At 45.8% G+C, this 121,896-nt stretch overlaps 1 protein-coding gene across 2 annotated transcripts; it reads right to left on the bottom strand.

Annotated features, from left to right (window-relative positions):
- Window positions 1–1,468: 1,468 nt before the first annotated feature.
- Window positions 1,469–103,948, bottom strand: mdfic (MyoD family inhibitor domain containing). Of its 2 annotated transcripts, XM_035609903.2 has the most exons (6): window positions 103,456–103,948; window positions 102,996–103,194; window positions 100,928–101,038; window positions 88,488–88,859; window positions 5,571–5,636; window positions 1,469–1,608 (listed from the first exon to the last, which is right to left on the bottom strand). In XM_035609903.2, the coding sequence occupies exons 2-6, from the start codon at window positions 103,081–103,083 to the stop codon at window positions 1,484–1,486; spliced, it is 762 nt and encodes a 253-aa protein (XP_035465796.1). In that variant the 5' UTR covers window positions 103,084–103,194; window positions 103,456–103,948; the 3' UTR covers window positions 1,469–1,483. The 2 variants fall into 2 exon arrangements, with proteins under 2 accessions (XP_035465796.1, XP_035465787.1); XM_035609894.2 differs by lacking the exons at window positions 1,469–1,608; window positions 5,571–5,636 and adding an exon at window positions 79,545–83,513 and having other exon boundaries at window positions 103,456–103,932.
- Between the last annotated feature and the right edge of the window lie 17,948 nt (window positions 103,949–121,896).

The raw sequence follows: 121,896 nt of genomic DNA, 5'->3' as shown, positions 1-121,896 counted from the left end.
TGTGTGTGTGTGTCTGTGTGGACCTGCAGCCCAGCTAGAAGAGATTCACTTGAAAGTGTGTGTGCGTGAGATCGTGTATCCATGTCGTCAAGAGGTGGCCCCACTCCCCCAGTTTTCACTCGCCTTTTGTCTACTCTGTACAGTACTCCTCTGCTCAAACACACACACACACGCTCGCGCACACACACACACACTCTCAGCTCCAACCCACCCTGAGAGACGGAGACAGACCCTGCCGCCTGACACAAAAGCTATTGATTTTACTATCTGCTGCAATGAATGATCTTCCTCGGCCAATTTCTGAATTTAGAAATGAGTTCAATACTAATAATGATAGTGGAAGGATTTTTTTTTTAACTGTTCGAGTTGAGAAGGGGGGAAATTGAGAGGAGGGGGAAAAAGAAGGAGAGAGCAGCAGGAGAAGTGAAAGGAAGTGAAGATTTGTGTGTGTTTGGCTTTGGAAAAAAGAGAAGATATGATTTCTCGCCATGGGTGGGATTAAATAAGGATGACACCAATGGTTTTAACAGTCTAAATTACTACATTCTGCCCTCAAATACAATTACTCTTATTGGGCTTTCTTCAATGGGCTGAGAGTGGGATAAGTCAGTGGTGGGATTTTTCTTCTAAAAAAAATAAAATACTTTTAACAACTCCAACAACTGTAATATGAACAGTTTTCATCCACCTATTTTCACGCGCCGCTCTTCTGCCTTTTATGACGCAATTTTCGATATACAGCATTCTCGCGAGCTTGCTCCTTAATCCATTCATATATTTCATGCGCCATAAAGAAACAACTAGTTCAGTTTCTATTTTGCCTCGCACAAATCTTCCATAAAATAAAAAAACAGGCACATGAATATTTAACACGGCCTCTGTTTAGATGGGGAAAACTATTCGCGTCAAATTAAACAACAGACATGCCGAGGTGCCCAACAGGAAAAACTCACCAGACTGGAACATTTCTCCTAATATTTTATTTCTGGGTGCACATTATTTTTCCTGGTTACTCTGGAAAACTGCAATAAAGCATCGGGAACAGCCACGTTAAACCTCGCACGTGCTGGTGAAAGTGTGTGTGTGTGCGCTACAGATGTAAACCGACGTGTGAATGTATGTATGAGCCCAAATGACGGCTTGCAGTTATGTGTTTGCATGTATGAATGTTTGCATATGCAAGCATGAGGTTTTGCCTCTGATCTCTCCTCTCCCCTGCTCTTTTATTTGGGCAGCCGGGCAGCGGCTTGGTGGGGTGACGCGTGTTAATCAGAAGCCCCGTGCCCCGTGGAGGTGTTAATTCAACCCCCCTGCTACAGAGAGGTGTAGATTAATAGATAAGGGAGGTCTGAGCGAGGGTCAGCGCGATACGGCCCCGGCTGTGTTCGCCCGCTTGTCAGACACCTGCCTGGATTAAGCCGCCGGCTTCTCTCTCCGTTGTGCGCAGGTGAGAGGTCAACCATTTACCCAGTTCATTGGGCCCTCATTCAGTTTTCAAGGTGGGGTGGATCTGCATAAAAGGCTCTGGCATCTGTATGCTTCGCGGGGCTCGCCTGCACGGGGGGTCCAGCGCGGCGAGGTACAGAGGCAGACCGGGCGATGCAGGATCTGCCGCAGAGGATTACAGTAAATATACTTTGAGACTCAGGGGGAGATGAGGAGTGGATACCACGGTGGAAATGCAGTGGGGTCTTTTTTTAATTCATCTATTTCATAAATCAGATTTTTCGGCTGTACGGCAGCATAAACCTTAATACAGAAGAGTGTTTTCCAGGATTTTTCTTTTCCAGGAGTAAGGATGAGAACATCCTCAGCAAACAGAAAAAAAAAATGAGAAAAAAGGAGGGACGGGGGAGAAATGGGATAAGACGGGTTGGGGGGTGGGAGGAGGAGAAAAATGCACGAAACATGAAACTCTGCAAATTTGACTTATAACAAGCAAAATTACACCCCGCTGTCATTTAAATTATGGCTGCCCTCTATAAAGGTGTCTTTTAGGTGCATTAATTGAATTCGGCACTATTTCCCAATAATAATCTGTAAAGTTCAGCCGTCCATCCTTCATGAGATCCCCGCCGTGTACCAGACGAGTATCTATTTCAGTGGCTTAATTTATTTTCATGATTCGCCGATAATGACGGCCATGCAGGCTGTACATCAGAATTAACCTTCATTTCACTGAGGTATATTACGATGACAGTCCCCGACACATTTCACCTACACAAAGGGCATTCTCTCTCTCTCTCTCTCTCTCCTTCTCCCCCTTACTCTCCCCTCTCTCCCCCCTGCCTCCTCTGTCGCTGCCCCTGCTGTATAATCATCCTCGGCAGACCAAGATTGTTTGATAGCCGATTAATTTTCATAGGAAATCAAGTGGCCAGCGCTTTCTCTCTTTCTCTCTCTTTATTTCTCCTCTTACCCCCCCCCCCTCCATCCTCCTAACACATACACACGCTTCTTCTCAACAATGGCCCACAGTTCTTGTGCTCTGTGACTCTTTCTGTCAATTAGATGTTTTATTTAATCTCATCTCACGTTTTTTTACTCTAATAAATTGCAACCCGCCCCTCACCAACCACCAACCCCCCCCCACGCACCCCGCTTTCTGATATCTCCAGCGTGGTTAATTTATTTTGGACGATGCCGTTGTAACAAAAGTGCTGTAAATTAATCAGGAGACATCAAGCGAAAGGGGGTCCTTTCGCTCCGCGCGCCGTCTCTAATTTCTATGCAAACCATTAGGTGTCAGATATAGATTCCACCATTTGCTATGGTCTCAGTCAAAAGATTTCATTAGGGACCCTGACGTCACGTTTCGGAGGCAGCGCCGGATCATTTCTGTCCTATTTTCTCCCTCATGAGCTCTTTGTTCTTCGCCCCACTGTAGGATCCTGCCACTAAAAAGGCCCCTATGCAAATGACAATAATAGATTTCTTTTATTTTTTGCTAAGCACCGCCGCAACGCTATGATAGCCTATTTAGAGGGAAACCAAAGAAACATTCAATTTGTGGCATTAACCGGGGCACATGCAAAGGTTGCCAAAAAAGTGATTAAGAAATTACAGAATTGGTCCTTGGCTGCTTGAAGTTCTCTTTCTCTTTCTCTTTTTTTCTCTCCCTCTCTCATTGACATGACATCTGTAATGAGGAGGGCTGGTAATTAGAATATTCTGGAGAGGTAAGCCCTGCTGGAGCTGGCAGTCACAAGATTGATCTCTCTCTCCCTCTGTCTTCCCTCGACCATTTCTTCCCTCTGTCATAAGGGCCTGAACGCAGAACAGACAGAAAAACAGCTGTCTGATGACCAGACTCTCTGTGGATGGCTCTCACTCTTCTTTGTGTGTGTGTGTGTGTGTGTGTGTCTCACACAGACGAGCGATTCAAAGCCCCTCTGTCTGCAAATAAATATAATCAATCTCCCATTTACATACAAATAGGCTTCTCCCCTTCATCTTAATAATCTGCCCAGCATCCTCATGGAGGCAATATGATATTCACCCCACGTGGCAATTTCATATTTATCATTAGATGGCTTTATTGATTGTTGGATTTTTCTTCTCCCCTCCGGATGAAATTTTTTTTCCACTTCATTTTATTAGAGGATATTGAAGGCATGTAGGGCTGACATGGCACATACGCTTCATTATTTCCTGCCGAGGGACGATTATGGTTATTGACACTGTCACGTCTTCCCACTCGTCATCAGTTACCACTGCTTACCGCGCCGAGATACAGGAAGCCGCAGTACGGGGGTAGGGGGGCCACGGGCGCTCAGAACATCATCATGGGCGTTTAATGGGTGTAAACTGCAGGGGCGCTGCACGTGTGCGGCCGCATGTCGCTAATGTGGCTCATTCCACTTTGTGTCATGTCGATGATAGGCGGTGACCGGCGGGGCCCTGACTGAGTGTCAATCTCACTTTGGACAAACAACCCTTCTGACAGGGCGATCACTAGCGCCAGGGGCAACCAACACATCCATCATACATACATACAGTACATCCATAGAGGGCAGGGGCGGAGGAACAGAGACAGTCGTGGAGCCGGAGAAACTTTGTTAGCTCTAATTACTTATTCCAATTTTTAAAAATGATAATGCTGACAAGGATTATCATTTCATCATTGCACTGTAGGTGTCTTTTCGAAACAAGGTGGCACTTTGACATTTGCCTCCCACTGTTCTTCAGAGATTCTCACCATTCCTCACTCGGCTTTAACAAACACTTGACTGTCAGAGGATCCTTCAGGCACCTGCACGTAAACAAGAGAGGTGAAAATCAATGTGTCGCCGTAACGCCATCTGCGGCGCGGTGAAAATCGTCGCCGCATCGCACACTGTATAATAAAACGACTGCTGTCAACGCGCTGCGTAATGAGCGCATTAGCCGCCGCGACTATTCTCGGGGACTGCTATCAATAACAACAGCTGTTGATCGTCAGAAACACAACTTGTCACGTAATTAACTCGTCCCTCGTTGGCGTGATTACCTGCACAAATAGGCCTCCTACACGCGGCTGAATCGTGTGATCTCTTGCTTTCCCAAGCATTAGAAGAAAAGAAAAGAAAAACGGCGGTGGAGCAGCTCAAGTTATAATTTCGCCCATGATCCTCCGCTCCGCGATTTTAATAAGGCGTTAATGACCATTATTGATTCACGTGCGGACGTTCCGGGGGATCGGTTCGGCGCTGCGCTGACCTCAGACAACTCAAATGCCATTCTATCAGCGATGTTCCAGCCATCTGTGGCCTCATCAAATGACCTTCTTTTTTGGGTTCAAAAACCTTTTTGAATAATTAAGCACCACGATTTGAACTGCCCCCTGAGCATTACTGTACATCCACCAAACACTGGTCAGCTGAGATATTGTTTTCAGGCGGAACTATGATTGAGTCCTGCTTTGGAGCATAAGTAAACGATGAAAACATTTTTTTGGGCACACGCAAAACAACCCTGGGGTCCGTTGCCCCTTTCTAAGAACGGGCTCAGCCTCAAAACTGACTGTATAATCACGAGTTTCCTCGGAGATGAAAAGCGGTTTGATCAGCATCTAAGACCTTGCGGCGCGCGTGGCTGTCTGAAGCACAGCGGCGGCGCTGAGCGACTGAGCGAAGGTACGGTAAAAGATCATCAACGGGCGCTGACAAAGTGGTGCAATTAAGATGAATCGGGATCTGACAAAATGTTTGTCTGAGGTGTAAACACACAACTCAACCGTACCGAAGATGTAACGGTGGCAGAAACGCGGCAGAAATAGATCACAGCATTTAACAGCTTGTCATAATCAAACGAGATCATTAAAAATGTAGAAATTCCATGGGAGATTAGACTCCTGGTTCTCGGAGGGAAATTAGATGTTTGCCTAAATGAGGAAAAAGAAAAAAACTCTTCCTTAGAGGTCACCTCTGGATAACACACACACAGTATCATGGCCACATTCTGTAGCTCTTTGACAAACTAAAAACTACTAGTGTAGTATGATTGATAAATCCTGAATCCGGCACCAACACAAACTTGGAGTTTGTGTCTACAGGTATGTGTGTGTGTGTGTATAACTTTGCGTATTCTACCTGGGAGCACGGTATTCTTTTCGCCACCGGCCATGGTGGACATGGTCACTTGCTGCAGTACTGCACCTGGCAGGCGAAAGAGAAGGAAAAAAGCAAATGAACGCAAGCAGGTCGTTCAGGAATCACGATGGGTCAGTGCAACATGCGTATGAGAACGTACGTATGTTGCACTAACCAAGTCCTTATTTCAGCAAATTTATATATACACAATATATATATATATATATATATATATATATATATATATATATATATTTAAAAAAAAAACTTTATATCTAATTAAAATGATAACTGCATTCTCATTTTTCAAACTATCATATCCTGAGGGCCAATTGGGATGAGTGCTCCCCCCCCCCCTCCCCTCCCCTCCCATGTGGCTGCAGCCTCCCTCTCTCTCTCTCTCTCTATCAGTCTGTCTCTCTCCCTCCATCTCTCCCTCTCCGTCTTTCCCCTCACTCCATTGTGGCTCAGTGAACTGCTCCTACAGCAATATCCCATCATTACCATCTCCCCAGCTGAGCTTCAGCCAGCCATTATCATGCGGCATTATTAATCTTCTTGTCTTATCAACTTGCAAATCACAAACCATTGAGCCTTATGGCGCAGTTTGGGGTGCGCCGTTACTCATTTTGTAGGTCTACCTCGCCTCCGAGTCTTTCTAATCACCTGACGATTGTCACTCTCTTACTGGTGCCCTGCCCTTCTCCTGGTCCCTGGAAAGGATCCAAGTGTTTCAGCTCCATCTTCTTCCTCACACACACACACACACACACTCTCTCTCTCCCTCTCTCTCTCACCTAGACGTACTACTTTCCCTTCTTTCTTTCAAACGCCCACGCAGACACAGTTGTCTCTTGAATACGCTCCCTTGCTTCTTTAAATAAATACATGTGCACACGCTGTGTATCTGATACAGACTGATGTTGATTGGACCTGTAATGTACAAAAAGTTGGTCATTGAATGCCTGAAGAGATTTGGATTCTTTTTTGTTAAGGCTGCTTGTGTTGACATTGAGAAGTTTGTACTTACAACAACTTGACTACGCGTGACGTTCAAGTGCAGCGTACATGATAATCCATCAGTAACAAGGATAATTTAACTTTAACTTGCAGCGGAGTTTCTTTAAAAAAAATTCTACTTTTACTAAAGTTCCCCGCACGACTCCACGTCCTTCCCAACCACCCTCTTTTGTTTTAATCTCTAGTCTTCACACATCATCCAATTAATTTTCGCCTTTCGTCTTCACCACACCTGTCTCCTCTTATTTAAATCTCTATAACCAAAAAAAAAAGGAACAATAATGAAAAACATAAAATAAAATAAAACAAAGAGCCCTTAAATGAAATGCACTTTGGTCCCTGCTGCTGAAAGGAGACGACAGAAAGTGGAATAAATTTTATTAATGGGCGAGCATTAACATGAGTCTGCCCAGAGCTGACCCCTTTCCCTGACACATACGTCCACAATGTTTCTGTCATCTCTCCCTCGCGCGCCTCCCCTGCTGATATTAGTATTCGGGGGAGGAACGGAGCCGAGTAGAGAGGCGAGGAGAGGGAAAGTTTCTTTAAAGACACACCGTTGACCCCTGATTCTTGCTCTCACTTGAGTGTGCTTTTCTTCGGGGCTAAAATATTCACCCCGGAAAATGTGGTGTGGCTACGGCTATGCTACTTGAGGGAGGGGACAAAAAAGAGGGGGAAAAAATGTGTAGAAATATTGCGAGAGATGTGTGCTCCTGTGTGTATCTGCATTTGCATTCCCTTTGAAAACTTTGCATGATAAATCACTTTTTCTCCCCCCATAGCTCATTAAGCACCGTACAACAGGTACTGGGCATGAAATATTTAGCAGAAGACAAAGTGTTTCATGTGCTCCTATGGACCCAGCTATTACCCAGGCCCTTCGCATAACATCCGCCAAAAACAGCCCACCCTCTGATCTTCATTAATATCGTTTGGTTAAATATTTCAAATATGCTTTTGCATGTTTGATTAACATCTTTCGGAATTATTCAGTAAAACAGAGATTAGCTCTCAATGTTCCAGTGCTAAGGATGGAATTGAGATTACCCACCCGTCACTCTCCGAATGCGATGGCGTTCCAGAAGGAGGGGTAATATTTTATTCGATCAGTAATATATGGCAATGCACACTGGACAGTTCATGAAACTTCATGTCTCAACTTCCCCCACGCATTCAAATATGTGCTTATAAGCCCTGGGTATTAATATTCACGTTGAGTGTATTTTAAAGAACATTTCAGAGCCCTGCGTGCTCAACATTGTAATTTCCAAGCTTATCTAATCAATTCTGCAAGCTCCATCGGCCTCATATCAGGCCTCGTGAAAGAAATCAGCTCAGTGGCACCTTCAGAACACTTATAAATAATGAAAAACAGCGTTTTAAAAGAAAGAAGCGCTTAAGGAAAAAAAAAATGTTGATTAGAAAAGTGCCTTTTATCCCTGCCTTCAACTCTTTCACATTCCGAAGATGCGGAGAACTCCAGGCAAACCGCGACGAATAAAGTACCCCTATCTGACCAGAAAAAGAAGGAAAAAAGTATTAATTTTTGAGATAAAAAGTGCTGACAGCACAGAATGAGCCAGGTGGTATTTGGGTATGAGCGCTGGCGATGAGATGAGAGCCCAGAAGATCACTTTCATCTTGTGTATAGAGTTGTCCTTGAAAACGTCTCTTGAACCCCGTGCCGCGTGGAGAGCGCCGCGTTGCTTGTCTTGGGATTTCCAGACATTAATCTTTCTCTGCGGCCTGAATCTGTCTGTGAAGCTCCCAACATGTCCGAAGCGAGAGGTCCGACCCGGGCGGTGCGGGTCCGCCGATTCACCAGGCGAGCGCCGGGCCATCATCTACAAGCGCATGGATGAATGTGTAGCCCAATTGTCTGAGGAGCGACAGAAAGTTAAAAAACGTAGGAGGAAGTGAGATGGAGGGAAAAGGAATGGAAAAAGAAAGAAAAAAAAAAAACTTTTACATGGTTAACAGCATGTGTCCTATTTTGTCATGCTGGTGCTATGCAGGGGTAGACGCAAGGTGGGCAGGGTGAGTGAAAATACAGAGTTTTTATGCCCATCTATAAATTAGGAGCGGTGGGTTGATGAGCAGTGAAGGAGAGTCGTGTCTCGGCTCGGAGAGAGGAAACGACTGTGCTACTATTGCAACCAGATGATACCTTACACATGCACACACACATATAACCAAAATGATACACTGAGGTCTTGATGACAGTTATCCTGTTAGGCTGTTAAAGGAAAAAGACTGCTGGGCAACACGCACGCACACACACACACACACACGCGCGCGCACACACACACGCGCGCACACAGAGCTGGCAGGCACTGAGGCCCTTGCGCATCTCCTCCGGTGAGGATTTGCATTCTGCTCCTGGCAGGTCGACCGACAAATTGCCCAGGCAGCCGCGGGAGACGGAGGCTCTGGCTGAGGGGAGAGACGCTGCACAGGAAAGCGCCTCGTCCGTCTGATTCTCTCGGTGGAGCCGCTCCTGCATCACACCTCACTTCAGGAGGCGGGGCCGATAGGCGCGGACGGGCAAGGACTCTCTTTTGGAGATCGGAGAAGGCCTGGCGGCCATGGCCGGACTCTTCCTCCCTGGGGCCAGGAAGGGGCTCGGAGGCCAGTGTCCCCCCCAAGCTCGCCTAAGGCCAGCAGCCCTGGGGCTATCGTTCACAAATCAGCCCCCGTTTTCCCAATCAAAGATGCCGACTGGGGGAAACTGGCCCAAAGTGCTGCTTAGTGCCGTGAATAATTCACCGCCCGAAATGTCGTCACAAGAACGGACGGATTCACAGAAATTAAAGAGAGCGAAAAAAAAAAAAAGATACCAGGAGAACACCGCAATCCTTGTCCTGACCAAACTAATTTCAAAAACACTTCAATTTCAATCTTTAATCAAATGATAAAATGAACGGCAAAAAAAAAATTGGACTGGGAGATGAGCAAATAGGAAGATTTGCAAGCACAGTGTAACGCATGGGGATCAAAGTGAATTTTTTTCCCTAATTCCTATATTTTTACATGATTAATGATTCAGGGCAGTTCTCCGGCTTTATTAACACACTCAAGTTAAATAGTGGTGATGTAAAAAGACTAATGTTGAAACTACCGGCAATAGCCTGAACTTAAATTCTTGCAGTGCTGCATTTAGTGGCTACTTCCCATCAAAGGATGAACTTGTGAGAAGACGTGCTCCATAAAACACGACTTACAAAATTGGGATTCGAGAGTGATTAAAAAACAGATAGTCAGCATTTGGACAAATTCAATACATACTCGAGTCACGTGTGTGGAGACTAATTAGGGTATCCAATCGTTGCATATCCACCCTGGCTGGGTGCGCTGCCGCGCGCCGAGTGTTGAGGACCAAATTGCCCTTCCACATGTTCTCCTGTGAACCCAGAACACCGAGTGTCAACAATTATCACGGCCAGCCGAACATGCCTGGACGCAAGACCCAAGAATGAGTCCACTCGGGGCGCTGAGGACATGATGAAATGGATCCTCCAGAGTAAGTAGTAGGTAGCTGAGTCAAACTAGAAAAACAGGGGAATGGGGATGTAAGGTAGGGGAGACAATGGAGAGGCACCTTCCAGATTGTCAGTGTCACCCACATAGGTGCTAGTCCTGGAGCCGGGACTCACTGCTTTAATGGACGTGTGTGTTTGTGCTCAGTAGGTGCAGTATGAACATCCCCTGCTTCCCTGTTTGTTGCCACGCTGCCCTCTCTCCTTCTCCTTAATGAGGCTGTGCGCGTGGCTGCCTCAGCACCTGCCGTGGGTGGCCACGGGGTTAATCCCGCCCGGCTTCCTCCCTCACTTCGTCTTGCGTCTCTCCCTCTGCTACGCCTCTGGGCTGCTGACGGCAGCAGGCGCTGTGTGAGAGGGCGATGGGGAGGGAGGGGAGGTGACAGGAGGCGCAGATACCCCGGGGTTCCCCCCTCCAGCACAGCAGAATGAGTTGTACCAGACACCGCTGGATACCTGACAAGCGGCCGCCTTCATAAATTACCAAATGAAGATTGATCGTGCGCACCCCTCACCTCTTTTTGTGTCGCCGTGCAGGCTGACGCACACACACAAACACACACACACACACACACGTACATACACACGGCCATGCATAAACCCAAACAGCAAGAGAGTGACAAGTGAAGATATATAAAAAAAAAAACCCACAAACAGGCATCTGTACACACTGAACACAACAGAGTCATCGGGGGAGGCCCCGTGCTCGTTGTCAGGCCTCAGGTAGCAAGCGATCCGGCTGCTCCATGCTCCAACAGTTGGATAAAACAGTCAGTTGGGTCGGCCGGTCAGACCGGTGATGCGGACTCCATCACAGCTTCTGTCAACGGGGCCGAAGGAAGCCGCGCACACTATGGCAAATGTTAAAATGTATAGTTTCTGCATGGCTAACCCGAACAGCACTGTATGCCGTGCTGAATGTGCACCACTTCACCCCTTCTTACCCAAGTGGATAAAGGGCTGGATTTCAGTGCAAGGACCAGGGCCATTCACCTGAGATTGATGCCTCTCCGTCTGGCGCGTAAAGATCATCTACATCAGCCCGCGCGGCCGCCAGTGTCCTGTACGCTCTTAAAACCGCCCGCGTCAGCAGCACACACACACACACACACACACACACACACACACACACACACACACACACACACACACACACACACACACACACACACACACACACACACACACACACACACACACACACACACGGCACTCATAGAAGTTAATCGACTTGTGAAATCACAATCAGGGCATTGTCTCGGACTCACACACTGTCTCTCTCTCTTTCGCTCTTCTATTTCTTTCATCCATTTTTTTCCCAGGAACACTAACCTTGCCTTGTAAGTTGCTTACTCAACAGACCTTGTTACGGTGCGGGCGCTTTACCACTCCTGCCTCCGCCGAAAGGTCAGCACTGTCGCAGCCAATCTCATTTCAATGGGGGCCCGCTCTGTTATGATCGGGGCCATTATCATAAGCTGATTCACAAATTGGCGCAGTAAGGGAATGATGGGATGGGGGCCACGAGGTGCCGGGGCGAGAGAAACGCGAGATACGAGGTGGTGGAGGTAAAATGGGCAGATGGGTTGTGCCGCTTGTACAGACAACAAACCAGTCCTGGTCAGAGGGGTGAGCGCCCGTCTCCGACACCGCCCGTCTCCCACCTCCTATCTGCACTCGTCATGGACTGCGCCGGTAAATTGGCAGCGCTCCAACGAGAGACAGAGAGCGATAGGAGGAGAGGGAGAGTGTAACCTCCTAACTTCCTCATTAAAGCAGCCTTTTACATGTGTAGATACACTAGAATGACTCGAGGGCCTGTCAGCATGCTGAGAAAAAGAGCTGAGGAGAGGAGGAAGAGAGGAAAGGAAAGTCAAATAAATCTGACTGATGCTCTCCGCCGTCGGTTGGCCGAAATGCCAGATGCGATGTAAATCACGGTGCGCCGGCCGTCCGTCCTGGCCCGGGCTGACATTACCCCACCAGCTGTCTCGGCTTTACGATTTGGCCAATCATCTCATCGAGAGGCACAGGCGCGGAGATTGATGTTTATTCAGAACCGCTCGACATATTTCAGTTACACAACCGGCGAAGGAGACATTTTCGCATTAGTCAAGCCCATGTAAGTGAACCCGGGATAATTTAATATGCCACATAGGGGACACGAGAAGACAGAAAAGGTTTTCCAGCATATCCATTTATCTCGAACCAATCTCAAAACAGTGGCCAGGAGAAGTTTTCGAGAGGGTCAGGTTTGTGGTTCTTAATGGTTTGACATGCCTTAATATTCCTCTTAAATATTAATAATGTGCACATTTGATTTCCACACAGTTGCTACAGTATACCATAAAGAACACACACTCAGACCGGCTGTGTGTGTGGGGTCCAGCTCTGGAGGTGTGCATTGATGGCGGTTGTGGAAATCTAAAAAATGTGCCAGTTTGTGTTGCTGGGAGAAAGTCAATATTCCCCGAAACCTGTGACCAGGTGGAAGTGCACACTTTGCTTTCCCAGAGCCTGCCACCCTCAGCTATTCTTAGAGTAATGGAGGGAAATGACGGAATGTTGCGTATAATGTCATGGCCATAATAAGCCGGTATTATTACAACTATTAAACTGAAGTCGTAAGTCAGGTTCAAACGGACAAAACGGGAGGGGAAAAGTCGGCCAAAACAGAGAAGGGAAATGACAGATTCCTTTGGCTTTCTTCCCAAGCGGCATACATTAGCGGCTCTGTGAGCACTGTGCTGTGTCCTGGCGTCGACCCTGGGGAGTGCACCGACTTCACCCAGCTGTCAAGACCCTCTCCACAGGTGAGTAGTTAAAAAGAAATGTTCCAAACGCTGGGGTCTGTCTAATGAATTACTGGCTGCTGTCATTTCCCCAAAACATCCTCCATCTTTACATAACCAAGCCTCTGAGTGAAGAGAGGTCAGGTATATATATATATATATATATATATATATATATATATATATGAATGAACCTCACAAAGCCAGTTAGTCTTCCTGCTCTCGCTAGAAATAACGGCAAGTTTAAATAATTCTGGAGAGCGGCTGGCCAATAAATTTCCGAGCAGAGGTTAATTTAGTGAGGGGAAAACCTCGTCGCAATTACCTTGTTCGATGCCTCCCCTCCCGAATGCCCTCAGGGCCCCGTCTGAAATGTCACCCAGGAGGAGGGATGGCGGTTTGGCGGGATAGGAGACCCAGCTCAGGATGCAGCCATGAAAAACAAGGTAATCAGCACCGGCTAAATGCTAACAACAATGGAGTCCTATTAGCGCCTGTCACCGGCGTGTGTGAAATTACTCTCCTTCAACAATCACATTCTCCCTGGTAATTTCCATCAGATTTCCCAATATAAATTAACTTTAAAGAGCACAGACGGAGTGAAGAACGGGGGGGGGGGGGGGGGGGGGGATGCAAATAAAGACAGAGACAAAACTCTAAAACTGAATAAAATGTGGCTCAGCTAATAGGATTTTTAATAACGGCAGCAAAAAGAAAGGGGGAAAAAAAAAGAAGCTCACCCTGAAATCATAACCACATTAGTAATGCATACAGCACAACCACTTTCTTCTGTGTCAAATGGCATACATTTATTTTGGTACCATGACAGAAGATGTCAAGCAGTTAGCGACTTACCCCGGGTCCCATTTCATGTGATTTTGTGGATCAGTGACAGAATGGCTCCCCGCTCCCTTCATCATCCGCCATGCTTTGCCTGCCAATACACAGGACTCCATCTTTATCACACTCCCGTAAGCTCGGAGCCCGGCTTGCTCAATCTACTGCTGAGATCTGGGATGGCTGTAATTACCGCACTATCTTCATCTACTCAAATCAGCCCGATCCGAATCTTTATTTCCCCGAGGCCCCGGCCGGGGCTCCTAGCTGGCTCTTACCTCCCAGGAAGACACAGCCAACGTCTGTGCTTTTTAATCAGGCCTCGACTCAAGCTGTTCCAGCGGAGAGGAAAAAGCAGGTCAAGCTGTGCCAGTAGCTTTTAGAAGGTGAAAGGTTCCAACAAAGTTTTTTGCCCAAATATAAACACTGACTGACTGTTAATTCAAACGTGGCACAGTGTGTTAGTCAGCTGAGCAGCTGGAAGTCACATATCTCTCTATATATTTTTTATAATTGTCTCGTGACACACAGTTGTTTGACGTCCATCCTGGATTTTGTTGTTTGGAGTTTTCAAGTCATTAGTGAGCCACGGTGCCCGGTGATATCGTACTAATGGCACAACAAGGAATTAGCAGAACTGAGATCCGACTAAATTAAGCACCTCCGCATTATGGGGGGGAGATCCTTTCATCGGCCTCAGCCGTGGCTCGGAGGCTAATAAACATGTTCCCCATGTCACATGTTTCGGTGTTGGTGAATTAAAAATATATATAATCGCGAAAACCAAGAGGGGAAGGAGCTCATTTGCACTTCAGAGCCCGACTTAGCGATCTCGGCAGGCCCTTGCTTATTTGCTCATCGCTTCCCCGCCCTCCTGCATTAAACGCTAACAAACCCAATCTGCAGGAGTCCAAAGGCTCCACATTTGAATTTATAAACAGTTTAAGAAAGAGACGTAAGCAAAAGGCGTTTACGCAAACACCATCAATATTTCACAATCCGTAACGTTTGCCCCTCTCTCATGTACGGTTAAATCCTCATCTGGAAATAAACGGCGCTTTAGCCTGATGCGGATGGTTAATTGATTGCGACTACTGGGATGAAATGCCCCCCCCCCCCCGCCTCCTCCTCCTTTAGGAGAGAAAACATCGCCGCAGAGGCTTTTCATAGTGTATGTACAAATAAAATCTGCCTATTTGATCAGTCTTCAGCGTACTGCGGGTACGTTCAATTAATGTGTCAGTCCTTAAGTCTTTTCACTGCCAAAGAAATTTGTCGTAGAATCTGTGAAAAGATGTGGTGTGTTGACGAAACTGTAGCTTGTCTGGTGCTTCGGCAGAAAAAAAACCCAACTTGTTTTCATTTTGTGCTGCGCAGAGTTAGAAAAGACATTTCAAAAGGATGAGCAGGCTGATTTTGGCTACAGGTATAGACGAAACAAAACTGTCTTTGTCTCTTATCTCTTTCTTCCTGCCAGAAAAAAAACAAAACACCTACTTCGTAAAAGTAAGAGCCCAGCATTTATTTGACGCAGACAGAGGACCAAAAACGTACCTCGGCGAATGCATGCCAAATAAATTAGACAAGCAGCTTGAGCAAACCCAGAGGTCTAATTATGTACACACAAACTCAAAGGACATAATGCATGAGAGGGATGAGGGAAATGCTAGGTTAATGCCACGCAAAGCAGGAACTCACCCGCTGATTTGGGCCCAGAGTGCGAGCGGGCGCAGGAGTCGGCGGCATCCTGAAGGAGCTTTTGAAGTGAGCATTGTAGTAGAGGCCCCTGCTACAAATCGGCTCCTCGCTGCTCAGACTGAGCACTGCCCAAACACCCACACGCTGGAAACACACACACACACACACACACACAGGCTCGAGTACATGCATACTTGTAGCCAGACACACACACACACACACACACACACTCGGAGTAATATTAAGGAGTGAGAAGTGAAAATAACGAGAGGAGAGCAGAGGAGATGAGAGAGAATAATGGAAAGAGTGGGTCCTCTCTCCTAGGTGGCATGCTATGGAGGACACCCATTTGTTTTGGGGGTTTTTTCAACTCAACTATGAGAAAATGGTAAATAGACGGCTGGCGTGCGCCACGAGGACAGTCTCCCCTGTGCGCGGGGGCACGTTCGGACGCGTGTGCCTCCCCTCGCTAATGCGTCACTTACTTTTGTGCATCCGCGGGCGTGATCGCGACGCTAATCAAAGGCACGACGCGCGCTTCCGCAGAGGGACGACGCCTTACATCTCTGAACGCGGCGCAGGTGGCGCCCGCCGAGGAGGGAATAAAGACCCACGAAACGCTTCTCCTCCTCCTGCTCCGCGTCTCGTCCTCTCTCAGGTGGATCGCTCATTAAAAGATCGCTGTACAGCAGGTGTTCGGTCACAGAGCGTTGGAGGAGAGGGTGCTTGAAGTGGCAGAAACCACAAAGTGGATCGGAACGCTGTCGCGTGCGTAGGTGCTCGAGAATCGGGGAATGCAAACACACGCGCGCGCGCGCGCCCGCTAAAATGCATTCGGCGTGGATATACTGTTGGATGGGGAAATGGGAACATCTGCTCGGAGCAGGTCCCTGTAGATCTGACTACCATAGTTCTCTCTGGCCCGGTGTGGCCTGCTTGGGTGGGCCTACTGCTGATGAGTCTCACACACCAATACACACACACACACACACACACACACACCCACACTCACACGCACGCACACACGCACACTCACACACAAAGTGTACAGAAAAGGAGCAAGAAATAATCATATAAAGATTTAAAGAAATAAAACAGTGTGACCGAAAGAAAGGCCCACGCAGAGACACCGACTCTCCTCCACGCCACGGACGGCACCTGACGCCACAGCCGCTGTGCCCTCCACCACATTATGCAATAAGCCCCCGTGGAAAGGCAAGTGACAATAGTTGTAATTTCCCCTCTCCTGCCCGGGCTACATGTAAATGCCGCCGTCCTGCTCAGCGGGGGGCCGGGGCGCAGCCTGTGCTACCCTGCGCTGCGCCAAGGAGATAATAGCAAATGTGTTTGCAGGGGATGCTATTTTTACGCAGGGATGCCAGATCCCATTCCTTCAGCACATTTCCCCTTTTCTTTCCTTTAACACTCTGATTATTTCGTCGCCTGTCCTCCCCTCCTATCCCATCCCGCCCGCCCGATTCAATTAATATTCAACAGAAGTAAGTATGAAAGTACTAAAATCAATTTATCATGCTTCAGAATCAAGTCTGCCGTTCTTTTGTGACGGTGAAATGGTGGTTTACATAGACGCGGGTGAGGGTCGCCGAGACCCTGCCTTGCATCACAGCGCGCTTTTGTCTTGCTTCAGTCCCGTGGAAGGATGTTGGCTTGTCTTTGCTATGTCAGGGCTCTGACACCCCGCGTGTGTGTGTGTGTATGTGTTTGTGCAGGCATCCCACATGTGTGTGTGCATGCCTGTATGTGGGGACCACTTGTTATTCCCAGGGCTGGAGCTTACTGAGGCCTGTGTCTCTGTGTGTTTACAGCTCCGGGGGCTTGTTGCCTCCTGACTACAAGAAAGACTGATGAATAAATAACATCCAACTCTCTCTAGCTCTCTCGCACTCACTCTGAGGCCTTGAAGTTTGTGTGTGTGTGTGTGTGTGTGTCTCTGTGTGTGTGTGTTTATGTCTTACCATGCATGTGTGTGTGTATGTGTGTGTGCGTGTACGTACGTGTATGTACCTGTATATGTGTTTTTGCGTGCACGATGTGTATGTGTACAAGCACTCCTGTTTGTGACTGCGTGTGTCACAATGTGTGTGTGTGTGTGTGTGTGTGTGTGTGTGTGTGTATGTGTATGTTTGTGTCTTCAGCATCTCTCAGCGGACCAGGCTCTCCTTCATCTGGCTGATTCCTGGCCCCTCTTGGCAGGAAACCGTCAGAGAGCATTCCCTCACTGATGGAGCCGGGGACAAACACACGGATGGAGGGAAAAAACATCCTCTTTATCCTAGACATCAGTAGGAATATGCAGAGGGTGATGTGTGTGTGTGTGTGTGTGTGTGTGTGTGTGTGTGTGTGTGCACGCACGTGCATATGCCTGTTTCGGCATTAGTTGCGAGCGAAACACTCCACGAGATCAGGAGGAAAGAGAGACATCTACAGAGAAGGAGCAACACATTCACAGTGAGTGTGTGTGTGTGTGTGTATTCTCCTGAGCAACAATAACACAAGGCTCTTTCCCAGAGGAGGCCTTCATTAACCCTTAGCCTGCTAATTAAACAGCCCAAGATTTGCAGCTCACTAACTTAATAACATTTACTTATCCTGACTGGACACACGTGCACACACACAGTCCGCATGTTATTGCCCCGGTGGAGGAAATCACACGAAGGCAATGAAAGCTAATGCCCTCGCCAACAAATAAAGGCCTCTTTCCTCGGGAACTAAGTGATTTCGGCAATGGCTATAAAAGAGTCTCTTGTTAGTACTGCAGCAGCAACATACTCATTTGTCTCTCGCGGCGGCTTATGAGACGTGAGCAGGAGGGGTGGTGGGGGGGGAGTGGTTTTATTTACATGGCATTATGTTACATCAAGTGGTTGTGCTCAATTAGGGAAGCCGTCACAATGGTTTTAAGTCTCTAATACAGTCTGCTGAAAGAGACCATGACTTGCTAATGGGGTGTAATTCCTTTTGTATCTGTATCCGTGTGCAGTGGTTGAGAGGGGTAGTAGAAGGAAAGGGGGGGGGGGGGGGGGGGCAAATCCGTATCATCAGTAAAAACAATGCATCAATTAAGCAATTAGCGAGGAACAAACTGGGCAGCTTTCCAAACCCTCCCAATAAGGCACTGTGCCAAGGGGGCTTGTAACGTTCATTATACCCACATCACAGAGATGGAGAGAGGGAGCAAGGGAGAGAGAGAGAGAGAGAGAGAGAGAGAGAGAGACCCTCGCCTTTCATTTGCAATGTGGAGACATTTGTCTGCCAGCATGGCGACGTTTTGTTCCGCCAGATGTGCTTTTTAGCGAGGCCACATGGTCGGTCAAGGCTGGGGAGAAGGTGTGTGCGAGTGCCAACGTGCGGGTGTGTATGTATGTTGAGTGGATGAGAGGGGGGGTTCACCATGCGGCCTCTTTGCTGCCATCTGATTAATTAAGACTTGAAAGGGGCCCAGTGGCAGCAGGGTTTTAATTGAGGTAATTGGGGTTAATAAGGTGCCATTACATGCGCTGATCACAAGTATTGTTTCATGCAGGCGGGCAAATTGAGCGGGGTTAAACACTGATGGTGGAAGGGATGGGAGGAAAAGGGGACGGAGGTGGTGAGGGAAGGGAGGGGTGGGGGGGGGGACCTTGGCAGTCGTACATGCCACTTGTTTCTGCATGTTAACACCATGTGGCCCCTGTCGGAAACTGAAGAGCTAACATGCTGTACGGGAAACGACCAGTGACGGTTTTAACTAATCAGAAAAACCTTTTGCATTTAAACTTGGCATTACAGTTTATGTGCTTCAGAGTTGGAGTCAGTGGTGTATATATATATATATATATATATAATATGCAGAATAATAGATATAAATTAGCATGTTTAACTAGAACCTCTCGCCTTCATCAGCATCGCTCCGACGGCAAACACACATTCACTGAGCGGATATCCAGATATTTTTCATAACTTGTTGTGATTTAAGAAAAGTTTGTGTGTGAACTTGAATAACTGCAAAACTCAGGCAAACATTTTAAATGATTTCAGTGCAGTTTTTTTACTGGTGTGTTATAACCACCCATTCAAGAAATGATATTCTCAATTACTAAATCTACTCATTATGAGTAATATTGAGTAGTTTTGAGATTCAGTATACAGCCATTGATATATTTTTCGCTTTATGGACAATTTCAGCCAGTTCAACAGGCCACAGTGGCATCAACACGTCTTTCCAGTTGGAGCACTGCAGTTTTACCAAGCAGAGGCTTTCTGACAACATCAGCACCTCACCATGGACAAGCAGGTCATTCAAATAACAGCACTGTGCAGGCAAACTGACGTGGGTGGCCACGTTATGCAGACTTCTCTCAGTGACTACGATCCCTTGAACACTATCACAAATTTCGCCCGACTTTCTCCCCGCACAGTCGCCACGGAGAGCACCTGTAAACTAAAATGGGTGGAATTACGTGGGCTGACACGCCCTCTCCTGATTTAAGGTCGCAGTACGGGTCACGCTAATTGAGCATTCTGATGATGAATGCAAACGACATTTTAGGGTGTGGGGGGGGAAACCATGGGGTTTCGTCTTGCGACAGGTGTGTGTACTACTGCCTTCGATTTAAAGTGTTAACAGAACTTTTTGAGACAGGAAAGCAAAAACTCTGATTCACCGTCCGTCTCTTGGATGTTGTTCCTGCAAGGCGAGCACTTGAAAGCAAACCGTGTCAGCGTCTGCTAATCATTTGTAACACATTTCAACAGTTTTTTCTCCTGTTAAAGCTGTGTACATCCTGAATCTCTGTCAGAAAAAACAATGAACTGCATTATCCCCCTCCCACCCAACACCACGGCAACTCACCGCGGGTGTGCCTGAGCGCTTTGAGCAAACGTGGCAAAGCTCGGTGGAGTGTGTCTTCTTCAAATGCTGACAGCGAGCCGAGAGAGAGAGAGCGAGGGAGAGGGAGGGAGGGAGGGAGACAGAGACAGAGACAGTGACAGTGACAGTGTCTGGGAGAAGGAGCGCGAGACTGAGCGAGAGGGACAAAAAAAGAAAAGAAAGAAAGACGGATCATCCCTCGTGGTGTTGTGCTGTCCTGTGGTCTGCCTCTCTGTCAGGTCGCCCAGTAGAGACGGAGGAACGCCAGGCCAATTAATCACAGTCAGATGTGGCTGGATGCCTGGAGTCACACATGATCCCTGTCCTGCCCCTCCCTAAACACACACACACACACACACACACACACATACAGAATCCTAATCTCATTTATTCTCCTCTCTCGTGCAATTTCTTTACTTGTCTGTGTTCTGCATGCATACCCACACACACACACAGCAGAGACATCCTCCCACCAACTTTGACTGACACACACACACACACACACACACACACACACACACACACACACACACACACACACCCCCGTCCTCATCAAGTAAAAAGTGAAGTCGTCCCGGCAGGTGAGACTCGAGTCTGGTCTTTTCCACAGGATGTAAAATGGTGAGCGCCTCCTTCCCCGTGACCTCAAAATGCACAGATCATCTCCCTCACTTCTCCTGAAATTTGTCAAAGCGGCACTTTTTGCCTAAAACGGGAGGTTGAGAAACAGACGATTTAGAGGCACCTCGTCGTCCCTTGATGTCTCATCAGGCGCAGTGCTTACCTCCACACATTTTCTTTTCTGCGATAATTCACGTCTGGCGAACTACATAACTTACAGTGTCGATTTTCTTCACTGAACTCGTCACCTTTTTCTCACAAAACTAAAATGCACTGCTCCCGTCGGCACCGACGCTGGAAAACACAGCCACGTTGTCTTGTGGAGCAAACAAGACGCACCCTGACGGTGACGGGGACGAGGACACGATGGCTCCCCATGCTGCAGGCGACTGAACACTGGGTGTACTGGGAAGTACCAGATATAACCCAGGCCACGGGGGCACTGTGCAGAAGAGGCACATGCTGTACATGTTGGCGTAAATTAAGAATCCTTTGTGAGAGTGGACACCAAATCAGAAACAATGCGGTTCATCCACCTGTTGCCGTCGGGCAGCAGCAGTCAGTTCTCTCAGAACTGGTGCACACCATACACATCGTGCCGAGCAATCGTCTGAACACTGGTGTGACAGCCCACAGGAAGTTATTTTCTTGTTTGACTCTGTTGCAGGCTTTGATCAGCTGAAGTCGGGGCAATTTGGCAGTCGTGGACATGAAGTAAAACATCAAGGAAACGGACGACAGATGCAGCTGACTGCCATCTGGATTTCAGCTGAAACAAATTGTCATTGCGTGGATGAAAAATGGGTTCAACCTGACACGATTGCAGGCCCTCCGATACCTGCCTGCGCCGCCAACCGTTTGCGCCGCTTCCTCCATTCGTTCTCCTTTTCCTCCCTCATCCTCCCGTCTTCCCCTCCCGTCTTCCCCTCCCGTCTTCTTTCTCTTTCGAAAAACACCCGCTTCTCCTCCTTCCTTTTTCCTGCTCATCCTCCTCCTTCTCTCGCCCCGGTGTGGGAGCCAGACGAAGCTCTAATGGAGTCTACGGGGAGCCAGCATTTACCACATCTGAAGCCAACAGGCAGGTCTCTTCCTGCTTTCTGTCCCACAGAGGGCTTCCCTCTCGTCCCCTCTGTGTGCCCCCCCCCGCCTCTTTTACCGCCATCTCCGACGGCTTCATCCGCAAAAGGCCCTCGGCGCTCCACCGTCTGCCCCGGTGAGCCGCGCTGGCAGGCGCAAGTTTCCTTTCTGCCGCCCTTTGATGTGTGCCAACATTCAACAAGCTCCCTTGTTTTGTCGTGGCACTTCCAAGGCAGCCGACTTAGACCGAGGCAACGGCTCACGCGAGGCTGCTGCGGACTGCATTCGTACGGGGTTAACCGGGGAAAAGGCCCCCCGGTTGTGGCGGCATCACATGACTCTCCACTATGGATCCACCGGTGTGCATGTCTTTTCCACAACGTCTGTATCAACACTCCCGTAGCCGTCCGCGGGGCGGGTGAGAGGAAGCACACAGCTTCTCTGCCCCCTCCCCGCACGCTCAACCGGCGAGCGGCGCAGAACAATAGCAGATGAATCTGACGGCGACCTACTCTAGATAGAGTGGGGCCGCGCAAAACAGACAATGACCTTTAAAAGACAATATGCTAATAAATAGCCGTGGCAAGGGCCTCGGCACTCCACACAAAGGGACCTTGGGAAACCGGCGGAGTTTTAATCAGGTGCGGCTCTTTTAAAAAGAGCCCGTGGCCACATAATTGATCCCAAAAGGTAGGTCCCCACGCAGAACCTTGGGATGCCGCTCTGTTACTATAAAGAACTAATCGCGCTCTTTGTTTTGCTCTCCGCGAGGACGGGGAGATTTAAATCTACTGTATATTCTTGCGCTACAAAGGCCACAAATGGTAAGCATTTTAATGATGGAAAATGTTTTGATGTCTTACACCTACTGAATATGGAAGAAGGACGGGGGGGTGTGCGCGCGCGTGTGTTTTGCCCCTCCGGTGACGATGCATAGGCAAACAGCCTGGACAAGATAAAAAAAAAAAAAAGACAAAGCGCTGGGGAAAAAAAAAGTCACTGAATCAGTGTTATTACTTATTTGGTAGGGAAGAATAGAAGAATAGTGTGTATGTGTGTGTGTGTGTGTTGGTACAGAAAGTGCCCTCCTTGGCTAAATCTGCTGCTATTGCTGCTGCAGCCGTTTCGCCTGGAGTCGTGAGAATAAGCCACGGCATTAGAATTCCATCAGCATTTCTATCACTTCCATAGCAGAATATGCACAGAGGCACGCATTTGCGCGGACGCACGCACGCACAATGTCTCAGCTGACTCTAATGCTAGGATACAATGTTGTTCCGCAGTTTAAAGAGGGAAGCAAATGACTGCCCGTTCCTACATTACACATCAAAAAACGAAAAAGCCTTGGGGAAGGCGGACGAATTATCCCTAAAACAATTAATCTCCCCTTTTCCTTATGAGTCCTGCCATTGATTGAACGATAAAGACGAGATAAATGGGCACGGGGCCTTCCCGCGGTTGCGGCGGGTGCCAGAGTGCTGTTCCTTGACTACAGCAAGTCAAGGCTTTTGTCTGCCACCGCGATGTAAACACAAATGCGAACCCCTTGGCAGGGGGAAACACGTCTTGGCTAAACTGTGGTTTTCCCTGATTACAGGCTCGCAGATGCCGCAGATTCTGTCGGAGGGAAACATCACACGCGGGGGGATCTCTCCGACTTCCAGTTGTCAGGTGAAACCGCAGCGGCCCCGCTCCTGCCGCTGCTCGCTCTGGCTCCGTTGGCTCTGGTGTAAAGTGAGCTCAAACACGGAGCCGGCGTCTGTTGTTTTCGATAAAGTGCCGCCACGGGTTCCACGCTCAGCTTAATGGTTCTTGAGATCGAGCTCCAAACAAAGGTGGTTTTCAATTTTGCCCGTTTGATACGGTCCGCTTTACTGGAAAAGGACAAGACTTCCTTGTCCAACTGTTGTACAACGAGTTGTGGTTTTAAATGTCCGCCCTCTGTGTAGCTATGGGGGTGATCTCTGGAAAAAGAATCAGGTAATTGCATTAAGCTTTCCAGTGCTGTGTGGAGATCATCTTTCCCAGCTGGGTAAACGCATCACGCGCAGCACAAACATCAACTTAAATGTGAAATATTACACCGATCAAAGCATGATACCCCAATTTATTCCTTGCAAGTGCAGCATAAACACTGAGGAAACTTACTTCTCAGTGGTGCTCTCTGAAAAGCAAGAGGGAAGCCAGTGCTGGAAGACACGCTCTAAACATAACTTTTCAATTTGGGGAGCAAAAAAACAGTTCAATCGAGCCATATTACCGTCTCCAGGAAAAGCAGAGACTCGGGCCTGCTCGCAGCCTAATTCATCCAACTTGAGTAAGTGATGTAAAGCTTGATCACTATCACATACCAAATATTTTACACCGTGTCGACAACTTAATGTTTCCTTAATTGTCACAGGATTAATGGACAATACAGTCTCTCGTACAATTGTCAAATTACCGACGCCGCCTTTAATTGTCAGATTGAAAATCTGAGGACAGAGCCCTATTTATTTTTTTTTTTACCATGCCGCCTTCATGCTAACATAGCGCCTTGCCTCCAGACCATCCCATAAAATCCCATCGGTGCACTTAATTGTTCAATATGAAGCCAAAGCATCTGAGGTAATTCAAATGTCTTTCTCCGATGAATATGTGCAATTGTCCCCTTTCCCTATTCTAATTTAATGCCATCTGGGGAAGGTGATTGGCTCCGTGTTGCCACCGCTGCCAACCGGGGTCAGCCTAACCATCAAGCGCTGTAATTGAGTAGTTAGTGGCAATTTTCTCCCCCTAATTTCCATCTGCAAAATCCGGGCCTGGCATGGCAAATAGCACATTACACAGACGCGATTGTGGCAAAGTGTAATAACATCGTTTCCACAGTTTGAAAACTTCCCCCGAACAAATGAGAATCGCTGGCGTACAAGTCATTTCGAAAACTCCTTCCTTCCCCCTGCACTGATCGGACGCGCGCACACACACACACACACACACACACACACACACACACACAAACACACACACAGAGACACAAACATGTAAGGAGACACACTGGGTTGAAACGCCGCGCAGAATGCGGCGACGTCCCATTAACATATAGATAATTAGCTGCTGCGACCGCAGCCCTCCCTTCAACACCCTAATCCCCCGACAAAGCCTTTGACTCGCACTATCACAAACACCATGTTGACGCCGCCGCGGCTCTTAGGAGGCCATCTTGTTTGGCTTATTCACCATGACACGCTTCTATCGGAGCAAGATGAAGGAGGTGATGATTTACGAGGGCGCAATCCATAACCAATGCCTGCTCCTTGTGTATTTTCTGGGAGAAAAAGCCGGGGTGGAGTTGTAAACTAATGGACCGGCAGGTTTGAACACTGCGACTTGATAACTTTGGCGGGGGGGTGGATTTATGGCGATCGTAAAGCCACGCCAGGGACAAAGAAGAGTGGAAATATGACTCGGACTACTAATGGCTAGGTTATCACAGGGAATGTTACTCAATGCCGGGCACACGGACGCATGCAAACACACGCACACACACAAAAGAGGTTTTTATAATCCCATTTCATCATGTGGATGTAAATGCTTTATGCAAACTGATAACGGAATGATCTTCCTTTAGAAATGTGAATGGGATGATTTTGAAAGAAAATGTTATTTGGAGTAATACGTTAAGCACTGTCGGCTCGTGACACGATTCCCCCGGTAACATAAATTTGATTTTACAACTCTAGAACCCCTGCTTTCCCCGCTCATCTTGTCTCTTCCCTCTCTTCTTCAACATTTTGTAATTACTGTGACACACTACATCAAAAGCAAAGTAATAAGAGTTGTAATTTAATCTATTCACACAAGCCATTTTCATAAACTCCTGCTTCTCTCCCTGTTCAATGTACATTTCATTCATTATTGACGATGCGGTAATGACACAGGCATTGTTTCCCCCCCCCCCCCCCCACACACACACACACACTTTTTTCTTTTCTTTAAACATAGACCTTGTGATTCAGGGTTTCCATTACAGGCAACACACCGGGCCTTTGGATTATCAAGGGCAAACAAGAGATAATTAACACGAGGAGCGACGCGGGACAGTCCCCCCCTCCCCTCCCCCAACCCTGAGCGCCACCACCAACATCACTAACCCCAACCTCTCCCAGCTTTAACACTACATCCACTCACAAACTCTTCTCAAGGTTCACCACATCCTGACTCTCCCGTTCAGTCAAACAGCATCATTATTGAGGACTCTCCTTTTAGTGCATCTCTCCCATCTCCTCCCTTCGCTCCACCTCCTTCTATTCAGCCCGAGTGGAGATCAAGACGGTGCGGTAGTGGACGGCCCCCGTGCGCTTTAAAGGTGAAACTAATTCACTGCTCTGATGAGATGCTTAGTAGTTTATAATGACTGTAGTCAGCCGTCAGTTTCTAGATCACAAACAAAAGGGGTCAAGGTCAACGAACTGATGAAAAGACGAGATGGAATGTCAAGGGGACGGTTGTTGTGTTGGAGACGTTCCACAATCTCAGTCTGATCTCACACTGGCTCCTTTCAGACGTGCACTGAAATGTTCCGCAGGGTCTGTATGCGGGAACGCTAATGTTTATTTCTCCAGACATTCTTTCCGGGACTGTTTGCTGTCGACCCCCTTAATCAAAACGTTTTCCGCAGACGCCGCCGAACGAACCGGGATTATTTTTTCCTGTTGGTGTGAACGCGTTTGGTCACGTGCGAGTGGCGTGACTGAAAGGAAACACAGCTACTGTGTGCGAGTGGGAGGATTTGCATGTGACTTCCTCCGTACAGCACCGCACGAATACAATGTTTTATTGATTTACAGTGTGAAACAGCCTTTACTATCTGTGATCAGAGAGTCATGGTCGCTGTCCAGTCCATCCTTCCACCCACATGCCTTCGACCTGTCTTCCCCGTCTCCTCACCTCACTCACTCCCTCCTGCCACACGAGCAAAGACCAGAGCGGTGTGTGACTACTCGGAGTGAAAGACGAGGAGTTTTATTAAGGAGTAGGGACAGCATCCATTTTTTAAAACCTCCTCAATAAAATATCATACGGTCGCTCCACATTCCTCAGAATTATAATGACATGAATATTTAAATTTAAATGCATTCCGAGCACGCCGGTTTTCTCTTCTTCGCGACGGCATCAGATCTCATTTTCTACTTAAGCTCCTCCATCATGTTTATGCATATCCACATGCATGATACATCTCTCTCTCTCTCTCTCTCTCTCTTTTTAAAGCTTCTTAATGCAGGCCTGATAATTTTGCTTGACTTTAATGGGGAATGACTCCTCATTGGCAAGCTTTTCTCTTTAAGACAAAAATAAAAAAAATATGATCAAATGCCCCTTTCATGTGGAACAGAGGCTGTTTTTGAAACTTCTTTCCCCCCTCTCTCCCTCTGTTGCTTCGTCTGTGAGTAAATAGATCAAAAAAGGAGGCGCGAATTTGTATTCTCGTTTTGAGCCGTTCTGTAATTGGACACATTTAATTGATATCCCTCAAGCCCATAATTATAATGTAAAAAGAATGAGAGGGAAACCCAGTCCTCTATAATGGAAATGCTTTTTTGACTTGGAAAAAAAAAATGAATACTTGATGAAAAATATGTCAAAAATGGAGGAGAAATAAAGTTTATGACGCAATTTTCACTCATGAATGGCGAGTATTGATGGATAATTTGGGTGTGTATCATTATGTTCTGTAATGGAGTCCTTGTGAGGCTGGAATGGGCCCTTGTGAGTTTCGCTCTCGGGGAGCTCGTACTCTCTGATCTCTCCTCCTCCCTGACAAGGAGCTATCACTTCTTTCCCTGATGGAGAGGGAATGGTGCGCAGATAAGACTTTCTCATCTGCCGCGTGTCTTTTTTGACACGCGGCAGATGACTCGGTTGGACTCAGAGAGATGGTTAATTGAAGGAGACATTAAAAACTCACTACTGTCAATCCGTATCTCTGGCTTCTACAAATAGAAATGATTTCCGAGATGTTGTGATGGGTGCCGGTGATGCACGGGTGAAAATGAATGCCGGTATTTACGATGTGAGTCGCGCAGAATTAATTATGGATCCATTGAGACAAAGTGATCAAACTATGGATGTAAGAAGAACTGAGATTGTATTCACCACGACGATATCAAATGAAGCGATGAAACGGACTGAACTGATTCAAGCTGATCTCATTCACTCTAATGGTCAGTGGAAAGAGGGGAAGTATAACAACAACAAAAAAAAAGTAAGGCATATAAATATTAAAAAGAATTCATCCTTCTGCCTGGCAACCTGTTGAGCGTGCCACTTCCAAGTCGCAAGAGATCATCTCGCCGTCCGCCTGTCAATGTGGTTCGGCCGTGGCACTTGAGTGAGCGACTCGAGGAGCGAAGGTGAGGTTAAAATTAAGGACACGTCACCGATGGCACGTCAGCCATCGGAGCTGTCACACATGGACAATGTGTCCAGACGTAATTTACTCTTTCCATCACCACTCACCTCATTGAACACCGATGCAACACAATGACAAATGACCACAGTGTTCTATTGAGAGGAGGAGATTCAACGCCACAATCCCACCACTATGCTCTTTATCTGTCCGTGTGTCATGAACAAGGGGGAGATTTTCTTATTTTTTTATCAGAGGAGACAGGGAGAGGAAAGAAATGACACTTTTTTTTTCTTTTTTTTCGCCCATTCTTCTGCAGGTGCCGTGATGCCAGGACTTCTATAGGGAGCCGAGCATGATGACAAGAGGCTAAAGAGGACCGAGCAGGACCAAAGAGACGAGACCAATTTCAATGCTCTTGATCCTGTGACCCCAGAGCCCAGAGAGAGTCTCTCGGGGAGTCCCAACCGAGTGCGCCGAGGCCAGGGCCACTTTGAAGTCGGGGCGGGGGGGCTGGGAGGTTGGCGCCGTAGATCTGCTGAGGACTGGAAAATACTGCTTTGAGTGTGTGTATGTATGTGTGTGCCCCCCCCCCCCGGTGTGTGTTTGTGTCTGTGGTGAGGAGTGGGAGGGTTTCGAGGTAAATGACAGTAACGTGGTAACATCCTCGAATGAAATGGGGGGCCGAGGCAAACGGGGGCACTTGGCATTTCCTGCGCCGACGAGGCCAGGCTTGTTTGTAGCCGCCTAATGAGCTCTCGGACTCCATTAATGAGAGGGACTGAATCCATTAACATCATCATTTCAAAAGGAAGCCCCGGCTCTAAACAGCTCTCCACATTAGCCAGACTTACCCCGGTTGCGCCATTTGATCAGCAAAGACAGCAGGGGTTTCGACAAACGCGCGCACACGCGAACCGTTGCTTGTTAACTCTGCACAGCCTTTATGTGAGCACATGCATGGAGATGCTCGTAAATTGTCCAAACGGCAGGTGGACTGAGCGCACAAACACTTTCTCACACACGCAAACATGCGTGACGACCATTCGTCCGTATGCTGCTTTACTACAGGCGATAAGTGACAGCTTTGAGGAGGAAAAAGAGATGAACTTTGGAGCGATGATACACAACTAACAGCGGCATGACATGCTCAATACGGGACTGCGGTGGGGGTTCACCCTCGCGGAGCATGAAGGGGGGGGGGGGGGGGGGGGGGGGGGGGGGGATAAGGTGGTGATTCATAAATAAAAACACAGGAGTGTGATATAATGGCGTGCCAGCAGAGAGGGACAGATTCCATTTCCGTCGCCTTCACCACCTTTCCCAGCGACATCAAAGGGCCAATTAGGGTCCCAGTGAAGCTGGCCGTCAGGGCCGCAGCCGGGGTCCTGTCAGCGTTCGCCTGCCCTCAGCGCCGCTGTCTCTGTCTCAACTTCACACTGCTGACACCGGTGACAAGGACCCCTTACTGAACCTGCCGGCTGGCCCGCCTGTCTACCTCAATTCTGGTTACCTGATATATGCATTTCCCTCTCTCTCGCTCTCTTGGTAGCTTTGTTTCTTTCGCTCTCGTGCTCCTCTCACGTCCCTCTTTGCCCCACTTGGTTTTTAGGTCCCCCCCCCCCCCACCACCTGCACTCTCTCTTAAAAGTTTCCTCTCCATGTCTTCTCTATCTGCCCTTGTCTATCCCTCCCTGTTAAAAGCTTTTAATTTGGCAGTTGCACAGCGCCGCCCCTCCGTGGTACTGTACAAGAGGCGGGCAAATAGCTTTCTCAGAACTGAGCATCTACAGTACGTAAGAAGAAGAAGAAACCCCCCCCCCCCCCCCCCCCCCCCCCCCCCGCCCCTCTCTCTCTTTCTCTCTCCCCCTTAGTTTGATAACTTCTTTGTTGCACCATTCACCCTCCCATGTCCTCCTCATGTATCTTTGGAATTACTGAAATGTTAACGTGCCTCCGCTGCCTTTGATATTTAAGACAAAAGGGTACAGATGTGCAGGCTGCACGCACACAGACACAGGGCCAACTGGAAATGGGAAAGGAGCTTTAATCTCATTCTTTGTCATGCTCCAAAGAGTTCCTCCTCCCTGTGTATTTTTCTGAATCTCTTTGGTTCATCCTTCGCCTACCTCTCTGCCCTTTTCCGCTCAAAATTCCTGCATTCATAATGGCACAGCGCAGCGCAGTGCAGCGCAGAGGGGTGGGCAACAATTAATGGGCGGCTGTTTTCGATCCACTGCTCACATTGTGGCTCTCTACAACTGATTGCATCTCTGCAACGAACCCATAACGGGAGGTGCTACGTCCCTGTGACAGAAGAACGGGCACAACGGAATAAATTGTGAGGACACATTTATCAATTTTAGCAGTGAAGCCGATTAAACAACAGACCCACATGTATGAGAGGTATGGCTTTATACACCTTTGCATGTTTCCTCTACGGTAAAGATTTGCGTTTTTGAAAACAATCTGTAAACAAGCCAGTTGTGGCGTACAGCACCATGCTCACCCGCAAGCCTAATACTGATGCTCCACCGCATCCGGTGTATCAGTCGTTGTATCATCCGTCAGCTGCCTGGCATAGTTCCGCCCTGAGGACAACAACGATACCATGGCACAAAGGCAGCTATGCTAGACCCTCTCCGTATATTCCTATCTATTCAGTGATTCACCCCCTCCTCATCACCCCCCCTCCCTTTGGTATCTTTCTAGTGCAGTGGCCTCCGTTTACCACCATAACCCAAATTAGCTGGGCAGGCGTTATCCTCTCCATCGCTCGGCGCCGCCAGGAGAGGGGGGGGGGGGGGGGGGGTGGCAGAATTTCCTTTCTGCCTCTGTGACAGCGCTATCTGACAGCGTTTTACATCTCCCCTGCTCTCTCCTCACTACACTCCACTGTCAGACAAAGAAATTAATACCCCCAGTGACTGTGTTTTAATTAAGCAATTTCATGCAAATTACACATTTTAGATTGTCAAATAATATACTGCGCAAAATTGTAGGCAGGCTGATCTGATATGCATGGAGTGTTATTCTTCCAGGCACTGTGCATACATGGAAAATGAACAAAAATGCTAATTTCTAATCTATTATGCAAACAGTGGAGATACTTACATAGATTTGCACGCCTTTCTCCGATAAATACAGCTCTTGAATGCTATGTATAGAATGACTGGGCTTCTTAAGCAGTCGATTCCATTGTTATTTATCTTATTTTGTCTTTATTTCAATCATATCTCTTTTTACTTTCCAAGCATTGCACTGTATACTAATGTTATTTATTCCTATAAGCTGGAGTCTGTGCAGCAGGATAACAACAAACAGATATGGGGCAAAGTTTATCATTAAACACTGTTTCAAGATCTCATCGACAATGAATAATTAGGAGAGGACTGTCTAACAATCAAAGAACAACTTGACACTGAAAAAAAAATCCTATTTGAATATTCTCTTTCCTAATACAGTCTAATGAAACATAGAGCCCTGACTAATATTAGTAATCCACACTTCTCTCCATCTTTTCCCATTAGCACATTGAACTTATTTGAATTCATTATTATCCACAAGCCTTTTAGTACATTAGAATCAGTAATGATGACAAAATGAATATAACATTATGCTTTATTATAGTCGACTTGATTTAATCCGGGGTTGCTGCCATATGAGAGTCTTCAGAAATGCCCCTCTCGAAAACCGCGGGTGTCAAAAGTCAGCATGCGCAGGTAGCGAGGCAAAAAGCAATCCTTATCAACTGAAAGCTCGAGGAGGAGTCTTGCTGTTTCTTTGTGATTCAGATCCATTTAATCAAAGGTTTGTTTCTATATGCTGCCACTTAATAGTGTATATTACTGCATACAATGAGGCCGCGATGAATTGCAGTCCATCCGGTGCACCCTTCCATTTTCCCTCTGAAGAGGAAAAATAGCAGGATAAGAGCTGGAGACGGCGACGCTAATGGTAGGGTATGGGAGGATTGTTCGACACATACAATAACCAAGACTCTCTTTTTTTGCTGTGGTACAAATCTGGATGAACAATAGGGAGAGGTTTTCTCCATTCACTGTAAAACATTGTGGGGCAATTACAGGAGCTGTGAATAGTCCTGCTCGACGTGACGCTGCTCGCGGGTCCCTCGACTGTGTTCTCCTGCAGCGAGGCCCCCTTTTCATACTTAACCCCCTCAGCACACTGAAGTCAACCCAGGTCCGGGCCACCGGAAAGACGGCGGTCACAAAACAGCTTCTCGACGCTCCTGCGGGCTCCATCTAAAGACACACAGTATGGCGGCTCGAGGCTCGTTGAATACCGCGTGGTGGCGGGGGTGAGAGAGGGTGGGGGGGGAAGCAGAGGACCGGGACGGATGGAGGGAGGAGAAAGAAGTAGAAACTGCTGGTCGAGGGTCTGAGATCAAAGTCCATAAACAGCAAGAGCATTCAACCCTTTTTTACATTATGTTCTGTTGCGTAATTTCATATGCATTACAAAATACACTTTGTTAGCATTGCAGAAATGTCATGATGATAATCTATTCAGTCTCTTTTTGACCACCTTTTTTTCCCGTCTACTCTCTCTCCCTCCCAACACATCTCTTTCTCACCAGCCACACTGAGGCGCTACCCTCCCACTCCCTTTCAAACTAAACAGTAACTTGATAGAAATTCAAAGCCCCGTCTTCCCCTCTGTGCCTCCTGGGTGAACCTACGGAATCACTGGAGGCCGGCGAGGCGGCGGGGCGGCCGCGTCCCGCAGTCGGGTCCCGTGGATGTAAACAGAGACCCCGGTCGCGGGCAGCCAGCGAGACGGGGGAGGGGGGAGGCGGGAACCGTCAGCCCGCACACCCCCGCCCTCCTCGCCGGGTATTAGACAGTGATTATAAGATTCGCTGTGCCATCTGATTACCACATGGCAACAGGCTTTATTGATCCCAGGTGGGCAGAGGGTAAATGTTTATAGCGTATCGCTCCGGGTGAAAGGCAGGGGAACGCGGATTCAAACACGGCAGTCAAACAGTGAATCACGAGGCCAGGGAAGGAGAGAGATTAGGGTTGAAATTCAAGACAATGTGGCAGTGACAGCAACTTGGCCAAAAGCAACGTTGAATGACGTAATGGGATAAACAAAAGGGTAATGGAGTGTTGGTAAGCACTACAAGGCTCCACTACGACATTATATCCCTGCAGTGCAATTACTGCAATGATATTTCAGAGATAAGGTGCTGTGCGAGTTGTCCCACTCAAATGCCACAAAAAAAGGCTGTTTTTTTAAATGGCGTTAGAAAGTGAGTAATGAGGTATGCTCATCGAGTACAACGTTACTCAGAAGGTCAATAGTCACGCAGATTGCCGGACAAAATATCACAGCGGCTCTCTGTTGTCATCATGCAAATGCAAAAAGAAAGGAGTGGGCAGGAAACTGGAAATCGGTCTACTGCTTCCTCTTCCCCTCCATCGCTCTTCGCTCCGCATTGAAAACTATGCGGCGAGAGGAGGACAACAACAGGCCCCGGCGTTGTGCCTGCTCATTAAGTCTGCCCAGAGGTAAGCCAATTGATCTGCAATTCATTCTCACAAGCGTTAAATCGATGCGGAGAGACATGAAAAGCCCCGGGTTTTTTTACGACTTCAGTCAAAGATTCCTGAAACGCTTTGTAACGGCAGATAATGGTAATATGCCTTGTTTGTGACTCGCTACTGAGCAATCGATATGGTAAAAAGGGTAGAAGGGGAGAAAAAAAAGGCGTGCATCCTGAGAGGAAGTGGATTTGATTAAAAACAATAGTGTGGGTTTTTTGGGGTTATTTGAGTCCACGTTGTCTATACTAGAGATGAATTTGCTCAGTAAAATCTAAAATCAACCCGCTTCACGATGAGTGATGGCGCCAACAAACCTTATCCACTCAAGTATAAACCACTGAACTAACCCGCTAATTATAGCAGTTCCTTCTGAGGCTTCCAGCACGTATATGCAAATGCACAAACAACAGCACTCCATTGCTCTAAGTACAGTATGTGACACCTGAGCGATCCATTACAGCGCGTTCCTTATTGATTGACAAAGCAGGCAACATAAAGTAATTATAATTGATTCCAGATGAGGCTCAGCCCGCCGTACACAGATCCTCCTCCTTTCTTTCCCTCTCTCCATCTCACTTACTGCATGGAATCTGAATAGGGAGCTCGGGTAATTAGGTCACGCTGTTAAATTTTTAATGATCTCTGAAATCATATTCATGCTCACAGTGTGTCAGGTACACGTACAGCCAGCCCGGAGTGATACATCACCATTCTATGACATGAACAGAAGGCCTTAGCCATTTAATTGTGTGACCTTTTCGACCGAGCATCGGGAGAGGGAGGTATTTGGTGGGAAAATGGGTGATTGGGTATTGGTGAGCTGTACAATGCACAAGCTCGTCATAATAAAACAGACATCGTGTGTGTGTGTGTGTGTGTGTGTGTGTGTGTGTGTGTGTGTGTGTGTGTGTTGTGCGTGCGAGATAGAGTGCTGATGTGTTTGCAAAGGAGGAGTCTGTGCTCAGGTAGTTTGATCGCGTCGTACGTACTGCATTTTTATGAAGGCCGATGGCTCAGTCACGGTCACGGTTCAGGCCAAAGGTCAGACACGGAGACAAAGGATGGGAACATGGCTGGCAGCTATCCCATAATTTGCAATGACAGATGATCATCTCCTTTCTCGTGGAACATGTGTTAGGGAAGCAGCGGGGGGGGGGGGGGTGGGTAGATGCACTGTACATCTTAAGTAACTAAGTATATTTACTCAAATACAATTTTGAAGTTATTTACTTGATGATTTCTGGTGGATGTCACTCTTCGACTCTAGTACAATTAAGAGGTAAATAGTTCACTTTTTTGCTTTAAAATGTACATAAAAAAAGGACGCCCTGTTGCTTGGGGGTTAAAACACTGACCGTGACCGCAAAGTCTCTCCCTCCCGCCATCCGAATAAGAAATAAAAACCCTTCTAAAACACATAAAAATACAAAAGACTTAAACCTGTCTGCCTCGTGAGACCTTAGAAACTACCAGTGTCTGCTCGGGACTCGATGTCAAATATTTATGAGCTCCGCCAAAGAGACAGGTCCCCGCAAAACTTGTGGTTATATTTGAATAATTGTTTGAGGTTTCGATACGTGAGCCGGTATTTTCATCCAGTACATTCATCCCCTCTTAGATTTATCTTGTGACCCCTTTCGGATGGGGGGCCTGACCCCAGGGCTGGCACATGCTAAACCAACAGTAAGTACTTCTTCCATTCTTAATAGACAACAGCACAAGAATAGAATGTTTCTCTCTACTGCAATACTATTGTATCCGCAAGAAATGTGACGTTGTAAATGAACTGAGACGCACAGTTTGACCTGGTGCTCGGTTTTGTTTCAAGGGGCCGTTTTGACCCTGAAGCGCAACTGAGAAAGTCCGCAGTTCCTCTCTGTGGAGGATTTGTTGACCTCTTTCCATCGCACTCGGAGGTGCAGTCCACGCGGCAGGTCAAATCACTGCACATAGACTATTATGGAACAACATTTGGGAGGGGGCCATGGTGAAAAAACAGGCGGGGGGTGAGGGGGGGGGGGGATTGGGGGGCGCACACGAGTTGCGAGGGAGTACCTTGTTCACCTCACATATGTAAAATCCTTCATTAGTGAGTGATTGTCTCATCCTGTGCCAGCATCTGACAGTAGCGTAGGCTTGATCCCCTATAATTACCCTTCCCATGGAAATGATTGCATCTTGAGTTTCCAAACTGACAACTCTATTTGGACACAAGTAATCCGCTTTCTTGGCTGCGGCTGATACCTGAGCATAATCTGCCCAGTCAAGCGGCGAGGAATGGCAGCACGCTCTCTCGCAGCCACGGCATTAAGCACAAACGAAGCTTCTGCCGCGTTGCACTCCCATAATTTAGCCCATCCTGGGCTTGCGGGTTTTGAAGCATGTATATATATATATATATATATATATATATATATACACACACATGCTTCATTTATTTATTTTTTTCTTTCATTTTCCTCATCATTGTAAGGGGCATGGCTGGAAGGAGATGGAGATGCAAATGGGGAGAGGTTGTAGAGTGTGATGTGATCCGCAGATTAGTTTGCTCCAGTATGGCGCAATCCAGAGATCAGATTAAGCCATAGAGTTTTCATCTGGGAAAAAAGTGGAGGGTATTGACTGACTAGTAGACTAGAGGGAAAAAGTGCACCGCATAAGACTGTAAAATAGGGGTGTAACAATTTACTAAATCCACAGTTTCGTTGGTGCCTCTGCTTTTTTTGTTTTTTGTTTTGTTTTTTCTTGGGGAGGCGAAACACAAAAAGTGTGTTCCCGTGGGAATCTGCAGTGTAAGGTTTGAGCATCCAACATGAGTTAATTAAAGTAGCACAACTTTTACCATACTATAGGTAGAGTCATCCAATCATGTACGATAATCATATAAAATATATTTCAGAGTGATCTCAGAATTCTTACACTTCTAATCCTAAATGTGATCTTTAAATTATACCAAACCCCTTCATCATTTCCCATGAAAACGATTTTTTCCCCCGCAAGAAAACAGGCAAAGCTTCCATCAGCCCCTGATTTCAAACTCCTCTACTTTACAGACACAACGTGAAATCTGCCATGTTCACAGGATTGTGCATCAAGCAGAGTGTTGCACGTGTGAGTACGATTTTTGTTGACTTGAGATATCCTTCGGTAGTTCATTATGAATCAGACAGTGAGGCTCTCTATTCATAGCAATAATTTGACACAAATCGCAGCATATTCTCACACATGCGGAGGTGTGAGAGCAAAACCGAATTGGGAAAATAAATTGTGGATGTGATTCATCTGTGGAAAAAAAGACGAGAGAAGGAAGGGGGGGGGAGAAAGAAAAATCAACAGAGTAGCAAAGAGCAAATTAATAGAAATGGCACCTTAAAACAGACTTAACAACTTGGTGCTTTCCATTCATTAGTGTGCCCTGCCGTTAATACATCATTGTGTGAGGCATGAAGGACAGGCAGTGATGGGATTACACCCCCTTCTAATAGCACGTTTCTGAAATTAAAATTCACAGGGAGACGATGCATCTGGGAAAAGTGAGCGGAGGCAATTGCATGACGGAGTTGGGGGGGAAGGAGTGGAGGAGGTTGGGGCGGGGGGGGGGGGGGGGGGGGGGGGGGGATAAATAACAGAGGGTGAAATGCCTCCCATAAATAGAGCTAAAGTCTAAAAGGCCATTAGCGTGATGCAGCCGACATGACAAGGCAATGATGCTGGGTAAATACTCTGCTGTTTATTCATTTAAATATCGCTAGGCTGGCTGAAATAATCAAGATGCACAAGTGCTGTCATCGCCGCAGATTAAGGGGCCAAACAACGTGCAGCGATATAGAAAAACAATTTTGTTTAGCTCATTTACGGAAGGGGAAATATCATTTGACACAGACTATTGTAGCCGCAGCAGAAGCAGAACTGATTTCATTTCCAGCCGCACATTCCTCCGAGTCGAGGGGGACTAACGCGATCAGCTCTTCACAGCCTGTTTATGTATTTATGTATTTATCTATTTACATTACCGAGGGAGCTGTGGTGAATGTGCGGTTGTCATGTTTGCGGAATCCCTGTTTGCTAATAAGGCTAAGCCTCTTCTTATGAGCCCGGAGCCACGGAGCTAAGCTCTCCCAGTCTCTGCCTGAACATGTGGCATCAAAAAGAAAAATCAATTGACTAATAAGAGCGGGTGTCACAGTGTCAATATCTGCTTTTTATTGGATGAAGACGGGATCCTGCTGTGGGGAGAGTGCTGCCGGAAAGGCTGCGACAAGAGTGACCTTGATCAGAGCTTGGCATGCGCTCTTTCCCTCGAAGTCCATCGGCGGTGGTTCATGATTCCTAAGGTCAAAGGTGAATATCTTTATTCAGATATTCAGAAAGACACAGTAAGAGTGTACGGCCCTTTTAGCTCTGCTCTGTCAAAGGGACGAGTCCGCCCGATCAGGCCAGGACTGGAAAAAAGACAGAGAGGAGCTTTTTCCATGCAGCTACGGCTCTCTCTATCTGTGTGTTGTTATATGTGTGTGTGTGTGTGTGTGTGTGTGTGTTTGTGTGTGTGTGTGTGTGTGTGCGTGTGTGTGTGTGTGTGTGTGTGTGTGTGTGTGTGTGTGTGCACTGGTGTGTTGGATGAGAAAGAAGAGACTTGCATACACAGGCCAAGAAAAAACTTATGCGTTGAAACTTTATGATTTGATGTCTCAGGGCATCTGAGGTCACTAATAAAAATGTGTTTATGCAGAAAGTGTGAGTATCTTTGACTTTTTCTCTCCTCTTTCTCTCTCTCTTACCCCCTTCTTGCCGTTTTTAATTATTTACATTTTGTGGAGGAAAAAAAGAGAGAAATAAGTAGTCAAGCTTTTGGACATTCCTGATGCTGTGCTGCACTTTCCCTCTGGAACATCATGCATATTTAAACTCAATAAAGCATATTCCTTACCTTTTATCCAGGGCTTTTTAATGCAGGGCATACAGAGAGAAAGTGTGCGGATTGCACGTGTGTGTGTGCCCAATCAGTTATCTTCTGTCCTCAGTGAGCCAACTGTCAGAAAGAGAAATCAACTCCACGATCAGCACCACCACAAAGTGAGTGATTTCAAGACCTCGCTTGGACACATGATGCCGCAAAATGCGGACAAACCACTTAGTTATGTGCTATAATTCATCTGTAAAATACAGCCAACTTATCAAGAGTCCACTGGAAAGCGAAAATAAAGTTCTGAGTCTAGTGAAAGATCATGAATAAATGAAGCAGTGGGGCAGTTGTGCCATGGGGCAGTAATATGATTAACATCTGAATGGTGTATTAAATGATAACTATTCTTAAGAGAAGATGCATGTACAATATGTCTGTGCCAAGTGGTCATTTCTATGGGTTTTTAAAGTTTCATTATTTTTGAAAGCTTAGTGGTCATTCCGCCTAAATTGAGACCAAAATGTATGTGAAGCTGACGCAATTAAATGAAAAATTGATGATTAAGGTGTCAGAAAAAAAATCTAATCATTTAGATAATCTGTTGATCATTCTTGTTATTATGAAACAAAATTGTCCCAAAAATGTTTTCAACTTTTGCTTGAACAAACAAGCAATTTAAAAGCCCATTATAAACAAATGATTAGACTGAAAAATGACTGACAGTAAGAGCACTGACTCGTTTAATTCTTAACTGTTAAGTGTCCTGCTTTGTCACATATAGCTCAAACGAAAATGGTCAGCATACATTTGTGTAATGAGATTCATTTAACTATTGAATATTGATATCAGTCTTAAATTTAAAACAAAAAAGTCCAGCTCTTTGTGCATGAGCAGGTATCTTGCATTTTCTGAGTGGTCTGGGCGGGGGGGGGGGGGGGTCTCTGATATGAACAAAAGGCTGCTGGATGGAGGATTTGGAGGAAGTCTTGACTGGGGATCGTCATAAATCACTGGCCTAGCTGCTGGATTCTGACAAGCCTGTATAGCTTTATCTGCTGCTGCCGCTGTTCGCTCTCGTGCCCGCCTGCCTGTTCATCTCCGGTTTATGCATATCCAGTGGATATTCCACCTCTTCTTAACTCTCGTCTTTGGGTAGCCCTCCTCCCTCTTCCTCTCCATCTTACCTCCTCTTTACTCCTTTCCTATCGTTCCTGTTGTCCACCTACAGCATTTGTGAAACCATCTCTCCCTCTTCTCCTGCCCTATTCCTTGCTCCTTCTGATTCCCCACCAGTAGGCCTGGTCTTCCCAAGACCTGGCCGAGCCTAGAGCCTCCCAAAGACCCTCTTTTCCTCCTCTGCAAGCTTAATTGATTCTGCTGGGGCAAAAAAAAAAAAAGAAAGAGATATATCTCATAACTTATTTATGCTGCCCTTTGATATGGGTGATATTTAAGAAGGGTTAATATGTATAGGGTTAATCCTTAAGGGGTGAGAAGTACTGACCAATAAGATGAGATAAAAGTTGGGGCATGGGCATCTCTCTGTGGGACGTCTGTGCGCGCATAGCAAAAACCAAATCGGGGAATGAGATCAGCTTTTGAGGAATTTATCTTTGCCATAAAATCTTAAATCCAACTTTTCCACAGTCCACCTGGGAGAGCTTGCACATTTCTCAGCTGTGTTTTATGAAGGAGCGTAGAAAGTTAGGCAACGAGAATGGTGGTTCGATTTCTATGAGTTATGCCAGATCTAACGGCAACAAAACATCCATAGGTCTACATATACATACATGCCATTTACCGTCTGGCACATGTGTAGGCACTATATGTGTGCAAACGCCCACGCACACGTATGTATGGTCTGCGGGTCCTGACAGAGGGAGGGGAGACGGCGCTCGGAGGCTGGTGCGTGGAGGCTTGTGGGGCTGCAGTCCCAGCATATTCATAAATCAGGCCTTTCAGGGAGCTGTCAGAGGCTCCATAATGAGGGTCATTACTCAGGCAGGGTGTCAAAGCTACTATCACAGGGACCCGTCCCTGGAAATCACACTCACTCTGCTCCTTGTTAAATAAACAGTGCAGTATACAAAATGGCAAACAAGCTGAGGGTCAATCTGATGCAGTGCGGGGCCAGGCAGGCCTCCAGAGTAATTTACCCTCGGGGAATACCTCTCGGCTGGGGAGATGGATTATAGAAGGCCCTCGAAAAAGATTAATGGAAATAAAAACCCCAAAAAGGAAAAGAGGAGGAGAAGGAGAAAAAAAATAGATTGAGAGAGAAAGGAGAGATGAGGAATTTGGAGGGTGACGACAGTGATGCACTGACAGATGGATGAAAGTGTAAATACAAGAGCCAGTGAATGGAGGACAACTGAGGAGTTGCTCCCATTATCGGCACGCGATGCATGTGACACAACGTGCCTTCCTTTACACTAAGCGGACGTTTGACTTTAAGTTTAAACCAAAATCCAATATTGTCGGGGCCTGTTTGTGCTGACATGAGCAAGTGGCACCTATCTTTGGCCTGAGCTCATAGTGGTGATGTAATGGCCTAGTAATAACAGTGTCTGGATCTCTGTTATCAAATATTCATCCTTTTATTGCCTTGCTAATATCCAACACACAGCTTTATTAATTTGGGCTGGTGGAGGTGGTGTGGCTCGGTGGGTAATGGCAGATCACAGAGTAAAGATAAAGAAGACAGACATCTGAATTGTCTCTGTAGTGAGACGTAAGTAGATTCCCCCGTGGAAGACAACCGCTGCTGTGTCTTCCGTCAAACCTCGTCTTTAAGTTAATTATTTTTTAATTATTCACATTTTACTTCTCGTGTCATGTTGGCACATATCTTCACACACACAGTGGCCATTATGCAGTAATTTCACTCATGTCAAAACACACTCATCTCGATACACCAGTAAAAGAGAAATGAGCAGTTGTTAATATTTATACCTTTAATCTTGGTTGTAATATACGACATTGTATCTCGTGTGAGAGGGCATGCCCTACGTGCACTCATCAGTATGCTCTGCAAAATTCACGCATGCAATTTTTTGAACCCTTGGTCCATCTAAAATAACCATTTAGACTGAAAACTACTTTAATCGCTTTCGATAAAGAAGATGTAAATTATAAATTGCGTTTAATATTTCAGCCACTTGCTTGTTTTGTTATACAGGAAGAGTGCAAACTGTCACATGGGGTCTGTTCAAGGACAAACTATTGAATACTTCCTACAGTAGCGCGGATGTGCCCTATTCTCTGTTCTCCCCGCTAAGCAAACAGCTAGGAGGGCCGCTTTTCTCGTCTGCTTTTTTTTTGATTTTCAGCTCACCTACCTGAAGGCAAAAAGATTAATCTTTTACATCTGTGAGTTTTAGACAGGCCCCCATGCTGTGCGAGACACTGCTAAAGCAGCCAGCCCTTACGCAATGGCAATTAATGATTTTGTCATTTCAGTGACGGTGGTGGGGGGCTGCTGTGAGTTTGTCAGTGTACTTTTAAGGGAACAACTGCGGCCATCTGTTTCCATGCCGGAGTTGAGAGGGTGGGGGAGATAGCGAGAGAGTGACGGGAGTAAAGTGAAGCTGCGAGGGGAAGACAGTAGCCGTGTGATGATGCGTTTTTGTGCGACGAGCTGCCGTCGAGTGCTGACTGGCTGCCATGTCTTGGGGACATGCAGCGAACATATGTTGTCTTGGAGCCCCAGGGCTGACATTGAAGATGAGGAAAGACGGTACTTCAAGGCAAGTGTTTTCCCTGAAGTGCGGCTGCCACAGCCCATACAGCTGTGAGTATTGACACGTCTCCCGTGGACCGCCGAACGCCGAGATTTACACACAAGCGTGAAAAGGGCGACTAACAACGCGCTCGCCGCACAGACCCGAGATCCCCCAGACTGCGAGGAGGACGGGACACAAGCCTCCCCGCACAAAACTGGATCATTTCATCAGATTAGCCTGGAGGAGATGCATAATCACACATGTTATTCTACACTCACCTGCGGCTGCGCTCGTAGCGGTAACTGTACCCGGCTGAGCTGAACTCTTGAGGCCAGAGGATGCTAAAGACTGTACATCTCAGTGCAAATAACATGCTGCACCTATAAAAATCCTCGGTGCTGTGCAATCACAGCAAAAAACGCCTTGATGCTTTGGTAACAATGAGACAAAATTGTTTTTTTCCACTGTCATCCACTTTCCTTCCACAGTAAATGTACCTCATAATGACTATACTTAGAATAAATCTGCTGGCCACATGGCTCATTATGTCCAATAAAACTTAGTATCCATGTTTTATATACTATTTCTGAGTGCATATACTGTGCACTTAAATGGAACTAATCAAAGCCTCCGCACTGTGTTGCAACAGCTAAGTTTGTATGTTGTTACGAGGTGTAGTGATTAAAGCAGTTCACACCAAACTACCTTATCTTTCATGATAAGCTGATGTAATAGGCGGCGGAACGTGGCGGGAAAAGTGCAGTGTGGCACTGGGGAGATGTAATTCAAGCAGCGGTGTTTAAGTTCTGTCTAATGCATGTTTTGGTCCTCGGTGAGTTGACTTAAAACACCTCTCGCTCAAATGTAGGGCCCGCACCTTGATGGCTGCCTGAGAGCGACACCATAATTGACCCAGCTTAATATCGCTGAGGTGTTTGCACGAGAGCCGAGCGAGGGCCTTCATTAGGGCCTCGCCAGCGGAGGGCCTGGGAGCCCCGCTCCCTTCTCCCTCTCAACTGCAGCCAGGCCCATGATGAATGGCTGCAGAGATGGACCGCTGCCGAGGGAGAGTGCCTGATGGGCCCGAGCAAGGCCTTGGATGATGAATAATGACTCGGTAGCCATTTCCCCACAGGAAGAGCCTCAGACTCTATGCGGCTCCTCCACAAAGTAAAATCCGGTTGACAAGTTCCCCTTAACCAGGCACCGAACCCCATCACGGCTAGCTGCGGCTGGGCATCGCCCTTTCATAGTGTGCGACGTCACCTGCTCGGATTCGTCATCTCATCGAAGCCCGTGCAGCACGTGGCACTTTTGCTTTGCCGACAGAAAGAAAGCCCTTTCTTTCTGAAAGAGGAGGAACACTCAGCTTTAAAAAAAAAAAGAAGGAAAAACACCAACTGTGAGGACTTCTGAGAAGCAGTGGGCTGGATTTTTTTTTTGTTATTTTTGTTAAATAAAATAAAACCAGGGTACGAAGAGGAGGCAAAAGAAACAAGACAAAGAGCGAAAGGAGAAAAGCAAAAGAAAATCAAAGAGCACGTTTGCAAATTAACTTTGACTGCTCAACAAGGAGCGCGTGTTGACAGGGGAGAGAGATGATCTGATTTACCGACACAGGCACGTGAGGCTAAACAAATTCAATCATCCTTTCCATCAATGGGAAAATCTTAGCCTTTTCTCCACAAAAGACCCCCCCGGCTTAAATCAATTGCAAACAAACCTGATTCTGCGACGAGACACAGGGGGAATAAACAGTAGCTTTCAATTTAATTCAGCCCCACGCCCTGGGAGAGGGAAACTTTCATCCATCACTTTCATGTGCCTCGCACGGCAGTCGTAACTCTGCGTGCGTGAATTGGTGACAGCGAGGAGCGGTAAATACGTCTCAACAAGCGGCTCCGCTGACACAATCGCTGTGTTTACAGCGGCACACACTTGACAGACAGCAGCGGTGAATGGCAGTACACACAGGTTAGGATCAAGCCTGATCTGCGTTTATTGTCAAGCTACAGTGCGGAGATGCTTTGAAGGAGGATAAAGATTTACGTCAACCCCCTTTAAAGTCTCATACATCTGAGAGACGTGTGCTGCAGGTAGAGTGAGCATCAGTGCACATGGCAATGCAAGCGCACCGCTGATGTTTACAGATGCTTAAGGACATTCATTGTTTTCATTGAGAAAAGAACAGCATTTGCGAGCAACTGAAATTTCTTCGCTCATCTGCTGCTGAGATTCATGTTTATCAACTGAATCCCTTTGTGGCTATCACACGTTGAATTTGGTCGTACTCAAAAAGTTTGGCAAGGTCGATTTGTGCAGTACATGTTCTTTGTCAATACTCTTTTCTTATGTTTTTCAAGTTTCCAACTCCTCAGCTGTAAGCTGTGTGAAAACCTGCTGCCCTCCCTCACAGCCAGGAAAAAGTATTCAACGATATTTTGTCAAAAAGGAGCAATCCAATCTGACAAGACAAGACAGACAATCTGTGAAGTGATGGGACTTTTTTGTAATTGTGTTATGACAAAGGAGGCCGATTATGAATTTGGTTTTCTTACCTCTGGAACAGACCCCAGAAGTTCACCTTCAGCTCTCTACACCTGCCCGGCGCTTCATGGACAGAGCCTCACGCTGAGCTGGAGAGGCAGCTCTGCAGGCCCCTTACCCAGAATCCTGTCTGCATGCATTGTGTCTGAATGAGTAGGTGGTCTGTGCACTACCTGTATCTGCCTAACTGAGAGCCGGTGCATTAATCTGCCCTGACTGATGATGAGCATTACCATACAGCATATAGCCGGAGAAACGAGTGCGTGCGTAAGTATGTGTGTGTGTGTGTGTGTGTGTGTGTGTATGTGTGTGTGTGTGTGTGTGTGTGCTCAAGTGAAAGAGAGTGTGCTAAAGTGGGCTCCTGGTGTTAAAGCACATGCAACTTTGAGCGCGCGTGTGAACGTTTGCACAGGCGAGCTGTGTCTGTGTGGGCATGAGTACAAACCCCCCCCCCCCCCCCCCCCCCCCCCCTCTTCATGACTCACTCCAACCACTTCCCTTCCACTTCCTGTCATTAAGACACACTCAGCCTTCCCATCCTTCCTTCAAAAATATTCTCAGCAGTTTTTTGTCAATCCAGTAATAATTCAATTTACCAGGACTGGCCGGGCTAGGACTGCCATTAGTTTGGAGGAGGTGATTTAAGATTGATGACTTGTGTCCCCCTGGGAGTCGGTTCCTCATCTTTTTTGGGGGGGGGGACAGGGGGGAGGGGGAGGAGCCGCCGGTGGCCGGGGCTCTCCGGCTGCACCGGGCGTAGGAGTCGTCGAGCGAATTAAGGTTCCGAATTGATTTCCTCCAAATTTGAGCTGACTAATGTGACAAGTGGCAGCTGTGAGCGCCTCACCGCCGCGGCCTCGGCTGTCTCCTCCGGGCTCCTCATTGTGACACGGTGCCGATGCAGGCGACGCAAGGAAAGAGCTGCACTGCTGTTCATGCTCACAGGTGCACACACGTGCAAAGACGCACGCACGCACGCACAAACACACACACACACACTTAGACACAGACGCGCAGTAGCAGGTTCACATGGCCACATCTCAGGATGGAGACAGACAAAGTCATGCAGGGCGGCGCAAAAATACACACACGCACACACCCAAACACCCACCCAAGTACACACACCCCTGTGACACAGTGTTGTGCGGAGCTGCTCACCCGTCACACTCAAGTCAGTGACACAAATTACAGCCGAGGACTGGATGAGGGGAGCGTTGCTTGGCCCTGACACAGACACACAGACACACACAGACGCAGATGCACCCACACAGCTGCAGAGCTGATGCGCGCACGCACACACACACACACACACACACACACACACACACACACACACACACACACACAACTACCGTGCTGACAAGGAACAGGTCAACATGATGACACTGGTGAATAATTCAAGAGAAAACTGAGAGTGAAAGAGGGAGCGTGGTGAACAGAAAGAATTGAGAGAGATGGTTGATATATACAATAAATAAAAAAGAGTGGCGTGGAGGTATCACTCTGAATGCATACTGTACATACTGTATTCCTTTATAAATCGTACACCTTGTCACGGACTGGTATACCATCATGAGAATGTTTTATTCAGTGGTGGCTACAGAAGGTAAAGGCCCATTAATCCATGACAGCTGTTGTGTGTGTGGGTTTTTTTTTGTTTTTTTCCTGTATCAGAACATCCTTTGGGTTACAAATGTGCTTTCATCAAAAGGCAAAAATAAATTCAGAGAGAGAGACCGGGCTGTATTTTCTTCCACCGCAACAATCTAACAAGCAGCTGATGTATTTGTTTTTAAGGGCACCTCATCGCATGACTCCGGAAATCACCAGAGGTCTGTCTCGGTCCCTGTGACAGGTTATAGACGGCTCGGAGGAACGTTAAGCAAACAGTGTTTTCTTTCTCCCCAAGAAATAAAAAAAAAAGAAAGAAAATGTGCAGCCCTTGACAAGTCAATGTTGGAATTGGTTTCACGCATGAATGCAGCCTTTAAGACAAAAGCACCTCAGGAGATAATTACAGTGTCAAGCATACCCTGCCAAGTGCCTGACAATTGCCCAATATTTAGCTTTAATTAAATCAAAGCAGAAATGTAATTTCTCCTGAGTGAACTATACACAGAGTGGATTCCCAGAAACACACAACATGGCTGACTAATGCATTTCCTTTGTCCCTGTCACATTGCCTGTTGCCTGTTATGGCCCCAAACCCTCTTTGTCCCGGAGGTAAACTAACGCACTGCATCCTCTCAGGAGCAAGAAGAAAGTGTTTGTGTGTGTGGGGTGTGCCGTGACATACCGCAGCTTTCATGGCTGGTGTGTTTACAAGTGTGGAAAAATGGCTGCAAATTAGCCGTAAACAATTGGAAATTGTGTCCGGGAGCGTTTCAGTGTGATTCTGAGGGGAATGGTGTCGAGGGGGCCACGCACTGGGATGTGCCTGTTGCCGTGCCTGTTGCTGTTTTTTACAACCAAAGTAATTTGATTTTTTTTTTTTTAAGAAGTCTTAAGGCACCTGCTTTCTAAAAGTGTGCTGTAACATGTCTGACTAATTTTCTATTAAATGTCTTAACAGTTTCTGCTTTGTCATTCGTGAATGCAGCACAATGTGCCTACATGCTGAGGCAGGAACACTTACTGCTTAATAGCTCCAAAACTTCATAGAAAGTATTCTTTTTTTCCATCAACATTTGAATATGAGAGGTTACCGCAGCAGCCTGGGTTAGAATCCAGCCCTGGGCCTTTGCTCCGTGCCAACCCCCCCTTTCCAAAAAATCTTTTCAATATGCATACAAACATGGAGATATTTGCACTCAATTCATGCGTGACATGCCGGGATGAAGTGGGAACAAGCAGGGAATAACTACAGCAGTAAGAGCTCCTGTCTGTCTTAAGGATCAATGACTGTGATGAAGTTAAGCTGAGATGAAGTTGAGACTCTGTTAAGTACACCTCTGATTCCACTTCTCGTTATATGTTGTGTGTGCAGGCGGCGAAGAGCTTCAGATTTTCATTTTTTTTTTCATTAATGTGCACCTGTGTGTATGTGTCCCCCCCCCCCCGCCCCCAGAGACCACGGAATTAAAAACAGCCTCTTTCTGTTTGGACTGCTGCACGCAACCCGTGGATGGCAAAAGGTCAACATGGAATTAAAAGGGGCATTAATATTCCTCGCGCAAACTCAAAGCTGTGTGTGTCAAAGTTTTGAGTGAGGTCTTCAGAAAGTTTAATAAGACCTCTCTGTGTGTGATCTGTGCTCAGCACCTGGCAAAGCTCAGTAAATGCACACATACACACACACACACAAACACACACATGTTGAAGCGTGCACCTACAGTGACGAGCGTGCGCGCACACGCACATTGTGAAACGGTGAAGCGCGCTGTACACGCGGAAATTACGAACGTCTTTGAAGCCACTGATCGGCACGGCGTGCGGCGGTGCAGAGGGGGCTGCGGGGTCTAATTGATTGTAAAACAGTTTAAAAAGTGCTTGAAGTGCAAAAAGACAGAGTTTTGTGCCGAGTGCTGGGGGATGTAATTACTGTTATGATGTGAGGGGGAGATTTGACTCCACAAGTTCCTTTAAACTGTCGCACGCTGTATGTAAACACCGCGGCACTGCTTCTGAAAATATCAAAAGAGAGTCAAATAGAGCAGAAGCGCGACTGCATGCGACACTAACTCCTGTGGTTGCGTATAGCGTGTACGTCAGAGGCTGTACAAAAGGAGCCATAGAACTGCAAGCAACAGACATTTAAAATTAAAAAGACATCTGCTCATCAATGTTTGAATTTTTACAAACACATTTCTGCAGCTGATAGGAAGCCACTTAATTTTTCTATATTTGTGCTGAGCCCACGCAGACCGCTCGAGTAGTCCCATCTGTTGGGCTCTACCTGGTGTTATTTATGTTGGTCCGCGTTCAGGAATGCACAACTGCACGTGCACCTAATTAATCTGGCCGACAATTAGATATTGTTTCAATTCACCGCTGAGTGCAATTAGCACGCGGCGGTCTCCATATGCCAGTGACGGCGCAGATGAGGGGGTGCGGGCGCCTTCCTTTAACCCAAGGCCACTTGTGCCAGAACTCCTCCTAATGATCCTCTAAACGTTGTTGATGGAGAAATAATCCACTTTCCCTTTGTGGAGCAGTGTGCTTTTGGAGTTTAGCGAACACAGTAGTCAGCCAATTCATTAAACAGTCCCTGATTTGCCTGGTGCACTTGTTTGGGGCGTGACAACCTGGTCGAGTTTTAGGGAAGAGATGGGAATCAAAAGGTTTGACTGAAAATGATTCAGTCAAATAAATATTGTGCAGTGCTGCAAGACCAATTCAAACTTTGGTTCCAAGTGGGGTCTGACTCAGTGGGAGAAAAAAAAGCAGTTAGTCATCCCATTATTTTCTCCTCACCAAGAGGTTTCTTCTAGTGTCATCCCGTGGTTGGATGGCCCATTTGTCGAGCTCCAGGAAGAGGTAGAGCAAAAGTAAAGGGAGAGAGGAAAAGCAAGAGAAGGGGCTCACGCCCTGATCAGGCTCGGCTGGACAGTGCTTCTTTTTTTCTTTTCTTTTTTGCCATAGCAGTTGCCCGGGTGACGCCTCACAGACCGCGCTGACCTTCCACAATTTCCAACCGTCAATCTAAATGGGGGCCCCTTATCTCACTCCCCCTTCTTTGTAGATGTGCACATCTTTTTATTCTAAATCCAGTCATTATTGTTCCTCTCCACTGGCCAGCAGGAAAAGCCCTGCTGAAGTTGGAGAGTTAATTGAGCATGTCTCTCTCTCGCTGCTGGCTCTGAGGGGCTGTAGCGACTGGCTCCACTGTCTGGCTGCCGGGCTTACTGGCTAGCCTCTTTCTGCTCGACGTATTTGCCTAGATTGCCGATGCAGGGCCTGGCTGAGGATGTCTTGTCTACCGGACTTCACTTGAGCATTCATGTCTCGGCCGCGGCAGCGTCCTCTCATTACGGAGAGAGAAGTGTCAGAACAGGAGAAACCAGACGACTAAGACTCCTCTAATGTAATCTGGACACAGAACTTTTTCCTCCTTAATGATATGATAGCCTGACTTTATTTTAACTGGTGCCCCGTCAGGCCTAACAGCTTGGAGTTAGGGGTCCGCGGAGCTCCCCGCATTGCAGGGCGGAAGACAGAACTGCTTTACTGTGCAAGTCTTTTGTGCTTTCAAGATGTAAAAATGCACATATCTGAAGCACGGGCCATCTTAGAGCTGGCACAATGTTACCCAGGCAACAATTAAACACACACCGAACAGACTGATACATCTCAGAAAGATTTAAAGCCTAATCTGAAATGTTTCCCACTCCTTGGGGGAAGTAAAGGTGAAGTCAGTTATCTGCCATTATTTGGTTTAAAACATTCCCAGCAGTATCCAACATCTCTGCCTATTTGATTCACTTTGAGCATGTCTCTCTCCTGGATGCATTCATCCTCCCTAAACTCCTGAGTTGGAGTGGTTCGCCTCAGGCAGAGGAAGCAATAATGTGAACCCTGGAGAGCTATTCAGAGTGAAGAGGAGAGTGGAGAGGAGCCTCCTCCACGGTTCTCCTCCAGCGGGCCGTTTGGGAGGCTAAACGGCGCCGATATCCCTTATTAAACCATCTGGCTGATGCTAATTAGATTATCAGAGATAAAGAGAAGGAGTTTTCTTTGTACATTTTAATGAGATAATGTGTCAGGCGATTGCGAGGACTATTTCCTGGGCGCAAAGACTTTTCAGGTGAAAATGTACAGGAATGAACAGATGCGGGGGAATGATTAATCGCGCTTATCTGGAAAAAGAATCTTGCCCACGTGAGGGGAAAAAAAAGAGATTAGGAGAGTTAAAAGTCTTGGTCTTTTAGTGGCTTCCTTACGACGTCAACATTTCTTTTTTAAAGTGTCTCACCATGGCTTCTAAGGACAACTGGACAATTTGAAAATGTATCATCAGATACCCTCTTCATTGTCTGTGGAATTTGACCAAAGATTTGGCTGAATCCGACCACCGAGTGGTCCTCGTGGCCATCCAGGCACAATAGGCCGCTAGATTTCCAGGCTAAAGATAGTCTTGGAAGCTCTTGCTCCTTAATGAGAGTGAGGAAGGGGGGACTATTGATTAGGGTTGTCACCAGAGAAGAACATAAAAGTACACATTCAATAAAGGGACTTCATATCCCGTTCAGCTAGAGTAAAGGTTAAGTGCTGGAGAATATCGCCGGGATCAATAATTGTCTGCAACTTCACGTATGGTCCACCATCGCGGCCTGCCCCCGCCGCTGCTCAGCCTTCACAACACTAACTGAAGTCACATATGAAATGCCACAGGAGGCTTGACGGACCCATTTCAAACAACATTTGGCGTTCCGCGGGCCCCTTTACTTTATATGACTGACACCTGGAGGAAGTGGACTGAAGATAACGCAGGTTGCAAGCCATCAAAACGTTTAACGGTAGAAAATTGGAGCTTATTAAGATTTAATAGCCTATGTACACAACTGCTGCATATTCTCCTCTTACAATAAATAACAAACTCAATTTCCCCGTGGTAATGGAAAGAGAGAGGCTGCTTAAGCAAGACAAATGAAGGGTTTGCAGCACCGAGTAACAACATTAGCTGGCTAATTAAACAACAATGGAGGATGCCGCCGACTCCCGCCGTAATTATGCAATGTGGTATAATGGAAAAGGTTAACTGTGCAGAAGCAATAGAACCTCGGAGTCTCCCCGTGCCAGCTGAGGACGGCTCCCGACAAACACACTTCCTTCTATTTGTCTCCCTCTTATCAGGGAAAAGTGATATGTATTTTCTGCAACTGCATTGTCTCTTTCTTAATGGCAACTCTACACACTTCACAGATGAATGCACGTTGAAATGGAGAGAGCGGCGGTATGGCGTTGCCCACAGTAATGCTGGGATGACGGCAGCGTTCACAGAGGCACAGATTACTGTCTGTCTGAAAGGGAGAAACGCACATGTAGGACTTGTTTAAAGTACTGTGCTCAATGAGTGTGTGATTTGCCTCATGTGCTTTGTAGAAGATGCTTTTTCTGTGATGGATGTCAAGGATTGTAAAAGACCTAGTGGGAAAATGGGAAAGAAGCTTCCAATAACTGTAGTCGGGATCCCCACCAACCACAAATAAACAGTCAAGTATGATTTGACATCATTTCAAGTTGATTTGACTCTGTGGTAAGAGGATGTGAAGACGTGTGAAGAAGGGCAGAGTGTGTTCCAAGAGAAGGCCTCTCCTGCTTCCTCTCGAAACGCAATTAACTGTGCATCCCTGCTGTGAGGTGTTCATGGCTACTCCACGTGGACCCATTTTAATACAGGGACTTAAATATTCTATTAATTGGCAATGTAAATACCCTTTGGGTTGAGTGGATCTGTGTTGCACGGAGATTGCGGTGGTAGATTTGTGCATGTGCTGCTTTATGAGCAGAGCAGGAAAACACCCCCCCCCAAAACAACACCTGCTCTGCTCCTCTCTCCTGAACCTCAGTGGGTGTGAAACTAGTTTGGACCTCAAGACAGACTGTTTTCTACATCGCGGCCCATGTGCCCATTAGAAGTGCTTGTGAATGTGTTTTTTTATTGGGATAGAGGCTGCACTTTCAACCGTTGGGTTATGTGCTCACCATGAACCCTTTCTCCTAATAAAAAAACCTGGGGAATGTTGGGAATGAGACGCAGGTGGGCGCAGCCATAGATGGAAAAAGAGAGGGGGGGGGGTAATGAGGTCAAGTACGAGCGTGATGTTGAGAGGTCAATTTCAGTGGGAATGGCTGACCATATGCCAAAACCAAGTCATTACAAAAGTTGTTGAATTGGCACAAACTTTTGACAAAACTTATGAAAAAGAACTAAGATATACAGTATAATGAAGACATCAAGGTCGAAAACTACTTACAAGCAAAAAAAGATGGCGGGTGCTCCATCAAATCACATGCTGATGAGCAGAATGAAAAGCAAACATTCATCTCATGTCTCGGATGCAGTCAGAACAGTAAGTTGCTGCACTCGTGCGTTGCCAGATCTGAAAGCGCTCGCTAAACAGACTCAGTGTACTGCGTTGCTGTGGCGGCCTGCTATTTATTCACAACAAGCTGCTGCTGAGGAAAATTTGAAAAACAACTGTAACGATCAATAATACAGTTCTTTGACTGTACATATTGTACAAGTGTTAATTATTCACTAAACAAAGTGACACAAAAGTCCATTAGTGTTGCTCTTCTACAAAACGAGAAATTACTGCCGGCGCGAGTCTTAGGAATTATGTTTTATTGGTGTACTGTTTAAAAAATGCATGATACAAAATATTTATCTTTGCTTTTTCAAAGGCATGAGATGCAAATCTCCGATGATGAGCTCCAAATGGATGGTGTCTTTTCAAAAATGTATGCACTGCACAAAGCCTTGTCCCAGCATGCAGTTTGAGAGGCTCTTTTCATGAATTTGTTATGAAATGTTGGTTGACAAATACAAAAACATGAATACTGAAAGCATTTTACTTTATGAGTTGACACATTTAATATGCTGACTAAAAGCCTACAGTTCTAAATGACTGTGCGTGACTGCGTGTGAGCGTGTGTGTGTCTGCGTTAGTGTCTATGCATTGTACGTCTTAGCCACTTAAAATGCATTCTGCAGAGAGAAGCTCACTTAGAAAACATTCTGGTACCTCAAGGCTTCATAAACACCCTTGCATGCATTACACAGATAAGATGCTGCTGTGCATATTGTACGACTTCAAAACATGCACTCATTGCATTCATCAAAAACCTGCATGCCTTATTAGAATGGAAGTGCATTAAGCTTTAATACAGACGCCTGAGAAGCCTAAACACAACTGAACAGCTGAGTCTGCCGCGCGAGCACGCACACAGCCGCAGTGTGGACACAAAAGGCGGCCACAGATTACCATTTAAATGCTTTAATACAACCACACACATTTGATTCTGGAGCGTTACAACAAAGCAACGAGACAGATGTTGAAAGAAACACATTGATAAGCAAATCTGCAACGATATTCTTTAGTGTTTGTGCTAGAATGAACCGCAGTGCGAGCCGCAGTGTGACTCTTTGACAGAACAAAAGATTGCTAACAGATATAGTGAGCTGCAGATGACATTTTATTTGGGGGGGGGGGATTCAACATAATTATTTTCTGATAGAGCACATCTACAGTAATTTTGAATTCTCACTCCCCCTCTTTCTTTTGTGGGTAACACACCTCACTGCAGGGAATACCACTTTTTAACTTTTGACTCTTTTAATATTCAGTGTTTGACGGGGGGAAGAAAAAAAAAAACGCCCACCGCTTTGCTCAGAAAGAAAACTGGTAGATTGTCACAGAAGAAAACGATAAATAGCACTACAACTAGTGTGACTGAACCTTGTTGTGTGAAGATCAGAGTCCCAAAATCGCACCTGACAATTCAAACACCGAAAGTTCTACACACACACACACACACACACACGCACACACACACACACACGCACACACACGCACACACTTTACGTCTCCCCTGTCTCGCTCTCCGGGGGTGCTGCTTTATTAATGAGTTCGACACATAAAAAGCATCCGGAGGACGGGAAGTGTCACTCATCAAAAAAGGCTGTTTTTGAACGGTCTTGGCGCATGTTAAAGAATTATTCTCTTTCATAACGACAAGAGACAATCAGTGATTGCCAGGGCTTCTTTTTTTTTTTTCCAGATGACCAGACCGTGAATCCTTATTCTCAGACACGGCATGAATATTGTATGTAAAGTGTGCAAAGTTGGGCTGCCTGGTGGGAGAGGAGGGAGGACTGAAGGCTGTAGACATATGCTGCTGTTCATTATGACTGTTTGCAATGGGAAAGAGTTTGTGGTTTTTGCCAGTGCATGTTTGACTATGCGGTTGTGTGAGGGAAGAGACAACACGAGGCTGTGATTAATTTCATTGACTAAATGCAATGTTTTGGGTAAATACGGCTATGTGTAAACCACGAATGAATTGAGCGGATCGATGACATTGATTTTGTGTGAACAAACTTTCAGCCTCGCTCAATGAAAGCGGCTTTCTCAAAACTAAACCTGCCAAGGCCGGTGATAACAAACCACCATATGACAGGTGAGTGAAAGCTTCTCTGCACACAATCTACACCACAAAGTCCACATGCAGTCATTTGGCCCCTTCAACTGCCTAAAAATACACACAGACACTGCTACCGCGGTCTAACTAGACTCCAGCAGTGTGCCACCTCATGCACAGTACACACATACTGTATACATACAGTACACGTGTGCAACACGCTGACACCCCTGTACTAATGCCAGGCGATGACACACACACACACTCAAGTGTGCACCCACAAACACACACACACACACACAGAGCTCTGCTCCTGTGTGATCTTGCCTGTGCCTTCCTGGACTAGAACAAATAATGGGGGGGAAGTCGACTGTGGGATTTTGAAGCTCTCCCTGTCAGTGACAGTGTCAGCCCCTGCATCTCTCTCCACCAAACACGCACCTTTGCTCCCCCTTACTAAAACAGCATAGGGAACAAGGCCTTTGAATAATAAATACTCCAAAGTTTCTACACAGCTCCGGCCAGAGATGCCCATCCGGCAAACAATGTTGATGTGTGGAGGAGCCGAGCCATGGAAGGACCCTGGATGAATACAGGATACCTGTTCAGACACAACACAGGACTGAGCAGGGGCTTCGAGGAAGAAGCGAGTCGGGCCTGCAGAGCGAGGGAGCCAGTGGCCTGGAACTTCAAAATCGCTGTATACACACAGACAACTGACATTCCTGCAGAGGATGGTACAACTGCAACATAAGCGAAAAAAGGAAAAAAAAAAAGAAAAGTTGAGAATAGTTTCCTTGTGGAATTGGGAGAGAGAAAAGTGTAGGAAGGGAATATTCCAAGATGAAAAAAAAAACAATGCAGAAAGACGGACTCAACCTCCTAATTTAGAGGGCGGTATATGGAGTGAGGACTTTAGCCACCTGCTGCACACGTTTTCCAAACTTTTCTCTCCAAACTAAAAGAAGTATTTAGAAAGAGTATCTTGCCGTCATTAAGATTATTGAGAACTTGGGAAATATATTTCCCAAAGGTCATGCAACATAAGGCATTAACAGCTTCCTCGCAGACAGAGGGATGATAATGAAGTGGCCCCTCCACGGGCGGCACAATGTGGCCACGATACTTCACTTCTCCTACAGAGGTGTATGATGGGAGAATGAGGGGTTGGCTGATGAACAGGGGCCATTGTAGTGGTTGATGTGTCCATCGTCAGCGGATATTTAATCCTCCGGTTCCGCAGCATGGCCCGAACATGACAGAAAATCATTAGCCACCGTGGGCCGTTAACTGTCACATGAGTGATTGAATCGGCAGTGGGCCGTGGAGTTTTGTGTGGCAGTTAAACGTCTGCCCTGAAGACTTGTGGCGGCGGTCCGTTGAGGTCAATGATGAGGCAGAATTGGCGGACGGCCACTCCCACTCTCTGAGGAACGGGGTTCACTGATGTCTCACAGCTAAAGGAGGGACAAGTAGGGGTCAGGCCAACATGGTTGGCTTTGACATGATAAAGTAACATTGGGTGATTTCACTCAAATATAATATTTAATTGAGGCAAGCATTTTGCTTATGTGCCATGTAATCCATTACAATTCAGAGGCCAATACTGTACTTTTAACTCCACTACATTTTACTTTACTTAAGCTTTACCAGCTGCACCGTTAAAGTGATATAGACATTAGTGAGTCAATAATTATTATCCAGTAACATATTATTCATTATACTGAAATGGATTGACAGCCTGGAATAAATGCATTCATTAACTTTACCATGAGTGCATTGGGCCTTTCTGCAAACGCTGGCACAACATATTTGACATTAAGACACATCCAAGGTGGCAACACTACTGCCTCAGTGGGCAGCCTAAAAATACCACGAAACACATACAATCAGCCATCCACCCTCTCGCCATACACATGCACCTCCCTTCCTCTGGGCCTTGACATCCGGAACCTTGCCTATCTGGTCTATGCAACCTAAACATAAGCTTGGTTGTGTTATCCACCGAGGGGGCCGAATCTCCATGCCATTCCCCCGTGGCCTCTGTCTGCGTCTTGGAGAAAGGCCCTGCTTCACACACGACCTCCTTGACGTAGTGGGGGGGGGGGGGGGGGGGGGGGGGGGGGGGGGGGGGGGGGGGGGGGGGGGGGGGGGGGGGGTCCTCTCTGGGGTAACACAGTCCAGTCGAAGAGGACGGACCACAGATGCCATTAATGTAAGGTAATTCTGCCTGTCCTTTGCACCGCGCTACACGTTCATTAAAGTCCCCGCTGTTAAATGTTTCTCTCCGTTTCCTCTTCTTTAATAAAGGAATACATGAAAGAGCGAGAAAAAAAAAGAGGCAGGAAATTGTCAAATTATAAATGGAGCCGCTGCTTCAATTATTTGCTTGGTTTGATAATAACATGTGGTTAATTTTTGAACGAGGTTAATTACAAGAGGGTTAATGACATTCTAATAAAAACGGAGAACTCATCACATTTTCCTGCCTAAATTACACTGACATATATGAACCAAATATTTTCCTCAATTAATTCGTAATTGTTAATAAATATCCTACATTTCAGGGGGGCGCGCGCGGGCCGAGGCCACGTTTCGGAATGACACATTTGAACAGATTCTCGACACATTCTGTAACAATAATTGCGATAACCGACTTCTCGCTGGAGGTAATCTGACTCTTGCTGTCTTTGGTAGGTGGCCAATTTATTTCATGAAGTGGGGCAGATCTCGCACTTGCTGCACGTGGTGTTATTGAGCGTGTGTGTGTGTGAGAGAGAGAGAGAGAGGGAGTGAGAGAGGGACAAACAGGGGGCAGATAGGTGTGATCGCTCATTCACACTAGAGCTGCTTGACGTTGAGCCCTGCGGGGCATGATTACTAGGCCCTGGGTGATCCTTCAGCTCTCCGCCTGACACTTGCTGCCTTCTCCCCGTCCCTCGCTCTTTTTACAGCCCATGCCCCTTCATTCATCTCCCCTCTTTATATCTTCATTCTTTGACTCCATCTTCCTCTCTCTGCGAATTTTGTTTTTTATGTTGCAAGCGTTTTATTTACCTCCCATAAACCCGCGCGTGTGGCGATAATGCGTTCCTGCCGCCCTGATAAATAAAGCCGTTCGTCTTTTTACAGTACCCGGGACACTTAGAGTTAATGTCTCTTCATCCGCCTCTGTTATTTATCAGACTTCAGACATGCGTTTACTGTGTATGTGATTCCCCTGCGGCGCATTTCAACAAGGATATTAGATTTCATGTGCTGTGGCATAAGTGGTATCTAGCTTCAGGGGTAAACGTTCCCTCTTTTTAACTATAAAATTAGGATTTTGACATTCACGCTTTAGGTATTGAGTTGAAGTTTTAAACCCAATCACCTTATGTTGGAGCAGACAGTTGGGGCTTTCTTATTTAAAACCCTTCCCACTGCAGTGCAATAACAAATGAGGTGGCTGTTCACGTCGATTGTTTCCTGTGCACGTTATTTTCATCAGACAGATTTACAGATTGCTCTGTGACTTTGTTTGTCCCATCAGTGCAGTAAAAATCTAAAATATGCCCTGGCTTTCAACCTTTTAAGATGATGCTGATTTACCTTTTCACACTGTCTGACACTTTAATGATCAGCTTCTTCTCCTACACAGGTTCTGTTCACCCCACTGCCGGCCGTCTTCATATCTGTCACAAGGGCTTGACCGCTGCAAAACGTCACAGCACCAGGCATAAGATAGAGAAAAAAAAAATTTGCTGGAATCTAAGCTCATGGAATAAGGGTTTAATCTCCTCTTGTTAGAAGGACACAAGGGACCTGTGGGGACTTTTTAGGGGGCTAAAACATTACCATGATGAGCTAGCAGGATCCCTTTCATGCTCTATCCAACAGAGTTCATATGGACATGCTTGGCTTAAAACCACCTTGTTAACAAAAAAGAGTGAACATAAAAAAAAAGAAAGAATTGCACTCTGTAAAACTCCTGACACTTCTGCAGTGTGCGTACTTGGATTTTTTCAAACACTTGTCTTTTCTTTACCATAATAGATGTCAGTTTTCTCTGATGTAGCTCAAGTAGGGGGAGCGGCACGCGGGGTCTCACTCTTTCTGCATTTGAAGCTATCACTCAATAGCGGAATCTGTGTTGTTCCACATCAAACAGAGGAGACATTCGCGGCATCACCTGCAGAGCGCTCCAAAGGGATGAAGCAAAATATCTTCAAATCACTTGTCCAAGACATTTCCCCCTATTAAGGCAGCCTGCGCACAGGCTTTAAGGCGGAGACAGGCCCTTTTAGATAAGCTAACCAAACCCGAGTGTTACAGCCGGGAGATCAGACACACCGTCTGTGTTCCATTACAGAACTCCCTCACAATGGCATGCCATTAAAAAAAAAAAATAAAAAAAAAATAAGGGGCTCAACATTTAACAGTGTCAAATGAGGAGATTGGGTCTGTTTATGTGTAAAATCGGGCAGCAAATAATGAGGAACAAAAGATCCACAAATAATATGACAGGGTAGTGTCGGACAACAGAGAGCAGAGATACTCTACCGATCATTTCTCTCAGTGAAACCATTGTATACTGTACGTCGTGCTTCCTTGTCTGAACCTGTGATTGACAGGTGATTCGCTACAGTAAATAGTCAGATCAATGATATAGAGATAGATTTTTTTTTTATGTATCTATTTATTTTTGAATTGCACTAAAATATATGGATTCTGATTTAGTCTGATTCGGTCAAACATCCAGTCTCAACTTGAGTCAAATGTAAAAAAATCATTGCATTGTGTGTGTGTGTGTGTTGTATGACTCTTGTAGTGAATATGTGGCACCAGCACTACAATGCAAGGTGTGTTTTGGTGTGTCAGTGTGTGTGTGTGTGTGTGTGTGTGTGTGTGTATGTGTGTGTGTGTATGTGTGTGTGTGTTGTAATCTCAGCAGCAGATCATGTTTTCTAGGCCTCAGATGAGGCAAAGCAGCTTTGGCAGCGGGCCGTTTCATCTCAGGCACTGGGGCCCAAAACAAAGAGAAAATGATTGATTGGATGATGAATTATTTAGAGGTGGAGGGCTGAGGAACAGCCAGCCATGCTGGAGAGTGAGAGGGAGAGAGGGGATAGAGAGAGCAAGGAAACCAGAGAGAGAGAGAGAGAGAGAGTTCAGCCTAGCCTTTATCACTCGCTCTCCTTGTAGAAGATGGGAATCCAAGTAAAAACTTTCCTCCTAATTGTACTAATGCGTGTCACCGCAAATTTGCCGCTATAAAATATTGATGCGGACGCAATGACATGGCTGCACAGTGCAGAGTGCTGATTGGAGAGGAGAGGTGTTTGCTGAGGGATCTATAGGACGTTTGAACCTACATGTAACACGACACTGAAGACAGAGGGCGGGGGGGGGGGGGGGCTGACAACGCTCCTCAGCTCCACACATTCATCCTTTCACCACAATCAGTCCGTATCTCAACGTTTTTTAAAGGGGGGGACCCCTTCCCCTGAATGTGTACATACAGGCGTACCTGTAGACGAGCCAGAAAGTTTTTGAATGGCAACAGGAAAACAACACAACGTCTAAAATGTTAGCGGCAGGGCTGTGTGAGTGAACACACAGCTACAGAGACCACTGTGTGATGCCGGCTCGGACCACAGGGGGCACTGATGTGATATGTGAGAAAGAGACGGATGACAGGGGAGGGAGAGAGTGCGAGAGACGGAGGAAAAGAGAGTGGGGGAGACCGAGGACGGGAGAGAGACAGAGAGGAGGAGAAACGCAATGAGGCAAGGCTACAGGGATGAACGCAAAGCGTCTCTCTCCCTCCATTCTTTCAATATCCCCTCCTCATGAAATTTCATTTGGATTGTAAATGTTCAGTAATTTACCATCATAAATGTGTAATGGGCCCCTGAATCCAATGACATTGTGCTGGCTAATCAACTCATTTGAAAATGAATATAGATCTATTAAAGGGAACCCAGCGTTTCCCCTTTGTTAAGACTGGCATGCTGTCAAACATGGGAACACTTTCTCAAACGGGCGTTTTTTTTTGGGGGGGGGGGGATCCTCTTCAGTGAAAAGAATAAAAAAAATAATCTACTCATCGGATGTTTTGATCTCAAATAGAGATGATTTATGAGATTAAGTGCTTATGGTAAATTCTGATTTGTTTTGTCATCGACTCAAGATAAAAGGGGGCTCATTTAAAACCTCGTTCAGAAAATGCGAAGCGGTGACAGGCGGTTAATGACACTTCATTTTCAGTTGGGAGAATGTAGCAAAATTAAATTCTCGAAAATTGTTCCTTGGTCCCGCTGCAGACGGCCACCGATTCCTCCAGAAAAACACACAATAAAACACCCACTCACACCCACCAGGATTACTGCTTCTTATCTGTGAGAGACGAGGCCCGAGGCGCTACCTACAAACACTTAATCAAAAACCAAGTTCAACTCACGGCAGCCTGTGACTCGTCGAAATAGAGAGTGATGAAGAGGGGCTGGAATGCAAATTTGCTAATGTTGCGACTCGACGTGGGTGTGTGTGTGCACGAGTGTGTGCAACATACGCTCGACTCTCGAAGAGTAAATCGGCGCCTGGTGAAAACCGAAATACGGGTGAGGAATCCAATTGAATTCACCAAAATAAAGAGGTGAGGTGTTTCAGTGTGGGATGAAGGCGATCCCTCTCCTCTTTCCGAACTTGAACTGTTCTCTTAGTGAACGTGCCCAGTTGTTGAATCTACGGTGAAGGGTGACTCATCTGACCACGCCTGTAATCCAGTGCCTTTGGTTTTTGCGTCACTGAATTCTCAAACACTGGGCATTGTAAATGAGGGGTTTGTGCACTGCATCTGTACTATAATATCTCTCTCTATGTAATTGTCTGTAAGACTGGCCTTGTCTGAACCTGCCCTCAGATGTGAGAGTTCCTCTTTTGTCTTTTCCTCACATATCGCATTGATGCACGAGCGTCACAGGCGCTCCCATAGATGTATGTGCAGATGTGTACTTGACTCACTGCTCCTATTGAAACAGCAGCCGTTATGACTGAAGCTCCTGCCGTTTGCGCCCCAACTATGAGCCCTCTTTCAAAGTCTCTCCAATCTTTTCATCTCTGCACTGTGATACAAAATCAAGAGTCAACTGGGCCCGCTCAATATTTTTATACAAGCCACAGAGCACGATTGGATTTTAATTGCTTAATTGCAGCGCTGCACCTGAGTGGAAGCATCTGCATTCATTATATTTCTCCTCTTATTCATCCAGGTTTTTACCTTAATTTGTCACCAATCATGCATTTTAAAGGCTATAGAGATGTCTTAAGGCTTACATAACCCAACTCATCTGTGTCTATATCTGAAGGTGTGCTGAATTGTGCATTTCACCTAGCCTCCAATGAATTGGCAGCTATAAAGTTATAGCTGAACCAGACAGTTGGATTAGGAGATTGATACCACTACTACAAACAACATGTAATAAATCAAGACTCAAAACAACATTTATTGGGAAGTTACCCCAGGAACTTACTGGCCCCCCTCAAGAAACAGACCAGCATATAATATTATTGTAATACTGCTATTTTCCTCTTGACACTTTCAACGCTCCCCCTCAACTTTTCATTAGTTATGAGAACCTGCTGATTGGCTGCAGCCTTATATAGATTTATTCTCATTCATGTCAAGTGTATATCCTAAAATGTCAAACTAGTCGTTTAAACTCCTAGGCTTGGAAACAGATCAGTTTGTGTCAGTTTTTTGTGAGCAATTTGACGTTGGATAATCACTACCTCAATGTTCAGGTTATGGTATACAGCTTATAAATCTACAAAAAAAGAAACAGAAGCAGAAGAGAGACATCAAATCATTTCAACAAAGCGCACGAGATACTGTAATTACAGCTACAGCCCCTGAAGTTATTGCACCAACCGCTTATCAATGCTGCAGTTTATCGGTTTATCAATGTTCTGCATTTCTCGTTGCCCTCAGTTCTTTTTCTTCACAATCTTACTGTCTTCCGCCCTCTTTCGGTCCGTCCCTCTTTTCCTTTTCTATTTAAACGCTCGTTTCCAGCCATTGGCCCCGATGCAGCAATCAAGGAAAATAACTCATTTATCAGGACTGATGGCGGCAGGGGGTCTATTGTGTGCTGGTGGGGGTGCTTGGTTAGCCCGAATGCGAAGCTTCAGGCGACTGCCCTGTTGTAAGGTCATTGTAATTAAGTCTTGGCTCACAGTGGCGGACTTCTGCCTTTGAGGTTCAAATGCCTTTCCCCTCCATCCTCAAAAGTCCTTTCCACCACCACTAAAAAAAGAAAAGTCTTATCCACACCAAATATTAGACTCTGTCTGTGAATATTGATTTTATCTGTGGGCCCAGATGGGTTGGAATGAGTTAGATTCCCCTAACTTCCTCCGTGATTACTTTGTGGAAATAGAATATTAGAGTTTCAGTGATTGCGGCGAATGGAAAGTGCCGAACACTTAAGATTGCTAATCTAGGATCCTAAATTTGCTCTGACTTCAATTACAGGTATCCATTGCAGAGTGAGAGCGATAAGACTGGAGATGACCTATTGATGAATTCACAGTTTATCTTCGCCATCTCTCCCTCCTGCTCTCCATTTCTTCCCCTCGCTGCCTCGCGTATCCTTGTTTTCAAACTTGTACTCTGAAAAGCACAGTGCTGCGAACCCACTTCAGATCCAGCTCGTCTCCCCGTCCAAAAGTCATGCGCCACATCAAGTCGAGTCCAATCCAGTGAGAGCGGTCCGCTCAGTCAGGCCCCTCTCTGAAGGGAAACTGGTCCAGATGTGGCCGAAGTTTGCCAGTCCCCACAGCCAGTGTTATTTCGTGTGCGTCACTGCGCTGAGTGGCCCCAGGTGTTATGGACAATTTTTTTTTTTGTTTTTTTTTTAAATCGAGACACCGCCGCTTCTCGTAGCGTTTGCTCAAATCAGTTGACAGGTTTTTCCGTTCCGTTCTTGAAAGAGGAAAAAAAACTGAAAAGAGAACTTGTTGACCAACAATCCAAAAGTTCAAACCTCAAAAATCCCCCCCAAGTGTCCAAGACTGTACTCAACTGCGTGAACTGCATGACGTCGCCGTGGAGCGGCTGTGCGCTTTATTACCGAGTGCTTGTTGTGCTTCTAAAAATGTTAATTATGAGACCTGAAATTCAGCTTGTTACATGTAACATGATGCATGAAGCTGCGTGTTCTTGACCCAGTCGTCAATAACCACACACACACACACACACACACACACACACACACACACACACACACACACACACACACACACACACACACACACACACACACACACACACACACACACACACACACACACACACACACACACACACACACAGAGTAGTGAATTTATATAGTTTTTCCAGGGGGGAAAATGATGTGTGGGTTTTTCCATACATCATTGTTATATAATACCAGAGGCCAAGTGTAAGAGTTGGGGTTAGAAGGTTGACAACAGGGGGAGGTTGGCTTTTTCTTCTACTTTCCTGGACATATGGACAATTTTTGCCAAATGTTTCTGAAAGAAATGTGTTCTTATTTGTGCCAGAGCTAAAAAAAACAACAAAAAAAACACAATCTGAAATTGTAATTTAAATCGCAAACACCAGTCGGACTGCTGTTGTATTTGTACAACAATAGAAAACTTTACAATCGTTTGTGCAACGTTTGATCTTCATGACGTGATGAACGCGGGCACCCGACAATATACAAGGCTCTTATTCCACTTACATAACATAGTGGGATTATAACTTACTTTTTTTTATTTTTTTCCCCTTCGCCTCAAAATGCTCCTCACACGTCTGACAGTGGGCTGAGCTGCATTTCAACTAGCGGTGTACTGTGGCGTATCTTTGAACAACCAAACAACTCAAGTGAAGTGCCTGCAGTCCTTTAAGCACTTTATCCTCAGAGCTTCATTGGGCAACAGACAGGCAAATGAAAAGAAAAAAAAACAAGACAAAAAATGCAAATGAACTCTTCGACACACACACGCCATTCAAAACCACCACACACAAAAAAAGGCAAAGTGCATTTCAAATGTTTTAGAATGCCAGACTCATACAGTAACTGCACTTTACAACATTGTGGAGGGAAAAAAAGACGGGGGGAAGTAAGAGAGAGAGAGAGAGAGAGAGAGAGAGAGAGATGTTCTTTTCTGGGGCTTCTTTGCATCGCGCTGGGGATTCTATGTGTCTCATCGTCTTGTTTAGAGTGCATTAGCAGCCAATGACACAGCCTCCCTCCCTTCTCATCGCTCTAGTTTTCTTGTTGTCGGGGAAAGTGTCCTGAGGCAATAACAGCAACCATCAGCACTCCTCCTCCTCCTCCTCCTCCTCCTCCTCCTACACCTCCTCTTCAGGCAGAGATACGCAAGGGCCTAATTTTCCATCAGCAAAGCATGAAATCAAGAGAGAATGCCACACAACAAGCACTCTTATGCGGGGACACTTTGCCAGTTCGCCCACCCATACAAGCATTACGCACACACACACACACACTTGTCACACACACAAGTGCACGCAAACGGCGACGCACATGCAGGGACACATCCAAACTTCTGAATAAATTATGAAATCAAGTGGATGCTGAGCAAAAGTGACAATCAGAGGCTTGTTGATGAGAGCACAAATGTGACTGTGGGAGGTGGTGACAAATTTCACGAAAATTAGTTGCTGGTTGTTATTTTCTTCTTCGACACAAAGACGGTACCGAGTACTTTGATCAATTCAACTGGTTACTGTATCCAAACACTTGCTATGACATACTCGAGGAGCCGTGTTGCCTTTACCAAACAAATGTTAGAAACTGTGATCTATAAACAGGAACAATCCAATATGTGTTGTGTGCAAGCAGCTTATCACAACTGAAGCTGTAATCTGTAGCTTCTATATCATGGACTGTACATATTTATGCAGATCCCTTTGTATATGTTCCTAAGATGACAGAAATGTCAATTACAGCTATATGACACTAAAACGCAATGAATCAATGGCAGCGCCAAGAGTCCAAGATTACCGCACGCTACAGAGTGCCTTATAAAAAACGATGAATGTGTGCGATATGTAAACAAAAGGAGGTGTCATAAATGGCTGATGTTGTTTGCAATATTCAGCCGTATTCGTTCGGATCCATCTCCTCACAGGACTGAGGCGTGATCAGGAATACTAACTAAACCACGTTAAAATACATGGGTATGGAGATCGGGTCCTGATTTTCCGACCTGACAGTGTTACAGACAGTGTTGGCAGTTAGCACAGGCCTTTATGACAGGATGCTTCGGGTCACAGTTGTGACCGCGGCCAGACAGAATCATTATCTGTCTGAACTGGACGAGAACAATAAGACAATGACAGAGGAGCAGAAAAATAAGCAGCCTTGAGGAGGTTCTTGAGACTCGAGAGGGCCAACATCATGTTTTTCAGACATCACGCAGCCGGACGAAGACACTGAGCAGATGTTCTCGAGACCCACAGCGAGGATAAACTGAGCAGTGCTGCGTCTCGGTTTTCCAGCAACTGAAAAATAAGGCGGTTACTTATTAGGACAGTAACACTGGCAAACACTACAGAGGGTGGGAAAAACTCGCACTACCACTACACACAAACAGAGAGAAGAAAAAGATCTCACAGTGCTGACTGACAAAGATGCCCTGCAATATAGATGACGAGAACAAAGCGCCCCATAACAAACTCCACTCACATTGAGACGATTTCCTTTTCAATAATGAATCGCCATCAGCATCGGGCGTCAATACTACGCCTCTGTGTTGTGTGTGCCGGCGCGCGTGTGTGTGTGAACGGAGGAGGGAAGAAAAAAAACATCTACCCTCGACGAGAACAAAACTTCTATATTTAATCTGTGCTGAGAACAAGCAGGCATGCAAAGTCAAAAACAAAACGGGGATGCAAGCTGAGGCTTTGTGTGGCATGCAAATCACATCCGGACCAGCCAGCTGCTGTGAGCTTATCCCCCACATCTTTTTGTGATTGACAGGATTTTTAAAATGTGTAGATTATAAATATTTATAATTGACTTAATATTGACTATATTCTCTCTGTTTGGTTGAACTTGTATGGGGATAGGGGAAAAAAATAAGGGGGGGGGGAAAAAGGAAAAAACGCTTTAATTTTGCAACAAAAAAAAGAAAAGAAAGCACAATACCACAATCCAGTTCATCTGCAGCTCCAGTTTCAAATAAATAACCCTCACTGCGCAGTGCGTGTATGCGTGTGAGCCCTGTTTTCCTTACACTGACGATAATGAGCGTGGCTTTGAGTTGTACGTAGTTGGGAGGTCTCCTTTGGAGTTTGACTGTTCTCAGGGAGGTCAGCGCGGTCACTGTAAAGTCATGCAAAAAAAAAGAAAAGAAAGAAAAGGAATGACAGTTGGAAAACATGGGGCCGGATCTCCAGAAATTACACCAATAAAAGTACCACGAGCGAGCCTAATCACGGCCGGGACGGCAGCCCAGTCTGGAGCGAGGGCGAATAGTCAGAGTGGTGTCGCAGGGGCAGGAGCTCGCCTGTTGCCGCACCTCCTCCATTTATCAGCTTATGTAAGAGACACACAAGAACGCTTGCGACAAACACAAGCAGCCCGCATGCATTTGGACCCGCTGACCTCGCACTGCCCCACGAAGCATCCCAGTGCAATTGCCAGTGTGCAGTCAGCGTCACCCTGTGATACTGTCGATGGCCCTCTGTTTCCATGAAAGCACTGCGCTCGCAATCTGAAGCTGGAGCCGATCACAACAGAGTCTTTTTATTCTGCCTCGGTTCTTGAGGACAGAGGAGAGGACTTTCAGTCGGTTTGTTTTTAGCTCTGGAGACCTCGCTTGCCACTGTACTCGATTCACCAATGAAAGGTCATGTTCCACTGAAGATGACGGAGAAACGAGTGCAAATCAAGAATGCCGCGGTGTCATCACACTGTCAGGGCTCAGGAGAACAGCTACGGTTGAACACGTGGAGGAAACGCCGCCACTGCAGAACTGGGATGTGCTCAACCTCTCAGAAATTGAAATAGCTTTTGGCCTTTGATTGAATTGCACTATGTGATCTTACTGTACGGTATAGGCCCTCTGTGTGTCTCTGTCCAACTCTGTCAGATCCACATCAAAAAGGCCATCTGCAGAAGAAGAAAAGTTCCCTTTGCCCAGTGTCCAGACACGGTGCTGCCCACCGTCTCATCAATTTTCCCCTTTGATTTCGTCGCTGAGTGAAACAAAAGTGGCATTACAAAGTTTTATTTTCCAACAAAGTTTCACGACTGAAAGTAAAATCCAGTGACCCCCAAGTTCTGGCTGGATGTAACGAAAAAAAGTAGAAGAAAAAAAAAAAGAATGCGGTGCCAAACAAACACACAAGGATTTATTTTAGAATTGGCAACTGCTCTCAATCCCGCAGAGCATTGGGATTTAAAGTGAGCATGAAACACAAACCCTTCAAGCAGATTAAATTTCAAATCAAGCAGGCCATGTAAATGATGTGGTGACAGGGGGCCCAGTGTAATTAGCATGCCAGGCTAGTGTTAAAGCAATTAGGCAAAACAGACGGCTGGAGCACCAGGGCTAAGCATGGGAAGAGAGGACGGACGAATATTTCCATATTGCTCTTCAGGCCATGAGTGTGTGCGTGTGATTTGTCTGCGCGCGTACCATTTTTTTTGCGGTTTGCTCGACACTCGACTTGTTTGTGAAATTCTCTGAGGGAATCAGAGGTTAATGGGAGCTAGACTTTGTTTACTGTATCTTGCCATTGTGGAGAGCAAGTGTGGGGGTGAAAAACAACCGAAATAACAAGTGCTGTGTTCCTTGTCACAAAAAGAAAAGGGAGAAAAAAAAAAGAAAGAAAAAGATACAGAAAAAAACTGACTCTCGTGTTGCTTCGGGAAATCACAAAAACATTTACTGGTAAACAAGCCCAGAGCGGAAACTCCCGAAAGCACTTTGGGGAAAAAAGCAGACACATTTGGGCAATTCTCTCAGGTGGAGCCATCAAAAGCGGTGTCGGCTTGTACACAGAGACGTGGCAGGAAGGACCACCTGGAGACACGGAGTGACATTCGTTTGAGCGTAAATTACTCAAACAAGCATGCCGGGGAATGGCATTTAATACTTGATGTTTCCCCAGTGGGAACGCTGGTGGATGCCTCTAATTCAAACAAAGAGTTATGATGCACAGAACAAACACGACTAAAAACAAACGTGCCGTACAGTGCACGCAAAGTTGTGTATGAGGAGACAGGCAGCCTTTTGGGACGCAAAGTAGGACATCTCCGTCTCAGTCTCAGGAAAAGTAATAATGAGGAGGGAATAAGAACTAGGATTACATAGCAGTGCAGAGCAGAGTATCTCTTTTTTATTATGTTATGTGCACAGCTTGTGATGGCGTGTGGTTGCGTTTAACTGCATGGTATGCAAGAGGTTTTTTCTATTTTCAGAATGAGACAGGATAAAGTTTGGGGGTTAAATAACAACATTTTTGTTCAAACCAAAGAGTGAACTTTGAATCTTGATAAATAATCTGGATCGTTTTCACAACCGTTAGTTTTTCTGTACGCATCCTGAAACAGGGGAAGGGACAAGGGACAAGGTTACGGAGGAAGTGACACATGCTCACTGTCGAATATTTGCTGACAGACAGTTTGCGCTGTGTGGTGGCGGTCACGCGGCTTTTTGAAGAAGTTCAGACAAACGCGCGTGTGTGTTTGTGTTCCTGTCACATTTTCCTGCCATTAAAAGCGAGCCAAATGAAAAACATAAACCATATGTACATATGTGGTTTTTATGTAAGGGGTTGCTTGGATACCACACCGCTAACATGGTGAGGTAAAACCCTATTTACAGAGGTAAATGCATGTTAGGATGAGGTCAGTACACTTCAACACAATAGTGGCAATTCAAAGCTCACTGCAGACATAAAAACTCATTCAATGAGAAGACAAAAGGCAGAGTCACTGTCAATTTGACTGCTTCAGTTCTCCTTATTCATACAAACTAAATCACAAAAAAAAAGAAGCAATGAACATTGGAATTCAAATAACGCTAATGTATCCATAAAATGAGTAATCACAGCAGCAGGATAATCCAAAATGGTAATATCCTGCTTTTTGCTATCGCATACTTCCACTCTGCTACTAATGATTAATGTGCGCCAAAGAAACCCAGCTCATGATACAACCCCCGAACAGAGACATTTACTTTAGGTAAGTCCTAATGCACACAACTCAATTAACTAAAAATTTAGATTAAATGGAAATTCCAGAGACTGCGCTAATTAGTTCCTGTTCAAGTCATCGGCATGAATGTGCGCCGTGTACTACAACCTATCAGACTGTGTAGTGCCATATGGTCGACATGGCCTATGGGCTCCGGGAGAATTGCTTCATGGAGGGAGTCCAAGCCAAGCAGGTGAGGCAGTGTATTGGCTGCAATGTGGCAGCAGGCTTTATAGACAGAGGGAGACAGAAGGAGAAAGAAAAAGAAAAAGTCTTTTCATGATGAGACAGAGAGAGAGACTACATGAGAGAGCGATCGGGGGGAAAAAAAAGAACTAGGGTCAAACCCAAATGGGAGAGGAAGACACCGTCAAAGTCTGACCCGTTGCCAAGAGAAACAAGTGACATGATGTAGTCGACTGCTGTATCCTAGTTACACGCGGCCCATAGAAGAAGAAGAAAAAAAAAACAACAATGGAGGAATTGAAATTATTCCCAGACTGAGTCATGTTTTCCTCCACAACAGGAGGGATGACAGTGGTGGAGGACATTTGGACACAAGCTGTGCCGACAGGTTGGAGGCTAGACTGTGAGCAAGACAACTCACTTGTGAGTTGACCAACTGGTCAGCATCATTCACATTTTAGGTAAAATGTCAGGTACAGTAGCTGACTTACTGTAACTGCACCGAATAACAGCGACAAAAGACACAACGGCAACAGCGTTGAAAGCACAAGTGACTTACTCTCGGGGAGGAGTCTTCACCTTTTTGGGCCAAGGTGTATCAGCGCGGGGATCTTCGTCGGGGCGGGGGGGGGGGGTTCTGTCGTACAGCCATAGGAGCGGGTGAACCCTGTCACAAAAATGACCAACTGTCAGATTTCACGTAGGTCTTTTCTAGTCTTCTTTGAGGCCTTCTTCACAACACGACATTGGACTTGTCGTAGCGACGCAAAACAACAAGTGGAAGTGGACATAAGGCCATAGTTGGAGAGCCAACGCGACACAAAATATAAAGACAGCATAGTGACAAAGACTACAAACAACAGTTTAAATAGTACATTAGAAAATAACTGTCCAGGTTGTACTTTTATTTCTAATGACGATGAAGTATGTTAGAGTAAATGGAAGGGGCTGCTTTCATATAGCGCTCTCCACCCTAAGCGCTTTACATTACAAGTCCCACAATTACCCATTCAAACAAACACATTCATTCTGCTGCCGCACCATCATTCATACACTCCAGTCATCAGGGTCAATTTGGGGTTAAGCGTCAGCATGTGGAACGAGGGGACGCGGGGATCGAACCATCAACCTTCTGGTTAGTGGACGACCCGCTGTATATCCTGAGCCGCAGCCGCCGTTGCCCGAGTACAGTTGTACGTTAGGTGTTGCTTAGTTTTTACTGTCACATTTATCGTTCTGTGGGGTTAACTGGTGCATGGTGTAGTGGCACTTTTTCCAAGCTGTGATGTAAAAGCTGCAGAAGAGTTGTTTTTGATAAATCAGAGGAAAATAGTCCGCCCATATATACACACACACACACACACAAATGTCCCAGGGTTTAACAGTTCCATGGTCCAACATCTTGAAATTTATATGTATTTACAAATGTAACCCTCCCACAATGTCCAAAACTCTCAAGTCATTACTGTGGATCATATTGTGCAATTTGTCAGCCTGACTGGATAAAAGTTTAAGACTATTTGTGGGTAACAATACTGTGCTGGTAAGTACACGGAATGCCTCTACTGAGACCTTCAGTTGGGCTTCGAGTCTGAGAGTCCCGTATGGGCACATAAACATTAATACCTCTGGGATGGAAAAGTGCATAGTTGAGTGCAAACCAACGATCAACTAAAGTCTTGGCGGGATTACGCTGCGGCTTTTTCGAGACTGTTTTATGACATGACCTCCCCATTTTAAAGAGGAGTTTCTGTAGTTCATGGCACAGTATGGTCCCACGGTGGAAGCGGAGCAGGGAGCTTTGCTTGATTTCATTTAGTTCTTCAAAGCACATTTTTGATTATACAATTTTAACGGGAAAAAAGTTTAATGTTACACACCACAAACAAGCAAAAAAAAAAATTTGAAGTGGGAATAAACACAATCCAAAGGGGGACCTGCGAGACTAGCACGTGGCCTGGAACAAAGTTCGGTGAGAGATTGTACAAGAAGCAGTATCTCAGGTACAGTCAGAGAGGGGGACGAGAGTAGATGTTTGCTCTCACCTATCACACGCTGCCATTTCCTAATTTCCCAAACTATCATGAACAAGGCTCCGGCTTAGAAACAAAGGGCCCCCGCTAACAAAGCTTCCCATGGAGAATTGACTGCAGCCTTGGTTGCTATTTACATACTGATGCACTGGCAGGAATTTGCATAATGTTTTTTTTGTAGCCGGGTGCTCAGGGGAGCAGCATTGTAACATATTGGTGCCTAATGAACTCTGAAAAAAAATTGATTTTCCACAGAGTAAATTAAGAAATGCATTATAGCTGTTAAAGCAATCTTGGGGGAAATCGGAGCCTTCCTCCCGCTAAACTACGCTTGATAAGTAATAAATTACATGTTACACTTATTTGCTTTAATTCATGCTAATTTTGCCCAATTAATGTATCACTGTAGTTGTGAGGGCAGCCACTGGAGATTTAATTATTTATGGGACTTTGGTATGTGTGTGTGTGTGTGTGTGTGTGTGTGTGTTTGTGGTGTGTTGTTGGCACATGATGCGCGGGTGAATAAAAGGCTTGTTTGTAGATATTGCTGTACTACACTCAATTTTATCTGTATCTGTAGGCTTCCACTGTAATTGTAAGTATTTCGACTGTGTGTGCGAATGTCTATCAGCAGGAGGGTTAAATCCCATGTCTGCCGGGACTTCCTGACAGAGGCCTGATTGTCTGTGGCTGCAGACTTTCAGGGCTCTCTCTCTCTCTCTCTGTCTTTCTGCCACTCGCACACGCAAACATACACGCACTTGGACGAGTTTTGGCCGCCTTCCTGCCCTTCCTTCCTCCGCTCCCCTCCCCTCCCTCGCTCGCTAGCAGAGTGAGTCATTGTTTACAGGCCTTTCACTCTGCTGTTCCTATCACCCTGCTCTGACGCCACTTTTTCCATTAAATCACAGCGCCTGCATGTGGTGGCATGACACCGGGCCGGGCCTTGCGTTTTTCGTCTTTGAGCCGTCCCCTGGCTGATGGCCTCTGTCCACATGATTATATGACTGCGACGGGCTGCAACTTTTCCCCACTTCACCTCTACAGCATGCCTTTTTTTCTCCAGGTGGCGTTTGTGTCCAGCGTGACTCCTAATGCACATGCACGGGAAGCGGGTATAGAGAGGATTCAGTGAGTTGCTCAGGAACACTCTCAGACATTTCTGTTGCCAGGGATTAATCCTCCAGTGAAGGGACTTAACTTGCCTGACGGATGGTAGTAAAAATAGAAATCTGATTTGTGTGAAAATAAGCACAAAAAACGTAAATTTAAGGAAGCGAAACGGAAAACTGTGCCTCTATTTGAACATCGACTGCCAAACAATTTAAGTCCACATATGTATACACACACACACACACACACACACACGCATTATTGGAAGAGTGAATGGAATCTCAAGCTGCTGCTAAACGCTGCTTTGCGAGTCTTTTGGCGAATGCCGCTGGAAAAATGTACTGTTGACTTCGCCTTTTGTTACAGCAGGCTGTCGCAGAGAATAGGCCCGCGCTTCGCTCCCCGTTACCTGCCAGTGAAGACATTCCTCCCCATGAAGGGAACGCTAACATGAAGTACGTTCAACCTGAGAACTTAATACGACTGTGTGTGTAATCACACACACTGTGTGTAAATTCAAGTTTTAGTAAGCATACCTGTGCAAAAATAAATTTAAAAAATGCCTCAGCGAGGATGACACGATGGCCTAGTTAGCTATCAGCCTGCTGTCAAACCTAATAGGAATTAGGGGGAGTTAACGCTACTTTGTTTCTCTCCCCTTCAAGTACTCCCTCTACCCCTGCACTCACTTCTGAGGCATCCACTAAAGTATCCACCCCTCATCACGCCAATATTAAAAAGCTTAGCCGGCGATGGTTTTTCAAGTAAATTAGAGAAAACAAAATCTCTCAGATTAGTCAATTAAGTGGCACATTAGCCCGAGACTTAATTAAAAGATAGCAGGGCATGCAGTCTTTAAGGATATAGAGAGGCGACGGGAGTGTTTAAACAGCAGATTGAACAAATGGCACTTATTAAAAAAAACTTCACTGTGAGTCACTTGACACCTCACATACTCCCTGCACCTTGAGCTACATAAACAGAGTGTCAGCTCCCTGGGTTCCCGCTATGCAAATCTCGGGGATGAGGCAAAGGAAGTGCACTCGTCACACAACATCCGTGCCTGGAACGTCAAGATGCCTTCCCACAATCAGCAGCTTAGCAACCACCGCAACCGGAGCGGAGACGTAAGGTTTACGATCTCACACTTTCCTCCAGCTAAACCCACTTCTGAATAATGATCATCAATATATTTTTATTTTACTTCTTTTGAAAGGAGAGCGGGAAATCAAACTTGCCAAAAGTCAATAAATTCAAGCCAAGGTTCAGCGGCATCTTGTGCTTGAACTCGAAAAAAGTGCGTCAGTAAGTTTTGGCACTGGAGAAGAGTTTTGTCTGACGAACACAAACCCCCTTCCGAGATAATGTGTGTTAGTGTGCATGCTTCGTGTCACCCTCTCTTTGAAAGGCATCCTTAATTAAACCTTTTGTTCTTCCAGAATGGTAAAAAAAAAAAAAAAAAAAAAAAAAGCAGAGGCAGGCGAGCAAAAGGCAGTTATTGTCTCAGAGTGCCGAGACTGAAGAGCAAGGTACACTAAAACATCACAGTTCACTGCTCGTGTTGCCATCTCAGCGTCACTTTCTATCCGGAACAATGCGACAGCTGACAGCTTGCACCCAAGAATTATCACGCTAAACTGAATTATTCCTTCCACGTGTTAATTTATTAACAACCTGTGCATGCTCCTAATGTAGCCTGCATTTGCATATACATTTTTAACCTGCGAGCTCAATCGTCGTGAATATTCTTTCGGGGGCTGAGAAGATTTCACGCTGCCTTTTGTTGCGCCACGTTTGACTTTTGACGACTAGGGTGGGGTAAAAAAAAAGTGTGTGTGTGTGTGTGTGTGGGGGGGAGACACATAAATCTCACACATGTCCACAGGGCGCATATTCTTTAAGGGCAGATATCTGCACTTCATCACCTTGCAACATATGAGATGTGGCGTCTCCGATCTGAAGCCTCCTCCTCGCTCGTTCCGTGCCTTGCCCTGCTCCCTTACTCGCTCTCTGTCTCAAAGAGGCACCTATGACTGCTTTCAGACGGCTTCAAATACCGCGAGCTGGCTTGTTTAGATGGCTCCCGAGGACTTTTCTGTTAAAGAAGAGCAAACATACAGTATTAATAAGCGCCCAATGAACTATTCATATTTGGCTTCAATACACCAGATGGAATACGGAACTGTGAATGCACCCGGATATGTCTTATTAACGTTCTAATCTGTAGACCTTCGCTAGTTTAAATGTCTGTGTTTGTGCAAAATATGAAATAACTAGGACAATAAGCACAAGGAGGACAATGAGGACGAGAAAAACAGGCATCTGGGAAAGAGAGATCAGATTTCGCGCCGACACCTTCCATGTTTGCTCGCACCAGATGCATCATTAAATGTGCCGCAAAAAGAAAAAAATCACATTTCTCACCCAGCTAACTCACCCCCACCGACTTTTACTTCTGAAGTTGCCTCCAGTGTCACTTGCACCGTTGTACAGTGAATGAAAATGCAAATCTTTTCATTCTACAGCACTCGACCCGGTGCAGTATATAACGGCGTATGAAACAGTGCTGCAGTCGACCCTGGCAATGAACCCTTTGTCTTATGCACGTGTTAATTAAACTTTAAGAAGCTCTCTCCGGAATGAGAGCAGGTGTTGCCGGTGCACACCTGTAAACTTTTCCCTGCGGTGTGTGCGCGTGTGTGTGTGTGTGTGTGTGTGTGTGTACAAAACACCCAGCCGCCGAGCTACCTGTCTTTGAACACGCCGCGCTGCACACACACACACACACCCCTCACAAACAAACTGTCACCGCGGCAGTTTGTTGCCGAACAAACAAAGATGCAACGGGAGATGTGTTTATTTGTAGCAGATGACACAATTAAGGGCGACCGACAGGCAAATAAACACACGAGAGGCAAAGCATCTGGTGGCGGCGCGGGGAGGTGGGGTGGTGTTTGTGCTGGCGCTCGTCAGACGGCGCTGAGAGCGAGGGGCTCTTTGGAGGTGCGCTGTGAAGCAGGAAAACAACTCAGCAGATCTGACAAACAATTACCGTTTGTTTATTTGTAAGTGAAATGAAATGCAGCGCAAGAAAACAACAGCTCTGAGTTTGGCTGAGGAGAATGTGGAGAGAGAGAGAGAGAGAAAAGACACTTGAGTAAACATGTTTGCTTGATGTTTGTGCTTTTTTCCGGTTGTTACGAAGCATGTTGGAGTCAGCCTATTAGTGTGTGTGTGTGTGTGTGTGTGTGTGTGTGTGTGTGTGTGTGTAGCTTTGCCTGTCACTCATGGTAACTCAATGTGAAGAGGCTGCTCCAAGCGGAAAGTTGAGTCCTATATATTTGCCACAATGGCTGGTGTTATTAAGACCTTGATCCTTGATCTTTTTTTCTTTCTGCATGGAGGGAGGTAAGCTACTAGAGGCTCTTCATCTCTCTCTCCATCTTTGCTGCATGTGTGTGCGCGGGCGCTCGGTTGAGTCAGGTAAGGAGGGGAGACACAAACACACACACACACACACACACACACACACACACACACACACACACACACACATCTGGGCTCTGTAAACATCCCTTATTCAAACCAAAGTCAGGGAAATTTCTCTGTTTGCGAAGCACAATCCAAAACATTGTTGATAGGAAGTTACGAAAAACAAACGTGGTTTTATGCACAAAGGGAAACATAAGCAGCCTAATTTAACGCAAAAAAAAGGAAAGTATTGTGCAACGGAGCGGCCAACTCTCTCTGTTTGTATCACAAACCGTTTCACTTGGCAGAAGTAGAAAAATCCAGTAAAATTGCAAAAGAAAGCTCTAGACTAAAACCATGAGTGCAGAAGAAATTGATTCCAAAAGACATAACACATTTGAGTGTTCTGTAAATTTGCAATGGACTAATCCAGCAGCCTTTTTTTTTCTTCTTTTTTATCGCAACCACGTCCTCCTCTTGTATGTGGTCGAAAAAATGCTCAGATAAACTTAAACAGCACACGCGTGCCCTGCCCGCCAGACAACCTGCCAATCGCCCACGAGATCCAGATGACTGGAGGCCCAGTGGAGGCCCCTCGTTCGTTTAAGTGATGTTAAGAACAAACAATCAAAAGTGCTGCTCGGGAGACCGCAACACGTCCACATCAGCGGGTGACGTGGAACAATGGTGACATCCCATTTACAGCTCAAGGAGCGTGAACAAGCAAATAAACAGGCATCCCTGGTCCGCACGTCCCTCTCAATTTGCCTCCCCACTGTCCACTGGCTCTCAGACGGCGGCGGGGAAGATAGAAAAAAAAAGTTGAAAGTGCTCAACTTTAGGCTGATGTCTCGTTCACGGGTCCGACCCGCACGCCTCCCTGAACAGAAGCACGCAAGCGCACTGCGGAAAACGAGACCTCAAAAAAACACAACAGCAAAAAAAACCCCCAAAAAAACCATTTCCACTTGCATGTTCAGTTCGAGACGCCACAACATCTGAAACTGGGGGATGCGCGGAAGGAGGAGGGGATGTTGTCAGCAATGTCGGGGAAGAAAAGGATTGAGTAATTTGAAAACATCTCTGTGTCTCCTCTCCCCTTTCCTTCCTCTCTTGATTCCTCCGTTCCTCCCAGGCACATGTTGTCTGCGCCGCCTTCCAACGGGCGGGGGGGGGGCGCGCATCGTGTGGCGGAAAAAAACTTTGAACCTCGCCGCGCCCCATCCGGGGGGTTTCGAGGCTCCAGTCCCGTGATCTCGCCTAACTGCAACATGTTATCTTTGCATCGCCGCGGCGACGCCTCCAGGTATCAAGGAGATTAGGAGGCAGCGAGAGGCCCATGTACCACAGCAAAGCTTTAGCAAAAGGGGGTCTTTAAATATTTACGGTGTGAGTACGATCACACATTGTTACGGCAAGAAGAGAAGGGGGGGGGGGGGACAAAGGATTACAAATCTTTCACTTGGAAATCATTTACATTCCTTTGCCGACACTCTGTTCTGAGACTGATGTCACTTCTGAGTGTTGAATTTGAGAGTTTTGTTATGAAGAGTACACAGATTTCTACGAGACGCGCCACAATTTCACTGAGAATAAACACCCCCCCCCTCACCAAAAAAAAGGAATCCTTTCAGCATTCTGTCACTGCTTCTGCAATTTCAATGCAATCTTCACGGCGGCAAACCGCATTAATTATTTGTGCGGGAGAAATAACAAACAAATAACACGTGGTGCGAAAGGAGGCAGGCTTTTTCGGGCCTCGTGTCAAAGTCAATTAGAATCCTCAGGTAATGACCCTATTTGCATTGTCAACCGGGCCCTTGTGTGAGCGGGCTAATGGGGCCACTACCTGAGGAGATTAATTGAAAGTGACATTAGTCGAACTCCCCTGTTTTTCTTCTTTCCTCCCCCTCCTCTGGAAGATCGTCTCATCTTATTTTAATGTCATGGCTACAAGTCTAAACAGCAAGGTCGAGTCCTTTCAAACTTTGACACGAAGGAGGAGGGGGGGGGGGGGTGAGGGGGTGGCGGCATTGTGGCGCTTTGACAGCAGCTAAACACGTCCGTGAGTGCATCATTTTAGGTTTCTACAAATGCACGCGCATGTATTTCAGAAGACGCGATTGAAGCCAACCTCAACATTTCCAAAACTTGGAAGCCCACTTCTTTAACATCGTGTTTACAATCGATTGGGCCATTCTGCAACAATGCAGGCAATATCCTGGCGAGCTCGGGAGGCAAAAAAAAAAAACTGCACACAGATGCTGACAGTTATTGTATCCGTATGATTATCTCTTTAATGACTCACAACACAATATCATAAATGTATCAAAATGAATCACCTCAATGCTAACAGCCGGTTTAATGACGGCCATTATGGATCTTATGGATAGATGGAGGACTGGAAGGGGACACACACACACACATGCAGTCACATTTTCTGCCGTTTGACAAAAAGAAGTATTGATGTTCCATCTGGAAAAAGCAGATGGTGAATAAAGAGAAGTGTCACACATTACTGCCACCCCATCTTGTCCTGTCTAATTAGTCTTATTATATGCAATTATAACATGGTTGTAATCTTATCAGTATACAACTCTCAGGTCTCTCTCCCATACGACAATGAAGGAAACAAAACATCATTAATGTACCCATCTGCTGTTTTTTCTCACATACAGCAAGAGCAAAAGCAGTAATTTGTTCTCGTGGCCGAGGGCAGGAGACTTTCATTTTCTGAGTGAAAGAGTTGTATCCCACCCAATTGAGCGGGAAGAAGGGACGGACGGATGGATGGACGGACGGATGGATAAATACACGGCTAGTCGGTGGAGGTGGCCGCCGCCACACTCTAATTTATTTAATATTGTAAGAGGAGTGACCTTGGGATCAGACAAGTGCTGAATTTCTCCCCCAGATGGGAAACAGAAACAATGGAGCCGTCCTAATTGTGACATTACAATCCGGCACACAGCGAACGATCAGAGGGGGATTGATTGGAAGGGTGGAAAGGTGGGCGACTTTGTGAAAAGGTCACTGCACACTCCACCTGGAGTTTTTTCAATATTTTCCGCCTCCTCTGTGAACACGGGATAAAAAGTGAAAGAAAGAATTGAAAAGTGCAACTCCTTTGTGATTACGGACTTTCCGGGAAGCGATATTTTCCCCCAACGCATTAGTGAAATAAGATGGTAATTTCCCGGGGCCAGGGTGTATCCAGGCAGAAAATGATAAAAGGAAATAAAGATAGAATGGAAGGGGGGGGGGGTCTCTTCCTCTCTGCCCCTCCAGCAGGGGGGCTGACGTGGAGGTTAATTGAGGGGTTAACAGGGGGTGGTGTCGGCTGAAGGTCAGACTACTGTTCCAGCCGGCAGGAGGTCCCTGCTCCCTGATGACCTCACCGAGTGTTGCCGGCCATGTTTCCATGTTCGTGGCTAATGCCGAGCACCTTCACTGGTAGAGAGAGAGGACCAGAGGAGGAGGACGACGACGGTGCAACACAGAGCTGTGACAGAGGTGACCATCGTGAAACTTACACTTTGTGTTGCACTGCTGCACTATCCACAGGAGGAAGAAGAAAAATTACACGATGGAAGTACAACCTGGAGTTTGGAAATAAACAAGGCTCTGATTACAGATATGCAAGTCAGGCAGTATGATATGATTCAAGATTGCAATGTCTGCTAACAGTTGATGCCACGATGATAATAGCGCACTTTGAGGGGATGTCAAACAGGACCAGAGTCAGTATTAATATTACATAAAAGTATACACAGTATAGACACACAATACAATTGGAAGAACTTTCTTCTTTTAAATTGAATTTAATATGTATTGGTCTGCAACTACTAATTCATTTAATTATTGGCCAATCTGCTGCATCGATTTATCAGTTTTATTCATAAACTATCAGGAAATAGTAAAGAATATCAGTTTTAACTTCCCACAATGCAAAAGGATATATTCTCCTACTCCAACATCTGGATTATGACGCAGAAATGATCAACAAAATATTTTAAAAAATTAAAATGTGTACAAAACAATAATCATTTCTCTTTTTTTATAGTAATGTTTTATTTTTTTTTAAACTGTTTTCTTCGAGATTGACGATAATGTACAAAACTAATTGTAATGAGCTGTGAACTCCAAGTTGAGAAATTGCGCGTCAAGATAAAAATGAGTGTAAGGCACAGAATAAAAAATAAACAAACATGACAGCAAAGTATAGGAGGACAACTGCTGCAGCTACATGTATACACGTTTTCTTTGAGATTAATTCTTCACATTATCTATATGGTGTTGTCATGACACTCTTTAGCCCATGAGAAACTTGTGACTTGAGTTAATCATAAACATGAAAATTACTCTCCGCCTGTTCCGAATTTCCTTGCACACAATAACAGTGTGCCACTAAGACGAGCTGCACATGGCAGCACATTATCTGTTGGCTTTGCGAAGGGACTTTTTTTTTCTTCATATCAAGCAGTGCTAATGAGGGCCAGCACTAAGTATCATCACTTAAACAACATCAAAGCACATCTCCAAGACAAGAAAATGACTGCGCTGGTGATTCACCACAACCTCATCTCGAAATACGCAGAATTTAAGGAACAGAGTAAAAAAGAAAGGAGAAGAAAACTGCCTTTACCCTGCATTAGTTTACCATTTCAACTTGACAGTTTGTGATTCCCTTTTTTATTGTATTGTGAGTCACTGTGCTTGTATCCGAAAGCCGCTTATACAGAAACCAGGGTCACCGGTTTTTAATTCCTTATCGCGCCCCTCATGAACAGAGAGCGCGGTTCAACAAGTCACACAGTATGTACTGTACGTAGTGTAGCATCACAGAGAAGACTTGGCCATATGCAAGTGACAAAGCCTTATCGCTGACGGCCAATAGCAGAGGAGGACTTTCAAAGAAATGAAGACATAAGCCGCAGACATTGTTCATCTTGACATTGTAGAAAACGGTACAGTGAGCTGGTCCGAGGCTTTTGTATTGAAAAATGTGAGGATGTGCACTGTACTTCCAGTTAACCCAAGGATTCGAATATTGCCAAATCAGGCGGTTTTCCATAGGCATTCCAGTTCTTTATAAGATATGTTCATCAGCAATTTTGTGCAGTTTATTTCTGTAATAAAATATAATTTCAGTTTTTTTTTTAAATGCTTTAAATAGAAAATATTTGGTCTCTTCATCGTGTTTCCCCTCTGAGTCAGAAGGTAGCAGATGATATGAATGTGCTTGTTCACCTTTGCTATTTCACCAGTTTCAATTGTTCTACAGTGCGCCAGTAGACGGTGTGTAACTGAAAGTCTGATGCAAAAATACATTATGCATCGAAGAATGTATGAACTGTCACAGAAACATTTTTACAGTGTTGTACAGAACTAAGACTGGAACCTCTGTTTCTGAGCATCAAAAACTGAAGTGTTGAAAATGAAAACTAAGAGAAGAAAACAGAAATACAAGATGAGATACAATTAGACAGCATTCCTGATGTAACAATAAAATCTGTGATAATACTTTTTTTTTTTTTTTTGCCGCTAAGAATAGAAAACTTAAAAGAAAAAAAAATGAACTATAAACTAGAGATTTAAATGAAAGGTTCATATATCTGGAGTTACTTCAAGCTGCTGCTGAGCTGGTTGTGATGGAGAAGCCCAGTGTCAATACATCTTTACTCAACCACCCCGGTACTACTCCACACACTCAACGGTCATCACAATTCACAAAACACCACGCACACGCGCACGCGCACACGCACACACACACACACACACACACACACACACACACACACACACACACACACACACACACACACACACACACACACACACACACACACACACACTCTTATTCCCTCTGTCTGTTGCCGAATTCAAAGTGACAGCAGCAGCAGCAGCGTCCTTCTTATATTTCCTTCCCGGGTCCAGTTCTCCCCCTGCAGGGACGCCCCGGTGCTCGGCAGCACCGGCCTCCCTATGTGGGGAAGCAGATGCCGCAGCACTCCATGCAGATTTCCAGGCAGTCCGAGGACTCGCAGCAGGCATCCATGATGCCGCAGTCCATGTCACACGGGCAGTTGCAGTCGTCGCCCAGGTCGTCGGCGCAGCAGCAGCAGCAGCAGGCCTCCGACGTGCAGGCACCGCACGAGGCCTGCGTCGCTACCATGTTGCAGAGCGTCAGGAACTCGCAGAACAGGCAGGCCAAGATGCAGTGGACGCAGCAGTCTGGGTGCGTGTCAAACCAGCCACGGTGACAAATCATTAAAAAGTTACAAGAAAAAAAGAAAATGAGAGTAAAATAAATCAATCACAAAGAAATGGATTGCATGATGAATAAATATTTTAAGTTTTAATTTCACCAGAAATAGTTCCTGTTAAAAACAGCGCGGGGTGAGTGAGCGAGGACTAGCATGCTCGGCAGGCTGACAGGTACAGCAAAGTGGGTATGTGGCAAAAGGGTGAGGGCTGGCAAGACGCGGGGGGGTAAAGGAAATACAGAAATACAAAGAAATGAATTCCTCTCCTGCAGTTTTGATTAACGGACTGTTAAATAATTGTGGCATTATCATGCAAACTGCCGGGTTGATCAGACAAAGATGATTAGCAAAGTCCAAGAGTCTCTGCCTGGCAAATGGGCAGATTAATGTGGGCGACGCTCACGCGTCTTGATTAACATTTAACCTCCTCACTTCGTGTGGCCGGTGGCAAGTTTTGAGCTTGTTGTGTCACAGCAATGAAAGCGTTTCCCTTTAAATTACCAATTTGCCGATTAACCATCACAAATCTGTTTCTGAACGGCTTCGTTAAAATGCTATAACTGCGCTGGTTTACATAGGTAATGAGATATGACCAATGTAAAGTTTACTACTTAGTTAGTCAGGGTTCGAAGGAGTTTTGTTTCCACATATTAGGATCTAGGAAAAACATAAATATAGGTGTTATATGCGTTATATGTGTTTTAAATAAATATTGTTGATTGCACAATGTGATGGCCGTAGAATAATCACACCAATTGGTCATTGATTAGATTTGGAAAAGTTCCAAAATGCAAGTCCGTGCACCACTGGGAACGAAATCTCCCAGGAAAATGGAGGCTGGATTAATGGCACAAAGGAAGTGGGTTTGTTATTGCACGACCAAAACAGGAAGAGGATGGTGCCTTTCTTCTCCCCAGTTGCTACCGTGGCTTTCCCCAGGTAGCGGAAACGGTGGACGGTGGAACAACTGGAGTGACTGTGGAAACTCTACCCAATAGAGGAAAAAAATGAGGGCCCCCCACGGAGGTGACGGAAGGCAAAGAGGGAGAGTGATAGGAAACCGAGCAAAAAACAAGAGCGGACCCCAGACGGGCCTTCACTCGATGGAAAGAGCTCCAGGTCTTGGGAGGGTTCAACACTGATATTCATTCAGTATTAGATCACTAACTAAAAAAGCCTGTCCACCTATTTATATAACTGGAATTTTTTTTTTATTCTGCCTTTATCATAGCACTGAAAACAGAAAGCGATCTGGTCTTTGTGACAGCAGTGCCAACAGAAACACCACTTGTTGAGAGGTCGTCCGTTTCCACTTTAACTTGAACTAAACTTGTCAACTGAAGGAACATTCTTCCAAATAGAAAATAAGTTAGAATAAAAAATTTGCAGGATAAAGAAGAAAAAGTCATTAGTCTATAACATAGTTTTTTCATGTATATAATTTATACAAAATGCAAGCTGCTCCACACTAGAACTTCTGTAGTTACACAGAATCATACGTCTAAATCATACTAAATGTCCTTCGCTGAGTGCACCTGGCAGTCGCTCCTGGCAGCTGTGTGCTTTTGAACCGGGGCCATGCGGAGCGCCGCCGCTTCGGAGCATTAAAAAAGACATGATGGGGATGGATGCAGAAAAAATAGCATTACAAACAGGGCACATTTGCATGACTTTCATCAGCCCATCTTGAGCCGTCAGGAGGAGCTGTTACTGATTGGGTTGGAGGGCAGGCAAGCTCAGGACCGCTGGATGCTCATGTTTGATTAATCAAAGTAGATTCCCCCCCCCCCCTATTTTTGTGCCGCTCAGGGCTGCGGAGCTGACCAGAAGCACTGACTGACTGCGATACAAACAAGATAGAGGAGGGAACATGAAAGGAGCAAGTGTGTGTGTGTGTGTGTACGTGCCTGTGCGTCCGTGAGGGTATCTGAAGTTTGAATGCGTCTTGTTATCCTTATCTAAGACCATAACACTGGCCAGTGATGGGAGATGCATGAGAATAAATCCTCCACTTTGAGACATCTGGTGTGGACAAGCAGTAAACTGCTGTCGGGCAGAGTGTGGATTTGTTTCAAGCCAGCATAACAAAACTCATACTTCTTCCTACACTGGCATCCACTGTTAGTTAGTGGCATCCGAGTGCTACAAAATGCCAGAGCAATAAATGCAGCCCGGGCCACAGCGGCGGAGCACAAAACCTCAAAGTTCAGCCTAACAAACTTTGAAGGACCCAGAGGGTATAGCCATGCCAGGGTTCAGAATGTAACAGTAGACTGTGAATACGATATAAACACATTGGCATTAGGCAGTGGCCGGCCATCTCAGCTATTCACTTGGATGTATAATTCAACACCAGCGATTAGTCGGGATCTTAGAAAAAGCCAGCAGGAAGGGAGGGGAGCGAGCGGGTCGTACACTGTACACAAGAGAGCCGGGACGCACACGGCACATCTCCATGAAAACAGAGAGAGACGGACAGAGACACAGAGTGAAACCAACCAGCACACAGACGGAGCGGCACACACTGACACGGCCCCCTGTTTAATGTCAGCGAGCGGCGATGAAGCCCAGAGTTTGCAGGGCCAAAAAGCAGCGTCCGGCGCCTCTGAGGAAATAGTCGGAGACATCTGGAAAGCTAACATCAAAAAAGAAGGGAGCGGCATGACACAAAACAAGCCGGATGGGCCTCGGAGCGGCAAGCTGTGCAAAACATTCAAACTCACAAAGAGAGAGAGAGACAGACAGAGAGAGAGAGAGGGGAAGATGGCTAGACGGACAAAGATAAAGAGAGAGATAGAGATTGATCGGACAAAGCCTTGGTGGCCGAGGGGATGCACAAGAAGGCGCCTATGGGTAAAGAGGGGAGAGGATGAGGGCTGGACAGCGGAGGTCCACCACATGCACTTTAAAGCAGCTCTGTTTATAATGTATGACTGAGAGGGGGAAAGTTAAAGCCAGAGGACTGGAGCTTACCGACAAACACGTCGAGGTCAATAGCTCAGATAGCAGCGCAACGCCCTGACTCTCTAAATGAGGCTAAATCAGCTTGGAGGCCTTAACTGATTACACACAATTAAGAAACAAAAAAACAAAAAAAACACACAAACCGGATGACACGAGTCGAGACAAAACCCGGCCCGCTGAACAAAAGCGGTGCGTTAACGACTCCTCAGAAGCCGCGGCGTTATCACAGATTGGCTCCGGTGCCAACGGCATGTGCCAAGAAAACAGAGGGGAGCCGCAGAATCCCCAGAGCTAGTTCATGCTAGCTTACGCTTTTTATTTCCCGTGTTCGGGGGGCTGTTTAGGAGGCTAATTTCACAGGCAAACAGATTATGTTAATCCGTGTAAACATTCAAAACACAACAGCTTGGCTGTTTTCCTGGGGGAAATAAATAGTTGAGAGCGAACATATTGATTCGGAGAGCTCTTGTGTCTGCAAATAAGCAACACGAGAAGAAAAAAAACATAATGAGACAGACTTGTTGAGCTGCTGCTGGTTTTTTTTCACTCTTTTCTCTTCTGTTCTTTACCAATTAAGATGTTGAAAACATGACGCTTCTGGAGTATCTCTGGTGGATGCATCCCACCTTCACTCGCACAGCGTTGTGAGTGTCTGCGCGTCTTCTTGTTTTGTTCGTCTCATCTCAAACTGATGCATATTTCACGTGTAGCATCACCAAACATCTGACTGTCCAATTCTCTCCTTCATTTCAAGGATCTCGTATCTGTGCATCATTCAACAACGCGCGAAAGCACGTCTTATTTTTCTGGAATTTAAAGCAAAAAGTCAAGGCAAAAGAATAAAAACATGCCTAAACCTTGGTAATGTACAGACTGTGCAAAGATAAAGAACACATGCGTGTCCACAATCACATGCACAGCGAGCACAGTAGTGCAACGGGGTCCTGTTAATGAAGGCCAGGGTGGTGCTGACGGGTTGTGGGGAGAGCCAGAGAGGGTCCACAGAGGTGTGAGGGGGAGTGAGGGGCCCGGAGACGGCTGGTCACGACTTTTAATGGGCACCCCGCGCTCTCAGGCCTCGTTAGACGGTCACACCTATCTCCCCAATGGAAGAAAGTCCGACCGACCGCCTTCATTATTGGACTCACCTCGGACTTGCACCTGACAAAAGTGACGGCTTCCCCGCACGGCCGATGGACCCTCTGACTTGTTGTTAGAGGAAAATAAAAACCACAGGAGCGGGATAAGATGTCATTTGCTTGACGGGAGTGATAAATATGGGAGGTCGTGCAACCACCATCATTAAAAGGTGAGAGAAGGTAAGAATATGTATTATCAATACCTTATGGAAAGGTATTATTCCAGGGGAGCCTCCCTAGAATAGCCCCCTTCAACACAGAGATCACTTTGATGGAGATGATTCAAGGCGTTCCAGTTTCACTGTGCCACAGCGGACTGGGGTCGACTCGATCGCGTGTTTTTGACCGAGCAGATCACACAAGATATTTATACTTTTCTACAGAATACGCCCGAACATTTCACAATTGTTCATTTTATCACACACCAAAAATTGCAATGTGAACTGCTTGTTGCATTTCTGTCTTTACATGTTTGATGAACTACACAAACTAAAAGCTATTTTAAATCTACTAATTTCCATTCAGCGGTTTCTCGCGATTAAATTGAGTATGATGTACCTGACGCAATACACTGTAGAAATAATTTTTAAAAATGCCCGACCAACCTCAGTTTAAAAGACAACCCTGCTATAAATGAAATGAAATTTCCTGACCAACAGAAGGTGGGATGCAGAAAGAGAAGCATGCCAGCGAACAAGTGTTAGCAAAGTTAGTATGAGTTTTCAGTGTGTGTGTGTGTGTGTGTGTGTGTGTGTGTGTGTGTGTGTGTGTGTGTGTGTGTGTGTAGGCTTGTGCTGTCTTTATTTGCTCTCGTTATTACCTGGTGTTCGGATACTCACCCTCTGGTAAGGGAGCTCTCTGTGACCCGGTGGAACTGCATTTGCTGCGTCTGCTGCTGTCACTGTTGACCGACAGGCTGGACCTCAATTTCCTCTGCATCCTCTGCGACACCGGCATGGATGGCTGCTTCCTGGGCTGCTCCGTGGTCGGCACGGACGCCGCCGTCCCTGTGCCCGGCCCGCCCGCGCTGATGGTGGCACCGCAGGAGCATGTGCGCGTGGCTCCGGCCCCACAGATGCCAGGGTGGATTCCGCTGCCATTAGTCAGTGCGGGCATGCCAGTATTGTTGTGGGGAAAGCCATTTTGGTCCTTGGCAGTGTCTCCGTCGACAGGCGGCGAGGGCGCCGGTTGAGACTCGGAGTGAGGTTGAGCTGGAGGGAAACATGAAGAAGGAAGGATATCCTCTTTTTTTACTGCTGTTTAGTAAAAAGTTAGGGGTGCTGATTCAGTACAATTACTGGCAGGGTACAGTAAAATGTATTACTTAAATTGGTATTTAAGTGATTCATTTCCCTGGAGTATTTCATCGTGCATTCCTTCGAACTAGTGGTTTACTTAAATAACTTACTTAAGGTGCCAATTCTGAAGAAAGAGAGTTGCAGATTCCTTTCACTCTTACGGGTTAAGAGTAACTGAGAGAGAACTTTATCTGCACTCTCTGCACCTTACACTTCAAATCTTTTATTCACACATGAAGTCACTGTCGCTTGTGATGTTCACTTCTTACAAATCGAACACCGAGCGGAGACACTCTTCTCAGCGAAAATCACTCTCAGCAAATCTTGCCACCATTTTTACTCACATCCCTAAAATCGATCATATGGCAAACACTTCAACCTGGAATGATAGAAAGGGAGTGGAGAGATGTAGGGGAACCTCATATGTGACAGGTTCACAAAAGCCACCGCTGTAGGCAGACAGACATTTGCGGGAGCAGCACCCAGGTGGGTTGAGACAGTGTGAGAGATTAATACAGTAGAAAAAGGGAAGCCTGTGATGCTGTGCATATACAAAATAGCTGCTGTGTGCAGCAGTAATGATCTCCTTTCCTGTGAAAGCGCAGAGATGGCCTCAACTAGTCGTTCTGAGTGTGTGTGTGTGTGTGTGTGTGTGTGTGTGTGTGTGTGTGTGTGTGTGTGTGTGTGTGTGTGACAGCCACACAAAGTCAGGAGACAGCGACCTGTCTGATAAGAAAGAAGGCGAAGGATGTTAGCGAGCAAAAGGAGGTGGCATTTTACCGAGGGGAACACCTGCACATTCAGCTCTACTGGGAGTTACCCCTCCGTTCACATCAGAGCCACCTTGCGTGTGCACACGCCGCCAGTGCACAGTTAACTTGAGGTTTTGTGAATTATTCATCTCTTTTTAAGTTTGTCAGTGTGGAATGATAGTTATTCTTTGTTTTTTTCCTATACTATACTTTCGTCATATACATTGAATATACGTTATCTTCACCCACCAAACTCTGAATTCTGCCTTATGTAACAGCTGTATAGTATAGCTGGCATGTACGATGCAGGAAGCTACTAGTGTTTTGCCACTGTCTAAAAAATGCATTTTAAAAATCCACAAATTTTCCGAAGTGGATGCAAAACTTAATATGATGCTGGTAATTTCTTTCCATCTCCGTCAGCTCACCAACAAGTGCAATTACAGTTAACAAGAGAGGGAGAGAGTGTGTGGGAATCGGGGCCCCGACGCTTTTTAACAACGCATCACTCTGGGAGAGGCCGGACGTGAGCGTGGATGTAAAACAAAGCAATTAAATACACACACTGGCTTTTTTTCCTTCTCCTCATTCAGGGTTCTGCATGCTGCTCCCATAAACAAATATAGACTTTAGGGATCAGGATTTCATGCAATTTGAATTAGACAACTGGGCAGCGCACGATCGAATTCATTATGCAGTGATTTAAGGCCAGGTTGATGGATTCTCGTCTCCAAAAGACAAATGTCTTTGCCCATGACAATGTGAGGAGACTAAAGCTTGCTAACAAGGAGACTGAGTCGGCCGTATCTGTTGTTGTTCTTCTTCAGTTTTACCCCTGACAGATGCAAGCGTCTGTTTTTTTTGTTTTTTTATTATAATGAAAGCTGCAAACAACGCACTGAGGTGGCTCAGGATAATGTTTGGATAAGATGTTTGAATATCAGTTTTGTTGATTCAGTCACCAAGTAGCGAAATGTAAATGCTAATTTTGAAGAAACAAACTAGTAGCAAGTCAGATTTATTCTCTTACTTTACTACTATGTCCACTCTATGAAGGTGATCTTGTATTGCTGTTGTTTTTACATGGACAAAAATAAAATTAAAAAAATCAGGAATATTTTTTAATTCCTCAGATGTAGCTTCATACTTTCATGTGAAAGTAAAAGGATTACTGGCTGACATTTATTGGAATGACAAGGGAATTCCCCTCTACTGCCAAACTCAAACTTGTCCAAACTTATTTGCAAAGAACCCATGCGCACAGACGGAGCCCAATTTCCAGCAGCACAGAAGGAATAATTCAATTGTTTCTTGAGTATGATCAAGTCAATGCGACACAGTCAACTCACAACAAAAGCAGAGACAGTTCCTCAACAAATCAATCACTTAGACTATCTTGCGTAATAACACGATGGTCGTTTTTTCCCATTTAGGTTAAGCGCACTAGCCACATGGACTCACAAACGCACAAACACATGTTCATGCACAAGTAGGCCAAAGTAGACTTGGAGGCATAATTACCTTCCCTTTTGAGGAAGTCAAGCCTTCAATTTAGCAAAGTACAAATAGTTATTAAGAAACCACCATGAAAAAAAAACAAAGTGCATAAGCAGCGACTCAGGCTTCTGACACGCTGCAAGGCCCTAAAAAAAAGTGGTTCACATCTGCGCGAGCGGTGCGCTTCGGTGGCAGGTTCTTGGAAAGTCTCGACACAGTCGCAGTCTTTATTTTTATCCCGATGAAACACAGTGACTGAGACGAATGGACGCAGTGGAATAATATTCATAATCATTGATCACGATAATGATGATCCTGTCAAAGATGGCAGTGACGGACTTGTACAGTCACTGCGAGACAAATGAAGACATAATGAGGAAAAAGCAGAAATACAGTGAAGTTTCGTCGGAATTAGCCAAGGTTGGTAAGCTGGTGAATCAGAAAACTATATGGCGTTTGTTCAGACAAACTCCTATTGTATGAATAAATTTAAGATTTAGGAAAAAAAGTCAGCCATTGTGCATATGGCATTTAGTATTTGGGAATCCAAACGAATCAGACTGTGAATTTTACAATATTATACACATCAAATATGTAAGTGTACAACTATGCCTTTATGGATTCAATTTTATCACTTCATAGATAATATTAGAGTTTGTTTTTTTACATAAATGTGGATTCCACATCTGAGGATTCAAGTGATTTGAGCAAATATTCATATTTATGTTGATAAATCCTAGTGGAGCAACAAAGACGCACATCCTATAACAGAGAAGGTAACTTTCATAATTTCAAAATTTCATGGGGACAACTTCCAGCACACATACGAGTTGTGCGGTTGCCACAAGCTTGTAGACGTGGGAAGGTGTCCTGAGATAACCGAATGCACACAGCCTGACAGGTTGCATTAATACACCGTGTTTTGAAAGGGAACAATTGGACGAATATACAGACGCACACACACACACACACAAAAACACGCACTTCAAATTGGACTTGTAACCGCCCTATTTCTAGCACATCAACAACTGTTGAGGGTGTACATTTGTAGTTGAATAAAACATGGTATTCCCCTACACACGCTGTCACACACATCACAGGGGAAACTAGGGGGTGAGTAGTTCTTGACTGTCTAAGCAGCATCCCAATTTGGTCCCAGCTACTGGTAGCTGACAGCCTCAAATATCTGGGGAGCATTTTAAAAGGCCAGTGTTTGATGGATTCATGAAGAACACACAAATATAATTGCCATTTGTCACCGAGTCTTCAGTGGCGGCGCCACACAGGGACCGAGCCTGTGCCTGGAGAGCGCTGGAGCTGTGCCAGAGCGGTGCGACGGGGATCGCTCTGTATGTAAAACTGAGTATATAAACACCTCCGTTTTTTTGTCACAGAAAATAGGTCCTACAGGAGGGAGCTGGAAATTGCACCCAAAAGACAGAAGAAAGAGGAGCGGTACACACACACACACACACACACACACACACACACACACACATACATCTCAAGCCTACTGGATCTCTCTATCTCTCACTCACACACACACACACACACACACACACACACACACACACACACACACACACACACACACACACACACACACACACACACACACACACACACACACACACACACACACACACACACACACACACACACACACACACACACACACACACACACACACACACACACACACACACACACCGAGGCAGACCTACCAGGAAGGAATATGCATGCATGCATGTCAGTTGAAACAGAGCTGTATAAACAAGAATTCTAAAATAGTTGAGAACATGAAAATATAACACAGAGGTCAAACAGGGCAGTGTGGAGATTCTCATTTGCACAACGCTACGCTGACAGTCGCAGGTAAAAGCAGGGGCCTTTTTAATATTAATGCCCCTGAGAGGGAGAAAGAGGGGAGAAGAAGAAAGACGAAAGGTGTTTGCCTAGGCTTATTAGAATGCCCATCATGGAGAGCATACAGTTATTCAAATGTCGCATCATGTCAGTCAAATAAACACCACAATCCACATCTTGTATTCATCTCCTAATAGCCGCTATTACACAATGCGGCGAGTTTGCGAGTTAATATTGAATTGCATATGAGAGCAGAAGAGGCGCCTTTATTTTTTTTTAAGTTAGGAGTTTCAAACAGAAAAAAGGTGCAGAATACATAGCAGCAAGTTAGCTCTGAAATGCTAATTCCACCAACACGGCCTGCGTTTTGTTTATCCTTTTGTGCCTCATATTAGAAAAACATGTATATTTTCTGCTCGGCTGGCCGTGTTACCTGCATGATTGAAATGCTAATTTGTAAATGTGCAATGACCTAGCCAGACTCCTCTTACCACCGCCGCTTCCAATCCCCTCCTCTCCTCCCTTCGCCAAAACAGCCTGAGGTATCATCTCTCCTCCTAACAAACAGCAGCACGTGGAACCCGCTCCTGCCTTTCAATCCAAAGGGATATATTTTCTCATTAGAAATTATACATCCTCCCTGCCCGTATTTATAGACGCAAAACCAGGGGAATTATACGGCAGGGGCGAGCGAGAGGGACACACATAGATAGGAAAATAGCACAATGAATGTTATTACAAAGGGGCTCTGATTGAAATTTTCCTTGGGCATATCAAAGCCTCGTTTGCCGTTTGACCTTCCAAACTCCGGGACAAGGACTCACATTATTGTCTGGAAGGAAGTGCTGGAAGGAGCAGAGAAGCAACTGGATGGAACATCTTTTTAATGTCCCGTCACAACAACAACAACAACCTGACTGTGATTAGTATCAATATAATGTCGGTAAAGTGAGAGCAAATTGACGATGTCAACTGGCAGCCGAGAGCCGGCATGTGATTAGAAAATTAGACTTCTCCTGAGCGTTTACACAGAGTGGACGGCGGTGTGACGGGCTAACAGAAATGTCACTTGTTCCAACAGATGTGGGCCCATATCCTGACTGCAATCCTGGCCCTGTCAGTTCACACACACCCATACTGTTTTGTATTTGTCCAAGATAAAATGATGATGATGGCTGCACAGAGGATGATGACCACTGACGATAGCTAAATTACTTGCTCTGATATTGGATCTTAATCAGCAAAAGTGACGTGCTCTGTATGTGTGTGTGTGTGGGTGTAGCCTGCAACAGAACTCGATTAGCTGTCCTCAGCTGTCAAGACTCATCGTACGGTGTAGCATCTCAGTTGAGCAGGAAACATCACATTTTCTGTCTATGCTTCTATCGGATTCCATAACAGTCATTCATATTTGGCTCCTCGAACGTGCTGAAGGGGAAGTGACACTTGAAGACAGCACTTATTATTATTTCCAATCGCACCCCACCACCGCTGCCGCCGCTACCGCCTCCATCCAACAAAGAGAGAAGTGGAGTGTCACAGGTTTCTCTAATTTCAAATTTGGCTGCTGATTGAGTGCAAAAAAAAAAATCCCCTTCGGACTTTTTCCTGTTTAATTACATTTTACAGCAGCAAAGGCAACTTGAAAGACAAGAGCTTGATTTGACTACGCAAGCCTCTCAGCGTACTCCGTGCATGTGGCTGGGTAGGGTGTGTGTGCGTGTGTGTGAGAGGGCAGGTGGTGGGAGGAGGTGGGAGGGGGGTCATCAATTATCCTTTGATTTCAAAACGGAACATTTTCCCAGATTAATATGTCTGACTGCTATCTAAATCACTGAAACTCCCAATGAGATGCCATTTTCTCTTACATGAATCATGTTGAGGGGAAGTCATTCGCACTCAGCCCACCCCCTCGCAGACCAGCTCCGGCCATCGAGGTCTCGGGTCCCTCCACTGTTGTGTGGAATTTGTCATGGTGCTAATTTGAGGGCTCCTAATGTAGCAGAACGCGAGGCATCAAACCCTCACAACCTGGCAGCAGTGAGAGACACTAAATGGTGCGTTATTCTCTTCCTCTCCACATTTCTGAGATGAATTTGCACAAGCCTTTTTTCGCATTAAGCTTTCGTCAAACGCCTTTCATTCTCTTTCATCGGTTTCTTACCATCCAAGAGGGGAGCAAGAGGGAAGTATAAAGACAGCCGAACGCGCCGCTGCAGTATCTTTTAAAAAAGCTGCACATCTTGCACGGATTTAGGCTTTACACAGCTAGCTACCACAATTTCTAGAAAGATCAATTATGACGTGACTCAGAGCAGGCCTGAGGGAGCTGCCAGGCTCCATATTCCAAAAACGTGCTCCACCCTCTCCTCCGCTGATGACTCAAAAACAAAAACTGAGCAACAGAGCCAGAGTGAACAGGAGGGAAAGCGGGGGAGAGGGAAATGGGGGTATTTTCGGTTTCAGTTACATCGATGACTCAAATATTCCACCGGCTTCAAAATCCCCTTGCTGAAGTCGGAGTTTCACGGGAAACTCGCTCGTTTGAAATTCAACGGCGGGCGCGCAGACTTGCACATGCGCACATTTTTTAAAAAAGACATCCATATGCAAAGTGGCAGATGCAGGGACAACCACACACACACACACACCAAATATATCCAGTGTGCACACAGCTGCTGTTGGAGTCAGGGAAGGAGGATCGAGGATCTGGCAGTAGCGCTAACACTCCTCAAAAGCCAAACTACAGCTGAGGTCTGTCTCCGGGTCAGAGGGCCGATAGACAGTCTATCAAAACACCCGCATGCCGAGTTCCTTTATTTGCTCAGTATCAATCTCAACATTAACCCTCTCCTAATGGGACAGCTGTGGGTCAGCGCCTCACATCTTCAGGATGCCAATCAAGGCCTTAAGCTGAGAGATCAGCCTTTGAGACAGAGTTGCTCGTCTGCCTCTGAGTGGCTTTTTAAACACGGAGACGCCTGTATCGATTTTAGCTCTAGCCTGAAAGAGGGGGGGGGGGGTGTTGCACTCGATGGGGCCCGTGTCGACTGTGGCTGCCTGTGTGTCTGGACGGGAGCCATTCCCTGGTCCCCCGTCACCCTCCACTGATCAGGGGGGTCTGACAGAGTGACCTCGCAGAGAGGCACTGAACCTGCAAACATGAAGGGGGCAAGGAGCTGGAAGCTCGAGGGGGTCAGGGCGGGTGGGGGCGACATCAGCAGAGATATCAGTAATAGAAAAGGGTTTTAACCTTAATGTCAGAGCCAAAACCCTGTTAGAGGCCAAGTAATCCCCCCTGCGCTGCTCTCATTTGAACTAGCTGAGATTTGTTTTTTCTCTCCTCTCTCTGTGAGTTGCTTGTGAGAGGCAGGGAGACCGACTTGTGTGGCACTGATGCAGGACAGGCCAGGCCAGCGATGGCTATGGGACGGGATGGGCTCAGACCAACCAATCAGAAGTTGGGATTTTATTTGTTTTTTGTTTACTTAATTTTAAAAATTTACCATGTTATTCTGTTGAAACAAGCATTTTCGCTGGTATCAACAGAATAATGTTGTACTGCTGTGACCCATGTTGCAAGTCATATAAATATAGGTAATCTGACAAACAATTGGCATTTCAATGGAGTCTTCAACTACTGTTTGATACTGTTACGGGACACGATGGGAAATGCGTTGTAATTCTGAAATATCAACTAACCACTTGAACACATTTATTAAAGCCTGGAAGTAAAATGCACAGGATCTAATCAACATGAACTGCTGCGGTGTCTTTTCGCCCCCTTGGAAATATTATAGTTAAGTCACTATAATGTTACTGTATGTCACATTATGCTCACTGGAACACATACAGTATTTCTGTTAAAAACGTGTTCATACAGTTTACATCCGACACTTGGATGAGCGTTGGATTGAGCATTTAGCATTTAGCCCTCCAGATTTTAACTATCCATTGTCAGGAAGCAGTGATATGGAAACAGTTTGTGGGATTCCCCTTGGCCCATTAGGAAAATCAATGATAAAGAGCGGAGACATGTATGGGTGTTTTTAATTTTTGCGGAGGGAAACACATGGATGGATGGATGGATGGATGGATGGATGGATGGATGGATGGACCTTCTGTGAGTATTTACTCATTACACATGGTATTAATTCTTTCATTAAAGTAACATCTATTTTTAACCACCCCTGCAGATACAATATGGGCAGCACAAGAACCATTCAGAAACAACGGTCAACTGGTGTTAAAATTACTCGGTATTACTTTGAATATCCAAACTCTCTGCAATGAAGAAAAAGAAAATGCATTGTTCCGCCCCAACTAAAATCCATAAATGTTGCCTTGTATCTAACATAAGCACTTTAAGGACTTCCAACCATGAGTCTAGGTATGCATATCTAATCATTTGGCTCAAGTATTTTGAATATCTTCAAAAAAAAAAAGAACAGTGAATAGGCTCGGGCACTTATACTTAATATGCTAATTAACACACTTCAAATTTCCCATATGAAATCTATCTACACCAAGACAATGAGAAAATAATTACAACAGAGGTAGAATTACAATGGCCATTTTAATCAACCCCTACACTAGCATTTCACCCTATTTATACCGTTTTTGATTCCGTGACCCACTGGTAAGTAATCACTTGAAAATTACGGTTCAGTTTATAATAGGTCTACGCTTTAGACACATTATTTCCACAGAGACAGGGCCCTGAGGATTACAATAAAGATATGAATCTTGCATAACAACAATCACCACACAGTTCCTATAGCTGGAAAAAAAAACATGCAGGGTTAAAAGGTCTTAAAGTAGTGAAGTAACTTGAGGCATAGTGGGACAGTCTGAGAATGTTTAATCAACGGCTGATGATGAAAACGATGAAGAGGCACTTGCCATTCATTTTATCTTAGTAGTCCATCGCCGCAAACCTGTCCTCTATCATAACACAACATAGTTGTGTATATTAATCTTAATTGTTGCACTGTCAAAGAGTATGTTCATGCAAGACAGGTGTAAGTGTGAGATGCTCTCCCATTAAACAATCCCTTTTTACTGCATTTATTAGGGGTCACAAATTCACTTGCGAAAGGTCAATTCTGCACACAGGTAATAACCTTGAAGGTGTGCCACTAAAGAGCCCAATCAGGGATTCATACAAAGGTCAGACTAATGTCTTCCTCTAAAAAAAAAAGAAAAAAAAGAGAGTCATGTTATTTGACCTTCCTTTTTCACTACAGACTTTCCCTTAGATTAAAAAAACAGACCTGTTCTTTGGAAGCTAGTAAGGTCATCTTTATCAACCACAGAAGCATTAAAAGAAAAAAAAAGTATTTGACAATCCAGTGAATAATGTGACGATTAAACTCCTAAAACTGGTCCTGGGTGGTAGCAATTTATTTCAAGGCAGGGACTGGAAAGCTAAGGCCCTGTTTGCAGGAGATATCAGCTGCTTGAAAAAAAATCCTGAACGGTCTCTTGAGGAATGTCAGTCTCCGCCACAAGATTCTCCCTCCTCCCCCAGGATGGCGGAGCCACAGAGGAACCGTTCATTGACAAAGTCCTTACAGGAAGGGCAAGAATGGGACCTTTTTTTTTCTTTAACAAGCCATAGTAGTTGGCATTCCCGTGAGCAACAACACTTCACCTTTTTTTTTTTACCTACTACGGTATATGGAGCTCTGAAAAAAAAAAAAATGAACAATGCCAGTCAGTTGAGCTTTTTAGGTCGCACCGTCTAATGATTCATTTTGGCAAAAGCTTGGCAAGATGAAGTTCCTCTTTGCACACGGTTTGCTGCACTCTCATGCTGTGCTCAGCGAAGACCTGTTTTAAATTACCACGGAACCAGTGCCATGTTTACTTTCCTGGTTTAAAAAGGGACAACTTGTCAAAACAGTGCTATCATAAGCGAAATAGGATCAGCGCTGTTATTGCAACATTACATAAAGGCTTCCTCTTGTTTGTGAAAAGTAACCATCCGCTGTACACTACGCAAGCTTTAGTTCAAACAGCGGGGGGAGAAAAAAGAAAACAGCGACGGCCAGGATGTAGGCAGGCAGATGAGTTCATATTGAATTCCTGTTCTGCGTTGAGGAGGCCTCTGCCAAAGTTGACAGTCTGACTAGTCACCTCAGCAAACAAAACCCACAGTGAGATTCGCAAGTGTCTAGGTTCAATCTGAGCTGCTGTATTTTTAAGAATTTTCCAACTTTGATGTAAGCACACAGACGCAGACACAGGTAACTTTTACAAAGATCACGGCAAAAATTTGAGGGCTGGTCTTCATTTGACATGACTATTTTATGTTCTTGTAACTCTATCAGAGAGAAGTAAGCACATCTACTGCCTTAAATTCCCTTACCAGACAGTGTGTGTGTGTATGTGTTCACATGTGCACGAGTGTGTGTGTGTGTGTGTGTGTGTGTGTGTGTGTGTGTGTGTGTGTGTGTGTGTGTGTGTGCGCGCTTTTGGGGGTGAAGGGGGGGGGGGGGGGTTCCCCACAATTACAACGCAAAACTGTTGTCACAGGGGCTTACTGTATCTGCCGAGATGAAAGAAAAGCATATCTCCTTCCAGAAGTGCATTACTGCACATACCTGCCAAGCTACAGAGACCTCTTGACAGAAAATCTTCTTCTTTTTTTTTCTCTCTCTCTCTCTTTTTCTTTTTTGCAACGGAGTCCCTTTTCCTCGCTGCTTTAGTAAACAAGCCGCTGGCAAGTCATTAAGCCCAATACCCCCCCCCAAAAAAGGCAGGAAAAGGCGCACTGGAAAAGTTAACAACCTAGAAACAAAAGAACTGTTGTGTCAAATGCAAACACAATCCGTATTACAGCGAGGCACTTACATGGGTGGAAGCAATCAGCTGCTATTAGCCTTTGCTGACACATCTCACTCTCCGTAGGAAGAATAACACACACACACACACACACACACACACACACACAAAACTTGTAGCCGATTTCCTTTTGTTACCTGCAACACATCAGTGTCAAGTACTTTAACATCTAGACTTAATTACACCTGCTAATGACTCAGTTCAATGCCAAATGATTGTTTGTGAGACCTCTCTCTATCTGCACATTTGCATAAAGCAGCGTAACTGTTTCAGGGTTACAACTTGAGGTTTCAAAGTTTCCAAAGTTATAAAATCCAATTATATAAAAAGTCATCCATGATTTTAAGCTCTAAAACATATGTTACCGATATAGTTGATTATTGACAGGAATAATATTAAATGCAGAATGACAAAAAATTATGCCTCGAGCAGCTGGTGCACTTCTAAGTAAATGTTTAGTATGGGGTACAAACATTGTGGCTAAGACGCAATCAGTGCATTACGACGGTAAATGCCAGAACCACAGAAAAGGATTTCCCCACTTCCAAAACTCTGAGTCTGAGGGCTGGATGGAGAAGGGAAAAAAAAGAAAAAAGAGGAACGGGCCAAGTGTAGGTCATTATGGCAGAAGGAGAGCGCACACATAGACATCGGCGCTATCTCGATATCATATTAATTGGAAACACTGGAGCTTATATTTTAGTTGGCCAACTGACCCTGCTTTGTTCGTGTACACCCTGCCACTGTCATAACAACAACTATTCCCCACAGCTGGAGCATGAAAAAGGTTCCGATCCGGATTCATCTGAAATAATAAACCGCTTCAGTGTGAAATGAAACATCGCTTAACACCTACTGGTGCTTAAAAGTCAACCATCTGAGTGTGCAGAAACGGAATGTGCTAATCATTTTTGACTGTCTCTAATTAAAAGCAGCTCATTGTTGTTTACCATGAAGAATAACACCGAGATACCCCGCTGTCCGCCCACGGCATTTCCCAGGTCGTTAAAAAAAACTTACTTCTTACAGGCTCGCGATAATTAGGCTTCTCGTCCGTCACGTGACTTCGTCCCTCAGTGGCTGGTTTCCTGGGAGATGGTGTTCTTCCTGATGGTTCGCTGTCACGAGCATCTGGGGTCACAAAAGCATTTCATGTTATAGGGGGAAAATCCTGTCGCGCACAAAGTTAAGAGGCAACATATCATGCAGCATAGTGACCACTTGGGCAGTTTCTTTTCTTGTTCTCCTCCACAAACAGGTGTAAACCTTCACTGCACGGTGAACCCACACACAAAATATCGGGGCCAGTTGGGAGGAGCGCGTGGGTGCAGAGGCCCCTGCCAATTTTTGCCAGAATTTTTCAATATTTATTTTTTTTAAACAGTCCGCTGGCAAATGGTTGCACAACATGGTGGGGCGGGTTCAGGTAAAAGCCTTGCCAGAGCTCTGGATCTCATTTTCTCTCCTTCATGCTCCCGGGTGTGCTCTACCTGCCAAGCTTCTTTTTACTTGCCATAAAGGCTGCATTCATCCAAATTGGAAAAAGTATGTGGGCAAAAACTTGAGGCCTGATAGCTGTGCGAAAAAGAAAAAAAAAAGAGAGAGACAATTTCACTCATCTCTCTTAAGCCATGTCTTCAGTCTTCTTGACTTCAAGACTCATTGACGCTTTGCTCATTGCACACTGCCGCTTTGTTCAGTAAATAAACCTTCCACAATGACTTTATTCACTGGTTTGCCGACGGCTGCCTGCTAGTATCCCAGTTTTTTGCTCAAAGCCTTTAGGTTTTCAGCGGCATACTTTGTCTTCAGCCACTTTTGCTGTGATCCCAGAGAGAGAGAGAGAGAGAGAGAGAGAGAGAGAGAAAAAAAAAACAGTCAATCATGTTTACCAGAGCTTGATGTGTTTGTTCCAATGCTACAAGGCTCTCCGACTGTAAGCGGCGGTAATGGATGGAGGAGTGCAACAGACGGCCGCGGGGCCGGCAGCTCTAGACGGATATGGCACATATCTCAGCTCGGAGCTGACGTATGGTAACAAACAGTTGCGATAGCAGCAGCAGCAGCACCAGCCTGTGATGCATCGCAGTATTTAGTGATCACAGTTAAGAAATAAATGGGTCTATTCTCAGTACATCCACAGTCCCCTGAGAGGGGGAATTCAGTCTTCACTGCAAGCGCCTTTGAAGGTCCAGCAAAAATCCATTCGCAATCCAGCAGCCCCAGTGATTGCTTACTCTGTCCTACTTTGCTATTTTTTGACAGTGCCATAATGATGCTTGGTATAAATAGGATGGTTAACGGTTCATTGCTTGTTTGAAGAAAAATGAAAAGTGGGGGGTGGGGGTAAGCTTATTTTACATGTGATAATCTGAGGGGCAACTAGAAAGTTAATTAAAAACTATAATTGGCTGTGGTGGCTGTTAATAGTCACCAGGGCGTTTGTTCAGACTTTATTGAGGGGGGGGGGCAAAAACATTATTAAGGCTTAACACTGGAGCACAGATACTGTTGTACACTAAAAGTCTCGTGAATACGATTTCAGAAGAAAAAAAAAGACAAGGCCCGATATTGTCCCGAGCAGACTTCTATCTATTCTGACATGCAACAGTTGATCTGTTCATGTGACCATTGTCTTCGCTCTGTGCATTTGGATTCCCCCCCCCCCCCAACACACACACACACACACACACACACACACACACCTGTTCGACAACACAAGTGACACGACATGTCACTGATGTACATATATATATATATATTCATCATAGCTCAATTTCCTTTTTTTCTCTCTGGCCCCATAAACACTCCACAAACACGTCCACCAGAGAGAAGTTCAGGTGCAAATATAATGCAGGGATTTCTGAATGTTTTAGTCATTTGTGGATCGTGGACCACAGGTATGTGGGGGACAGACCCAGCCGGAGCAAGAGGTTGTGTTGTTAGATGTTAGGGCAGATGTGGGCCATATTTACACCTTCTTTTTTTTTGGAGGGGGGTCATTTTTTCCTAACTATTCGGCCTCAAATATCTTTCATGCCATGCCTAATTCCGCCTGCAGTATCTCCTGGCAGCATGTGGCCCTTACCGTGTGAGGGCAGCGGCAGCAGGCGACTCGTCTCTCGCTGGGGGCCCTTCCCTGGCCCGTCCGGAGGAAGGACGGTCTCCTTGGACATGGGACAGGCGTCTGTCGCGGGACACACGCAGCAGCAGCAGCAGCAGCAGCAGAAGAAGAAGAAGACGTTGTTTCTCCCGTTTCCCCCTCAACGTCTCATCGTCAGCACGGGCTTGAAGGAACCAACAAACAACAACACACACACACACACACACACACACGCCGAAAGAGAGAGAGGGAGAGAGAGAGAGAGAGAGAGAGAGAGAGAGAGACGTCGAGTGAAACTCAAGTCAAACTTTTTTGGGGGGACATAAACCTGTCGAAAGCCTCCATGTGCAGCCCGCTCAGTTCATCGCACACTCCCCCTTTCTCTTCCATCAACGCTGTTTATACATATTGTTTATACATATTGTTTATAGAGACAGAAACGTACCTTTTCAAACATGACAACTCCCCGTCGCTTCAAACGTGACTTATTCCCATCCTTCCTTCCTGCCTGCCTCCCTTCCTTCCTCCAACTTGTGCCCGGGACGTCGGGAAGAAACGACGGTTGAAGGAGGTGGGGGGAACTTAAGTGACAGAGAAAACTTAGCGCCCCCCCCAAAAAAACTTTCGGTCTGGCACTTTGTCTCCGTTTTTAGTCCAGCGAATGTTTCGTTGACGTCGTAGAGAATTTCACCCGCGGCCGTTTCTCTCCTCTCCCTCGCGGCGGGCGTCGACGGTCGGCGGCGGTGCTTTCGCGGAGGATCGTTGCGTCTAAAACATTTTCATCATATCCGGATTCCTGCGCGCTTCGCACAGCCAGCGGAGCCGCTCTCCTCTCTCCTCTCTCGTCTCTCCCCTCTCCCTCTGCGTCCCCTGGGCGGCGGAGGAGTGAACAGGGCCCTCCCTGAACATGTGTCCCGTGAACACGAAGTTGGGGGAAAAAACTTTATTTTTACTTTTTAAACTGTGCGGGGAAAATGAGAACTGAAATATCCGGGCAACACTTTGTGCCTCGAACACAACAAAATCCTCATACTTCCTTGTTGTCTCCAAAGTTTTTTTTTTGTTTTTTTTTTTTGACAACTTGTTGTTGCTTGGTTGTCATGGTGATTTTTAAGTTCATTTATGATATTTTATCTTTTATTTAAATCAATGTGGTGTTAAAGTACTCTAATGTACACTTATGCCTCTAAATTTTTAATATAATGAGCATTTAAGGGAATTAGCTGGATTTTTTTGTTTTAATTCAGTGGCATAATGTTAAAGGCTTTAAACACTTATGAGACATAAAGCCATCAACGGTCATAATTCAACATGTCATTCGGTGAAACCTTGTGTTTCTATAGTTGCAGTATACGATTTTCCCAGGACCACAGGTCCCCTCGATAGAACATATGTAACATCATTTAGCAGCTTGACACTTAATGACTTCTGCTAATTTGGCTTATAAGCCTAACTTTGAACCGATGACATGTTTCACACACTCATTACAGAGAATGTCACATTTAATTCTGTTTGGGGTCTCAGAGCTGTGAATGGGGTTAAATACAATGGGGGTTTTATATGCTCCATATCTGTGAATGTTCCTGTCAGTATGTTTTCTTTTAAGCAGCAATAGCCCTCCTAAACCCAGAATACAGTAAGTATGTAAGAATTTCTATTACTCTAGTTCAATTAAGTTTGTTTGTGAGAGGTCAAAAGGTCGCATGCTAAACCCAGAGAAAGCTCACTGTAGGATAAACTGTACATTTCTTTATGGATCTGTTGAGGAATATCCCATTTAACAACAAGAAAATTAACTTCCCCCTGTTCTGCTGTCATCACAGTGCTTTATGATCATTATCATATACTTTGTCACCTTCATTAAATGGCAGGCAGGCCCAGTTTGTGGCATAGAGAAGTTTCAGTACTTTTCTACATAGCGTCTTCATGCTGGGGCCTGTGTGATGCAAAAACAATAGGGAGGTAAAAACAACTTCAAACAACGTCACAGGTTAAACTGCAATGTTGCTCCCCGAAGAACTGTGCTTCATTGAACCCCCCAGTATCTGCGGTATTTTTAGTCGGAGAATTGGCAACCTCAGTGGCAATCTCAGGCCCCAGTTAACCTCATCTCCACAAAGAATATGAATAAATCAGCTGCGAGAAGTCGGCTGTAAAGTTACCCAGCGTGAGTTAAAAGTTTTAAGGAACTAAATAGTACATACTACAGAATTATAATCTCAACAACCTCCTCGGTGCCGACATCATCTTTTACTTTTTCTCCATTTCTATTCATATATAATTCACTTTAAATAAATGGTAATGGCGCGTCGTCTGTGTATAGTCAGGAGGGTATTGTTAGTGCAGTGTCTTGCTGATTGCCATCACAGGCATTGAACCCTATTGGTAACAGTATAAGTGAGATTTAAGCCTCGGTAACATGAGAGTGTGGAGGTGATTGATGTGAAATATGCCCTCCCTCATTGACTGGCTGAACTCCATTTTCTGCTCCTAATGCAGAAATCACTCCGGGTCCCCGGCATAATGATTTACGATGAATCTGTGTCAATGTTGAACTCGGCAAACCCCACGTAATCCATCTTGCAGATATACCTACCTAGCCCGCCCCACCTTGCCTGCTCTCACCCGCCCGTCCCCTGCCTTCGCAACGGGAAGGTAAGGAAGGCAGCTCTCTCCCCCCGTCTATAAGTGTTGAATCCATTACAGGGCTGATGTGTAATCACAGAGGACCTCTGTGCCCCCTCAGACTGTAATTACTTGGATACAGATACTCCCTCACTCCATCGCCTAGAGCTGCTCAAAGCCAAGAACTCCGTTAACCAGCATGCAGTGCTTTCAGGTCGCCTATCTGGGTGGCGATGTGGAGATATATTTGAGGGATGGGGCCTGTAAGAAAAATCATGGATAAAATTGCAGTTAAGTAATGGGATTTTGACCTTGCAGTGTGTAAAATGGCCACAGTTCACCTCGGAGATTGACTCATGCAAAGACCAAATCAATGGCTGCCCCTCGCAAAAAACTGACTGCGAGGTCCTGCCCACATATGGAAATCGTCTGAGGGCTGCACGTGCGACGCGACTGCACCGTGAAATCAACCCCCCGTCGTCTGTCTTTGTCTCTCTTACACGGTGACAGCGCTGTTGCTGCTGACAAACATTATCTTGTGTGTGATCATGTGCATAGTGTCAGCCCCGAACTCCCTGCCTCCGCCTTCAGGATAAGTCAAAGTGGAGCCGGCTGTGTAGACACAGTGGGCTGTCACACCGTGTCAAGCGTCGGTGTCAGCGTTGCATCTGTTGCCGTCACATCTCAGAAGACACGAGGAGGCGTCTCTCTGTTGACTTCATCTGTTTGTTTGGCAGCCTGCCTGATTGCTGGAGTGTGTAGTGGCGAAGAGGAGTTACCGGCTCAGTCGGGGTTACATGCTGCCGACAAGACTAATCCTCCGTCGCAGGCCCCAAACAAACACCCACTTCTGTGTTCTAGCGTTCACTGGCGTATCCACACACATACAAACACAAAAATCCCCAAAACACTTGTGTCGCACATAACTCCATTACACACTAGTCCCTCACACTGCAGCATAAGCCAGGCCCTGTAAGACTTTGCTGTTTCTCTTTAATACATATTCTAATAAGACAGCTTTAAAGCTAGAGTTTGACCTTTTGCGAAATACGCTTTTTTGCTTTTTTGGAGATTGAAACCAGTATCCCATATGTATGAAAAATTTGTTCTGGAGCCAGAAATCTGTTAACTTAGTGAATATAACAAGCTGGAATTGTGGGGAGACCTTCTCTGTCCAACAGTCGCAAAATATGGATTCAGTTGTTTTAATAGGCCAGGTATGAGAGTGGTGTTGAACTCAGCAAGAACGTGAATAAGCTTATTTCCCTGTTGTTTCCCTAACACAGTGATAATGGTATGTCTGCAGCCGTGCAAGCCCTCCCTCCCTCATTCCTGTCATGAGTTTCTTACAAACCACGTGGGGGTTTTTTTGTCACAGAGTAAAAACTTTTGCAGAATGTGATCTGAAAAGCAGAGAATGGCTGTGAGACAGAACATCTGTAATCATCCATAATGAGCTTATTTCTTCGCAGACTGCGATTCTCATAGAAATGCAAAATTTGGCCCCACGCTGGCCTTTGCGTCGGCTTTAATGGCCGCGCTAAAGAGTTGAGTTTCCGCTTTGAACAGCAAGAGCCGGCACCTGTACCTGATCAAACCTTCAAAGATTTTTACGCACACGTTCATGCGGAATGAGTAGAAATTAACAAGTGAGGCCTTTTTGAAGGTGACCGTGACACCAGCTGAACCCCGACGCCCTCACATGATTAATAGCATCGTGGTAAGTCCTTTTTTTTACTCTCGCTCTCCGAGTAAAGGATTGTTTGAGGCTGTCTGATCAAAACATTCAACCTTTTATTGGCCCAGCTGTCAAAGGAGGCGGACTTTGTGTTTGGCAGTTTTGAGTCGTTCTGTCTGGACTGGGACTGGACATGAATGGGGAACGAATTGGCGGACTCATTAAACAAAAGATCTCTCTATGATCAGTACGAGGCCTGTCCCTGCGTTAAAATGCAAACAAATACCATATTCCTCCAGGAACCGAGACATTGAGAGTTGAATAATGACTGACCTTCAGCTTGTATAACTGCACATCTGGACTCCCAAGTTTGGACTGCAAAAAAGTGCACATAATCAGTTGCAAATGTTCACACAAAAACACCAGACTTCATAAATATGAATGCCCCTGATTTAAAAAAAAAAAAAAAAGACAGAGAGAATAGAGGGTGATTGACGATTAATAGTGACGTTAAAAAACAAGAGCCCACTCGGCGGGTTATCACAATAACTCGGGCCAGGCGATGCGAAATCCACATGCGAGGAAGACGCCTGCGCCACAGCTTTTAGAGGGGACTCAGAATGGCTTCCGCCAGCTCCTGGAAGGATATGAGATCAAAGTTTTACACCCATCTGTGATTCGTTTAACTTTATTGACAATCATCCAAAGCCATCGAGACAGCAACTGTGTTTGACCCATCACTCGGGCTCATTGCTTCGCCATATGTTGACGTTTTGATGGGATGTGGAAACCAGGGAAAGGTGAAAACCCCCGGTCGAACTACAGAGACCGCTTGGAATATGGATAGACACACACTGATACTCACACATGCATGCCAGTCACCTCGTCGTGTCTCCAGCATCATAGCACGCGGAAAAAACAAATACATCTCACATGATGACATTTTTTCACTGTGGGACTGCGCAACGACATGCAACCTTACATTGCGTACAGTTCATGCCACTCAGGCTTACAGAGACATTGACTTATTAGACCCGTGTTTTGACAATTGATGCAATGTTTCCCGTTCGTGACAGAGGTGACTTGTAACCGCTTACAGTATGTGATCTGAACCTTCAGGCACGCACTCCGTGAGAAATGCTCCTGATTACTGCGACTGTGAATTAGGAGTAGCAGCTTAGGGCTCGGATGGGACTGTCACCATTCTCATTTTTCAGATGTTATTACGTGCATTTCTCACCCACGTTCTCCTAAGTGAAAGAATCCAATCCACATCAAATGCTCCGTTCTCACGCCGTAAAGTTTTGTGCCGTCTTCGTCCTCTGCTGCCTTTGTTGTCCAACACGGAATGATAATCAGAAATGTCCTGACTGTTTGGATTTGTATGATCCTTCACAGATCTGCGATTTGCATAAACCATAAGCCAGGCTAAAGCGACGCAAGCTAAAAATCACAGTGGGATCCCTATTTGTTAAGGCGTGACGCCTCGTAGCCTTGTGTGTCCTGCTTAGAGCCTTCTCACGTGGTGCCAGCACATGCCCCTGAGTCCTGTTAGCGAAGCCCCCAGGTTGAGGTAGATCACATTTTTAGCCACACGCACATACATCCAAGAACAAAACATTATGCACAAACAAAGCACAAATATATGTACCCACATTCATCCAGAAACCCTCTGTCTCTCTCTCTCTCTCTTTTACACACACACACAAACACACACACACACACACACACACACACACATTTGCCCTCCTCCGCGGTCCACAAACATACCTTTTTTCCCGATTAATTGGATGCCCTGCCTAAGCTTCCTAGATTAGGCTTTGACATAGGTTATAATTAAATAAGGCAAATTCAGGAAGTGTATGAAATCTCTCATTTCCCGAACAGATATGCGAGGTTTTAATTTACCTCGTGCCGAGACGGGCTGTGGTCACCTGCGGAGAAGCCAATTCGCCGTGCGTCGCTCGGCGCATGATGTCTGGCTTGGACAGAATGCGTCGTTAAAATAAACCCCCAATGCCAATTTATGGAACAGCGGTCAAATATTTATCCAGTTGATGAGCTGGGCTGTGTGTTCCTCCCTGACAATAATTAAAGACAAACCCGAGCTAAAGGTGAGCAGCAGCCATGACATCACTTCACGACGGCGCTGACACGGCCTGGTTTGGATAGGCAGCTGTGGTGGACAAAACAAACGTGCATGGCTCACGCAGGGATGCCGGAGGAAAAAGGGAGGATGGATGTGTGGTTTAGAGATGTGTGTTTGTTCCCCGTTGGCGTGTGCGGGTGCACGATGGGTGAACATCCTGAATGTCGGAGTGACTGCTTATCCAAACTAACGTAACCTCCTCAACGGTTCGCGTAAGCAGCGTCAGGCTGGGAAAATGGAAATAAATGAGTTTGCCTTGTTCATGTGAACCTTTCACCCCCTTCAAAGCGCAACACCCCCCCACTTCGACATGACACGTGGAATCTGCGTCTAATTCTCTCATCGGGAGAAAGGAGTACATTCCCCCATCTTCTACTGCACACACACACACACACACACACACAATAGACTTCAAAGATGTGAGACTGAGCCTTGATGCCCTTATTCCCCGCATGGTTGCCAGCTACCTCCTCGGTGGAAGCTATTGAGGCGAAGGCATGAATGGGTATGAATGGGGCCGCCGGCTCGTGTGCGGTGGGAAGGGCCTGTTGCGAGAGCTGGGGGTTTTTCTCAGACAGGGATCACAGCCTGGGGTGCTGCATGTGTCCAATGAGCAGTGCTCAGCACCCTGGGATAACAACGAGAGCAGGACAGTTCTGAAAATCAATAAGCTACATGAGCTCTCCGCAGTTTCCTTCACAGAGAAATAAAAGCATACCAGAGTCTATCCGTGCTTCTTTCTTTTTCCTCCTACCTCCCTTAGCCTCAGCGTTTGTTTTTTTATATATAAACACTCTCAAGTGGGAAAAAAAGTACGTTAAAAAAAGTGTATGCCAGTGGCACATTGATACAGTAAATGCATACAGCCCTCTGCATTTATTTTCTATGAGCATGTTGTCTATATATCTTTTGGATAAATATGCCCTGATAAATGTCACATCTAATCCACGGACTCACAGCATTAATGTGAAGATTGGGAGACGTGCGTGGAAACAAGTTAGGGTGTGATGGGAGATTTTTGCAAATCTCCCATCAAAGTTGTCTAATTATGTTAATGAAGAATTCTCCAAATGTCAGCGTTGCTGGAGAGGATGAGATTTGGAGGGAAAGAAGTGTAAATGATGATCCCGGCAACCAGCTGGACCACAATGATAGTAATGACATTAATTAATTTGAGTTTGGACACACAAAAGAGGCAGACTTAAATCACGGGCACACTTCAAGAGTGAACACGCGAATTAATATCGACCAATCCCATTTGTTGCAAGATAAATATTTTCCAACGCTGAATCAGCAGAGAGTCGCTCCGGCGTTTATGGAGAATGAAGAGTTTTGCCACGCAGCGATAAATCTGCCATCTGTGGAGAGTGACATCCACCTCACTGATAAAACTAAATTAATTGATGGAGCCTGAGGGTTTTTTTTTCCCCGGCACCATTTAAATAGTAATAAGTGCAATTCACCTACCAGCACCTCTAAAGCTCACAGGCATGTTATATGTTGTTTGTTTGATACTAACCAAGGCCAGTAATTTCAATTTTGTGCAGTTTGGTTTTTGTCGGGATAAAACATGAGATTTAAAAGTTGAACAGCGAGCGCCAGAGTTGCTGGTGGGCAGATTTCAGACCCCCAGATTTTGTAACATCCCCACAGGCCTGGTCAATGCTTTACATTGAGGGTACAGGCATGAGCCTGCTGTGGATCTTTTCATCAAACTCTTGGCACGAAAGGAAATGAGCATATTCAGCCCAAATGTCAAACAACAGGCTTTGTGTTCTGGTAATATTTTCCAATTTTTCTCAATTGTCTGTAAATTTCCTGTTCTGATTCATGCCGGAATGTCAACTCGTATATAACTCAAAAATAGCTTCTGAAACGATACAACTCAAAAGAATTATTTATTTTTCTGCAAAGTAAAACACGCTTTCAGCCCGTGAAGCTCCAGGATGTGTGTGTGTGTGTGGGGGGGGGGGGGGGGGGGGGGGGGGGGGGGGGGGGGGGTACAGTGGCAGACATTAAAAACAATCAAGCTGTTTATTGTGTTTGCAATAATTAGATCTTTAACAGCGGGAGGCTTTCTTCCTCTGATTCTCTAATTTGATTCAGTATCATCTCATCACCGTGCCACAGGTTAGCCACATAGGGAGGAAACATTAATCTAATCTAACACTTTCATTCAATACTCCGGGGGCTCTCCGCTTAGTGTCGCAAACTCGGGCTATTAAATTAGTGTTGTTGTTTGTTTCATGCGGGAAACAAATGGGATATGCCTGATGAATAAGTACGTATGCCGAGCAGAAAATTGCACAATTTAAGTGGCTATGGCTTTATTAACAAACCTGCGTGTGATATTGGATGAGTAGCAGACCGAAATATATAGTGTTGTCACTTAATTTCCGTATTTACATCAATTTGATGAAGTGAAACATATTGAGCCTCGGAGCTTCTCTGTGAAATGCGATCATTCCAAAGACACATGAATAATTTGTGAAATATCTTGCCCTGACAACCTTGCGTTTCTTGATTACTGGCTGCATGTAATGCAGATGATTAAAGCTCCCCACCCTCCTCGCACGCATTTCAGGTGGGGCAAAAATGCGCCACATGCACGCGCACAGTGTACAGTTCTTTCTTTTTCAAATGGTCAAACTCTAACTCATGTGCGAGTGTTCGGCAAACGGCGCTGTGTCAACCACTCTGAGGCGCGTGTCCCGGGCTGTGGTTTAATTCCCCATCACACCTCAGAAGTCTCCGGAACGGGCTTGAGAGAGAACAAAACATTACACCCCATTTGCATGTCATTAGGAAAATGGAAAGCCACCTCCCCCCGTGGGTTTAACCCCTTATAAATATATTTAAATATATAAATATCATGAATACATTAATTGACATTGCCCTCGCAACACAAGCACTAAAAGCACGCCACGTAGTCCCAACTGTGTGGAGCCACTTGGTCTCTCCTGGGAGGGCTCGTGTGTGCCGACGGCCCCACACACACCTGGAAACACGCACAAACAGAGATCGGGACAGCTCGGCCTCACATTTCACCCAACTTATTCCCGACCTTCTCATAAACACAAACGGAGAGCTTCACACTCCACCCTCTATAAAAATAGTTGCACACACACACACACACACACACACACACACACTCACACACACACACTCGCCACCCACACCTCCCTGTCACATAATCCCAGCCCTCCTTCTGACTTTACAACACCGACTGTCTCTCTCTCTCTCTCTCTCTCTCTCTCTCTCCCTCTGCCTCTCTCTGTCTTTCTCCACTTTTCCCCCTTTTCTCCCTTTGCCTTTCTCTCTGTTTTCATGGATCAGCAGAGAGAGCAATTACATCAGCGTCGGTCTGGCGGCCGGGAGATGAAGAGCTGTGTGGCTGTGGGCAAACACCTGGCCACGGTTAGAGGAGCAGAGCAGGAGCAGGAGGAGGAGGAGGGAGGAAGGAGGAGGAGGAGGAGGAGGAGGAGGAGGAGGAGATGCAGACTGATGTGCCGCAGGTTCTTTGGGCTGTGGGGAGGCCTGGAGCAGTGTGTGTGTGTTGGGGTTGACTTCTGATGGAGAGCAGTGAAGCACAAACGTACGAACCCACAAGATGTGTGTGTGTGTGTGTGTGTGTGTGTGTGTCTATTTGTAAATCATGTGTGTGAGTGTGGTTGAGTCGAGGCAGCGAAGCCCTAAAACAACCCCCCCATCACAAGGAGTTAGCATTACAATCCTTCACAGCAGTCAAAAGTCTGCACCGCCAAAGTTTCAGGCTATCCGCTCCGCGTGCGTCAGCCTTTCTACTTATTGACAAGAGTCACCGCAATTTGCATCACAAAAGGGAACTGTTTGAAAATATGCAGAAGACATGTCATCTCTGATACGGCTTCAAAAACTCTCTCAACGCCCCCCCCCCCCAAAAAAAAAAAAAGCAAACACACGGGCTACGGCAGCGCGCCTAGGCCCACGTGTGAAAAAGGAGAATAGCATGTAAAAGCTCTTGGTGTGCTGCCATTTCCTGTAATCTGTTGCTGAGGGATATTTAACTTTTATGTGAGGAGAGGAGGAGGAGAGAAAAGGTGTGCAAAATGACATGAGAAAAATGAAGGAGGAAAAAAAAAAAAGGACTGGAAAACCTGAGTGATCGGAGGAAAGGTGGGGGGGGGAGAGCAGTGGGGTTGCGTGAGGATCTCAGATCTGCTCTTTGACCTCTGTCTAACCTCCGAGAGGCCTTAGACAGACATGTGGCTGCCATCTGGCCCTGGCTCAGCGTGCTATTACACCAGCTGATTCCTTCTTAAATGTTACTGGGATTGTGCCGCTACGGCTGATTTAGCCTTTGTTTAGTTCACGGCTGAGGTCGGTTTAACGATGGCTCAAAGTGTCTCACATCAGAAATAGCATTCTTGTGATGCATCATTTGCATTTTAGTGGTCATCCGAATCCCAGGCAGTTGCAATCAAATCAAATGTTGGTCATACCTTGCATGTGTTACATTATCTGTTTGATTTGAAATAAAATGAAGAGGGGCAGTAAGTAAAAATGGTATATTAATATATACATTTTAGAATGCTTTAAAAGGATATTGACTTTTTACTCCATTATTTTAGATATATAAATATTGTGGTTAGTCATCACTAACTTTTGCATATAAAATGCATATGGTTATAAAATGACAGAACAGATTCGAAACTGACCGAAGACTCAGATCTATACTTTTTTTTCTCAAGCAAAGAGGAATTCTTATTAAAAACACTACCCTGTGTTCATATATTGAAGCTTCAAACAAATGTATGGACATGAAGCATAACACCTAAGAGCAGGTTTAAGTGGCACTTCAGGCGGAGCCCAGTTGTGAGCTTGAACAGGCCTGATGCAGACGGCGGTGCCGTGTTTAAAGAGACAAACAAAGTGCACGTGTTGTACGAGTCGACGTGGACTGCAGTCTCCCCGTTCTTACAAGTTCCGCGGCTGACGGTGAACCGGGCGAGTTGGGCGAAATGGGAGTCTGCCCGCGACGCGATCGCCTCCAGTCTTCCACTTGGGCTGTTTTCGCGGGGGGAACGTTATCAAGCGACATAAAAAATAATGCAGAGATTGATGGGATGTTTTATAACCTGCGGTAAAAGTGCACTGGTACATGCCAGACTCCACCACAGAGGCAGCAAAGCGAGACAGATGTGCGGGCCCGAGAAGAGGCAGCCCCTAAGAAGGGTGAAAGAGATGAAGCTGCAGGCCCCCGGCGTGCTGACATGTCTGTAGCAGCTGGTCAGCGTAGCAATTTCACTGGAGGAAGATTCAATTTGTAGCCACGCCAAGTCACTGGGAGCTTCTCCACAGACTGATGGGAAAGCTTCCCTCAGACAAAGACCAAGAGAGCAGTTTGCAACTGCAACAATTAACCTGTTATCCCGACATTCATGTTCCTTTGATGCAGGCATTCTTGATCATCCACTGACTTGATATAAACTCTATGTAACTCTATGAATACCGAGGCCTATCTGACGTATTGAGGCGCATGGAAGAAAATCCACATTGTTTGCAGAGTTTGTATAAGAAAACAAGGCGTTCGGGCACATGAATGAGGCCTCGTATGCAGACTCACAAGGCAGAGGTAGAAGAGCCGCAGCGGGCTTTACGCGGAAAACAAATACAGTTTATGATCCGAAAAAAGCACAGTGAGCCTAAAGAGGCTAAAACAAGAAAAAGGCAGGGGGTCTCGAAAAATACAAAAGAAGTCATGCAGGAAGGAAACGGAGAAACTGCTGGAGAGCAGAGACGGCATACCTGGCCAAGGTGCAAACGCTCATTGGGTGTGAGTGTGCGTGTGTGTGTGTGTGTGTGTGTGTGTGTGTGCGCACTGTGGCTGATGTTTGATGGGGAACATGTGTGTTAGACCGGTAATGGGGCAGGGGAGGAAACCACTGAGGACCACTACTGGACACGCAGTGAAATGAGCAGGACGCCCAGAAGTGTTTGGCATCGAGATGAGGGAAGGAAGAAATCCAGACAGTGCAATATAAACAGACTTTTAAAAGATTTACATATACATACGTATATATATATATGAAATATATAATGTTGTTAATGTCATAATCTTGTCTTCACCTCATGTATTCCTGAAATGTAGTCACTTCTTGAAGAGGAGTTCTTCCATAACTGTGGCATACTATGCAGCTAAAATAATGGATCCAGTGCAGTTGAGTTTATGTATTTCATTTGCAGAAATGCAGATGTACATTCAGCTATAATGCCGCCGTGCGCAAGGGATGCCGATCTTTGTTCCCCGCACTCTAACCCAACTCGGAGGGCACTTGTTGCAGACGAGCGCGAAGCCACGGCGCGCCTCCTAGCCAATTAACAGCGAAAAATCAACCCAAACAGATTTCCAATTGATAAATCTTTAATGATACCAGGGATTTTACACAAACGCACACTTGACAGTGCTAATTTAAAGCAAATAAGAAGCTTGATTAAAAATTCCCCAGACACGGTGGGGGTGGAAGATAAATGTTTGAATAATTCATCAGCTTTAATTGACACGACGGCGATGTTGTAAACAGAAATGTTTTGATGTCCGTAATGCATTTTGACACGATCAGATTTTGGGACGGTTCCAAGGAAGGGAGCGGGGGGGGGGGGGGGGGGGGGTTCGTGGGCGGATAAAACTCCAGGAAGTGGAAGAGGCAGAGGAGGAAGACGAAGGGGGAGAGCAGCACGAATCAACCCATGGTACTCTCTATTTACATATTATTCCAGGTCAGGCTGCCTGTGCAAGAATTCTGTATTTTGCCATGATGAATAAAAGAAATAAATAAGGCAGCAGCAAAAAAAATGCTTGCATTTAATCGGCAGTGGAAGTGATCAGCTCAAGCCTGGGAGCCAGCCTGGGGCTGCAGCACTCGGGTTTGACCCGGGACCGTGACACCGAACGAGGATGTCAATTTTGTGAGAAAGGCGATAGGAAAGAGGGAGAGATAGAGGGCGCGAGGAGCCCTGGACAACATGCGATATTTGTCTCAGCACCGCGCGGAGAAATACAAGCACACATCGAGATACGCGGAAACCGAGTCGACCGGTGTGAAAACATCAGAAAAGACGACGGGAAGCTTGTTTTTTTCCGCAGGCTCATGTTCCACTGGGAACCTGGCAGGTTACATGGCCGCCAGGTGCAGGGCCTCCACTCGCCCGATAAGAAACCGATCTGCATGTGCCCGTCCCGCTCGCCTGTTGCCCTGCCCCTGGTAAACATCCTGGTTATCTGCAAACAAACACAGTTTACGAGTGCCTATGAATGAATGCATCAAATTTTGATGCGAGGCCGGGCTCCCCCGCGCCGCGAATGCATCGCCGCCATGATACAATGTACACCTGAATACATGAATAGCCAACAAGGGGGCCCTCGCTGTTTGTAGGGTCTATGTTGACTGAATTTTTAAAGATGTTATTTTTGATTTGACACGACTGCTGGCTCAGTGGAGTTCAGGGGTGGCGGCGGCGGCGGCGGCGGCGGCGGCGGTGGTGGGGGTTGATACGAGACAGCCGAAGGCAGAGACAGAAAAATCAGCCGAGGCGGGCCTGCGTCTGGGGAAGGGGCCGGATAAACAGCAGTGGGAGAAGCGAGAGAGGACGGAGACAGAAGACAATAAGCTGGTGAGGGATGGAATCACCACACCGACTGTCACGGGGACAGACAGTATAGAAAGAGCGAGGGGAGGGGGGGAGGGCGACGACAAAGACACAGAATCCAGCGGATAAACAGATCCAAAGATGACCGGCTCGCGGTGACACATAAAGACATAAAAGCACTAACACACGAAGACAGTCAGATGCAGAGATGCGTCGTGGAATTAGATGTCAGCATTACAGACGGCAAAATGGAGCCGCCTCGGCCGCCTGCAGGTAATGCAGGTAATTGGCACCATTTGTTTTTTCTTACACATTCAATTCATCCCCCAACAACGACAATAAAAAGAGAGTCAAAGTGAAGAAAAAACAAAACACAACGCACGCACGGTTCAGCGCACGCACGGCGTCGACAGGGGGCTAGGAGCAAAGCTGACATTACAACGCGTGCGTGCGCTCGTGTTGCCTGACAATGTATGGCTTCCACATCAAAGGGAGTCTCACCTTTTTGCAAAGGAAGCACGGGGGGGGCGAAATAAGCGCAGCCCCTCGCTTTATTAACTCCCCAATCAATAAACATGCAGTCGGTGGCGAGGTAATCGGGAAACACTGGCAAAAATGGCCCTGACGGCGTATCAAAGCCGGCGCTCCGAGGCAACGGCACAAACTCCAACAAGCATTTTATTACCGGTAGCTGTTACTGACATTAGTCCCCCCCCCAAAAAAAAAAGAAAAGAAAAGAAAAAGCCAAGAGAGATAAAATAGAATAAGGAATGCGGCGTGGCTGGCTGAGAGGGGGCCCCCTCAGCCGAGAGCGTGCACCTCGTGCGTTTGATAGCCGCGCGCCTCCTCTTTGATACGAAAACAAATATATAAATTGTTTCAAAAAACATGACATGGGCGGCGAGCCGGAAGCGGTGTGTGTGTCTCCATCTCGGGTAAAAAGGGCCACTGCATTAACGGGAATGTACTTCATTACAAGCAGCGGTGCTGCTTTCAAAAAGGATCATCAGCGAAATGTACATAAAGTACCAAAAGTAAGCGTACTTGTCCTGCAGCAGGATAGTTCCTGTGACTTTTGAATGTTGATGCATCAGCGTGTTCCATGGCCCTGTTTTTCTTTTTCGGTGTTTGATGCAGACTATTTATTTTAGTGCAGGGTTGTTCCACCTCCTAAAGGTCATGCGATAAATGTGAGATCATTACTCGGATTAAAAAAACTTTTATTTGTGTGAAAAAAAAAATCTTTGATAAACTACTTGAATGAAACCATGTGAGACGATGGGGTCGATCCTCTCAGAACCCCCTCAGGCAAGAGAAGCAAAGAAGCTTGTTTTAGCAAAACGAATTACTCTTCATACAGTGCATTTTTTTAATAACTGCAGTTGTCGAAAAACATCTCTTGGAGTAAAAACCAAAATATCTGCCTCTTAAGATTGAGTAAAAGTATGAGGAAACAAAATATATATTTATGGAAACGAAAAAGAAATGAAAAAGGAACTCAAAATTGTACTTGTGTGCAGCACTTGAGCAAATGTACTTAGTTCTTTCCCACCAGTGCCAAGGGCAACCTCATCCCATTTGTCTCCAGCCACGCGCGCTCTGTTTGGGAGCCTCGGTCGCGGGCCTGCCTGCTCACCCCAAGGATCACACACAGGTGAGCAGGAACCCAGATTGAAACTCGCTCCCTCCTTCCGTCGGCTAATTTGTTTGTTTCGTTCCGGGGCACAGCTGATATTAAAAGGAGATCCTGAGCAGCGTGGCAGCAAGGTGGGGGGGGGGGGGGGGGGCGGGCAGGGATGAGTTTACAAGCCCCAGGTATGGTGAATGGGTGAGTGAGAAGATGCAGAAAAAGAAGGCAGCGGGGAGAAAAAAAAAAATCTCATCCAAATAATTTTTTCACCCCGTGGGTGCTGAAATGCAAATCACAGATCAAAGAGGTTTGGAATGGAAAACTAGCGAGATTGGGAGAGAATATCATCAAGCTGGGGTTATATATGTATGTTCAGGATGTGAGGGAGACATGCTGGACCCAGGTAATGGAGCTGACCTGTACTTGAACACCCCCCCCCCCCCCCCCACCCCCACTGCCACTATCATTTTCCCACCAGCCTTCTCTCAGGATTGTAACATGTACAGTACACTGGGAGATAATTTTGTGAATCCTCGCGCTACCTTCATTCCCTCTCTCTTCCCCTTCAGCCTCTATTTTGAAGCGCCTCGCCATCGGCCCGGGGAATGTGCCGTCCCCGTGGCCGGGCCCCCTCTTCCACGTTGACACCAAACTCACGTTCGGCAGTGGCCTGTTTTTCCGCGTTGCCCTCCACAGCGAGACGCTACTCGTGTCACAGGGCCAAGCGACGACCGGCGTTGGAGTGAAAGACGCAGGGAAGCAAATGGGATCATGCCCAACAAAATGAACCCCGCTGGAGCAAACTGAACAAAAAATGCCAAAACCTTTTTCCTCGCGTCGAGCATCGGCCTCAGCCATCAGCCTCAGCGCACAGATGAGAGGGAGCATGCAGCGGGCGGAGGGGTGCAGGCACAGAGGTCACAGAGGTCACAGCTATAGATAGAAACACAGAGGAAGGATGTGACTGGGGCAAAAAAGGAAAGAAAAAAAGCGAGGGCGTGGACTCAGTGTGAGGAGTGTCCACATTAATGCTTAATTAATGTCTGTATCCCCATTAATGTCTAATTAATAATCCATGTCTGTCTCACCCACCTGAAGCCGTCCGCCGACTTCGCTTGTATCCTGAAATCAAATATGACAGCGTGCAGGCCTGGAGCAGAGAGTTTCTGTTGTCCGCCTCTGACTGAAACTGGCAGAGGGAAGCGTTTTGTATTCCCACAGATTATTGAAATGTTTTCATCTAAGAAAACTGAATTCTGTTCGTTCAATTCTAAAGTCATGAAGTTAAGAAAGACAATTGAAAACTTCAATTTGAAAAAAACGTAATTCAATTTTTGAAGTCATTAAAAAAAAAGGTCGTGAAGCAATTTTCTGTAATTTTTTGGGGCAATCACGAGGTTGTTGATGATTTATTTTCTAGTTTGGTTACTTTGTGCTTGTACAACAGCATGCATCAAGAGGAAATGTAAAAGCCTAACGTGGCCCTCCGATCTCTTTGGCTTGTCCTGTTTCACTCCTGAAGCACAAAACTAAACTAATCACTGGTAACTAAAGTCATCAAAAGCTTTCTGAGATTTCAGAGGACATCGATACCGGAAGAGGCGAGAAGCCGTATCCCTCTCCCTTCTGAGCTGAAGAAAAATGAGAAATCAAACCTAAAAAAACTCTCGCCCGTGCCCTGGTCAACTGCGTTTCCTTAGAGTCAACACACGAAGCCTCACTTCGCTGCTGCGTTTCTGCGACTGCAAGAAGTGAGGCTTCGTTTTCCACAGCTCCGGTGTCTCCTCTCAGAGGCAGAGCAGGTATTCAGTTGCATTTTTTTTTCCTTCTCCCAGCATGCCATCTGCATCAGCACCAAAGGCCCACACTGATGTGGATTAGGGGTTCGCGCCACTTTGACTCTCTCTGCCACAGGATTCAGAAACACAGCTGCCTTTTTCATGGCTGGTCAGCACGACCTGCACGGGGGCCACACTCCGTCCTCATCCGGCCCCTTCTCAAAGACACCGCATCCTCTCCACTGTACTCTTTCTCTGGCAGTATTTGCTTTTAAATGTAAATCCTTAATCCTCCCATCGTGTCCCCCCTCTCCGTCCATCCATCCTGCCTCCCTCTGAACCCCTCCATCCCCTTGTTATTGCCGCACAGCCAAAATCCCGTGCACCCAGTGTCACCTGCTTTGTAATCTGATTACTTCAAGGCAGAATTAGTATGCATATTTAATGCAGCTTTCCTCCTTTTCTCCGCCGTGTCTTCTTTTCTTTCTTTTTAAATCTTGATGAGTGATGCAGGGGGGGGAGACGGGGTGGGGTTGCTCTTCTTGCATGTCTGGCGGATATGCCAGGGCCATGCTAATAAATGACAGCTGATTTATGCGTCTGTATTCTTTTATTTATAAAAAAATAGCAAGCGGGCTGATTTCTGATATTAATAATACAAGTGGATCCACTTTGATTAGGGCTTCTGTGGAGAGCTGTGCATATTCAGCATTACAATTAAAGCCTCTGATGTGAAATAGGAATGACACGCTAATGAAGCGAGCTAGCGAGCCTGAACCGCGACTGTCCAACAGCATTACGGCCCATCTCGGATGAAGAGTAATTATACAAGGAACACTGAAATGTCATTAAAAATCTTCAGTAAGTGATTTAACCCACCATTCCTCACTAATGCTGGATACTTCTTTCTTTTTTAACCACCCCCAAACCCCCACACGATCAACTCCCAAGGTTTTTCCTTTCTTTTAAGAAAAAAAATAATAATCACCATGACCAAACTTTTCCTTCAGAAGTTCCACAAATAAACAAGGGCATAAGAGTTCTTAGACACTAACATCCTGAGATTTTTTTTTTGGGGGGGGGGGGGGCGTTGGACAAAGCCATACAGTTGCATTGTTCTAATTTAATTGCAAAACTCGGTGGTGCCGGTGGTGGTAGGTACGTAATTGAAATCATTCCATTATAAATTCCATTATGAATTGGTGATTAAGGCCAGATGTGATTACCATGGATTAAAGATGATAGTTGGGAGTTTTTTCTTTTTCTTTCTTCAGCGTGACCTCTCCAGCCACCTGCGCGCCGTCCACGTCCAACGGCTCGATTCATCACAACTGACGCGTAAGTAAAGAGAGTCATACTGTACGAGGGAGAGTGAGAAAAAGAGGGGGGGGGGGAGA

This window comes from Scophthalmus maximus, chromosome 12, assembly GCF_022379125.1.
Source record: "Scophthalmus maximus strain ysfricsl-2021 chromosome 12, ASM2237912v1, whole genome shotgun sequence".
Taxonomy (NCBI): domain Eukaryota; kingdom Metazoa; phylum Chordata; class Actinopteri; order Pleuronectiformes; family Scophthalmidae; genus Scophthalmus; species Scophthalmus maximus.
The sequence above is the reverse complement of the archived record's forward strand: the minus strand, read 5'-3'. Positions and strand labels throughout refer to the sequence as shown.

What these genes read in the sequence shown, in the direction of transcription:
- mdfic (XM_035609894.2), bottom strand. Translation starts at nt 103,083, where the DNA reads ATGTCCAAGGAGACCGTCCTTCCTCCGGACGGGCCAGGGAAGGGCCCC. An exon ending in GCTGCCGCTGCCCTCACACG is followed by an intron (nt 101,039 to 102,995) that starts GTAAGGGCCACA and finishes TTGTGACCCCAG; the next exon opens with ATGCTCGTGACAGCGAACCA. An exon ending in TTATCGCGAGCCTGTAAGAA is followed by an intron (nt 88,860 to 100,927) that starts GTAAGTTTTTTT and finishes GTTTCCCTCCAG; the next exon opens with CTCAACCTCACTCCGAGTCT.